At 43.3% G+C, this 144,179-nt stretch overlaps 4 protein-coding genes across 5 annotated transcripts; 1 reads left to right on the top strand and 3 right to left on the bottom strand.

The window, feature by feature from the left end:
- Nucleotides 1–4,545: 4,545 nt before the first annotated feature.
- On the bottom strand, nucleotides 4,546–22,796 carry LOC115102999 (desmocollin 2-like protein). 2 transcript variants are annotated; one of them, XM_029623522.2, is made up of 17 exons: nucleotides 22,694–22,796; nucleotides 22,271–22,364; nucleotides 14,360–14,450; nucleotides 13,961–14,160; nucleotides 13,731–13,835; nucleotides 12,863–13,018; nucleotides 12,566–12,710; nucleotides 12,212–12,366; nucleotides 11,951–12,085; nucleotides 11,610–11,795; nucleotides 11,142–11,389; nucleotides 10,680–10,822; nucleotides 9,017–9,241; nucleotides 8,479–8,700; nucleotides 8,135–8,250; nucleotides 7,684–8,031; nucleotides 4,546–7,355 (listed from the first exon to the last, which is right to left on the bottom strand). In XM_029623522.2, exons 2-17 carry the CDS (start codon nucleotides 22,274–22,276, stop codon nucleotides 7,155–7,157), a joined length of 2,682 nt encoding a protein of 893 aa, XP_029479382.1. In that variant the 5' UTR covers nucleotides 22,277–22,364; nucleotides 22,694–22,796; the 3' UTR covers nucleotides 4,546–7,154. The 2 variants fall into 2 exon arrangements, with proteins under 2 accessions (XP_029479382.1, XP_029479381.1); XM_029623521.2 differs by lacking the exons at nucleotides 22,271–22,364; nucleotides 22,694–22,796 and adding an exon at nucleotides 21,984–22,259.
- A 23,756-nt stretch (nucleotides 22,797–46,552) lies between these two features.
- Nucleotides 46,553–55,106, top strand: LOC115102998 (desmoglein-2-like protein). Its single transcript, XM_029623520.2, has 14 exons — nucleotides 46,553–46,735; nucleotides 47,651–47,776; nucleotides 48,523–48,678; nucleotides 48,779–48,920; nucleotides 49,174–49,337; nucleotides 49,481–49,615; nucleotides 49,831–50,016; nucleotides 50,436–50,749; nucleotides 50,891–51,033; nucleotides 51,216–51,437; nucleotides 51,651–51,884; nucleotides 52,242–52,369; nucleotides 52,538–52,885; nucleotides 53,021–55,106. The coding sequence occupies exons 1-14, from the start codon at nucleotides 46,688–46,690 to the stop codon at nucleotides 54,224–54,226; spliced, it is 3,552 nt and encodes a 1,183-aa protein (XP_029479380.1). The 5' UTR covers nucleotides 46,553–46,687; the 3' UTR covers nucleotides 54,227–55,106.
- A 3,618-nt stretch (nucleotides 55,107–58,724) lies between these two features.
- On the bottom strand, nucleotides 58,725–64,591 carry LOC115102997 (tubulin beta-2A chain-like). The gene is made up of 4 exons (XM_029623519.2): nucleotides 64,443–64,591; nucleotides 63,883–63,991; nucleotides 62,220–62,330; nucleotides 58,725–59,900 (listed from the first exon to the last, which is right to left on the bottom strand). Exons 1-4 carry the CDS (start codon nucleotides 64,497–64,499, stop codon nucleotides 58,807–58,809), a joined length of 1,371 nt encoding a protein of 456 aa, XP_029479379.1. The 5' UTR covers nucleotides 64,500–64,591; the 3' UTR covers nucleotides 58,725–58,806.
- A 999-nt stretch (nucleotides 64,592–65,590) lies between these two features.
- Nucleotides 65,591–132,020, bottom strand: LOC115102996 (solute carrier family 22 member 23-like). The gene is made up of 10 exons (XM_029623518.2): nucleotides 130,967–132,020; nucleotides 113,451–113,554; nucleotides 113,096–113,250; nucleotides 97,113–97,281; nucleotides 94,830–94,957; nucleotides 75,502–75,604; nucleotides 74,301–74,539; nucleotides 73,575–73,607; nucleotides 71,527–71,650; nucleotides 65,591–70,376 (listed from the first exon to the last, which is right to left on the bottom strand). The coding sequence occupies exons 1-10, from the start codon at nucleotides 131,411–131,413 to the stop codon at nucleotides 68,750–68,752; spliced, it is 3,129 nt and encodes a 1,042-aa protein (XP_029479378.2). The 5' UTR covers nucleotides 131,414–132,020; the 3' UTR covers nucleotides 65,591–68,749.
- Nucleotides 132,021–144,179: the final 12,159 nt, after the last annotated feature.

The following is a 144,179-nucleotide window of genomic DNA, read 5'->3' as shown; positions in this document are numbered from 1 at the left end:
GCTAAGCGCAAAGTACCACTGAGTCAAAGGCTATTTCTTGTTATATATACACAATACGAGTCAAAAGTTTGGACACACCTACTCATGCAAGGGTTTTTCTTTATTTTTACTATTTTCTACATTGTAGAATACTAGTGAAGACATCAAAACTATGAAATAACACATATCGAATCAAGTAGTAACCAAAAAAGTGTTAAACAAATCAAAATATATTTAATACTTTACATTCTTCAAAGTGGCCACCCTTTGCCTTGATGACAGATTTCTACCCCAGTATGCACTGGAAGGAAGAGAGGTTAGTGGAGGAGTGGCGAAGCGAGTTCTGTGCCATCTTGGCCCAGGGCACGAACGCCGCCCACTCCCCAGACCAGTCCTGACAATAGGACCGCAGAAACCTGCCCACATCCTGGTTTACTCTCTCCACCGGCCCATTACTCTCGGGTGAAACCCCGAAGTAAGGCTGATCGAGAACTCCAGACGTTCCATGAACGCCTTCCAGACCCTAGACGTGAACTGGGGACCCAGATCAGACACGATATCCTCAGGTACCCCGTAGTGCCGGAAGACGTGTGTAAACAAGGCCTCTGCAGTCTGTAGGGCCGTAAGGAGACAGGGCAGAGGGATGATACGACAGGACTTAGAGAAACGATCCACAACGACCAGGATCGTGGTGTTACCCTGTGAGGGTGGAAGATCAGTCAGAAAATCCACTGACAGGTGCGACCAAGGCCGCTGTGGAACGGGTAAGGTGCCTCAGAGCCTTACACTGGGCGCACACCAAGCAGGAGGAAACATAAACCCTCACGTCCTTAGCCAAGGTGGGCCACCAGTACCTCCCACTCAAACAGCGCACTGTCTGACCGATCCCAGGATGACCAGAGGAGGGTGACGTGTGGGCCCAATAGATCAACCGGTCCCGAACAGCAGATGGGACAAACAGACGTCCAGCGGGACACTGGACGGGAGAGGGCTCTGCACGTAACGCCTGCTCAATGTCCGTGTCCAGCTCCCACACTACCGGGGAGAATGGGAGTGGGATCCATGGGCCGCTCCTCTGTGTCATACAGCCAGGACAATGAGTCTGCCTTCACGTTCTGGGAGCCTGGTCTGTAGGAAAGGGTAAACACAAAACGGGTGAAAAACATGGCCCACCTTGCCTGGCGAGGATTCAGTCTCCTCGCTGCCCGGATGTACTCCAGATTGCGGGGGGCAGTCCAGTTGAGAAAAGGGTGTCTAGCCCCCTCAAGCCAATGTCTCCACGCCTTCAAGGCCTTGACGACAGCCAACAGCTCTCGGCCCCCCAATCATAGTTTCGCTCCGTCGGGTTGAGCTTCTTCGAGAAGAAGGCACAGGGGCAGAGCACAGCTCCTATCCCAGCCTCGGACACGTCCACCTCCACTATGAACGCCAAAGAGAGATCCGGATGGGTCAGCACGGGAGCCGAGGTAAACAGAGCCCTCAGGTGACTAAAGGCCTGTTCGCCTAAGCTGACCACTGCAAGCGTACCGGGTCCCCTTCAGCAGTGAGGTAATGGGAGACGCTACCTGACCAAAACCCCGGATAAACCTCCAGTAGTAGTTGGCAAACCCTAAGAACTGCTGCACCTCCTTTACCGTGGTGGGAGTCGGCCAATTACGCACGGCTCAAATGCGGTCACTCTCCATCTCCACCCCTGAGGTGGAAATGCGATACCCTAGGAAGAAGACTGACTGTTGGAAGAACAGGCACTTCTCAGCCTTGACGTACAGGTCATGCTCCAACAGGCGACCAAGCACACTGCGCACCAGGGACACATGCTCGGCACGTATAGCGGAGTATATCAAAATGTCATCAATACACACCTCCTTGTCACCCCCCTGCGTCACCATGCCCAAAGGAGCGGTGACCTCCCTAATCAACCCTGACCCTAATGGTCGACTATCTAAGGCGTGAACGGGGAAGGGCACAGCCACGGGAACAATGGGGATCCCTAAACTATAGGCTAACGCTCTATCAATAAAATTCCCAGCCGCGCCTGACTCGACGAGCGCCTTATGCTGGGAATGCGGGGAAAACTCAGGGAAAGTGACATACATAAACATATGTGCAACAGAGGGATCTGGGTGAGAATGGTGCCGGCTCACCTGGGGTGACTCCAGAGCGCCCTGCCTGCTGCCTCGATCCCCATAGGAACCCGGCACCGACCAGCAGTGTGACCTCTGTGGCCACAGATGGTGCACGAGCTGGAACCCCCTCCGGTCTCCCTGCGCACCGCCCCTCCCAGCTCCATGGGTATCGGAGAGGGGGTGCAGGAGGATGGAACCACCAGACCCTGATCAGAACGTCCGCGGGTAGCCAGCAGGTTGTCCAGCCGGATGGACAGGTCCACCAGCTGGTCGAACGTGAGGGTGGTGTCTCTGCAGGCCAACTCCCGACGGACGTCCTCACGCAGACTTCAGCGGTAATGGTCGATCAGGGCCCTGTCGTTCCATCCCTCGCCGGCAGCCAGGGTCCTAAACTCCAGGGCGAACTCCTATGCACTCCTCGTCTCCTGCCTCAGATGGAAGATGCGCTCACCCGCCGCTCTACCCTCGGGCGGGTGGTTGAAGACTGCCCGGAAACGTCAGGTGTACTCCTCAAACTGGTCCAATGTCGCATCTACCTCTCTCCACACGGCGTTGGCCCACTCCAGTGCTTTCCTGGTGAGGCACAAGACGAGGGCGGACACCCTCTCACGGCCCGATGGAGCCGGGTGGACGGTGGCCAGTTATAGGTCCAGTTGAACAAGGAACCCCTGGCAGTTCGCGGCCTTTCCGTCGTATTCCTGGGGCAGGGAGAGACGAATCCCACTGGGACCAGGAGGAAGAGGAGCGCTCAGAGGAGACCCCGGTGCTGGTGGAGGCGCTGGAAGAACTCCGTCTCTCCAAGTGATCCATAGTCTGGACAACGCGGTCCATGGCGGTGCCAAGATGGTGGAGCATTGCTGCGTGCTCCCGGATGCGCTACTCCACCCCTATACCCGGGGTACCTGCTCCTACTGACTCCATAGTTGGGTCGGTGATTCTGTAAGGGGTGCGTACTGGCGGCAGAGAAGTCAGACGCAGGAGAGCAAAAACGGTGTTTCCAACGGCTCAGTTTAATTACAAAAACCCACCGGAAAACAGATCAATAAATGGGTACATAACCTGACGCACACCAGGACAGACGTGCACAAGCACATACAATAAATAATCACCGACAAGGATATGAGGGGGAACAGAAGGTTGAATACACAACATGTAATTGATTCAATTGGAACCAGGTGTGATGGAAGACAAAACCAAAGGATGGCTAGAAGGTCGGTGACTTCGACCGCCGAACGAACAAGGAGAGGGACCAACTTCGTGACAGTCGTGACAGTTTCCTTACTTTCCGGCAACTGAGTCAGGAAGGAAGCCTGTGTCTTTGTAGTAAATGGGTGTATTGATAAACCATGCAAAGTGTAATTAATAACTTTACCATGCTCAAAAGGAATATTCACTGTCTGTTTTTGTCTTCATTTTTACCCATGTAACGCTAGGTGCCCTTCTTTGCGAGACATTGGAAAATCTCTCTGGTCTTTGTGGTTAAAACTGTATAAGGTCCCTCTTCTGAGGGACCTTACAGATAATTGTATGTGTGGGGTACAGAGATGAGTTAGTCATTCAAAAATCTAGTTAAACACTATTATTGCAGAGTGAGTCCATACAATTTATTATGTTAAGCACATTTTTACACCAGAACGTATTTAGGCTTGCCATAACAAAGGGGTTGAATAATTCTTGACTCGAGACATTTTAGCTTTTCATTTTTAACTAATTAGTAAACATTTTGAAAACATAATTCCACTTTGAAATTATGAGGTATTTGTATGTAGGTTAGTGACCAAAAAAATCTAAATGTAATCCATTCTAAATCAAGCTGTAACACAACAAAGTCAAGGGGTGTGAATACTTTCTGAAGGCACTGTACAGATTACTACTTGGAAATAATATGTTTTTGCATGGACATTGCCATTGAGGACCACCATTTTAAAGTAGCCAACTGGGTGGGACTTCCTATAGATTAAGGAAGGATCACATCCAGGTCATCAAATGAATTATACTAGTGAGCAAACATTTCATAACTGCAGGTGTTCAAACACACTCCAGATGGAAGTATGCAACCATTCAGTTTGTTTACCAAGTCATAGTAGTAGAAGAAAATTCATTACTTCAAAATGTAGATGGCCTCAATGGCGCTGCCCATTCCCTCACAGACGCCACAATAGGACAGATACAGTGTGTCGTCTAAGTCTATGGTTCAAGGGTGAATAAAGTGTCCTTAGTTACAGTACCTTGTGATGTTACAGTTATTGTGCAAGGCTATATGTACTGTACTGAACCACACCCTCTTATGCCTAGATAAGCCTGGTGAATGGTTGAGTAACAATATTTCAAAGCTAATCCACTCTCTCTCTCTCTCTCTCTCACATCCTCACTCTCTCTCTCTACTTAAAATGAAGTATTTACAGTAAAACAGCATGACCAAAGTGAATAACACAACAAGTGTATTTTATATTATTTACTTAAAAAAACATATTAGCAAAATTTGACACTTACGAAATAGACAATACGATTAATTTACAAAATGAGTCAGTTTGGTAATTGAATTCCAAATTAATAATATGAACATATGGCAATGCTGATGAATCCATAGAATTAGGAATTAGAATACTAGAATGGAAATGAACCTTCTAAAAATTGGCCAAAGGTCAGCCATGTTGGTCAGGGAGTATGCCAGCGCTCTGATAAGATAGTGTAAAACAATGAATGTGGAGAATTTAATCTGCACTGTATGTGTGTTAGCTAGCTAGCCAAACAGTTTTAGATGAATGATTCTAAATTAACTACCAATATGCCAACATTCCATTCAAACAATGTGGTCAATTCACAGCCATACACTGGTTCAAATCAGTTGATGATAGGACATAGACAAGTTGTAAATGCAACAAGTACTGAAATTGTATCATATATTAGCACTCACTGCTTTCCAATAAAACTACATCTGAGACATTTAGGGGCTATTTACACATAGCATTTGTATAAAACCCATATACATTGTATTTATAATTATATGACAATATTTGAGGTCGACTATAATTACATTACACAATTTCTGATACATCACATGCCTCACATTTATATTTCTGCATAAGTAAAATCAGGAAATGGATCACCTATGCCTCTACTGCCATTCATTCCAATTAGACTAGTTATGGATATCTCCCTGACCATGACAACTGCCATTTTCGCCCCATTATGGAACTAATTTTGAGGGTTTATGACATAGCACCTCTCGTAATGTCATAGGGGGCGGCAGGTAGCCTAGTGGTTAGAATTTTGGGCCAGCAATCGAGCTGACAAGGTAAAAATAGGTCATTCTGCCCCTGAGAAAGTTAACCCACTGTTCCCTGTGGATGTTGATAAAGGAAGCCTCCCACACCTCTCTGACACATTTCAGTTGAATTCATTCAGTTGTACAACTGACTAGGTATCTCTCTTTCTATGGATCAATCAATAGAACAACATGTCGCTATGAATACTCACAGGCTGTCTGTCTGGTTCAACCCCCCTGTTCACACACTCAGCCTCATGCTGAGTGTGTGAACTGACTCACTGTCAGACACTGTCTCATCAACCCCATGGGCCGTATCAGCACCTGTCTCTTCAGAACCTTCTATTCTAAAAATAATCACCCAGAACCTTCTATTCTAAACAGAAGCAGGCAGAACATTATATTCTAAAAAGAAGCACCCAGAACCTTCTATTCTAAACAGAAGCACCTATAACCTTCTGTTCTAGTCTAAACAAGACTCTCTGCAGTCAATCAATCATAGGAATCGAATCGATTAAAGGGACGATCGTAGTGTGACCAATTAAACATAGAAACCCCAATGCAGTCTAATCAACACTCATATAGAATAGTGTGTAATGTTTGTACCCCATCCACCTAAATTCATAAGTTATTTTAAAAATCGAATAATCTCGTCAAATATTCATGTATTCTTCAAGGTACCTGTTTTTAGAGTCACATGAACAAACATTTGATTCTACGATACTAAACTTCATGGGGCTTTACCATAATATACACAAATAAAATAACATGACCAATGCCCCCCCCAAAAAAATATTTAGCGCTAAAAATCCCATAATGTACATTATTTAATGTACATTTCTAGTTCAGGATTTAAATTAACACTCAGTGGTGCAAAATAACTCCAGTGTTGGTGTTAATAACCAGATTTGAATGTGATTAAAACACTTAAAAACACAGCCATCATTATCATATTTCCCAGCATGCTCTATTACAGTTTTTATTTTTATTATTGTTTGTTTCAATATCTGTGTGTTTGCATGTACTGTACATTGACTGATCAATGAATATTATGCTACACAAAGATAAATAACATCATTTTTTCTAAACTAATTCAATCTGTTAGTTAGATTTATTGCAATGGTTGTTTCAGTTTAGATGGTTTAGGTAGTCTCATCTATCAAATTTTCCAAACTGACAGTCATTCTGAATGCAGGCTACGGGTGATCAAAAATGTAAACTCTTGGATATCCACACTCTGACTAGATTCCAATAGGAATGACATCACCTTGCAAGCCAGCATAATGTGAATGCACACCTGATGTGGCCTGTAAACTATGAGTTTCGGGCCACTGTTAATAATTTTATTTGGTGAAAGCCACAGGACTGAAAATGAATGAATGCAATGACCATGTCTTTGTCACTAGGTAAGGTAAGGCACACTGGGAAATATGCAAATATGGCTTTACACCATACCCCAAATACGAGTTACCTTAACACTACAGGTATTCATTAAAATTTTAATATCACTGAAAAAGGTGTGGACCCGTATAGACCGTATAGAAAAAGTGTTACATTTAACAATCGCAGAGTTGATTCAACACTGGGGAATTTGCTGTACAAGTAAATACATAGTACTTTCCAGTGCAAAATGTCAAACTAACAAACAGTTAGAGCAATTCAGTGTGTTTACTCTGAATGATAGCATAGCAACCCTCTTAACAGATTCCTAAAATTCATGGTATTGGCAGAAAAAGAGTACACTTGCAGTAACAAAACATATTGCATTATATTATCTTTGTTCATTTCTTGTTGTTACAGACCTCAGCTAATGTCTTGAACTTTGGCCCCAATGTGTTTAGGAAGTCCAGGTCTTCCTGGTTGCCTTGGTCACTGCAGCAGCCCACCGAGCCGGCTGGAGACCCCACCCCCTCGAAGCCGTACGCGTGGATGATGTCATCGGCATATCGCCCCTCCTCCCTCGTCCCTAGGTAAGCCAACTTCTGCAAAGACCAGGTAGACAATATAAGAGATGAGGTGAAGAAAGGAGAATGCATTTTGTTATTAGTCCATAGAGAGCAGCCAAGGACTAGTCCGATGGTAGGGAAAATATTACAGTAGGTGATATTACATCTTTGCATAGGATATTACTGACAGGTATTACACTGAGAACAGACCAACATTTCACCAACCAGACAAGATATATGAAAGCTAACACAGGATTTAGCAAGTAAGAAAGCATTTCAGATGGGAATAGTCTAGGCTTTTACCAATAGGAAGAACGATTGACATTGTTTGAGCTGTTTCTCAAGTTCTCTACAACCACTTTACCTGTTGTAAAAACAGCCCGTTCGTTTGCCAGGTGTGCCAGGCTGCAGAGTTGTTGAATTTCATGAAACGTGTGTTGTCAAAAGTCATGTTTCCACCGCCATATTGACCTCCACCATATTGTCCACTGCCATATTGTCCAACGTATTGGCTGCTTTCGTATTGGCCTGAGAAGCCGGTCTCCATATCGGTCACTATGACACCGCCGGACTCCTGTAGCAGATTCTGTTGAGCGCCCAGGCCTCCTCCAATCATACCAGAGTTCTTAGCTCCCACCCACCCCACATCAATCATGGATCCCTTCACTGATGAGTCAATCCCAGATGCAGGAACGATGATGAGATTTGAATCCTGAGGAGACATATAAACAAATTAGGATATAACAGTGAAATTAGCTAAGATTCCATGAACATGAGAAATGTGTTTTGTAATGCTGTCATTATGACAGACTTACCACTGCATCCCCTGGGGCCTCAATGTTAGACTTCAGGAGGATACCGCCACTGTCTCCCATATCTTCCAGCTCCATTTTCTCATTCTTTGTAACACAGATGAATGCAAAGAAGATACCTGCAATAAAGAACGAAAAAGAAAAGTAGCTCAATCAAAATGTATGGTCCGAAAGTGGTCACAGGTTCGTCTGACGAACAAGAAGCACAAGCCATTTGCTAAGGAACAAAGTTATACTAGCTGTCATCAGCTGCTTAAAACTTCACCTAATGTCTAACGCCTCTGACACCAACCTGTCAGGCCTACATAAATAAGATGAATGAACATAATAAAACATTAGAGACTCACAGAGAAGAAGTAGCAGGCACAGCGCCAGCAGCATGGCCAGGATGGCCCACACCCCCAGCGACGTGGAGTTCTGGTAGGCCAAACACGCTCCGTTTCTGCAGCGGCAGATCCGGACCGTTACCGTCTGGGTCTTTCCAAATCCCTGTAGGTCCTTGACCATCAGGGGGACAGTATACAGACCATTAGGGAGCTCCTTGGTGTGCTCCAACATCCCTGCAGTGTCTGAGGAGGAAATACACTGTTGTAAAGAACAGCACTAGTTTTCCTGGTGAGATTACATTGTAAGGACAAAAACTCCTGGCTCTAAACAATACTCATTGTCAGTTAGGTGCTGTGTAAGGTGGCTCTGGTGAGGTTGCTTTCTAGAGTATTTTGGCTCTAACGTTGTATTGAAGAATGTATGAGACTGACTACTCACTATAAAATGCGCATTTTCTGTTTAGATTTAAATAATTGCTTCACTTTTTAAATCACATATGCAAGATATCAATTTATATAGAGATGGAACGGAGTCCGGAGGTAGGAATCATTTTCATACCGTTAAGTCGCTTCACAGCCCATCTCCCATCATGCTCCTCTCCCAGTTCGAAGCTGAAGGGGGCGGCGAATGGAGCTCGGTCTTTGTCCTCTGCTACCACCAGCACAGAGCCCATCTCTCCCCCATTCTTCTCACACACCACCAGGTCTTTAGAGGGGATGACTGGGACGTGGTCGTTCACATCCTCCACTTGAATAATCACTGTCCCTGTACCTGTCTTGAGACCTGAAAATAGAGTAAGAAACACGATAACATGTCAATGAACAATTTTTGCTGTTTTTTGTGTGGTTTTATTGTGAGAGCTTGACTGAGTAAGATTTCCAATGTATTCAATAATCACACTCAGCAATAAACTTTAAAGTTCAGTGAAATACAGATGCTATACAGTACAGGTATCTCCCTAGTAGTCCCTCCCTGTTATAAATGCAAAACAGAGATAAGGGCCAGTAGCTAGGGTAGATGTGGTTCTGTCCTTGAGCGGTTCTTGTCTGTTAATGTGCTGTATTATGTCATGTATTGTGTGGACCCCAGGAAGAGTAGCTGCCGCTTTCGCAATAGCTATTGGGGATCCTAATAAAATACCAAGTCACACCAGGTATTATAGAGTGACTACTATACTCCTCATCTTGTCACTTAAACAACACAGACTTATTGTTCCAATTCATCCCAAAGGTGTTCGATGGGGTTTAGGTCAGGGCTCTGTGCAGACCAGTCAAGTTCTTCCACGCCGATCTCGACAAACCATTTCTGTATGGACCGCTGTGTGCACGGGGGGGCATTGCCATGCTGAAAAAGCAAAGGGCCTTCCCCAAACTATTTCACAAAATCATCTAGAATGTCATTGTATGCTGTAGCCTTAAGATTTCCCTTCACTGGAACTAAGGGGCCTAGCCTGAACCATGGAAAACAGCCCCAGACCATTATTCCTCCTACACCGAACTTTAATAGTTGGCTATATGCATTGGGGCAGGTAGCATTCTCCTGGCATCCGCCAAACCCAGATTCATCAGTCGGACTGCCAGATGGGGCAGCGTGATTCATCAATCCAGAAAAACTGGTTTCCACTGCTCCAGAGTCCAATGGCGGCGAGCTTTACACCACTCCAGCCAACTCTTGGCATTGTGCCTGGTGATCTTAGGCTTGTGTGCAGCTGCTCAGCCATGGAGACCCATTTCCTGAAGCTCCCAACAAACAGTTATTGTACTGACGTTGCTTCCAAAGGCAGTTTGGAACACAGTAGTGAGTGTTGCAACCGAGGACAGATGATTGTTAAGTGCTAGGCTCTTTAGCACTCGGTGGTCCCGCTTGTGTGGCCTACCACTTCGCGGCCGAGCCATTGTTGCTCCTAGATATTTCCACTTCAAAATAACAGCACTTACAGTTGACCGAAGAAGCTCTAGCAGGGCAGAAATTTGATGAACTGACTTGTTGGAAAGGTGGCATCCTATGACAATACCACGTTGAAAGTCACTGAGCTCTTTAGTAAGGCCACTACACTGCCAATGTTTGTCTATGGAGATTGCATGGCTGTGTGCTCAATGTTATACACCTGTCAGCAACAGCTGTGACTGAAATAGCCAAATCCACCATTTTGAAGGGGTTTCCACATACTTTTGTATATATTGTGTATTTAACTAAGACACTGTAAACAATATCTACTTACTGGCATCAACAGCTTTCATAGTGACGTTGTACACGCCATTCGTTACAAAGTGGGACTCCCTGTCGATATTATTGGCGATCTTCAGCTGCCCGGTGCTTTCATCTACCTTGATCCATGAAGCAGGGTCTGAGACCTTGTAATACCTGAGAGGGAACAGAGAGAGAAGGAACTTTTACAGCATTCTCTTGTATAACGGTACAATTCTGCTGGAGTGAGAAAAAACATGTCATTCCTCTATCTTCTTTTGAAACACAATCTGACCTTACTTGTTATAACATCATATTATTGTTATTATTATGATTATTATCAACATGGTCACACAATAGGCCAATACTACCCTGGTTCCAGATCTGTTTGTGCAGTCTTGCCATCTCCTGTAATTATGGCAAGACTGCACAAACAGATCTGGGACCTGGCTAGGTCAATTATTGGTGAGATCAATAAGGTAAACTAGGGTCTTACTTGATGCCGGCGCTGCTCTTGGTCTCTGGGTCTATGGCTATGTAGGTCCCAATCAGGGTGTCGTTAGGAGTGTTCTCCTTGACTGTGAAGAGTACGGTGGGGGCGGTGAACTCTGGTCCCTCGTCCTCATCCACTACAGAGACGTCTACAGGGATGGACATCCACTGGGCCTTGGTCCCACTCAGCTCAGCCTGGTTACGGGCCAACACCTCCAGCTTTAGGTTCTTGGTCTTCTCGTAGTCTAGAGGCTGGAGACACAGCAAGGACATAGTGTTATTTTACTGTATTATCATCCGTCAATGACAATGCGCAAAGAAGTCTTTTGGCTCAATATTTTGACTGTCTTTATGTTATGGGATAGTTCACCAAATGTATAGATTAGCCTCATTTTATAAATAACTAGCAAGACATCTATGGAAAGTCATGATCAGATAAAAAATGAGAGGTTCATTGTGAGTACCAGCTCACCTTTATTAGGTAAATTAGTCCTTCATTCGTTTTGGGGTCTCTTTCGATCCTGAAGTTCCCGTTTTCGTTCCCCTTTTGGATGACAAACTCAGTGTTCCAGTTTGGTGTCTTCACCAAGTCCTTATCTTCAATGGGGATTCTGAGGATGAGTCCCTCTCCTTGGTTCTCTTTAACTTTTACATCGTACTGCAAAAGGAAGTAACATATAGTTATTTGGCCAAAGCAAACAGAGTATTCATAAAACAAACTGGGACATCCATGCCATCCATTTTTGTTACATTGCGGAATAAACTGCAATACACAAACTCCACTACTGTAAAAAGTTGTCAAAGAAAACGTACAGATGTCTTTGTGAATGTGGGAGGGTTGTCGTTGATATCACCCAACACAATGGTGGCTGTGGCTGTGTTGAATAGACCATTCAGAGCTCCATTCATGTCTCTGATTTCAACTGTCACCAAATAATTATCATTCACCTGAAAAACAAATACAAACATAGATTTAGATCAATAATTTAAGCAATGATAGCCGTGATCAACAACGTGGAACCCTGGAAAACTGTAAGCGAGATATTTTTTTAAAGGTACAGCGATGGGACTGACCTCTCTGTCGAGGGTGTCTGTTTTGGTGCTGATGACTCCCGTCTCTGGGTTAATGTAGAACAGGTTAGTCCCAGAGAGGAGGGAGTACCTGATCTTAGTGTGGTCTGTACCACGCTCGTCTATGTCTGTGGCATTCACCATCCCCACCATCGTCCCTGCAATAGAACGTATCACAACACACCGGCTATTAGTTCACATCCACAAGTTCCCGTTACAAAGGTCAATGTCTGGATGTGTGCACAAATTGCTCAGACAACTGACTAACTTGTGAAACGTATGTCACTTTTTCCATGTACTGCATTGCAGAGGCTACGGGCACTCTGGTATTTCTTATTTCAGCTGTGTGTTTCTCACCTGCTTTGCTTTGCTCCAGCACAGTAAACTGCAGTAGGCCAGTGAAAGTTGGTGCATTGTCGTTCACATCGTCTACATTCACTGTGATGGGTAATGGTAGATCTGTCTCCTGGTTGGTGTATCTGTCAAACACTCTGGCTTGAAACTGGAGGAAGATGGACTCAGTTTAGAAATGGCTTACACTGTTTGTGTTGTCTGTGCTACGGTATCAAGAGTACAATTGTCATGTTAACATCACAGATAAAGAATCAATCAATTATTCAAGCAAGCAATCAATAATTGTTGTTTACTACTCACTACAAACTGAGGAGTTCTCTCGCGGTCGACAACTTTGTTGACCCTCAACATCCCAGTCTCCATCACCACACTGAACACACCCACAGGCTCCTCTGTCACTCCAGGCCCACTGATGGTGTAGTACACACTGCGAGTGGCCGACGAATCAGATGCAATCTGGACCAGGAAACAATCAAGTATTATTTGCGGTCAAGCTTCAACAAGCAGTGGGATAATAACATCACCCTGGTTCAAGGCCGTGCACAGACCTTTCATGGGGCAGGTGCTCAAAATGACATTTTTAACATATTTGAGCATAAGCCTATTTATTTGTGCAGCAACACTCTCACTCATTATGACAAATTGTGAACTTGACAATGACTTACGGGCAGTGGGTTACGAACAACAATGACAAAAAAATGAATACAAAATTATACCACCACCCAAAAGGGCACTTTAGTGACTAGAAGGACAAAGGGCATGTGCTCTGCTCAGGTAGAGCCCTATATGTATTCCCCTAGGCAGGTTACAACAGATCCAATTACAGTGCACACCCAGCCCAGTAGTTAGAAAGGAAGGGGAAGGGTTAAAAAGGAGAAAAAACAACTAAGTAAACGCTCCAACTGATCCCTCTGTTTGTGTCTGGGTGTGTGAACCCCCAGGTGAGGGCGTGGACCATACAGGTACAGAATGTGCATTAGCTCCAAGTGAGAACGAATGAGAAATAGAGTGGAACATGGGGGTGGGAGAAAGGCAAGGACATGTAGAGGATAAATTGGAGTTTGTTACATGACACAAAATATGTACATGGCTTAGGTTTAATATCAATATTCAAACACAAAATGTGCTGAAATGTGATGCAAGCTGTGACTTATTTTAAGGACATTACCAGATCAACGTCCTTTGGAAATGGCGGAACGTCGTTTTCTATGATGTTGAAGGGCAGAGGACTCCAACGTCTTTTGGAGCGCTTTAGTAGGCCATCTTTCAATACCTGAAAAAGCAGGAAAAAGACCACAAAGTCACAAGTCAACAATGTGATATAGATAATTTCACAAAAACAATACTTCTTTGAAAAATGAGACTTCGTACTATAAGCCCATGCAGAATCCACCTTACCTTTCTAGAGTTCTGGACAAGGTAAACATTAATTTCTCTCTTCTGACCATTGGGGTCCTGAAACTGCACTGAGAATGTTCTGCCATTGGCTGGTACCATGGTGATGGCGACTGTTACTATAGTGCCATCAGGTCGTACTGTGAAGTCGGGGTCACTAGTTGTAAAGTGCAATGTGATGGTGTCACATTGGTCCACATCAACTGAACGACGAGAGAGAAAGAAACGTTGTCAACTATACAAGGACTAAAAAACAAACATGGATAATCCACAACACAATAACTTGATTATGATTAACAACGTCAACTGGTTATAAACAGTTCATGACTATATTGATTGTTTCATTCAGTATTAAGTACATTCAAAGTTAGACAGGACAGAAACATTTGTGAATGGCAGAACCTTTTGCAATAACATGTCCAACTTGTACTGTCTGAGGTACTGTTGCTTGTATGGAGGCAGGGATGAAGCAGGAGTCCACACATGAGAGGGTCTGGAATTGCATGAGAGAGATATATTGTTCATACATTCTAACAGGTGGCATATCATACAAAAGCTGTGTTACAAATATGGTACTGCATTCATGGATATTCTGTCTTGTCAGTTCTTTGTACTAGATGAACCAAAAGAATATACATTTAAATGTGTACATGGACGTTTTCAAGGAGTGCATAGGCTGCACAGGTACAGTGCCTTCAAAAAGTATTGACACCCTTTAACTTGTTCAACATTTGGTTGTGTTACAGCATGGATTTAATATTGATTCAATTGAGATGTTGTGTCACTGGCCTACACACAATACTCCATAATGTCAAAGTGGAACTATGTTTTTCAAAATGTTTACAAATGATTTAATTAAATTAAAAGCTAAGATATCTTGAGTCAATAACTATTCAACTTCATTGTTATGGCAAGCCTAAATTAGTTCAGGAGTAAAAATGTGCTTATCAAGTCACATAATAAGTTGCATGGACTCACTCTGTGTGCAATAATAGTGTTTAACATTATTTTCGAATGACTACCTCATCTCTGTACCCCACACATACAATTATCTGTAAGGTCTCTCAGTCGAGCAGTGAATTTCAAACACAGATTCAACCACAGAGACCTGGGTGGTTTTCCAATGCCTCGCAAAGAAGGGCACCTATTGGTAGATGGGTATAAAAAAAAGCAGATATTAAATATCCCGTAGAGCATGGTAAAGTTATTAATTACACTTTGGATGGTGTATCAATACACCGAGTCACTACAAAGATACCGGCGTCCTGCCGAACTTAGTTGACGGAGAGGAAGGAAACCGCTCAGGGATTTCACCATGAGGCCAATTGTGTCTTTAAAACAGTTACAGAGTTTAATGGATGTAATAGGAGAAAACTGAGGACCGACCAACAACATCGTACTGTAGTTGCTCAACAATACTAACCTAAACGACACAGTCAAAAGATGCATCCTGTTTGCAATAAGGCAATAAAGTAAAACTGCAAAAAAATGTGGCAAAGAAATGAACTTTGCCTTGAATACAAAGCATTATGTTTGGAGCAAATCCAACACAACATCACTGAGTACCACTTAATATTTTTCACACATGGTGGTGGCTTTATCATGTTATGAGTATGCTTGTCATTGGCAAGGACTAGGGAGTTTTTTTGATACAAATTAACTGAATAGAGCTAAGCACAGGCAAAATCTTAGAGGATAACCTGGTTCAGTCTGCTTTCCAACAGACACTAGAAGACAAATTCACCTTCAGCAGGACAATAACCTAACATCACGGCCAAATATACACTGGAATTGCTTATCAAGACGACAGTGAATGTTCCTAAGTGGCATAGCTACAGATTTGAGTGAAATCGGCTTGAAGATCTATGGCAATACTTGAGAATGTCTGTCTAGTGTAAGGGACATTTTTGTTAAACCTTGCTGATGCTTGTGTACTAGAAGATCTTTCCAGAAGCTTAGTTGCTTAGGCATTAAGGTTGAGATTGCTAAAGAAATGAGATCATATAAGATAGAAGATATGTACGTTCATTAGTATAGGCCTGTTTTAACTTGTCTTGTGAGTGTGTAGCATAGAAACCTAACTAGGAAATTAGGTCCCTATGATGTTCTGGGCACACAGTCAGGAGCTGACTGGGGCAACCTATGGTTTCCTGTTAGTCAGAAGGGAATGATCTGGTTCCTTTTCAGTATATTAAAACAGAGCAAAGTGTTGTATCCTGCACACCAGTCATAGAGCCTGTTGCTGGGCGACAGGTTCATGCTGGTGAATGTGTGTGTGTGTGTGTGTGTAAGTGAAACCATACATCATCCGGGCAGACAGTAAAAGGCTCTTGCTGGCTACTTTATGAGGAACTATGTCTGGAGTGATTTCCTGTTGCTTTGACACCTATTGTCCTCACTAGAAGATTAGAATAACCAGCAGCTGCTCCAGAACGAGATGACCAAATTCACAGTTAGTCTGTAACTTTAACTTCAGTTTCGCCCTGTTCTCCACACACGTACACATAACAAGATCATGCGTTTTGTACACTCTTGCGTAAGACGGTGGGCCTATATAAGGTTTCTGTACTCCTTGTTTCATTTGAGCTCTCGGCCTTCCACCTCAGAGTTTATTTTATTTGACCTTTATTTAACCAGGTAGGCAAGTTGAGAACAAGTTCTCATTTACAATTGCGACCTGGCCAAGATAAAGCAAAGCAGTTCGACAGATACAACGACACAGAGTTACACATGGAGTAAAACAAACATACAGTCAATAATACAGTATAAACAAGTCTATATACAATGTGAGCAAATGAGGTGAGAAGGGAGGTAAAGGCAAAAAAGGCCATGGTGGCAAAGTAAATACAATATAGCAAGTAAAACACTGGAATGGTAGTTTTGCAATGGAAGAATGTGCAAAGTAGAAATAAAAAATAATGGGGTGCAAAGGAGCAAAATTAATTAATTAATTAAATGCAGTTGTGAAAGAGGTAGTTGTTTGGGCTAAATTATAGGTGGGCTATGTACAGGTGCAGTAATCTGTGAGCTGCTCTGACAGTTGGTGCTTAAAGCTAGTGAGGGAGATAAGCGTTTCCAGTTTCAGAGATTTTTGTAGTTCGTTCCAGTCATTGGCAGCAGAGAACTGGAAGAAGAGGCGGCCAAAGAAAGAATTGGTTTTGGGGGTGACTAGAGATATATACCTGCTGGAGCGTGTGCTACAGGTGGGAGATGCTATGGAGACCAGCGAGCTAAGGGGGGACTTTACCTAGCAGGGTCTTGTAGATGACATGGAGCCAGTGGGTTTGGCGACGAGTATGAAGCGAGGGCCAGCCAACGAGAGCATACAGGTCGCAATGGTGGGTAGTATATGGGGCTTTGGTGACAAAACGGATTGCACTGTGATAGACTGCATCCAATTTGTTGAGTAGGGTATTGGAGGCTATTTTGTAAATGACATCGCCAAAGTCGAGGATTGGTAGGATGGTCAGTTTTACAAGGGTATGTTTGGCAGCATGAGTGAAGGATGCTTTGTTGCGAAATAGGAAGCCAATTCTAGATTTAACTTTGGATTGGAGATGTTTGATATGGGTCTGGAAGGAGAGTTTACAGTCTAACCAGACACCTAAGTATTTGTAGTTGTCCACGTATTCTAAGTCAGAGCCGTCCAGAGTAGTGATGTTGGACAGGCGGGTAGGTGCAGGTAGCGATCGGTTGAAGAGCATGCATTTAGTTTTACTTGTATTTAAGAGCAATTGGAGGCCACGGAAGGAGAGTTGTATGGCATTGAAGCTTGCCTGGAGGGTTGTTAACACAGTGTCCAAAGAAGGGCCGGAAGTATACAGAATGGTGTCGTCTGCGTAGAGGTGGATCAGAGACTCACCAGCAGCAAGAGCGACCTCATTGATGTATACAGAGAAGAGAGTCGGTCCAAGAATTGAACCCTGTGGCACCCCCATAGAGACTGCAAGAGGTCCGGACAGCAGACCCTCCAATTTGACACACTGAACTCTATCAGAGAAGTAGTTGGTGAACCAGGCGAGGCAATCATTTGAGAAACCAAGGCTGTCGAGTCTGCCGATGAGGATGTGGTGATTGACAGAGTCGAAAGCCTTGGCCAGATCAATGAATATGGCTGCACAGTAATGTTTCTTATCGATGGCGGTTAAGATATCGTTTAGGACCTTGAGCGTGGCTGAGGTGCACCCATGACCAGCTCTAAAACCAGATTGCATAGCAGAGAAGGTATGGTGAGATTCGAAATGGTCGGTAATCTGTTTGTTGACTTGGCTTTCGAAGTCCTTAGAAAGGCATGGTAGGATAGATATAGGTCTGTAGCAGTTTGGGTCAAGAGTGTCCCCCCCCCTTTGAAGAGGGGGGATGACCGCAGCTGCTTTCCAATCTTTGGGAATCTCAGATGACACGAAAGAGAGGTTGAACAGGCTAGTAATAGGGGTGGCAACAATTTCGGCAGATAATTTTAGAAAGAAAGGGTCCAGATTGTCTAGCCCGGCTGATTTGTAGGGGTCCAGATTTTGCAGCTCTTTCAGAACATCAGCTGAATGGATTTGGGAGAAGGAGAAATGGGGAAGGCTTGGGCGAGTTGCTGTTGGGGGTGCAGTGCGGTTGACCGGGGTAGGAGTAGCCAGGTGGAAAGCATGGCCAGCCGTAGAAAAATGCTTATTGAAATTCTCAATTATGGTGGATTTATCAGTGGTGACAGTGTTTCCTATCTTCAGTGCAGTGGGCAGCTGGGAGGAGGTGTTCTTATTCTCCATGGACTTTACAGTGTCCCAGAACCTTTTTGAGTTAGTGTTGCAGGAAGCAAATTTCTGCTTGAAAAAGCTAGCCTTGGCTTTTCTAACTGCCTGTGTATAATGGTTTCTAGCTTCCCTGAACAGCTGCATATCATGGGGGCTGTTCGATGCTAATGCAGAACGCCATAGGATGTTTTTGTGTTGGTTAAGGGCAGTCAGGTCTGGGGAGAACCAAGGGCTATATCTGTTCCTGGTTCTACATTTCTTGAATGGGGCATGTTTATTTAAGATGGTTAGGAAGGCATTTTTTTTTAAATATCCAGGCATCCTCTACTGACGGGATGAGATCAATATCCTTCCAGGATACCCCGGCCAGGTCGATTAGAAAGGCCTGCTCTCTGAAGTGTTTCAGGGAGCGTTTTACAGTGATGAGTGGAGGTCGTTTGACCGCTGACCCATTACGGATGCAGGCAATGAGGCAGTGATCGCTGAGATCTTGGTTGAAGACAGCAGAGGTGTATTTAGAGGGGAAGTTGGTTAGGATGATATCTATGAGGGTGCCCGTGTTTAAGGCTTTGGGGAGGTACCTGGTAGGTTCATTGATAATTTGTGTGAGATTGAGGGCATCAAGTTTAGATTGTAGGATGGCTAGGGTGTTAAGCATGTTCCAGTTTAGGTCGCCTAGCAGCACGAGCTCTGAAGATAGATGGGGGGCAATCATTTCACATATGGTGTCCAGAGCACAGCTGGGGGCAGAGGGTGGTCTATAGCAGGCGGCAACGGTGAGAGACTTGTTTTTAGAGAGGTGGATTTTTAAAAGTAGAAGTTCAAATTGTTTGGGTACAGACCTGGATAGTAGGACAGAACTCTGCAGGCTATCTTTGCAGTAGATTGCAACACCGCCCCCTTTTGTCAGTTCTATCTTGTCTGAAAATGTGTAGGGTTGACCAGCTACATTATTGCAAATCTTATCAAATAAAGGTTGATTGTATTGAAGAAATGACAAGTATCTCCTTATTGATTAGAGTTTCGACGACACTAGCAATGAGCAACATGACAGTGCTTGAATTTTTTTTTTTAAGAATAATGGGCAGAAATCGTACAATCCAGGTGTGCAAAGCTCTTAGAGACTTACCCAGAAAGACTCACAGCTGTAATCACTACCAAAGGTGATTCTAATATGTATTGACTCAGGAATGTGAATACTACATTTCTAACAACATGTTTTCACATTGACATTATGGGGTATTGTGTGTAAATGGGTGAGAAAAATAAATATATGTAATCCATTTTGAATTTAGGCTGTAACACAACAAAATGTGGAATAAGTCATGGGGTATGAATACCTCCTGAAGGAACTGTCGATGTATCAACAAGCTGCACCTTGCCAGTGATCTTCTTAGCTGAATGTTAGAAGTAGGGATGCTGAGAGTTCTGCAGCACCCCCTGAAAAATCTTTTTTTTTTTTAACTATAAGCGGAAATAGGCCTATATACACAAACGCATGTGGATCAATTCCATATTAATGCCCATTATTTTGGAATGAGATGTTCAACGAGTGTATATATACAGTACCAGTCAAAAGTTTGGACACACTGATTCATTCAAGGGTTTTTCTTTATTTTTACTATTTTCTACATTGTGGAATAATAGTGAAGACATCAAAACTATGAAATAACACATATGGAATCATGTAGTAACCCCAAAAAAGTTTTGAACAAATCAAAATATATTTTAAATGTGATATTCTTCAAAGTGGCCACCCTTTGCCTTGATGACAGCTTTGCACACACGTGGCATTCTCTCAACCAGCTTCACCTGGAATGCTTTTCCAACAGTCTTGAAGGAGTTCCCACATATGCTGAGCACTTGTTGGCTGATTTTCCTTCACTCTGCTGTCCAACTCATCCCAAACCATCTCAATTGGGATGAGGTTGTGTGATTGTGGAGGCCAGGTCAACTGATGCAGCACTCCATCACTCTCCTTCTTGGTCAAATAGCCCGTACACAGCTTAAAGGTGTGTTGGGTCATTGTCCTGTTGAAAAACAAATGATAGTCCCACTAAGCTAAAACCAGATGAGATGGCGTATCGCTGCAGAATGCTGTGGTAGCCATGATGGTTAAGTGTGATTTGAATTCTAAATAAATCACTGACAGAGTCACCAGCAAAGCACCCCACACCATCAAACCTCCTCCTCCATGCTTCACGGTGGGAACCACACATGCAAAGTTCATCCGTTCACCTACTCTGCGTCTCACAAAGACAGTGGTTGGGACCAAAAATCTCAAATTTGGACTCATCAGAACAAAGGACAGATTTCCAACGGTCTAATGTCCATTGCTCATGTTTCTTGGCCCAAGCAAGTCTCTTCTTCTCATTGGTGTCCTTCAGTAGAGGTTTCTTTGCAGCAATTCGACCATGAAGGCCTGATTAACACAGTCTCCTCTGAACAGTTGATGTTAAGATGTGTCTGTAACTTGAACTCTGTAAAGCATTTATTTGGGCTGCAATTTCTGAGGCTGGTAACTCTAATGAACGTATCCTCTGCAGCAGAGGTAACTCGGGGTCTTCCTTTCCTGTGGCGGTCCTCATGAGAGCCAGTTTCATCATAGTGCTTGATGGTTTTTGTGACTGCACTTGAAGAAACTTTCAAAGTTATTGAAATGTTCCGTATTGACTGACCTTCATGTCTTAAAAGTAATGATGGACTGTCATTTCTCTTTGATTAATTTAGCTGGTCTTTCCATAATATGGACTTGTTCTTTTACCAAATAGGGCTTTCTTCTGTATAAAACCCCTACTTTGTCACAACACATTTGATTGGCTAAAATGCATTAAAAGCATTAAGGAAAGAAATGCCACAAATTAACAAGGCACACCTGTTAATTGAAACACATTCCAGGTGACTACCTCATGGAGCTGGTTGAGAGAATGCCAAAAGTGTGTAAAGCTGTCATCAAGGCAAAGGGTGGCCACTTTCAAGAATCTCAAATCTAATATATTTAGATTTGTTTAACACTGTTTTGGTTACTACATGTTTCCATATCCATAATTCATAGTGTTGATGTCTTCACTATTATTCTACAATGTAGAAAATAGTAAAAAAATAAACCTTGAATGAGTAGGTGTGTCCAAACTTTTGACTGGTACTGTATATATATATTTTTTCCTCACAAAAGTAGAAAGTTTGCAAATTCAATTACATTAATAGAAACTTGAGCAGGTGATATATCAAAATCAAATGTGAAAAATACAGAAACACTAATTTAATAGAATTGACTTACTTACCAAAAAGATGCATAAATGTACAGGTAAATTCGGTGCCATTTTTGTTGTCGCAATTCGAAACACTGTATCCGACTGGACACGATTACACACGCAATAACAATAACTAAAAGTTGTTCTGTCAAGTGGCGGGATTGAGATGGTGGATTTTCTTTACGTCAATCAATTACAGTACCCTCATTTTGTCCTTATGGCGACTGGCATTGCCGGTAGCGGAATGACGATTTCGTTTGTTCTAATATGACCGTAGAAATGAGTGCATGCTACCACACCCGCGATTACTCACTAACCTGCATGTCGATGACGCATTCATAGTCTAGGGATGAGATACTCCCCCTCTAGCATTCGTCAGTAGGAATTAGATGGTAGTCATGCCCAGCCTTCCTGTGGGGAAAACAACCTGTTGGCTCACAGCAAAAACTTCACCCTTTTCAAACGCAATTTTATTGTCCGTTTGTTTCAGTCAATTACACAACTACATCTAAGAAAAGGGCAACATGTCTAAAGGGCAACATTGCCTGCTCCCTAGCTTTCTCACTACTTAGAAAAACCCTCATGCCCCTTTTCATGACGGTGCTAGCAGCCAGGTGAGTGAGTTCGTGCTAGCTGCCGACCGGAACATTAAACTAGCCAAGACCAACAACACAAACAAACAGCTACAAGTAGTGAGTGGAGTTATAAACTGACTATACTAAACAAGTTAAATGTCTTACCTGTGGTGAAATGTTTTCTACACACATAGCTACATGTAGCCTACTTGGACACCGGGTCAAATAAAATAGTATTTGTCACATGCGCCGAATACAACAAGTGTAGACCGTACCGTGAAATGCTTAAATGCTCAAGCCCAACAATGCCGTTCAAGACTATCCCACTCCCCTTACTGAAACAGATTGCAGTCAGCGTGCACAGACGAATTTGAAACCAATAGTCTGTATTTAAAAGTTTAAAAAACAAATACATTGTTACATTTGTTAAAGATTTTCATTGTAGTTTACATATGTACCTTCATTTTCAATACATTGAAACCATGATGCACGTGGTATATGAACATATCTTAGCGGTAACAATTTTGACCAATGGGAAAATATACTGGCACTAATTTATTATATACTGTATATTTGACCATAGCAGATTATACTTTTTTTTCAGTAGATTGAAGTTGAGTTGGGTTCAAATTCAATTAAATCCCAATTTATTTGTCACATGCTTCGTAGACAACAGGTGTAGACCAACACTGAAGTACTTACCCACGGGTCCTTTTCCTACAATGAGGATTTAAGGATAGGATAAATAAATTGACATAGTGACACAGTGAATAACAAATGAAAATAAAGAATAAGAATAACATGGCTAAATATAGGGAGTAGAAAATGACCGCTATGTACAGGAAGTACAAGTACCGAGTCGATGTGCAGGGGTATGAGACTACGTCTTGACAAAATGTATAAATACATATTTATAAAAAGTTTGCTATTCGAATGGTTGTTACAGTGACCACGGTCATTTGGCTGGCCAATTACCGTCATACCACAAATCCATGACTGTCACAGCCCTAGTCCCCATGGGGCAAGATGCCTCATGAAGATTAGCGTGTTAAAATCCATTTTATTTAAAAAATGTTAAGTAATTGACTCTTAACTAAATTCTACGTATCTTATTTGTATTTATTAAATCAAATATCGAAAGAAAATGTTATTGCACCTCTCACTAAAAATATTGTCACTATGATGAAGTTTTTAATTTTCGAGCTTCATGTCCAAATCAAATTGTATCTGCAAATTGATTGTGAAACTAAATGAAGTTGCTTATACATGATTTGGAAATGATTGGACATGATTTGGAAAATGGTAATATACAGTAGGTACCGTTGACTTGCACTGGATTGCCCTTGAGGGCATCTTTCCCCGCTGGAGGGGGAGGGGGCCCAAACATCACTTAAAATATTACAACTTTATTAAAAACTAATTTCAATTTTTCTTTCTTAACAGGTGAATTACTTATCTTTAGTCTGCGCTACTGGTATATATAAAACGTTTATAGATCTAACTTCATATGTAACTTTTTCTAGATTACTATTTTTTTTAATGATTTGATTTCCAAATCATTTTGTTGGTTTAACATAGATGAGATTATACAGATTACATTTTTAGTTAAGCAAGAGTAGTGGCAGCCAGGGAAGGTGTTGGGAAATAAAATGGATGACAAAAAGTGTTTTTTTGTGAGAATTACAGGCAGAGGCGCCTTTCACCGGGGTTCGCTTTACCCCAAGTTACCCTACTGTAGTCCACCCCCCTGGACTGTAAAAAATAAAATATACAAGTGTGATTGATGCTCTATTCACATGTGATCATAAGCTGCTCAAAACATGCTAAGTAAATTGTGTTAAATTGTAACATGAGAAAGCACTGTGAAGAAATGTTACCGACAGGGGGAAACGTATTGGCAAAGGGTCATTGTCTGAAATGGAATGCCCCTTAGCACTTGTTCCCACCTATCAACTGTCCCACCATGCAATGGATTTACAGTGCCTTGCAAAAGTATTCAATCACCTTGGATTTCTTAACATTTTATTGTGTTACAAAGTGGGATTGAAATGGAATTCATTGTCAGCAATCTACACAAAAAAGTACAACAGTTTTTAATATAAATGTAATAACAAAAAATATAGTTGTTGCATAATTATTCAGCTCTCTGGGTCAGTACATGTTAGGAACACCATTGGCATCAATTACAGCTGTGAGTGTTCTTCGGTAAGTCCCTAAGAGCTTTGCACATCTGGATTGTGCAATATGTGTAGCTGTTTTAAAATCACCAATGGCCTCATGATAACATCCCTATATTTTATGTCTTTACTCTTTTATATAATTATATCCTCCTAGTATTAATATCTAGTTTTTATGTATCCTTAGATATTGAACGTGGTGTTAGGTTTAAGCTCTTTGTGTATAGAAGTGTAATTATACTGAACCAAAATATGAATGCCACATGGGCCTGGGAGGTTATAGGCCCACCCATTGGCGAGTGTGGCCCAGCCAATCAGAATGAGTTTTTCCAAACAAAAGGGCTTCATTATAGACAGAAATAACCCTCAGCACCCCTCATGCTTTTAATCAGCTTCTTGATATGCCACACCTGTCAGGTGGATGAATTATTCCTTTACACTTGTGTGTATAAGGTAGTTGTTGTGAAATTGTTAGGTTAGATTACTCGTTGGTTATTACTGCATTGTCGGAACTAGAAGCACAAGCATTTCGCTACACTCGCATTAACATCTGCTAACCATGCGTATGTGACAAATAAAATCAGATTTTATTTTATTTATATTGGCATAACAGGGATGTCAACAAATTTATGAACAAAATTGGATAGAAATAAGCTTTTTGTGCGTATCAAAAATGTTGGTGATCTTTTATTTCAGCTCATGAAACATGGGACCAACACTTTACATGTTGCGTTTATATTTTTGTTCATTATTAGTATTTAGTGGACTGCAGTGAACTGTAGGAATGTGTACTCCCAATAACTCAAGGCTTCCTGTGACTGATAAGAAATCCTGTGATATGCACAGAGGAGCATGGAGAAATCCTGGATGATGGAAAAGTACTGAAGTACACATTTGTAGTAGGGACGGTTTGAGTGCTAAGGGTAGGCATCGAATGTATGCATTCAACTGGTACATCTTCCCAGAGTAAACATTTGAAATGTCACTCAGTGTTTGGCCTCTTGTATGAGAAATATGTTTATTGTATATTGAGATAGTGGTTTTCTAATCACTAGAGCTTTTGTAACTCTTTTGTAATTCCTTGGAAATAGGGTCAGATACATTTAATCACATCCACATCCAAGCCCCTACCATTTTGATTTGTTCTGAAGAGAAGAGGAGAGATTAAAATATGTTGTATGGTTAATGTAATCCTTAACGCAGCTATCATTTAAAGTGTCTTTCCATTCAACAAACCTATGATCAGCATTTTCTACAGCTGCTGTGACGGTTCCATGGAAATGAAGATGACATACATGACATGTTCCTATTTCTTTCTCTCATAATACAGGCATGCCAACGTTTGAATAGAGCTTGGAGTGAGATTTCCTAATGTGAATGCCATTGGCTCCACTAGTTTTAAAGCTAATTTCCAGCTATTCAACATATTTTATAGGCCCATGAACAGGGTGGAAAAAAAATACAAATACATGATTATTTTAAAGTTGAATACACACAAACCATTTGACCACATGGTTTGAAGGTACTTTGAAATAATTTTGCCATGAAAATTGGAGTATGCTAACTGGGGGACATTGAATTACATTGGTTTTTGGTTAGAAATGGCTCATATTAACAGTTGGTAGAAGTGGCTAACCATAGGATGGATTTCAGTTTCTCCTTGTCCATAAGAAACAAATGTAAATATGTCATTCATTTTGATGAACTATCACTTTAAAATAGGACCATAGAAAATCCTGCCTAGAGGTGCATGTATAGCTCTCCAAGAGCGTTGGCCACCGCTGATCTGTTTCCCAAGTCCTGTGGGTTTGTTACATTAGATTTATACAAATTACCTGACAGGTGGTTGAGGCTGATTTGCAAAACCTTGACATCATCTTTCGCTTTATAGGCAAGATCTGTTGCGTTTCTGCCTGCCAGTTCTGCCTAGCAGCTTGTGCACAATACTAAAATGACAAAACAGGATATTTGAGGCAAGGGGCATTTCAATATGGCCTATTCTCATTTTATGTATCTTATTATTCAACAATGTCCATAAATGCTAATAAAAATGCATAAGCCTCATTGCATTTCTGTATATATTTTTCTTAAGACATGAGTTGGCATATGATATTTCAAATAGCCTAATTACACCAACAAAATTGGTAAAAGGTTAAATGATAAAATTATGGGAATAACAGTAGTGTTCCTGCTGAGATAAGCACACTAATTAGTCTATATTTTAGCCCATTGTATGGGATGAGAATGACTTTCATCAGCTATTGTGAAAGACCAAATAAATTAACACCCAACCCAAATTATCTGTCAATGTTGTGTCTCCCCACAAGATTCATTTGCACATTTGAGTTTACACTCTGACAAAATAATGTTCATAATACAGTAAGACAAATGTCACCCTAACAAAATTCCTGCTGAATTCTGCTGCTACAGCCTAATGAACCTAGTGCTAAATTGCCAATGACAAACTGTAGAAATAGAATGAATAGAAAGGGCATCTCATTTCAAGTCAATGGTGGCATAATGTGTGGACTGACAGCCATTTTGAGTGTACCCATTCCTAGGTTGAAAATGACAGTATATTTTCAACCTAGCCCCATGCAGGAAGTAAATAGCCTATGGATCTGGGATCATGCAAGTGGTCGATTAAATCACGAGTACTGTCAAAAAGCATTCTGCGACAGAAACAGGCAGGGCCATAGCTACATATGATACAGAGGTCCGGAATAGTAGAATACACAAGGTGCAATTTCTAAACTTGGTTGTGCATTAGCAGTTTTCCTCTTTATTATATGTCACTCACTGACAGTCACTCAATTAGCCCATGTCACTTAAAATGTTTAGTTTGGTAAATTAGCTGGATAGTCTAGTTAGTCTAAATGTGTAGTAATCATGGCTGAAGGTGCCCAGGGGCCCTCATTGATTTTGTTAGTCACTCTCACACATACAGTGGGGCAAAACAGTATTTAGTCAGCCACCAATTGTGCAAGTTCTCCCACTTAAAAAGATGAGGCCTGTCATTTTCATCATAGGTACACTTCAACTATGACAGACAAAATGAGAAGAAAAAAAATCCAGAAATCACATTGTAGGATTTTTAATGAATTTATTTGCAAATTATGGTGGAAAAATAAGTACTTGGTCAATAACAAAAAGGTACTCCCCAGTAGGAGCAGCCCTCCATAGGAATGAATAACGTTTTGCAGTATTTCAATTAAACATAATTAAGTGACACAGGAGAAGAGTGCCTCTTTGGGATGTAGTTAATCCAGTTGGTGCTCTTTGATCATGGGATGAAATACTATAAAATAAAAAGTTAGTGCTGGATAATGAACAATGCCGAAATAGCCTTTGTGCAAGAACAAACTTCCAGAAGTAATCAAGGCTCATGTAGTTAATTGTTCCTTATTTCTTCACTTCACGTTAGTGCCTTGATAACCTCTAGAAGTTCATTTTTGCACAAAGGCTTTTTTGGAATTGTTCATTATCCAGCATCAATTTGTGTTTATCCTAAATGTATGTTATTGTAGTAGGTACAGTAACATTAGTACTCTGAATATTTTTTTTGTTTAGCTCACATAACAATTTTAAAATATGCATTACGGTGTCTGTAATAAAATAAACAAATGTCAAAAACAAATGTAGACATTAATAAATGCATTTCTATAGCTTCCAAATCTTTTGTAAAATTGAGGAGGAGTACCAACATGGCTGTGCAGTGGCTTCAATACTGCTCCCCCAGTCAGTCATCCAGTGTTTATACACATCATTGGTTTATACACACCCCATATTTATTTTTTAAACTGGGTGGTTCGAGGCCTGAATGCTGATTGGCTGTGTAACGCTCTTCTGAAGAAGAGGACCAAAGCACTGCATGGTACTTGTTCATGATAATTTATTCAAGCTGAACACTGACACAAAATAAAGTGGAACAAAACTAAACAGTTCTGTCTGGTGCAGACAAAACTAAATCAAATTTATTTATATAGCCCTTCGTACATCAGCTGATATCTCAAAGTGCTGTACAGAAACCCAGCCTAAAACCCCAAAACAGCAAGCAATGCAGGTGTAGAAGCACGGTGGCTAGGAAAAACTCCTTAGAAAGGCCAAAACCTAGGAAGAAACCTAGAGAGGAACCAGGCTATGTGGGGTGGCCAGTCCTCTTCTGGCTGTGCCGGGTGGAGATTATAACAGAACATGGCCAAGATGTTCAAATGTTCATAAATGACCAGCATGGTCGAATAATAATAAGGCAGAACAGTTGAAACTGGAGCAGCAGCATGGCCAGGTGGACTGGGGACAGCAAGGAGTCATCATGTCAGGTAGTCCTGGGGCATGGTCCTGGAGCAGCAGCATGGCCAGGTGGACTGGGGACAGAGAGTCAAAGAAAGAGAGAAAGAAAGAGAGAAGGAGAGATTTAGAGAACGCACACTTAGATTCACACAGGACACCGAATAGGACAGAAGTACTCCAGATATAACAAACTGACCCTAGCCCCCCGACACAAACTACTGCAGCAAAAATACTGGAGGCTGAGACAGGAGGGGTCAGGAGACACTGTGGCCCCATCCGAGGACACCCCCGGACAGGGCCAAACAGGAAGGATATAACCCCACCCACTTTGCCAAAGCACAGCCCCAACACCACTAGAGGGATATCTTCAACCACCAACTTACCATCCTGAGACAAGGCTGAGTATAGCCCACAAAGATCTCCGCCACGGCACAACCCAAGGGGGGGGGGGCAACCCAGACAGGATGACCACAACAGTGAATCAACCCACTCAGGTGACGCACCCCTTCCAGGGACGGCATGAGAGAGCCCCTGTAAGCCAGTGACTCAGCCCTGTAATAGGGTTAGAGGCAGAGAATCCCAGTGGAAAGAGGGGAACCGGCCAGAGCCTTTCCGTTCACCTTCCCACTCCTGGGCCAGACTACACTCAATCATATGACCCACTGAAGAGATGAGTCTTCAGTAAAGACTTAAAGGTTGAGACCGAGTTTGCGTCTCTGACATGGGTAGGCAGACCGTTCCATAAAAATGGAGCTCTATAGGAGAAAGCCCTGCCTCCAGCTGTTTGCTTAGAAATTCTAGGGACAATTGGGAGGCCTGAGTCTTGTGACCGTAGCGTACGTGTAGGTATGTACGGCAGGACCAAATCAGAGAGATAGGTAGGAGCAAGCCCATGTAATGCTTTGTAGGTTAGCAGTAAAACCTTGAAATCAGCCCTTGCTTTGACAGGAAGCCAGTGTAGAGAGGCTAGCACTGGAGTAATATGATCAAATATTTTGGTTCTAGTCAGGATTCTAGCAGCTGTATTTAGCACTAACTGAAGTTTATTTAGTGCTTTATCCGGGTAGCCGGAAAGTAGAGCATTGCAGTAGTCTAACCTAGAAGTGACAAAAGCATGGATGAATTTTTCTGCATCATTTTTGGACAGAAAGTTTCTGATTTTTGCAATGTTACGTAGATGGAAAAAAGCTGTCCTTGAAATGGTCTTGATATGTTCTTCAAAAGAGAGATCAGGGTCCAGAGTAACGCAGAGGTCCTTCACAGTTTTATTTGAGACGACTGTACAACCATTAAGATTAATTGTCAGATTCAACAGAAGATATCTTTGTTTCTTGGGACCTAGAACAAGCATCTCTGTTTTGTCCGAGTTTAAATAGTAGAAAGTTTGCAGCCATCCACTTCCTTATGTCTGAAACACATGCTTCTAGCGAGGGCAATTTTGGGGCTTCACCATGTTTCATTGAAATGTACAGCTGTGTGTCACCCGCATAGCAGTGAAAGTTAACATTATGTTTTCGAATAACATCCCCAAGAGGTAAAATATATAGTGAAAACAATAGTGGTCCTAAAACGGAACCTTGAGGAACACTGAAATTTACAGTTGATTTGTCAGAGGACAAACCATTCACAGAGACAAACTGATATCTTTCCGACAGATAAGATCTAAACCAGTCCAGAACTTGCCCGTGTAGACCAATTTGGGTTTCCAATCTCTCCAAAGGAATGTGGTGATCGATGGTATCAAAAGCAGCACTAAGGTCTAGGAGCACGAGGACAGATGCAGAGCCTCGGTCCGATCCCATTAAAATGTCATTTACCACCTTCACAAGTGCCGTCTCAGTGCTATGATGGGGTCTAAAACCAGACTGAAGCATTTCGTATACATTGTTTGTCTTCAGGAAGGCAGTGAGTTGCTGCGCAACAGCCTTCTCTAAAATTGTTGAGAGGAATGGAAGATTCGATATAGGCCGATAGTTTTTTATATTTTCTGGGTCAAGGTTTGGCTTTTTCAAGAGAGGCTTTATTACTGCCACTTTTAGTGAGTTTGGTACACATCCGGTGGATAGAGAGACGTTTATTATGTTCAACATAGGAGGGCCAAGCACAGGAAGCAGCTCTTTCAGTAGTTTAGTTGGAATAGGGTCCAGTATGCAGCTTGAAGGTTTAGAGGCCATGATTATTTTCATCATTGTGTCAAGAGATATAGTACTAAAACACTTGAGCGTCTCTCTTGATCCTAGGTCCTGGCAGAGTTGTGCAGACTCTGAGGTTTGGAGGAATACGCAGATTTAAAGAAGAGTCCGTAATTTGCTTTCTAATAATCATAATCTTTTCCTCAAAGAAGTTCATGAATTTATCACTGCTAAAGTGAAAGTCATCCTCTCTTGGGGAATGCTGCTTTTTAGTTAGCTTTGCAACAGTATCAAAAAGGAATTTTGGATTGTTCTTATTTTCCTCAATTAAGTTAGAAAAATAGGATGATCGAGCAGCAGTAAGGGCTCTTCGGTACTGCACGGTACTGTCTTTCCAAGCTAGTCGGAAGACTCCAATTTGTAAGTCGCTCTGGATAAGAGCGTCTGCTAAATGACTTAAATGGAAGACTTCCAGTTTGGTGTGGCGCCATTTCCGTTCCAATTTTCTGGAAGCTTGCTTCAGAGCTCGGGTATTTTCTGTGTACCAGGGAGCTAGTTTCTTATGAGAAATGTTTTTAGTTTTTAGGGGTGCAACTGCATCTAGGGTATTGCGCAAGGTTAAATTGAGTTCCTCAGTTAGGTGGTTAACTGATTTTTGTCCTCTGGCGTCCTTGGGTAGACAGAGGGAATCTGGAAGGACATCAAGGAATCTTTGTGTTGTCTGTGAATTTATAGCACAACTTTTGATGCACAACATAATCCTGGACTATCGGCCCTTGGTTGGGGTCTGAGCAGATTATTTGTTGCAATTGCAAACGTAATAAAATGGTGGTCCGATAGTCCAGGATTATGAGGAAAAACATTAAGATCCACAACATTTATTCCATGGGACAAAACTAGGTCCAGCGTATGACTGTGACAGTGAGTGGGTCCAGAGACATGTTGGACAAAACCCACTGAGTCGATGATGGCTCCGAAAGCCTTTTGGAGTGGGTCTGTGGACTTTTCCATGTGAATATTAAAGTCACCAAAGATTAGAATATTATCTGCTATGACTACAAGGTCCGATAGGAATTCAGGGAACTCAGTGAGAAACACTGTATATGGCCCAGGAGGCCTGTAAACAGTAGCTATAAAAAGTGATTGAGTAGGCTGCATAGATTTCATGACTAGAAGCTCAAAAGACGAAAACATATTTTTTTTTTGTAAATTGAAATTTGCTATCGTAAATGTTAGCAACACCTCCGCCTTTGCGGGATGCACAGAGGATATGGTCACTAGTCTAGCCAGGAGGTGAGGCCTCATTTAAAACAGTAAATTCATCAGGCTTAAGCCATGTTTCAGTCAGGCCAATCACATCAAGATTATGATCAGTGATTAGTTCATTGACTATAATTGCCTTTGAAGTAAGGGATCTAACATTAAGTAGCCCTATTTTGAGATGTTAGGTATCATGATCTCTTTCAGTAATGACAGGAATGGAGGTGGTCTTTATCCTAGTGAGGTTGCTAAGGCGAACACCGCCATGTTTAGTTTTGCCCAACCTAGGTCGAGGCACAGACACGGTCTCAATGGTGATAGCTGAGCTGACTACACTGACTGTGCTAGTGGCAGACTCCACTATGCTGGCAGGCTGGCTAACAGCCTGCTGCCTTGCCTGCACCCTATTTTATTGTGGAGCTAGAGAGTTAGAGCCCTGTCTATGTTGGTAGATAAGATGAGAGCACCCCTCCAGCTAGGAGGTGGGAAAAAGGCTACCTAATTATGATTCTCAATCAGAGACAACGATAGTCAGCTGCCTCTGATTGAGAACCACACCCTGCCAAACAAAGAAATAGAAAACATAGAAATAAAGAAACTAGACTGCCCACCCTAATCACACCCTGGCCTAACGAAAATAGAGAATAAAAGCCTCTATGGCCAGGGCGTGACAGTACCCCCCCCAAACATGCGGACTCCGGCCGCAAAACCTGACACTAAAGGGGAGGGTCCGGGTGGGCTTCCTCTCTGGTGCAGGGACCCTCGCCGCCGACCCCAGACTGGGGACCCTCATAGCAGGCCCCTCGTTGCGGGCCCCGGACTGGAGGCCGTCTCTGGAGGCTCCGGGCTGGAGGCAGTCTCTGGAGTGGAGAGACACACAGGAGGCCTGGCTCTGGGAGCAGGCACAGGACTTACCAGGCTAGGGAGACATACAGGAGGATTCTTCCTTGGCCGAGGCACCGGATACACTGGACCGCGTAGGCGCACTGGCGGTCTCGAGCGCAGAGCTGGCACAACCCGTTCTGGCTGGATGCCCACTTCCACCCGGCAAATGCGGGACGCTGGCACAGAGCATGCCGGCCTGTGAATGCTCAACCGAGACAGTGTACATCACCCCATAACACAGGGCCTGACCAGTCACATGCTCGCCACGGTAAGCACGGGGAGTTGGCTCAGGTCTGATTCCTGACTCTGCCTGACTCTGCCACACTCGCCGTGTGCCTCCCCCCCCCAAAAAAAATGTGTTGGGGGCTGCCTCTCGGGCTTCCTTGTTAGCCGTGTTCCCTCATAACGCTGCCACTCTGCCTTCGCTGCCTCCAGTTCCTCCCTTGGACGGCGATACTCCCCAGCCTGCCTCCAGGGTCCCTTACCATCCAGGATCTCTTCCCATGTCCAGGAGTCCTCTCTGCCACGCTGCTTGGTCCTTTGGTGATGGGTAGTTCTGTAACGCTCGTCTGAAGATGAGGACCAAGGGCACAGCGTGGTACGTGTTCATGATCATTTATTCAAACTGAACACTGCCACAAAATAACAAAGTGGAACAAACCGAAACAGTTCTGTCTGGTGCAGACACAAAACAGAAAACAACTACCCACAAACCCAGGTGGGAAAAAGGCTACCTAAGTATGATTCTCAATCAGAGACAACGATAGACAGCTGCCTCTGATTGAGAACCACACCTGGCCAAACAACAAAGAAATCCAAAACATAGAAATAAAGAAACTAGAATACCCACCCTAGTCACACCCTAGCCTAACCAAAATAGAGATAAAAGCCTCTTTATGGCCAGGGCGTGACAGGCTGACAGTCGTGGTATATCAGACCGGATACCACGGGTATGACAAAACATTATTATTTTACTGCTCTAATTACGTTGGTAACCAGTTTATAATCACAATCAGAGAGAGAGAGAGAGAGAGAGAGAGACAGAGGCAGAGGCAGAGAGAGAGACATTATGTTAATCCTAGCACCTCGGGGGTTTATTGTGTATGGCCAATATACCAAGGCCAAGGGCTGTGTCCAGGCACTCCGCAATGCATCGTGCTTAAGAACAGCCCTTAGCCGTGGTATATTGGCCATATACCACACCCCCTCATGCCCCATTGCCTTATTGATTCTTGACATAGCTCACTCTAATATATCTACTGCTGTACACATCATTCTCTCTGCTTCCGCACGGCAAGTGGTACTGGTGCATCAAGTCTGACACCAACAGGCTAAATAGCTAAGAGAATGAATAAATGGACTACCTGAGGTGACCCTTGTATTTTATAAAACAATTTGCACTGTCTCTATGCACATTCACAGGACTCTACACTCTCACACACACTGACACTCCAACACACACATAAAATGCACACACATGTATACTGACTCCACACACACACACTCTCACATACAATCATAACTGCTGCTGGTCTGTTTATGATATACTGTATCCTGATGCCTACAGTGCCTTGCGAAAGTATTTGGCCCCCTTGAACTTTGCGACCTTTTGCCACATTTCAGGTTTCAAACATAAAGATATAAAACTGTATTTTTTGTGAAGAATCAACAACAAGTGGGACACAATCATGAAGTGGAAGGACATTTATTGGATATTTCAAACTTTTTTAACAAATCAAAAACTGAAAAATTGGGCGTGCAAAATTATTCAGCCCCTTTACTTTCAGTGCAGCAAACTCTCTCCAGAAGTTCAGTGAGGATCTCTGAATGATCCAATGTTGACCTAAATGACTAATGATGATAAATACAATCCACCTGTGTGTAATCAAGTCTCCGTATAAATGCACCTGCACCAAAAAAATACAGTTTTATATCTTTATGTTTGAAGCCTGAAATGTGGCAAAAGGTCGCAAAGTTCAAGGGGGCCGAATACTTTCGCACGGCACTGTATTCACCTACTGTAGCTAACCCCTATACATATCTACCTATCCCTGTTCATTGTAAATATGTTATTGGATATATAGCTTCTTACTTTCCCATGTTCTTCTTATTTCTAGTTCTTATGTGTTTTTTTGTTCTACCTCCATGTTATTTTTAGTGCTACATTGATATTGATTACTGCATTGGATTTGGAACTTGCAAGAAAGGCATATGATTGTGCTTGTGCCAGGACATAAAGAAATGTGGTGTAAATTCTTCTGGTGTATATATGTATAGATTGCATTTTGATTACCGTTACAGTGCTATTTGGGTGGTTAATTGAACTCGTCCCAACAATCTTAATTTCTTGTTTTTTTTATTGTGCTTTTTTAACCTTTAATTATTTGTGTACTTGTGCTGGGAATATGCTTTGTCATTATTAAAATGAGTATGAGATTTCAGTGACCCAAGTGCACCATACACTCCAACGGACACACCCAAGGCCTGTTAACCCATTTAAAGCCTTCCATTGTCTGTACTTGAAAGTACATGACCTCCCTCTGCCCCTCTTGCTGCATGTGGTAAATGTGTCTTGGATGGGAGCTGAAGTGGAGGAGGCTGGGATTTGTGTTTAGACCGTTGAGCTCATGCTATCACAATAAACTGCCGATAAGACTGGAGCATTCAGTCAGCTCAGTACATGTAGATCTCTGCTGAGAGAGAGAGAGAGAGACAGAGAAATAAGAGAGAGGGAGAGAGACAGAGAGAGAGACAGAGAGAGAGAGACATTATGTTAATCCTAATTGCTGCTATTATTACATTTTGGAAAAATCCTTCACGCGTGGGTCTGGGTCATGGTTGTGGACATTTTGACAGGCCTTGAGAAGGAATGTAACACCATAATGCAAAGCAGATACACACGCTCACAGGCACACACACAAAAACACACTGCAAATGCCCCTACAACGATGTCCCTCTCCTCTCTCTCTCTCTCCTCTTTCTCCTATGTCAGTCTCCAAGTGAACAACTTTTATACTGTTTATTTTATTTAACCTTTATTTAACTAGGCATGTCAGTTAAGAACACATTTTATTTACAATGACGGCCTACCAAAAGGCCTCCTGCGGGAATAGGGGCTGGGATTAAAAATAAATAATGAAGGACAAAACACATCACGACAAGAGAGACACCACAACACTACATCAAGAGAGACCAAAGACAGCACAGCATGGCAGCAACACATGACAACAACACGTTAGCAACACAAAATGGCAGCCGCACAAAACATGGTACAAACATCGTTGGTCACAGACAACAGCACAAACAGTACTGTAGGGTCTGGACCAACAAAGTTGTGGTGCAAAGCATAAAGGATTATTCACCGTGTGCAGACGTTGATAATAATATAGACAGGAAACAAACCACCTCATCCTGAGTTTCTGTCGTCGTGCCTGTGTTGAGGCATAATCTTTCTTCCACGTGAGTCATCCATTAACTGATAAATACTCATTTAGAGCTTAGTGTGAATAGGTGTGTCTACTACAGGCTAGTAGACAACTGCAGGTGTGAACACAACCCCAGGATACCCTCTGCACAGGTCTGTTAGTGTTAGAATCATTTCACTGGGAAGTTCATTTGAGGTAGTAATGTCTGTTATTGTCAACCAAGGCCCAGCCAAAACTCCAAACAAAAGTACCTTACCTGTGATAGCAATTTCATGTAAGAGTGTTGTTTTAAGTAGAAATCCATCCTTGACCATATATTGCATTAAAACCTGTGCATTAAAAACATAGTGTGAGAAAGTTAAGGTAAAGTTATCCTCATGCTGGACAGTTCTGGAGACTTTCTGGAAGAGTTTGATGAGATGCTCTGATGTTACCGTTTCTAACCCTCGCCTTCACATGTGCGCTGTCAGTTTTACACACATGATCCAACAGAAGAAAATATCCCGTAATTTAAATCAGTTAAATGTATGGGCATATACAAATGACAGATTGGGTTTCATATTCTCTCTGATTTACGAGTCCTAGTTTTATTTCCCCTAACCAGGATAACCAGGCAAGGATTGATGATTGTTCTTTCAACAAACCACATCATTTCAACCCCCTTTACCTGTAAATCTTATCAAACTATTGAGACCTAGAAGGAAAAAAAAGAGAGGCTTGTGCAACTCTCCCCTCAACTGTCAGTTAATGCTCTTAGGTCAACGTACACACAAAACAATACCTTAGTCAGTACTGTTCCAGTACAAGGGAAAGTCTATAAAGGAGGTTGCTCAATGGAACTTTCTTCAGTAGAAAGGTCAGTGACAGATGAGGGTGTGGCTCTGCGTATACCTCAGGCACCCCCCCCCCCCCCCTTACCCAAACATTAGCCTCACCAACACACCCTCTTCCCTTCCCTTGAAGCCAGTGAGTGAGAGGGAGAGGCACCAACGTTGTGTGTGAAGAGGAATCATTGTCTGGGTGAGAGAAGTTGCATTATAGGCTTTAAGAAATCTAGACACTATCTTTACTACAAAGAGATAACAAACTACTGCACCGTCAATGGCCCTTCTCATTTTAGATTTCAGATGACAAAAAGTCAGAAGGAACATTGTAATTTTTCAGTCAAAGGACTGGTCTGAGGCCTACCTACAAGTCATCTCAGTCTTTATTGGTGTACAATCAATCATACTTTACTTTTGACCAAGACCCAGGTTATGAATGCACAATATCACTAGATAGTTGTCACATAAACACATATTCATATCCTTAGACACATCACCAAATATAACACACATTTCTGGAGTGCCTTATCTGATTGGCTGACTGCAGTCGTTATGTGTCTCATTTATGGGGTTTCCATAGCGGTGTTATCTGCTCTTCTCTCTTCAGAGAGGAATGCCGCTGAAACCTGTTCCCTGCCAAACACGGTGTGGTGAGGCGTCCAGGGTTCTACTCAGGTTAGAGAGAGAGCCATATCACTGGACACACCCTGTGTCCTGCCCTCAGGTAGTATCACACACATATACACACACACACACACACTGAAGATCTTATCCTGCTTCCTATTCTATTTATTTTTTATTTTTTAAAATTGAACTTTTATTTAACTAGGCAAGTCAGTTAAGAACAAATTCTTATTTACAATGACGGCCTACCCCGGCCAAACCCGGACGACGCTGGGCCAATTGTGCACCACCCTATGGGACTTCCAATCCCGTCCGGTTATGATACAGCCTGGATTGCAAAAGGTCAAAAATTTGATGTCGTCCTATTCTTTAACTTAGATTTTAGTCGTATTCTTTTCAAAGTTAAAGAATATGACTAAATGGAATTCAATCAAACTTTAAATAAACTTTTATTTGATTTATTCCTATTCTTTAACTTAGATTTTTGGTTGAGATGGAGACATGAATCCAACATATCAATTATTCACTGTAAGATTACATTTGAAAGCAACTAAGGCTTGAAAACGTACAGTACGCCTATATATATATTATATTTTTGGTTGAACCCTCGGTTAAATTGAAACAATAGCTGTTGATGACTTTGGAAATGCTATATACTAAATAGCATCATTGATTATATATTAATTATAAAGTATGGTTAGATTTCATTTGCTCTGTTAAACCTACCCTTTGGAATGACTTTGGTAGCAACAGTGAATCTATTTAGTTATTAATCATTTTCACGATAGCACATTGGTAGTAGTCAGTAACAAATATCAAAGCTAAGCATGACTGGGCTTGGTTAAAACCCTTGATGGGAGACCAATTGCTAGCTGTAGATAGATCAACTCTCCAGTAGGAAGTACTACAGAGCATTTTCTTCTGATAGTTGAAGATCTGACGTTGTTTCAAAGTTACAAATTCAAAAAATGTTATACAAGATTTGTCTATCTTGAAAATTGGTGACCATGATGACATCATCCTGTGGTTTAAATTTCAACCTAAAAACAACAGTTTACTTTGATGACTTTTTGGAAATCCAATGTATTTTCCACATATATTCCGCAACACAATACACTGAAAAATGACAGTACCTTAAAACAACATTGATTCAAGAAGTTTGTGCCCAGTAGTATGTGTCTGTCTTCTGTGTATTTTAACACAAGCTGTGTTATACCGATATCTATCTTAAACAGACAGATTTTGATGGGGATCTTTGTAATATGCTAACTAGATTCGGCCCAAACTGTCAGGACAGTGTGGTTGTGTCATCTGCCAGGCCTACCACTGCCGGGCCTACCACTGTTGGGTCGTCTGCAAACTTACTGATGGTGTTGGAGTTGTGGGCAGCTACGCAGTCATGGGTGAACAGGGAGTACAGGATGAGACTAAGCACACACCCCTGAGGGGCCCCCGTGTTGAGGGTCAGCGTGGCTGATATGTTGTTGTCTACCCTCACCACCTGGCCCATCAGGAAGTCTAGGATTCAGATGAAGAGGGAGGTGTCCCAGTGTCCTTAGTTTAGTGATGAGCTTGGAAAGCACAACTGTGTTGAACGCTGAGCTGTAGTCAATGAACAGCATTCTCGCGTAGGTGTTCCTTTTGTCCAGGTGGGAAAGGGCAGTGTGGAGTGTAATAGGGATTGCATTATCTGTGGATCTGTTGGGGCGGTATGTGAATTGTAGTGGGTCCAGGGTGAATGGGATGATGGTGTTCATGTGAGCCATGACCAGCCTTTCAAAGCATTTCAAGGCTACAGATGTGAGTGCTATGGGGCTTAGTCATTTAGACAGGTTACCTTAACGTTCTTGGGTGCAGGGACTATGTTGGTCTGCTTGAAACATGTACAGGTATTACAGATTGAGTCAGGGAGAGTTCGAAAATGTCAGTGAAGATACTTTCCAGCCAGTCAGTTCATGCTATGAGTACACGTCCTGGTAGTCCATCTGACCATGCGGACCTGTGAACGTTAACCTGTATAAAGGTCTTGCTCACATCAGCTCACATCACCTCGAAGTGCGCATAGAAGGTATTTAGCGATTCTGATCGGCTGGACAGCTAGCGGCTGGGTTTCCCTTTGTAATCCTTGATAGTTTGCAAGCCCTGCCACATCTGACAAGCGTCAGAGCCGGTGTAGTAGGATTCCATCTTGGTCCTATATTGACACTTTCCCTGTTTAATGGTTCGTCAGAGGGACTGGCAAGGGTCCAGATTAGTGTCCCGCTTATTGAAAGCGACAGCTTTAGCCTTTAGCTCAGTGTGGATGCTCCCTGTAATCCATGGTTTCTGGTTGGGATATGTACGTACGGTCACTGTGGTGACAACGTCGTCGATGTACTTATTAGTGGTAAACTCCTCAATGCCGTTGGATAAATCCCGGAACATCTTCCAGTCTATGCTAGAAAAACAGTCCTGTAACTTAGCATCCACTTCATCGGACCACTTCCGTATTGAGTGTGTCACTGGTACTTCCTGTTCGAGTTTTTACTTGTAAACAGGGATCAGGAAGATATATTTATGGTTAGATTTGCCAAATGGAGGGCAAGGAAGAGCTTTGTATGTGTCTCTGTGTGTGGAGTTATTTTTTGCACATGTGACATGCTGGTAGAAATGAGGTAAACCAGATTTGTTGTTAATAAAGACATCCCTACCTATTAGCTTACCCGACGCAGCCATTCTGTCCTGCTGATGTATAGAAAAACAGCTAGATTTATATTGTCCATGTCCTTATTCAGCCACGACTCAGAGAAACATAGGATATTACAGTTTCAGATCACATTGATAGTATAGCTCGAACGGAGCTCATACAGTTTATTTTCCAGTGATTGCACCTCTGCCAATAGAACGGAGGGTAGAGGCGACTTATCCACTCTCTCCGACTTAGTCTCGTCAGGTATCCCGCACGCCGGCCTCTATAGCACTGTCTCCTACTTTAGTGTTGGGGATTTGGACCTGGTACGTGATAATCAATATGTCTTTAGACTCCTGCTAATTGACGTAATGGAGGTTAGTGATAGCTGTTCTGATGTCCAAAAGCACTTTTTGGTCATAGAAAATTTAGTTTTGATTTTGATTTTAAGCTTCAAAACATCTTGCCCAGCTAACAACTACATGTTTGTTTTTTACTTTATAAATTCTAATTATATTTTCAAGGCTCCACATGTTGTCATGGAAAACAACCAATGAGCAACTCCACCATAAATCCAGCACATATTGAACATTGAGATTGCCTAAAGGGAAAGTTTTCCCAAAAGGGAACGCCTACTCTGTGAAGTGCATGTGCAATAACTCAATTTGCCCTTGCACTCCTTCTAAACAATGCAATTAAAAAAAAAACTTTGGCAAGGAGTAAAGTCTACAAAATACAGTCCATTCTGTTTGTTTCAGATTATAGTTTTGGAAACAGAAAAATCTATGGAGATCAAATGTTTCATTGATGTGCAAAAGGTCGGCCAAAATCCATCTCGCTCCATTTTCTCCCAGACTCCCACTGCCGGCCACTGGGCTTCCTCTCATCACCATTTGGAAACGACGACTGAATGCTTCACATTTACCCATCCGGAAAAATATCTGGCTCCTTGTTCTGTCTGTGCTGGTCCACAGACTAGCACAGAACTATCAGGGGCAGGGACAGGGCCGGCCTGCCCATTAGACATGATTAGGTGGCTGCCCATGGCAGCAGATTGACAAGGGTGACATTTTCCAAGCTGAAACTGACCAAGACGCACCTCCAACAACCTCACAGAATTATTCCCAAAAACAATTACAGTTTCTCTCAACCAGTGGCATATGTGCGGTGAACCAGAAGAACCCATCGGATGTCGCTGCCACCGATAGTTGGCAAAATGCCCATAAAATGTCCATCGAGTAAAAATGAAAATGAAAATTTTCATGGAAATTAACATTTGTAATGAATCAGATACTTAAAGTATTCAGGTGCACATCCCACTGCACGTCACCCCCTCCCCCGCGCTTCCCGCTGTGTCCGAAATGAAGACGTCAACTTCAAAAATTGACAGCTGTCAATCATCAGGATGGAACCCTTTTCAGGTAGTGAAGTTGCTCATTGTTTAAGCTAATTAGATCTAATTAATATGAGAATTGTTGATAGTGGTTCTGATTTGCCAGAATTGATATATGATTATTTTACGAGGGCCCTGCTGCTGCTGAAGATGATGATGATGATGAGAGAGGAAGTCAAAGTGACAGCAGTGAAACGTTGTTTGACCAATTCAGATGAGGAAAACAATCAGACGGATGATGATGATGATGAACAATGTTAACATACTGTGAGGTAAGTGATTGTTCCAACATATGACTGGACAGCATTCCTTGGCAGTTTCTTCAGGAAAGTGATGGGGGTAAAAAATAACCAACATTTTATTTCACACAGGGGTCAGGGTCTGTGGAGAACAAAGAGTTTGCAGACAGTGAAGTCACACAGCAAAGTCTGCTTAAAGATGAAGAGTCTATGCTAGAGAAAAAAAAAGTGATTGTTCCAAAAGGACTGGATACAAAATGACCATGGTATCGCTATGATGAGATAAGGCCTTTCACCGCTGAAGAGTGTAGGGACATCACCACCCCTTCCCCATCAGTCCCTAAGCCTGGGAGGAGGGCTTACTGGGAACTGAAAAACTCATCAGTTTCGCACAGCACACACCAACACGCAAGCGCGCACACACACACACACACACACACACGCACACACACACACACACACACACACACACACACACACACACACACACACACACACACACACAATAACAACTTAATCAATAACTAGCCTACTGTAATGTATATCTAGCCTACAGTAATGTTTAGAAGTTACAGTACATAATTTTATATAAGAATATAAATATAATTATTATAATTTGTATATATAGTACTATAACTGGGTGGTTCAAGCCCTGAATGCTGATTGTCTGAAAGAAATGTTTTGTCATACCTGTGGTTTACTGTTTGATATACCACAGGTATGACAAAACATTTATTTTTACTGTTCTAATTATGCTGGTAACCAGTTTATAATAGCAATAAGGCACCTCAGGGTTGCGTAACTTGCGTTGTGCCAAAGAACAGCCCTTAGCCATGGTATATTGGCCATATACCACACCTCTTCGTGCCTTATTGCTTAATTATATAATCATCATAGTGTAATGATTGTATAATTACATATGGCCTTTAATATAATTATTATAGTTAATTGTTTGTGATCTTTTACACTGTATCCAACCTGTTAATCAACTTTTAAATGTAAACGAATGTAAAAAATAAATAAATAATATTGTTCTGAAATGTGTTCTTTCAAGTGGTACCAATAATTCAACACTATTGTTGTCAAAATAATCTGTTCTATGTGATATTTTATTGCAAATAATATGAATAAGTGTTGTTTCAAAATATATAAATACATTAACAATCTTTTTGAAAACAACCCAGTTGACTGACTGTCTTTGAATCTTTTAATTCATGTTTTTCTCTTTTTAATTTGGGGATGTAGACAATGTTAAAAGGTTCTGTTAAAGATAGCGGTGTTAATAAAACAGATTTGTATTCAAGAGAGTTTGTAGTTTTCAGAAATACTGGATATAAACTCAGCCCAAAAAGTTACGTCCTCTCACTGTCTACGGTGTTTATTTTCAGCAAACTTAACATGTGTAAATATTTGTATGAACATAACAAGATTCAAAATTGAGACATAAACCGAACAAGTTCCACAGACATGTGACTAACAGAAATGGAATAATGTGTCCCTGAACAAAGGGGGGGGGATCAAAAGTAACAGTCAGTATCTGGTGTGGCCACCAGCTGCATTAAGTACTGCAGTGCATCTCCTCCTCATTGACTGCACCAGATTTGCCAGTTCTTGCTGTGAGATGTTACTCAACTCTTCTACCAAGGCACCTGCAAGTTCTCTGATATTTCTGGGGGGAATGGCCCTAGCCCTCACCCTCCGATCCAACAGGTCCCAGACGTGCTCAATGGGATTGAGATCCAGGCTCTTCGCTGGCCATGGCAGAACACTGACAATCATGTCTTGCAGGAAATCACGCACATAACGAGCAGTATGGCTGGTGGCATTGTCATGTTAGGATGAGCCTGCAGGAAGGGTACCACATTAGGGAGGAGGATGTCTTCCCTGTAATGCACAGCGTTATGATTGCCTGCAATGACAACAAGCTCAGTCCGATGATGCTGTGACACATCGTCCCAGACCATGACAGACCCTCCACCTCCAAATCGATCCTACTCCAGAGTACAGGCCTCGGTGTAACGCTCATTCCTTCGACGATAAACGCGAATCCGAACATCACCCCTGGTGAGACAAAACAGTGATTTGTCAGTGAAGAGCACTTTTTGCCAGCTCTGTCTGGTCCAGCGACGGTGGGTTTGTGCCCATAAGCGACGTTGTTGCCGGTGATGTCTGGTGAGGACCTGCCTTTACAACAGGCCTACAAGCCCTCAGTTCAGCCTCTCTCAGCCTATTGTGGACAGTCTGAGCACTGATGGAGGGATTGTGCGTTCCTGGTGTAACTCGGGCAGTTGTTGTTGCCATCCTATACCTGTCCCGCAGGTGTGATGTTCGGATGTGCCGATCCTATGCAGGTGTTGTTACACGTGGTCTGCCACTGCGAGGACGATCAGCTGTCCATCCTGTCTCCCTGTAGCAATTTAGACATCTATGTTTGGTCCGGTCTGGACCGACCTTGATTTGGTAAAAGAATAGACATCTATAAAGGACATCTTTTAAACTTTCATTCAGAACCAAAAATGAACCTGATTTCAACATCCTTAAAAGACATCTTTCCAATGTCACAAAATAAGTATTTTCACCTTTCATTCAGAACATAAAATAAACAAAATTCAACGTCTGGAAAATACGTATTTTAGACCTCTTGTCGACATAATTTTGCTTACTGGGAATTTTCTAGATTTTTTGGTCTAGCCTAGGGCGGCCAGGATGCACATTAAGGAAAAACATTGAATAATAAGTTCTGTAGAAGTCCTGCCCTTCTATCTTGTCATCCTGCCTCCCTCTCCCTTCCCTTAGATTCTCACTTGGTTGTGATTGCAACATCCCTAGCATCCGTGTGTCACGTTCGTCATAACGAGGAGACCAAACAACCGTGACGCTATAAGACACGAGTGCTGACAGGCAACTACACATAGACAATATCCCACAAAACCAAAATGGAAAATGGCAACCTAAATAGGATCCCCAATCAGAGACAACGATAAACAGCTGCCTCTGATTGGGAACCAATTCAGGCCACCATCGACCTGCATTTACCTAGACAAATCGAAACCCCATAGATATACAAAAAACCCTAGAGAAGCAAAAACACACATACCACCCTCGTCACACCCTGACCTAACCAAAATAATAAAGAAAACAAAGATAACTAAGGTCAGGGCGTGACACCGTGTCTCACTGTGCAATCCACCCCCAATCCACACTGTGCAATCCACCCCTTAAAAAAAAGATTGCAGTTTTGAAATTGCAGTAAAAGTGCAGTAACTGCAGTTGACTGTATTATTTTGGACGCAGTAATTACAGAACAACTGGAGTGTTTGATAGTTGAATTGTAGTTATACTGCCCTCTAACTACAGTTATACTACAGTGTACTGCAGTTATACTGCACTCTGAATGCATTTTTTTCATAAAGGGACCTGATGGACTTTTACTGTGTGAAGACAGACTGCACCCATAATAAAACCATGGTTTTATCAGTCCAGAGGAAAGATGAAATCACCCGCCCTACTCCCCAAAGACCATTAAGTAGTTCCTTGTAATTTGACAACATATGCAAAAGTGGAATTGTTTTCTTTTATCAGTACACTTTCTTAATCTGTCCCTGTCTGTCTGTCTGTCTGTCTCTCTCTCTCTCACAGACACTCACACAGACAGGCACACTGCAATAATATTTAACTAGGTTAATCAATTTATTACCAGGCTAAAGGCTGTTGAAAATGTAAACATCAGGAGTGTCTTTCAAGTTCTGAGTGTAGTCCTTCCTAGCAGAAACAGAGATTTGGGAATCTCACATCCCTGAATGAGGTTTTACACCTGAATGAGAAAGCACTGGACACAAGATGGTGTCCTAACATTTTATAGAATATTAATGATTGTGGATGCATTAGCTGCAGTTTTGGACTACTAAAGAAATCAAAACAATGTTGGCCAATATATTGTGATGTGTGTTGTACATGATTTGTAATAAGTTTATATTTCATTTTCAACACAATAATAATAGCTTTCCCTGTCGGGACTGTGCACAAATATTCCCTCCCTAGTTTCGCCTCGATTGGCGTTTCTTGTAATCAGCATATGTGCTGTGGTGAAACTCGTCGAGGCGCCGCCTATTGCAGTTGGTATAATCTCAGAAAAGTTGTGCCTACACCTTCGAAGAGGCCAAAGTCCAATGTAGAATAGAAAATACTAACCGCGGATTTAAAGCATTGTACTTCAAGAGGGGAACGTTTTACTGAATTGCAATGGCCCGTGTAGAAACTGTTGTTATATTGTTGCCGTTCATACTAACGGTGAGTAAAGAATAATACGTTTCATATCGTAACAGGTGTTGATAATGATATACCCTAACATTTATAACAATTCTCTCTTTTTGGGGTGTGGCACTGCTCAAGTAGATTTAAGCGTCAATCTCGACAATACAGTTTATATCTCGAATTAATTTACCGTTTTTTTTTTTTTAGCATTGTAGCCACCCCTTAAACCGACAAGAAGAGAGTGCTTACTCTATATCCCGTCATTTAATTGCAATTTCTCTGTCATCGTTTGCGTGCAAGTGACAACGACTACCGACAACATGAGAAGAAAAAGTGTTTAGCTGCGTAGTGGTTCTCCAGGGAGTCATAGCCTACAGAATGTCAGACCACATCTGGTCAATGTCAGTTTTAGCTCAGATTTTAAAAACAAAAAATGATACCGACACCCACTATCGACAGTGATATCACTATTACAACGTTCTCCTTTAAACGTTGTGAAATTAATTAGTGAGATATTTTCATTGGTCCTCAGCATACGTAATATGTTTTCTTCTTTCATAAACTGAATTAGATCCAGCTTCCTTTTGTAGGCCTTGTGATGGTGAACGAAAACTAATTGGCCTAATTGCCTAAAGCTATAATTGTAAGTAATGCATGTCATATGGTTTTCATTATGAACAGGCCAAAACATGCTATTGTAATTTGGCCTGTCAAGAAACCACACACATTAATCTGTACAAAGTGGAACAGACACCGAGGAAACAATCATGACATGGATCTGTGCACAGCACACTTAGTTACATTAAGCTATAACTACTGTGCTAGAAAATATACGTTTTTGTACAACTTGTACAGTGTTGCGTAATTTAGAAGAGATACATTGGTATTGCAGTGTTATTACCGTAATGTTAAATGAAGAGTCAACGTTATTTGTTGTGTTTTTCTCTGTAGTTTATATGTGTGGTGGCAGTAGAAAGCGGCGGGCTGAACCTGAGAAGACAGAAGAGAGAATGGATCATTCCTCCTAAAACGTTGAAGGAGAATGTAGATTACAGGAACTGGGCGTACATCGCAAAGGTATGAGCTCGTCTCTTAGTCAAACTCGTGGAGTGGTTCAGATGTTTCCGACTACCATAAGACCATGCCTTTGTCTGGAGCATGACATACAGTCAGGTCTAATGATCGGCACCCTTGATAAAGACGAGCAAAAAGATACTGTAAAATGAATAATACAAATACTGAGCTACATTGTATGCTAAAAATATATATATTGTTTATTATTTTTATTCTAATACAGTTGCTCAGAGAATGAGGTTTCGTTTAACAAGTAATAAAAATAAAGATGTATGTGTTGTGAACAAGCTGCTCAGAGATACAAGCCCAATGTGTGGGCAGTACAGTCATTCTAGCTGAGGAATGGTTCAGGCTAAAAACAAAATATGAAGTCTCTCAACAAATATTGTTGTATGCCTGCTTTTCTAGAACTCAGACATACAATTCATTGATCTATAGTTTCATACCTATACCTTGACATGAAAGCTATATTGAAAAAAACTAAAAACATTTTGGCAATAAAATAACATTATAGCATTGTAGTGTACCAACCTAGGTATTCCCCCGATGCTTATAACACATTGTATCTGCATTTAGGGTCATTCTTGGTGACCATAATCCATCTGTATAAATATAGACGTGTGAAGTGTTCGAGAGGGGCCTCATGTTACTGCATTTTTCTTTGGACAAATGAGGCTGCTATATGAATACTATTACAATAACAATGGTGTTTTACTATCTTGGCTGATTGGAATGTGTGTCTGTGCCAGATTCGTTCTGATGAGCAGTACAATTCAAGAGTGACGTACTCACTGACCGGGATCGGTGCAGACCAAAACCCCGCGAACTTATTCACCGTCAACCCAGATGAAGGCCTTGTCAAAATCAACGGCATTCTGGACAGAGAGGAGATCGCTTCCTACCATGTAAGCTACCCACTAAAATCTAATCCAAGGTGTGGAATGCTTGTGCTCAAAATGTAAGAAATGAATACAAAATATGTTGTTCTATCATGGTCTCTTTTAGTTACTTGGAGTAGCGAGGTACAACAATGGAAGCCGTGCAGAGAAGGACATTGAACTCAATATTTTAGTTGCGGACCAGAATGACTGCCCACCAGTGTTCGTTTTTGGCCAATCTGGATCCGTCAATGAGTCCAGTGCTGCAGGCATGTACAGTAGTTTCCAACTATTGTATATGTTTCTATCAGAGTTGGTAGTCAGAGTAGTGGTAATGGTTGAAGTTGTAGCAGCTGTTGTACTAGTATTGCTGGTACCAGTGTAATCAGTAGAATAGTGACAGTAGTGATACAATAGTAGTAGTAGTAGTAATAGTAGTAGTAAAATGAATAGTAATAATACCACAGTAAGATCTTGATCTGCTGTGCTGCACAAGTAAACCTTCCCCTTGGTCAATTCCAGAGACCGTTGTCATGAAAGTGACTGCCACAGATGCGGATGAAGTGAACACTCTACACTCTCAGATTTACTACAGCATAGTGGAGAAGAGTGCTTCAGATAAGATGTTCGCCATCAACTACCAGACTGGAGAGATACTGGTTCGCAGGACTACACTGGACAGAGAGGTGAGAGAGATGCCTTGGTATACTATTATACAGTACACAGTGCATCTATGTGAGCATCTATGTGACACTTTCAGTGGCCATTTTGTCAATATTTGAGTAACTGTAAGTGACTGTAAGCTCCATTGTATTTCCTGGTTGTCTAGACTCAAGACACCTACACCCTGACTGTAAAAGGTTCAGACATGAACGGAGCATTCGGAGGAAACACGGGAACAGCAGAAGTTGTGATTAAAATCCTGGACATCAATGACAACATCCCCACCCTGGAGAAAGAATCTGTAAGGACAAAACCTCCACTACATTTCTATTTTCTATTCAGCATAATAGGGAATTATATTTATTATATTGTAGCAACCTTAACCTAACACCTAACGTCAATAGGTTCAGATCCCTTGGCTAAGGTGTTGGGTTGACAGTTGCTGGACTCCCCGAATTCACTGCAATATGTTCCTGGGCTGTATGACCTTTATGATGTGTGTATGTGTGTTTGCAGTACGAGGGCAGTGTGGAGGAGAACACGGTCGGTGTGGAAGTACTGAGGATCAAAGCCATTGATCTGGATCTGATGTACACTGAGAACTGGCTGTCTGTGTTCACCATCATCACAGGCAATGAGGCCGGCTACTTCAACATCACCACAGACGCTAAGACCAATGAAGGCATTATATGGATAACCAAGGTAAGAGATTGACTCTGAGGCTAGAATTGAACCGAAGGACAGTTAACATTCTCTTTTAGATTGAATTCCAGCCTCAGTGTCCCCACTGGGCAAAAACTAGTTGAATCAAAATTGTTTCCACTTCATTTCAACAACAAAAAATGCAATGTCATGACGTTGAATCAACATGGAAAACTGATTGGATTTCCATTAAAAAAATATATATATAACTTTTAACCTCAATCCAATGGCATGGAGACATTTGTTGTTGATTTCACATTAGTTGACAGCTCAACCAAATGTACTATATATCAAAACTAGATGTTGAAATGACGTCTGTGCCCAGCGGGTTGTAACTACTAGTGTTCTCACCTTCTTCCAACATTGTTTGTATCACTTGACTGATTCTACTGTTTGTTCCCTTTTGTTTGAATCTAAAGGCACTGGACTATGAGGAGCTGAAAGTGCTCAACCTTGCCATACGTGTTTCCAACAAAGCAGAGTACTACTTTGGCTCCTCCTCTACGAGTGGATCCATAGGAGGAGGAGGGGTTATGGGAGAAGCTATCACGGGCGGTGGTAAGACTTACCCCATCAAGATCAACGTGATCAACCAGAAAGAGGGCCCCAAATTCAAGCCAACGGTTAAAGTGGTGACCATCTCTGAGGACTCCAGCTTGGTCAACATTAACAAGGTTATCACTACCTACACAGCCATCGACAGCGACACATTACAGATCGCTACCAATGTCAGGTGAGGTCCCAGATGTTTTCATATTGTTTTATTGGGGTTGAATATTATGTGGTGTGATGTTGTGTTAATCTCCATCATACAGTACTAAAGAATCCTTAAGTTCATCCCGATCGTGTGCCGTTGTCATGATCATCTTCTCAGGTATGCCAAAATATATGACGAAGACCACTGGCTGATCATAGATGAAAAGACAGCGGAGATCAAGCTGAACAAACTCCCTGATCGGGAGTCCAAATACCTGGTCAATGGAACATACTACGCCAAGATAATAGCCATCACAACGGGCAAGTACCCATAGTAATAATCAATTGGTCCTAATGCCATTCTGTAAGATATGGAATTAAGTCAAGAAATCTACCCAGAACAGTTGTAGTTGGAGATGCACTCTAGGACCTTTGCTCCACAAGAAGCTAAAAGAGAACAAGTCAGGTCTGTATCTAATTCTGTATTTTCTTTTGGTGTCCAGATCTGCCATCCAAAACGGCCACAGGGACAATAGCCATCCAGGTGGAAGACTTTAACGACCACTGTCCCACGCTGACAGCTACGACTACGACCATGTGTCTGGGGGATACCGCTGTGTACGTCACGGCTGTGGATGGGGATGCCTTCCCCAACGGAGCTCCCTTCAAGTTCAGAGTGATTCAGGACGACAGCAAACAGAAGTGGATGGTGGAGCACCTCAATGGTAACAGCCTAGTCGAGGACATTTAGGTTTGGCATGTAGGAAGCAGATAGACAAGCTTCTCACGAAGGGACTGTTTTGGAGTTATTTTGTTGAGCCTGTTTTTAAAAGTGCAGTCTTAAACTGAACTTAAATTATATCTTGTTGTATGTTGTATGATAGATTTAATTTAATTTGTATAATTAATTTGTATTTTCTCTTTCATGTCTCTTTTAGCCACCACTGCCATTTTACGAGACCATGCCCACATGTGGCCAGGTCACTACAAGGTTGCTGTGGAGATCAGTGACCAGCAGGGGAAGGCCTGTGCTGACATCCAGGTTCTGAACGTGGTTGTGTGTACCTGTGATCAGGTCAATAAGGTCTGCATCGAGCGGCGGACGGGCACTGACATCACGTTAGGAGCGCCTGCCATCCTGCTGCTCCTCCTGGGCCTCCTGCTGTTGCTGCGTGAGTAGGCCCTCTGTTATCTTCATACTCATTGGCTTCCTCAGACTGCTTACCTGATAAGAATCTAGGATGGAGAGACTGCTTCATCATGCTCGTAAAACTACACCTGTTTCAGCATGCTTTGAGTGATTAGTAAGATGGCCAAGACAAGTCATTGATGAGTCATGTCCACAACAGGCCTTTATGCCAACCCACAGGGCACGCACTGGTTGAATCAACATTGTTTACCATGGAACCAACGTAGAATAGACGTTGAATCTGTGCCCAGTGGGAAGACATCCAGGCCTCTCACCTAGCAACATGTCTTGTGCTTTTGTCTTGTGTCCATGAGTTGAAATGTGGAATGTGGGTTCACAGTGGTTCCTCTCCTGCTGCTGTTCTGTCTATGTGGAGGAGCAGCGGCCATTGGAGACTTTAAGCCCATCCCGTTTGACACTAAAGAACACCTGATTGCATATCACACTGAAGGACAAGGAGAAGACAAGGTATTTTATACATAATGGCACTGCCAATGGATGACATGAAAATATTCTAGAGTTAGTGAATAAGAATGATCTTTGGAAATACATGTTATGTTCCATTATGGCTCAAGTTGAAATGTGTATTGCTCTGAAATTCCCTCCTCTGATTGACCCACGCATTCCCCCTCACAGGAAGTTCCTCTCCTGAACGTTCCTGTGGAGGTGGAGCATGGCCCCATCAAAACTGTGAATGTAGGGAAGTACGGGGGAAATGCGGGATTCATAGGAAGAGGAGGGGAGATAGGAGGAGCAGCAGGAGGCGTGTCAGGGGACGGCTTCACCTCATCCTCAATGTTCACAGGAGCCCACCAACAGTACCATGGCTTCCACCAGCCCAGTGGCAGATTAGAGGTGGACTATGGCATGGGCGGAGGAATCATGACAGAACATCATGAACACTCAATGTTCTCCAGATTACCTGCTGGTGCTTACGACGGGATGGCACTCTCTGAGGAAGTCCTAGAGGAGTACTACTCTGCAGTGAGTATCTTACATCATCCAACTTCTTGGACTACTCCTTTGACATAGGAGTTGAGGGGCAGTGTTATTGTAGCCATTTTGATTCAATTCAGTCATTGTCTTAATAAATCTTTCCCTATCAAATGACCTTTGCAGAAAGCCAATCACACTGCGCAGATCGACCAACAGAGAGATGCCCTGCTGATTTACGACTATGAAGGTCAGGGGTCACCGGTAGGGTCTGTGGGCTGCTGCAGTCTACTGGGGGCTGATGATGACTTGGACTTCCTCAACGACCTGGGGCACAAGTTCAAGACCCTGGCCCAGATCTGCCAGGGGTCGATAGCTATGGAGGCGGAGACTGTCAATGTGTCTGTGTCACCCACTCATCCTAGACCTACCACATCCATTCACACAGAGGTCAGCAGAAATACTGCTCTCAATGTCAATACCCTGAACACCTCCGTCACCACCTCCACCACCTCCGTCCCCCTACAGGAGAGCCTGATTACTCGGGAACAGGGATCAGTCACCATCCCCAGGTCTCATATCCAGGAGAACGTGGTGATCCCCAGGCAGACCGTCCTCATCCAGCAGCCCACCATGTACTATGCCGCTGCCCCCACCATGTACATGGTGGAGCCTCAGCCCCAGTTGTTGCTGGTGGAGCAGAGAGGAGGAGGTGGTTATGTCCATGCCCAGCAGGCGGTAGGCCATGTGGGGGTAGGGACCGGTCAGGGGATGGTGCAGACAGGAGGGCTCCATGGTTCTCAGGGTATGCTGCTAGTAGAGAAGCAGATGGGGGTGGGTGGTGGTGGGGGAGGCCATGGTCATGTCGTTATGGGCGGAGGCCAGTTCTTACAGGGAGCCGGCCAGACTATTACTGGGGGAGGTCACGTTATTACAGAGACGAGCCAAACCATTACGCAGGGAGGCCAGATTCTACAGGGGGCAGGGCAGACCATGATTGGAGGAGGCCATCTCTCGCCAGGAGGAAGCTTCTCACAGGGTTCTAGGAAAGTGCTGGTTGTTGAGAGCGGGTCCGGGCCAGCCTCGGCAGTAGGGGGCAGTGCAGGCTTATGGGCACCCCAGGTCACCCTGCAGAGAGGCCAGGAGTCATCCTCCACCTTTTCCTCAGGTGGTCATAGTGTAGAGGTGATAGGTCAGAGGGGTGCTTCCACCTTGACCTCCAGCTCCCTGTGTGGCTCGATGGGGTCAAATCAGGCCTCTGCTGCTGCTGTCACTGTCACCACCACACCCATGCCCACGGCTGCACCACGTAGCAGGAGCCACACCGCTGTTGTGCAAGAGAAGAAATCCTCTGTCACTGAGAAATACACTGAGACCAGTACTATAGCGTAGAAAAACAACCTCACATTTGCTTGAAAACATACAGTACAGCCAAGTCACTGTGGGTTTAAAAGATATGTTTTCTTTTTAGTCAATGAAACAACAGTCAAGGGAGAGACAGAGGGATTGGTGCTCTCTGCTGGTCTGAAATGATTCATGAATACGTCTACCGACTGTTAACACTACTGTTTTATAATGATTTTAGTTTTTAGTGGAGCGATGGGCTTTATTGCGATTACCAGCGGGTATTTCATCCTTGATATGATGAATTGATAAATCTGTGGCTGTGGTGGATGATGTATTAATTGTTCAGGTAACAAAATCTTTCTGTATCTTTGATTTAGTTTTTCTTTCTGGGATGGTCAATTCTTGATCTAATTCATAGATGAGTAGGCCAATGTTTCCAATGTTACAGTTGTACAAACGGTACATACAAAAATATTGTGACATAGAAGTGTGGGACCCCTCAAACAGATCCTATTTTTCTATTGTAAATAGTTTACATTTTAAGCCAAATAGTGCCTTGTTTTTGCCGTTTGGCCTCATATGCATTAACTTATCCCATGATAAAAAAAAGTGTGTTATTGATGCCAAGTTAATATCATTTACAGAAAATGGATTTTAAATTGTTGCATATATTTTTTTCCGTTCATGCAATGTAAAAATAGAGATTACGTAAGATATTTTCCATGAGGTTGGCTTATTATGCACTGATATGCATTAAAGTATCACACGGATGTTGCTTTTAATGCTAGTGATATTTTTTTGCCAGTTATTTCACATATAATGCTTTGTGGCAATATAAGGGATTTTCCTGCTGTGTGTCTCATTCTGTAACAAAAAGTTTGATCAAATGTTTTGAGAGTAACAATAAAACTTGAGTGATAACATACACGCTCTGTTAGTCATGTGTTAAGGTTTAATATCGACCCATATGTTATAGTTGTGTGACTGAAAAGAGATCCTTTCTACCCTGGTACTGTAAGTGATTCTTCTGGGGAGAGAGAGTGGAAAATCCCGTTTTATAGTGTCACGCCTGTATCACACCTCGACATGTTTACATACCTTATGTAATCTCAGACGTTGTCACTGCTCATCCACAAAAACAAAAGGGGACTCTACAAGTCTTTACCAGTCTTCAGTGAAATATTGACTCACCTCCCACCCGCCCCCTCCAAGAATGCAATGGGAGTATCTTTTGATCTTTCAGAGTTGTTTCCCGCGGAAGTCTGACAGGAACAATATTATCACAGGTGAATTACCAGGAGAATGTTAGGTCTATAGTTCTATTTATTCAATAAGGATGTTTGAAACCAGTTCTGACTTGCTACTGTTCATGGACCCGAAGTGCATAATATAGTGCTGGACTCACAATACAGAACAATATAATGAGAAGGGGGGGAAAGAGCAATCTCAACTGTTTCTGTAAGCAATGGGCAACAAAGGAGTAATGCAAGTAGCGTTGCCAGGTTACTTTAGGGCAGGGACAGAATGGGACCCTGGAGGAAAATGGGGGAGGCTCATTGTTTTTCAATTTCAGTCAGGTGGAGGGTTTAGTGTTGTTTCAGTCTAATCTAGGGGAGGGTCATGTAATTTGAAATTGATGACATTTCTATTTTCCTCAGTGTTTTAGATTGAATTGGTTATTATGCTATATATGTCAGTGAAGTAAAACCAGGAAGAGAGGGGCGGGGGTATGAGAGGTTATGGGTATCATGCCATAGAAAAAAGCATACGCCTGACCTTGTTAGCTTACGATTTGGAATAAAATAAAATAGATCTGATTATATAATGTGATCTATAACAGCACTTTGGTCCATGATGCTTAATTCTAGCAACAAACTGTTAAATATCTGGAAAAGACATGACTCTGAATGCATATGTGGACATCTTCGTTAAGATTCTATGACAATCATTGGCTGAGCCACAACCTTCTACAGCCGAGGAGACAAAAAACGTGCTTTGCTTGTAAAGTCATCTTATTCTGTCGCTATCAATTGATTGAGCTATTCCCTTTCTGTAAAATATAAGATGTTTTAACACACAGTGTTTGAGGAAACACTTGTGACCATCTCCCGTTGGGTTATGCCACAGAATAAGAGTAGCTAGCAGTTCCACCTATTAAAAAAAACTGTGTCGGTAGGCCTACTCTATCTGGGGTGGAAAGGAAGGCCTAACTTTTGATAGTACCATGCATAATGATTTGAAAGCGGTTTATTTGCAAACAAGACATACTGATTTGGCATTGGAGAAAGATGATAAGATGAATGCATAGGCCTATCTGTCCATTCTTAGCCTGTAATTTCGGTAATTTGTGTGGTATAAAAAAATATTCTGCTAAGGTCTCTAGCCATGTAAAATGACGTAGAAATGCATTCATTTTTTACAGACCCTTCAAATACAATGATAGATTCATGCAATGCTTTTATTGTAAAGCAGATATTTCCACCACTACTCTTGTGCGTGGCGCATGGTGGTCTGAGAACCCACAACCTTCTGGCCCGCAGCCCTGTGAGCTATCAAAACTCCTGCAAATACTTACAGGGCGAATAACAATGTCTAAAAGTGCATAGGCCTATCTAAGTTTCTGGTTTGTCCTAGAAGTGAGGGTAAACGGTAGGCATGTTCTCTGCTATTCACTGTATGTTTTAATTATTATTTCAGTTATAGGGGAGGGTTTGGTTGTAATATATTTTGCTGAAGGGAGGGCCATCCATTTTCATTTCAGAGGGGTCCGACTTTCTCCAGGTGACTCTTATTATTAATAACATACACTTCCGTAACAAAAAGAACAATGGCAATAGTTTTTCACAGAATAGCTTCAGATGAAGGAGACAACGCACAGGCGCAGGAGACAATACAGGTGAAACTCAAGCATTTCGCTGAACCCACGATAACATCTTCAAATCTGCGTACACGACCGTGAACTTTGATTTGACTTTGAGTGGTTTTTAATCACTGTATCTCAAAAGGCACTGAGAACGTAACGAAATATCTCCATGGAAATGTTGTGAAAAATATACAAGAGCAAGTCCGTTTATCTCTGGGAATATTCTCTTCCTTGGAGTGTTATTACCGTACTTGTTTGGCTTCAAAGCCTGAGTCCAGAGCATATAATCAATTGCAGTAACACTCCACTAGGTGTCATCATTGGCATATCAAACATTAGCCATGATTCCATCCCTAACTTCAAGTCTAATTCTAACCATAACTTCACCTTGGCCTAACCTGTCGTTTTGGGTGAACCGATTGGTTTCTAATGAATATGTTTCTGACAGGTCCTCCTTGGTAGCCACACATTCATTCAATGTATGATGTATTTGACAAGAGCATCTTCCGCCCAGTTGTCTGAATGTGAAAACATAAGACCTAATTTTAACACGTTTGGCAACTTGAACACTGGCAGCATTCCTCCTGGTCAGACTTTTTAGACATTTTCTGTCAAAATAGAACTTCAGTTGCAGAATACTTCAGTCTTCAAGCATTTATGGACCTCAGCGCAATGAAAAATGTAACCGTTATTTACTGTACCTCTAACGTAAGTCAAAACTCTTGGCAGTGAGTCTTTCTAGCCTTGCTATTCATATTCTACCAAGGACCTTGTAAATGATATCAAGCAAATTAAACAGGTTGAATAAAGGTGTGATATTGTGCTGAACCAATGTGAAGATCTGATTAGGCTTATTTGTTCAAACCTTGGTACTTTGATTTTCTTAATTATTAGCCAAAATATTGAGGCATTGAAAGAGCGCCCTAATGATGTCGTCATTGTTTGTGCGAGTCTGTAAGTTGTTGGTCGTATACGCTTGTATATGGAGAGTGCTCTACTTCTCCACACATTTAACTCTATACTCTAACAGCTGCCAAGTCTGGCCAGTCCTTAATCGGATTTACTAGCTCTCAGATCAAAACATGATAAAGAGGAATAAACAGATAATCCTTTTCTCTCTCTGAGTCTTTGAGGAAGTGTTTCCTGTCCCAGACAGACACACAGTCATGATGACCCAGGACACTCACAAGACTATAAAAGTAGTAAGCTTCTTGGGGTATGGTAATAACATTCACCTTGCATTTTAAAACCAGAAAACATCTCTTTCATCCAGTATCATCATTACAGCATGGAGAACTGAGTTACTCAATTTTGGTTACACCTACTTCAAGTCTGGAGTGTTCATTGTATCTCACCTGCTGAATACGATTAGCACTCCCATGAAAAAGAGCCTACAGATATTCATAGGACAGCACCATTTTATTTCACGACAAAGAATGTATTCTGAGGTAAATGTTACAAAACTCGGTTTTTGACAATACTGTATTGTTGTTTTATTGACGTTGATACAGCATGAATTGGAAAACCAATGACGTCATTTAAAATACTCACATAATTGTTATGTTTCTAATATCACTTATGGTCTTCAAGACAATCGAAACAATGAAAATGCACTAGTAGTAGTTTTTAGGCTAAACAGCTATAATATATCTTGACGCGACGATAACTCATCTGCGCCTCTATCCTTCCATAACTATTGATAATTTAAAATGACTGGTGGATATAACATACAGACTGCTGTGCTGCTTCTACCCGGCATCCCTCAGTGGCGGACATCATGGTGCTGCTGGACATCCTGCTCCTCATCCTCCAGCTCGTCTTCTTCATACTCGCCAATCTCGTCAGCGGTGGCGTCCTGGTACTGCTGGTACTCAGACACCAGGTCGTTCATGTTGCTCTCAGCTTCTGTAAACTCCATCTCGTCCATACCCTCTCCGGTGTACCAGTGAAGGAAGGCCTTACGGCGGAACATGGCGGTGAACTGCTCAGAGATCCTCCTGAACAGCTCCTGGATGGCCGTGCTGTTGCCGATGAAGGTGGCAGACATCTTGAGGCCGCGGGGCGGGATGTCGCAGACGGCCGTCTTCACGTTGTTGGGGATCCATTCTACGAAGTAGCTGCTGTTCTTGTTCTGCACACTCAGCATCTGCTCGTCCACCTCCTTCATGGACATGCGCCCGCGGAAGATGGCGGCCACGGTGAGGTAGCGGCCGTGGCGAGGGTCGCAGGCGGCCATCATGTTCTTTGCGTCAAACATCTGCTGTGTGAGCTCGGGCACGGAGAGGGCACGGTACTGCTGGCTCCCCCTGCTGGTTAGAGGGGCGAAGCCGGGCATGAAGAAATGCAGGCGGGGGAAGGGCACCATGTTAACAGCCAGCTTGCGGAGGTCAGCGTTAAGCTGACCAGGGAAGCGCAGGCAGGTGGTAACCCCGCTCATGGTGGCCGACACCAGGTGGTTGAGATCTCCGTAGGTGGGCGTGGTGAGTTTGAGGGTACGGAAGCAGATGTCGTAGAGAGCCTCGTTGTCGATGCTGAAGGTCTCATCTGTGTTCTCCACCAGCTGGTGGACTGACAGGGTGGCATTGTAGGGCTCCACCACAGTGTCTGACACCTTGGGTGAGGGCATGACGCTGAAGGTGTTCATGATGCGGTCGGGGTACTCCTCGCGGATCTTGCTGATGAGCAGGGTGCCCATGCCAGAGCCGGTGCCCCCTCCCAGGGAGTGGGTAAGCTGGAAGCCCTGGAGGCAGTCACAGTTCTCAGACTCCTTCCTGACTACGTCCAGGACAGAGTCGACCAACTCGGCTCCCTCTGTGTAGTGGCCTTTAGCCCAGTTGTTACCAGCTCCACTCTGACCTGAAAGACCCATGGTGAACCTGTGTTAGAGACATCGCACCTTTGTGTGCTAATACACATCTACAGTTGAAGTCAGAAGTTTACTTACACCTTAGCCAACATTTTTTTTAAACTCAGTTTTTCCACAATTCCTGACATTTAATCCTTTAAAAAATTCCCCGTCTTAGGTCAGTTAGTTTATTTTTAGAATGTGAAATGTCAGAATAATAGTAGAGAGAATGATTTATTTCAGCTTTCATTTCTTTCATCACATTCCAAGTTGGTCAAAAGTTTACATACACTCAATTAGTATTCTGTAGCATTGCCTTTAAATTGCTTAACTTTGGTCAAACGTTTCGGGTAGCCTTCCAAAAGCTTCCCACAATAAGTTGGGTAAATTTTAGCCCATTCCTCCTGACAGAACTGGTGTAACTGAGGCAGGTTCTTAGGCCTCCTTGCTCACACACTTTTTCAGTTCTGCCCACAAATTTTCTATAGGATTGAGGTCAGAGCTTTGTGATGGCCACTCCAATACCTTGACTTTGTTGTCCTTAAGCCCTTTTGCCACAACTTTGGAAGTATGCTTGGGGTATATTGTCCATTTGGAAGAACCATTTGCAACCAAGCATTAACTTCCTGACTGATGTATTGAGATGTTGCTTCAATATATCCACATGGCATCATGAGAAAGGAAAACCATCTATTTTGTGAAGCGCACCAGTCCCTCCTGCAGCAAAGCACACACACACACACACACACAACATGATGCTGCCACCCCCGTGCTTCACGGTTGGGATGGTATTCTTCGGCTTGCAAGCATCCCCCCCTTTTCCTCCAAACATAACAATGGTCATTATGGCCAAACAGTTCTATTTTGGTTTCATCAGACCAGAGGACATTTCTCCAAAAAGTACAATATTTGTCCCCATGCGCAGTTGCAAACCGTAGTCTGGCTTTTTTATGGCGGTTTTGTAGCAGTGGCTTCTTCCTTGCTGAGCGGCCTTTCAGGTTATGTCGATATAGGACTCATTTTTACTGTGGATAAAGATACTTTTGTACCCGTTTCCTCCAGCATCTTCACAAGGTCCTTTGCTGTTGTTCTGGGATTGATTTGCACTTCTCGCACCAAAGTACGTTCATCTCTAGGAGACAGAACGCGTCTCCTTCCTGAGCAGTATGACGGCTGCGTGGTCCCATGGTGTTTATACTTGCGTACTATTGTTTGTACAGATGAACGTGGTACCTTCAGGCATTTGGAAATGGCTCCCAAGGATGAACCAGACTTCTTTTTCTGAGGTCTTGGTTGATTTCTTTGGATTTTCCCATGATGTCAAGCAAAGAGGCACTGAGTTTGAAGGTAGGTCTTGAAATACATCCACAGGTACACCTCCAACTGAATCAAATGATGTCAATTAGCCTATCAGAAGCTTCTAAAGCTATGACATCCTTTTCTGGAATTTTCCAAGCTGTGTAAAGGCACGGTCAACTTGATGTATGTAAACTTCTGACCCACTGGAATTGTGATACAGTGAATTATAAGTGAAATAATCTGTCTGTAAACAAAAATTACTTATGTCATGCACAAAGTAGATGTCCTAACAGACTTGCCAAAACTATAGTTTGTTAACAATTTGTGGAGTGGTTGAAAAACAAGTTTTAATGACTCCAACCTAAGTGTATGTAATCTTCCGACTTCAACTGTAGCAATCAGTTAGCATGAAAAGTCAGTTAACCAGTTAACAAGCAAATGCACCGGGCATATTATTTGTCAGTTTCCATTGAGAGAGACAATTCCAGTTTGTTAAGAGTGGCCAATAACAGCTTAATTGAGCATGATCAAGAGTACCATTACCATGATCTAAAATATTATAGTGTAGAAGTCTGCATATACAATAGGATGTGGAATGTAGCCTTACTAATCCTTTATGCAGTAGAATTGGCAAGGTGTCGTGGGTGGATTTGATTTAACGCTATATCCCCATCTTGATGGGCACTGCAACAGTAGCAGTCTATGCCCTGTTTTCTGCTGCGCCATGCTAGCTGTCTGTGCCTGACACAACCGCTCGACCGACCATTGCATTCCCTTCCTGGTACATTGCTGAGCTGTTGCAGAAAAGTTGCACACTGAACACACCGTCTATCTATGTCAAAGTTAAACTAAGCTTGGCTTCAGAGGAAATGACAGTGGATGCTGACACAGACATGCTGTGGGTTGAGGATGGAAGTGCTGACAGGACATGATGATGACCCATTGGGCAAGACAGCACAGACAGATCTGGGACCAGGCTGGGCAAGATAGCATAAAACAATCTGGAACCCGGTTGGATAACCACTACTCACCAAAGACAAAGTTGTCTGGTCTGAAGAGCTGGCCGAAGGGCCCTGAGCGGACAGAGTCCATGGTGCCTGGCTCCAGATCCACCAGGATGGCCCGGGGGACAAACTTGTTACCTGTGGGGGAGGAGTGGCAGGGACATCAGGTTTAGGGAGGGAAGGAGGATGGGCTCTCCCGCTCGCTTTCTCTCACTCACTCACTCAGCCTCCCTTGCAGACTGCAGCACAGAAAAACTGCTAGCTCCAGTCCAAGGAGGCTGAGCTAAGCTGAATTCATTCAGACCAAGATGGCATCTCCCAGTAGACATGACACATTTTCTCTCTTATCTTCATATCATCTTATCATGCTGCTATGCGCATTTCTCTATGAGTAGATATTCAATCAGAGCCACGTTAACAAGAGGTCAATAGTGCTTAGCATTGCACGCACAGGAAATAGGATCGGTGCTAACTACAGGACATGTAGGCTACTATAGGCCCCAGAATCTGCAGTCTGGCTGGTTTGCCATAGGAGACTGACTGTTCCGTATGAGAGAGAGACAGAGACAAAGGTTGGGATTCTGCATGGCCATGACCTTCAAATGCCTGGGCAATAAAATAAAAAAATCAGACCAACGCAGACAGAAGGCAAGCGTTAGGGTTGGGTTGGTTTTACAGAGACTGCACTCACTGCAGATATATACAAGCCACCCCTCCGCGACGGGCTCTTAAGAGACGGAGAGAGAGCCAGAGAGAGAAAGAGAGGGAGAGAGAGATGATGCTGCAGAGAAAGAGGTGATACAGGGAGAGAAAGAGAGAGACCGGGAGGGAGAGAGATTGACAGGTCCCTGCTGCTGTCCTCATTTCCCCTGCCCTGCCACAGGGCCCACTGCACCCAGACAGATAATATGGACACAATGTCACATTATCAATTTAAAATTTGGCCTACAGTGCATGAGTTTGCAAGTCAAAAAAGGTCAGCAATTTTCATCACCAGGGAATATAGTTTTCATTCTGAGTTTATTTAGGGCAAGGCCAAAGCACACAGTGTACAAAACATTAGGAACACCTCCTAATATTGAGGTGCACCCCCTTTGCCTTAAGAACGGACACAATTTGTTAGGGCATGGACTTTACAAGGTGTCAAAAACGTTCCACAGGGATTGCTGGCCCATGTTGACTCTAATGCTTCCCATAGTTGTGTCAAGTTGGCTGGATGTCCTTTGGGTGGTGGACCATTCTTGTTACACACATAGGAAACTGTTGAGCGTGAAAACCCAGCAGCGCTGCCGTTTTTGACACACTCAAATGAGTGCGCCTGGCACCTACTACCATATCAAAAAGCACTTCAATATTCAAAGGCACTTAAATATGTTGTCTTGCTCATTCACCCTTTGAAAAGGCACACACACACACACACACACACACAATCAATGTCTCAACTGTCTCAAGACTTAAAAATCCTTCTTTAACCCTGTCTCCTCCTGTTCATCTACACCGATTGACGTGGATTTAACAAGTGACTTAAATAAGGGATCACAGCTTTCACCTTGTCAGTCATGGAAAGAGCTGGTGCTTGTAATGTTTTGTACACTCAGTTTATGGTTGATTATTTTCTTAGACCTGTTGTTTAGATGCATGCAGAGATTACTTAAAGACCAATCTAGATAGTAAATTGAGATGTATTTACCTGATGCTTCATTGTAGTACACGTTAATCCTCTCCAGCTGCAGGTCACTGTCACCTTGGTAACTGCCGGTGGGGTCGATGCCATGTTCGTCACTTATCACCTCCCAGAACTAAAAATGGGACAGAGAATAGGTCATGCAAACGTGATGCTTCATAGTTTGACCTAAGAGATCTGGCTATAACCTGATCAAGACATGGAAAAGTACTGGACGGCCGTTGTGCGTAGTCTATCGCTATGGCGCAGCTCCTTTTGGCGACAGCATGACGCGCCAGCCCCGCAGGTGCGCGACACCACTGCAGACCCTTTGGCTCCTAGCCCAAGTCCAAAAGCAACACACCCATAATCAACCTAATGGCATTTTATAGTTGTGAATAAATGAAACACTCATTTCCACGAGACATTCGTCCAAAAACATGACCCCAAAATACTAGATGGCTGATTTTGTTCTCTTGGAAAATGTAGTGCGATTCATGTTGGGACAAAATTGTAAACATGTAACAAAAACAAGGATTGCTCTATAATAACCTCTGCGTCTAGACAAATATACACATAACACCTACCTTCGCACCAATCTGGTTTCCACATTGCCCGGCCTGGATATGAACAATCTCCCTCATGATGATGCCTTTTGGGTGCACGCAGATAGCAGCCTTTTGTCTCAACTAACAACAGTGCCCTCAACCTGGTTGCGACCACTGTGTTTCTCGCCTCTCAGCAGTTGTTACATTCTTATGGCGATCGGTAAACCAAGGGAGACTCATCATGTTGATGCTGATTGGGTGACGTCACACCTGTGCTGCATCCCAAATGTGTGCACCAGCCTATCAGCGGGCACCGGTTTGATGCAGTGGACGGGATGAGGATCCTGCTGCATCACTCTCCATGACATCACCCTGTCCCGGGCCAAAATGCGGGTTGTTGCCAAGCACTTTTAATCTAATACGTGGCGCATAGGCCTAGCTGTTAGTTTACAAGTTAAGGAAATACAGCCTAGTTGTCGATAAATACGCCCCCTTTCAATATAACCAAGGCATTGTCCATGTACCTTGCAGTCCTGAATCTGCTTCAGGTGTAGCCTATATTTTGTCCAATAGAGGTCAGTTTGGAGCTTTGCAACTATACCGTCCACAACGTTCCCATCAAAGACAGGTTACTTATTTGTTCTTATTAATCACTTGTTTATCAGAGACAGGAAAAGCCTTCACCTGGGAGCACGTTCGCCATGTATTGCTTTATTGTATGACATCATACAACAGGAAGTGGTTAAAATCAGAGTATTCCAAGCTGAAAAATCTATTGGCAGCATGAGTGAGTTATTTTGGTTAGCTAGTATATGGCCTTAAAATATAAAGATCAAATCAAATTTGATTGCTGACATAAAAAATGTGTATCAGATGTTGTGGGTGTAGTGAAGTGCTAATCAATATAACTAAATTACTGAATCATATTTAGGGGAAGACTTTCCAGGCACAGCAGTACACCAACATGAATCCACAATTCATTAAGAATGTGAATATTGACAGCTGATCCATTACATAGAGAATTGACACCCTTTATGCCCTTGTCATTATCTTGGGTTAGAGAGGACATCATCAAGTGAAAAAAAAAAAAAACATAAAACAAGAACCTTGCACAAAAACACCTCAAGATTCAAGAGGTGGCTTGGAAATTGTCTGCAGACCAATTAACTCAACCACGACCCAGAATGCATCATTGATCAATAAATAGTGAAGTTTATTACGACACGTATGGCTTATATACAAATGCATTATACAAGTTAAAACAAAAAAGGGAAAATTAAACTGGTAAAATCCATGTTTTTACATTCATTCATTCATTCAAATCATGTAAAAACAGAAACTGTTATATCAGGATTATTTCTCATTTCCGCAACATAGTTTGGCTGAAGTGGGGACAATTTAGGATGAGGGGAGCCATTTGATCAGTTGAGAACCATTTCCAGACCACTGTATCACAGCACAACCTATCAATGCACAGCAAATCAAAGTTAGTTTACATATCAGTCTGCATTTTCTTTACCACTGTATACTCAATGTATTATATTGTCCATCTACTTGTACCGTTTTAGTGTAGCCACTTTCCAAGCCATCATCCCACTCTACCCATAGAAATAGAATGTGTCATTATACATCTGACCAAGCATACACCATCGCTGGTGCGGACGATGCTGTCACATATGAAATCAGAGACTGTAATGAAAGGTTGTAATGTGTTGTATTGTGACATTTTAAGACAAGAGCGGTTGCAGTTCAAGAAATGTGGGGTGAGAAGTATTGCTACAGCTGCAGACAATATACTCTTAACATTTGTACGATTGACCTCTGTTCCAGTGTCAATAGACTTTCGTGCGTTAGTAACACCGTCCTCACTTCACAGCTAACCAAATGTACTAATCTGACTCGACGGGAGTACAGGAGACATTATGGTTTGAGCCGTGAAGTCTATTAGATGTTAAAAGAAGCTAAGAGGCTCATACAGGGGTGTAATGAAGTTTTACTTGATTCACATATCCTTTCTCTACCGTGCTTGAATTTTCCGAACAAGGTGTATGTAGTATTAGGAATGAAGACCACAGCAACAAGTATATCTTCTTTAACAGTGTGCTTATTTACCAGGAAATAACCAGAGAATATACGGAAAGTAGGTCGTTACACTTTTAGTATTTACATAGTCATTTTTATATCCACAGAACTACATGACAGTGTGTGTTGTGATGACCACTTTATGATTAGTGTACAGTTGAGTGATCAGTGGCTGCTATTGCATGATATTTTGGTCACCTCCAAAGCCATTGTATTTTCCATTTTAAATAGATATTAAACACACTGTAAAAGACAGGACTCCATGGTATTTGAAAAGGACAATATGTGAAAGATTTTTGAAAAGAAAGAAGCTTTACATCACAACAAGTGATGTTGTATTTGTAAAACAGTGGCCTAACACAATCTGATGCAATTGCCTAACCAGTGAACTGACAGCCACCATTTTGTTTGCCCGGTATGTACTATTGTCAATAGTCAGTCATTCACAGACGTTGGTAAAACATGACGTTGACACTAGACATTTGGGTTTTTCAAAGAAAAAGAAAGCTCTTCATATATTTTTGTTTTAATTAAAATAATCAGAGACATTTGTTATAGCTTTTCCAATAATGATGACATTTCGCTATCATGTCTGTATTGATTACAATGAAAGTAATTCAAGTAAATGGTAAAGTTTTGAAGTAAAAAAAAAAAGAAAAAGAGGAGAAAAAAAGAGGGATAAGCCTACATTTCAAAACGAAACAGAATTTGAGTCAATATCACAAATATAAATGTTGCATACTTTGGTGAAGTTGAAATATTTCTGGTATATTATTTGGGAAATATACTTCAAATATTTTTACGTCACCAAATATGCTAATTACATGTAGAAAACACACACAAGATGGTGGCAATGACAGATGTATTTGTAATGAAGACAAAATCCTTTTGTCATTCATGTGTCCATTTCAGAGATAGCTCTTGTGATTTTTTAGGTAACATTTGAACATCACCTCTTTGTTTCATGGAAAAGTTCACATTTTTGTTTACATGCTCAGTCCCCGTAGCGAAGATTAAAGTGCCACTTACATTCACACAAATAATGTTAACAGTACCGCCTATCTTTATACACTAAGGACACCCCCCCCCGTGAAATAATGGCAATATTTTTGTTTGTTTTTGTGATCAAGCGCAACATCAGTAGCACACAAACTACGCAATTTGACCTAGAGTATCACATTAACAAGATCCAATTGCCTACAGTACAATTCATTAATGTTTTTTTAAGAGTGGAAACAAATGTCCCATGAAACATTTGATATAGTCTGTAAATTCTCAAATGTTTCACTTACAGGACCGCAACGTCAACAAGCACAACATAGTCCTAAAGGACCAACAGACCTCTCACTTCTACCACGTCACCGGTACAGCTCTCCTTCTCTCCACATAAACAGTCCATAGTCCTAATAAATGTATGAACATGTCTCCTCAGTTCGCGACATTCTCTTTCTCTAGTACCTTTTCATACACCCATGCTTGTATAACACTAAGGACTGAAGTCTTCAGATGTTTCGCTTGTCATTTTTTAACTCATTGCATCATACATTAAAACACCTCCAATACTTGGGGCAAAACTTTTATTGCCCTTCTTTTGTTTTTTTCATATTTGGCAAATTGCTCTTTTCCCTACACAGATTCCATTCAGTTTCTGACAACAAAAACAATTGGGTGACTCTAAACTCAGTTTAGATATCTGGCACTGTTGACATTCAAAATTCTGCATTGTATTCTTAAAGTATTTTTTTTCTACATAAGGCAAATGTACATCAAACACATTGGGCGTACATCTAAGTCTGCAATTGAGGCAAATGTACAGTCAAATGGTTTTTAGTGGTATGTATAGCATCTCCAACTAAGCATTGGGATAAAGTGTCAGAGGAAGTCAAAGGGAGTTTTGGCTGGCAGTATCTCAGTCTAAAATGACACATACAGATTCCTCCAACAACAACTATGTAAAACGCTGATGATGTCAGTTATTTACAGTTCCGCACTGTGGCAGAGTAACCACTCATTACTGTCACCGCAGCACGGTCCCCCTGTCCTGTTTTCTGGCTGTTCCCAGTAAAAGGTGTCAGAGATACACTCATCCCCATATCAAGCTGTTCCCTCTCCTGTCTGTCACTGGCATTCTCCCTACAGAGCAGCCAAAATGTCTGAGGCCTGATCAGCCAGTTAGTGACTCCATACATGTAACCTGGATGTCCAGGACTTCTTCCTCCACGAGGGAGTGGCACACCTCCTTGTTCCAGAGGTAGAGCCTTGGATCATGACGACGCCACCCCGTTGATGACGCGGTTTTCTGAGATAGTACAGTCCATTATAGGGAGGATTCCCGAGTCTACGGGGGAGGAGATGGTACAGTCCATTATTGTGGAAGCGGTGGCCGCCTCTGTGGTCTCAGAGTCTGTTACGTTGGGGTGCTGAGAGTCTATGACAAGCGGAATGGTAGAGTCCAATGAAAGGGGTTGAACAATATCCGTGATGGGGTGAGTGGTAGAGTCCACAGTGGGGCTGTGAACAGTGTCCATGACAGGGGGAATGGAAGAGTCCACTGTTGTGGGGATATGACCTGAGTCATTGGGTGGTGGTGGGCGGATGGGGGGATGAACAAGGGAATGAGCTACGACAGGGTAAGTGTGAGAAACAATAACATTATTAACACATGGGGATGAAGAGTCCAACTCTGGAGTATGGACAGAGTCTATGAGAAGGGGAATGGTACAGTCTGATGTAGGGGGAGGAGGAGCGGGGAGTTTGTCATCTAGAGAGTATATGATCGGGTCTGTGGTTATGTGGTCAGCAGAATCAATAGGAGTCGTACAGTCCGCCATGGGGGGAGGGAGAAAAATGTCACTGATGACAGGACCAGGGGAGGGTGTTGGAGAGGGGGGTAGAAGGTCAAGTACAGGGGGAGTGGCAGAGTCCAATGTAGGGGTGGTTTCTATGACAGGGGGAGTGGTAGAGTCCAATGTAGGGGTGGTTTCTATGACAGGGGGAATGGTAGAGTCCAATGTAGAGGTGGTTTCTATGACAGGGGGAATGGTAGAGTCCAATGTAGAGGTGGTTTCTATGACAGGGGGAGAGTCCAATGTGGAGGTAGGGGGAGTTTCAATTACTTCTGGAGCATCCAATGAAGTGAGGGTGGATTCTATAACAGGTGGAGTGGAAGGATCCACTACGGAACTAGGAGTGGAAGGGTACAATGCGGAGGTAGGGGTTGAATCAAGTACTGGCAGAATGGTTGATTCCAATAAAGAGATGGGAAGAGTTTCAGTGACAGGGGAAATGGTGTTGACCAAGATGGATGTATGGGTATCTTCTGTGAGGGGGTCAGTGGTAATGTCTTTAGTAGGGGAGGGAGTTGTCTCATCATCAACATTGAAAGTGGATGAAGGGGCAACAGAATTAATGAGGGGTATATCAATGGAGTCTTCAGTGGATTTGCCATCAGACTCATGCTGGTGTGACATTAACGTCCTAGCGGAGGGCGCCGAAATATCAATAACCGATGGTGCTGCGCGGTCAACAGCGGAGGACGCCGTGAAGTCCATTGTGGAGACGGCGGTGGCGGCCGCCTCGTGCAGCGGCGTGTCATGGACCCGGGTGTAGTCCCTGTTGCTCTCCACCTGGGCCAGGAGGAGGCGCTGTTCGCCAGGCCTCCTGGGGGGCAGCAGGGGCTGGCGGGTGTAACACTCCCCGTCGGCCAGGGTCTCGGGCAGGGGCTGGTAGCGCGTCTCGGGGAGGAGGAGAATGCAGATGATGCAGATGAGGGTGCAACAGGCGAAGATGATGTGGTGAAGGAAGTAGCCCTTCTGGTTGTGGAGTTCCATGATGGGGGCGGTCAGCATGCCGAAGCCAGCGCTGGCGAGCACCAGGCCCAGACCCCCACCCCTACGGAGAGAGACAAGACCATCAGTTAGGAAGTCACTATCTCTGAAGAACATGACTACACCCGATCCCAAACCAACCTCCAAGCCCCACAGTCTTTAAACCATATCCATCCTGTAGAAAAGGTGTGCCCTGAAACCTCTGCCATTTCCAGTGCAATGTTCTGCTTTGTTACATTCCAAGTCCATTCCATTTCAATGCTTTCTTTTATATTCACATTCAATAGCACATTCCAGCCCCTACTATTCTCATTTCCTTATGCAGACACACGTGGTCTGTGTTATTGACATGTCCTTGCCATTTTACACCCACAGCAGCAGAGACTGCTGCAATACCATGTAACAGTATCCTGCCAAGGCAGTACCCTCATTTCTCTCCTGTCTGCTCTGTGACTGGCCACCAGGTGGCGATCCACAGTCACTCTTCAGGCAGCACAGTGCACCATACCTTACATAACACAACACAGCATCATGATGATGATGATCCAAAGCTGTGTCAGTTTGTCAAGTGAGGGAAAGGCTAATTCAAAACCAGGCTGATCTGTGAAAGAGACCTCGGTCTCGGCATGACTCACTGTCAAAATAAAAGGTTAAATAAATGAATAATAATATTTTAAAAATATGGATATTGAACAACACCTTTATTATGGTTGTGCATATAACAAGAGATCCATGATCACACACTCATTTTAAGTGCTTATAGCAGGGTAGTAATATTCTGGTGATATCCTGGCAGGTCAGAGACACTGAATCATGATCCTCTCTATTGAGATCAAAGACTGCGACTACATTCCATTATGATAGTGCGCATCATAAAACAGGGTATTTTCCCTTCACACTACATGACGACAGCAACCTTCAAACTCCACACCTCTTTATCTTTCTCCAAATCCAGATGTGTATACGGTATGTTTTTCATAGCTTGACAGAATGAATGTTCTGTAAAATGTTAGAAAATTAACCAGACACTTGACCCGACCCATCTCTGAATAAAAAGGGGAAGAAAATGGAACCCCGTTTTTGATTTCCATGAAGCTTTCTCCTCATCCCTGGCCTGCACATATCCTGACTGACAGCCCCCTCTGAAACCTATCCCTCAGCCCCTCTCTGTGGTACGCTCCAGTGGTCCGTTCCCAGCGCGTGGGTGGGCTTACCTGATGACGGTGGGCGTGATCTCAGCGCAGAAGAAGATGCTCAAGTTGCTGACAGCGTGGGAGGAGAACATGCCGATGATGGAGAAGGCGATGGAGAAGTTCTTATTCAGCGTATCTGAGCGCTCTGTACAGACAGACGGCAACATACGAGTCAGCCATTAAACACGACTCCGTATTAAGTTGAGATTTGTGTATCCGAGTACTCTGCATAGCAAGAAAGCAAACATAACAATTATCCAGCCAGCATACAGAGATAATACATTCTAATGTACTGTAGAAAAGGGGAGATTAACTCAAAAAGAAAAATACTATATCTAACCCTGAATGAATTATTCTCATATTAGAAGGCTCAGTGCACTGATGAACAGTATCTAATACATTCTCAAAGAGCAGGTTGTTATTAAAGTAGTAAGATGATCCTATTAAAATGTACTTAGACTGTTACATAATTCCCATGAGTCTGTGTTGTTGAGCATCCTGTATGTTGTCCATCACCCTGACCATGTTATCCATTTAACTAAACTAGCCATGAAGGATTACCCTGACGTTGATCTGTCTGATCCTCAGCTAAACAGCAGCAAAACAATCCTAGAACTAACACAAGGTGCTGCTGAACGAGACATGTTCAAAATTGACAGACGATCATCTGAAAGTGGTCTCAGTATCAGTTTGTTGCTGAACGAGACATGTTTGAAGTTGCCAGAAGAACATCTGAAACTGGTCTCGGATGAGTTTGTTGCTGAATGAGACATGTTTAAGTTGCCCTAAGCGGATAATCTGAGGCAGAACTCAGATCAGTTTGCTGCTCCTCTCTAATCCTCTGGCTGTCGGACAACAGGCCAAGCTAATTCTGCTGCCAGGTGGAGGACTAGGGATGGAGAGAACGGAAAGAAGAGAGGAGCTAGATAAACACACAGGGGAAGAAGAGGGCTAGAGGCTACTTAGGTTAGCTAGGGTCAATGAGACAGAGCCAAACAGAGAGGATCATCAGAACAGAGCAAGGATCGGGAAGTGAAACACAGACAGGAAGACTTCTAATAGTTGCAAGAAGTTACATGAAGAACAGGCAAGATTTAAAAAATAAATAAAAAGTTATGATGAACGATGGCGATAAAACCATATAACGTACTATAATACCATGCAGTAGTGTGGTTATTACACAGTCAACGTCAGGTTTATTCGTTATAATGGACTGTAGTACTACCAAGTTGCACGACTAGCCTACTGCTGGTTCCATGTGTTAGCTGTAATGTTTCACTGTGAAGGACAAGCAGGCTGGATCTGAATGTGTGTTTATGCAGTAAACAGAATGCAGATAGCTTGTCCTTGAGAGATGTATTCATTCCTCGATGCCTACGGGCGTTCTGAGCCCCATGGTGCCTGTGTTTGAACTGTCACTCAGTCGGCAAACAGAAACGACACGCCATGGTTTGCGCTAACGGGATCTGACTGAACTCTGCAATGAGTTTGAGTTTGTTGTTCTTAGGGAGTGGGTGGGAGAGTGGGAGAAGATAGGCCAAGTCACAGTCACAGTATTTAGGTCGCAGTGATGGTGAAATACCAACCTTTGCTTTAAACCCCCTCCATTGCACAACAAAACACACTGCAAAGCACCCTTGTCTTTCTGCTACTATGTTGGAACACTGACATTTTCTTAGTGTCCTCCAATCTTACACAAATGTCAGAGTTCCTCCAGTCTTTGTCTAATCACATCAAAGAAATCACGTTAAGACATCTGCAGCTAGCCAGCGATCATAATGTGTTTCTAACAGCTTGAACCACATTTAAGACAGTAGATTGGTTATCCATTTATTGTGGAATTCTCTCATCTGCCTAGGACCTTGTTGTTTAAAAAAAAAAAAAAAAAAAAAAATCGAGCAGTTGCAGTATTTCCAGTAAGCGGATTATAAAATGGAGTAAACAGTTAAGATCCAGAATTATGGGCTATTGATTAGTTAAGAGTCTAGGGTAGAGCAACTGCAACCAGGGAAATATGGGCTGAGTTCCCACAAGAATGAAGAGGAGAGAAATCGATGGTTGTACTGTACCTATATTCAGATGTACACTGTATTTCCCCAGTACTATAGGAGCCACAGGGAGAGAGAGGAAAACAGAAACAGGTTAATATGTAGTCAAATGATCACACACACACACTTCGTCACAAAACACACACTGGTTACACCATAGCAATAACAAGACAATATGTTTGCTGTTTGAACGATCTCAAAGTGTATTTTGTAGGTCTAGGTTAACTATATGTTCCCTTAACATTTGTGACTTTTAAAAAAAAGGACTAGGAACTGTCAAATTTCGGACAACATCCGTCCTTGTTACACAGCAAAGAGGCCACCTCCCACAGACCTACATTCAAACATCATCATCAAAACAACTATACAGTAGCTAAAGACTATTTCACCTCCACCCCCAGGAGGTCAGGGCCCCCTGAGCACATGACCTGCGTGCTCGGCCGTCAGTAATTTGGTGACGATTAGGCCTACCAGCTGGCTAGACTACCTTACCTAGCAATGTTAGCTGACACTGGCTAATTGATTGCCTGACATAAGAGGAAAACTGATGCACTACCAAAGTTTCGAAATGTGGGTTCTACTTTTCTAACTCTCAACAGAAAAAAAAATATGTTTTTGGTCAGGGGCCCCCTAGTGGCCACGGGGCCCTACACGCACTGCATAGTTGGCGTATAGGAAGAGGCAGCTGTGTGTGTGTGTGTGTGTGTGTGCACTATACCATTGCGTATTATACTGTAGGCTACTCACAGTTGAGCAGGCCTAGCTGCAGCAGTGATGCTAGTGCAGTGATTATCATGAACATGAGCAGGCCACCCCTCCTCCCCATCAGGGACACTGCCGGGCACAGTGCAATGCATGATGCCACTGCGATGCCCGCCATGGTGTAGTAGTCAGCGTAGAAGTTGTGGAACATGGTGGACTCGTGGGTCTCGTGGTGGTCCATCATACTGCGGGCAAAGCAATGGTGGATCCCATAGCCCGTCAGTCTGGATATAGCGAGAGAGAGAGAGAGAGAAAAGGGTATCAAGAAAGAGAAAATGAAAACAGGGATAATGGGTGTGTGGTAGTGCAAGAGAGGGAGAAAGAAGTAAGGAGATGAGTGTACAGAGGACAGAGAGAAAGAAAGAGGGATATTGGGAGAGGACAAAGAAAGACCATATGAGTTCAGACAGAGAGTTCAGAAGATGAAGGGGAAAAAAAAGGAAAAAAAAGAGGAAAGTGTATTTCTATGAAACAAACCCTCTTGCTCGTCTCCAGTTCTCTCATAAGAACACAGCTCATGAAAAATGTATGGTCAGACTACAGCCAGGGACACTGTGCACTGAAATAGCCTGGGCTGTGTCTAAGTCTGCTGTCTACAAATGACTGCGTTACGCGAGTGAGGAGAGGTGAAGCTTGTTCTGAAGGCCAATGGACAGAAAAACCGGCGGACAGACAAATGGACAGAGGCAGGACTGCAAACAGCACAGAGACAGGAAGACAGAGGGATGGACAGACTGATGGATAGACAGACAGACAGGCCTGCTAAAAGCAGACGGCCACTGCATCGGGCTGACAGGTCAATAGGCACACCGGTTTATAGGTAGTTTCAGGAGCCAATGCTAACGAGTGTTACCACAATGACTGGAAGTCTACAGGAACAGCCAGCATGCTAGCTGTTATGCTAGCTGTTCCCATAGACTTCCAGTCATTGCGCTATAGCAATTGAGCAAATGGAAGTGAGAAACTTCCTTCAAACTGAACGCAGAGACAAACATGTTATCCACAAGTTCATCTGACTCTGGGGAAGTAGACAAAGGGCCTCATTGCCAAAATCCTGAAGTATCGCTTAAACACCCAGAGTCGTCTGACTGGCAGCTGCATCATGGACACACGCACACAATACTACATAAACTCACACAGGAACACACACACACACACACACACACACACAAACAAAGATTCTTACGAGTTCACGCAGAGGACCACAATGTTTTTCCACAGGTTCCTTGTCCCCACCATCTTCACAATACATGTCTTTTTGGGCTTCTTCTGAAGAGCTTTCTGCAACTCTGAAACAACGTAGAGAAATCAGGTAAATATGACCACAATGCACTCATCTACAGGCTGTACACAGCCAACGAAAGGGCTTCATCTGAGGATAAGAGTGAGGATAAGAGACTAAGGACTAAGAGACAAAGGACACCTTCAGCTGCAAACTGTGATTCATACAAAGACATTTCATCACTTATCTCTGTTAGAAAACAGGAATGACAGGGGGAAAGAGTGAGTGGAGAGGGGGAGGAACAAGTGAGTGAATGAATGAACAATTGAAAGAGGAATGTTTTCAGAAGACAATGCCCCATGACAGCGCAGATCATAGCATGGGGCATGGATGTTTGAAAGTACGAGGTGTTGCTATGAAAACAAACCGCCGCTTTGTGACGGGCAACATTAAACGTTTTTACTCAAAGTTGCCCTCTATACAATCATGGAGCTCTGAAGTCATCCTCTGGCCTAGCGGCATAGCCATAATCCCTTGCATAAAATTGGCCCACAAACGGCAGGCCCTTTTCAGGGGTTAGTTATGTTACATCCAGTAGGCTACATAATGTGTGTGTTATCTAATCTTTATTTGGACAGGGAAGATAATGACACCTAGGTCTCCTTTCGAAATGCGCCCTGTATAATAGAATAAAAAAAACATACCATACCGGTCAAAAGTTTGGACACACCTACTCATTCAAGGTTTTTCTTTAACTATTTTCTACATCATAGAAAGAAATAACACATATGGAATCATGTAGTAACCAACAACAAAAAAATGGTTCAATCAAAATATATTTTATATTTAAGATTCTTCCAAAGTAGCCACCCTTCACCTTGGTGACAGCTTTGCACACTCTTGACTTTCTCTTAACCAGCTTCATGAGGTAGTCACCTGGAATGCATTTCAATTAACAGATGTTCCTTGTTAAAAGTACATTCGTGGAATTCTTTCCTTCCAAATGCATTTGAGCCAATCAGTAGTGTTGTGACAAGGTACGGTTGGTATACAGAAGACAGCCCTATTTGGTAAAAGACCAAGTCCATATTTTGGCAAGAACAGCTCAAATAAAAGTGAATAGAAACAACAGTCTATCAATAGACTTTCGACTCTGTCAATCACCATATTCTTATCGGCAGACTCAATAGCCTCGGTTTTTCGGATGACTGCCTTGCCTGGTTCACCAATTACTTTGCAGACAGAGATCAGTGTGTCAAATCGGAGGGCATGCTGTCCGGTCCTCTGGCAGTCTCTATGGGGGTGCCACAGGGTTCAATTCTCGGGCCGACTCTTTTCTCTGTATATATCAATGATGTTGCTCTTGCTGCGGGCGATTCCCTGATCCACCTCTACGCAGACGACACCATTCTATATACTTTCGGCCCGTCATTGGACACTGTGCTATCTAACCTCCAAACGAGCTTCAATGCCATACAGCACTCCTTCCGTGGCCTCCAACTGCTCTTAAACGAGAGTAAAACCAAATGCATGCTTTTCAACCGATCGCTGCCTGCACCCGCATGCCCGACTAGCATTACCACCCTGGATGGTTCCGACCTTGAATATGTGGACATCTATAAGTACCTAGGTGTCTGGCTAGACTGCAAACTCTCCTTCCAGACTCACATCAAACATCTCCAATCGAAAATCAAATCAAGAGTCGGCTTTCTATTCCGCAACAAAGCCTCCTTCACTCACGCCGCCAAGCTTACCCTAGTAAAACTGACTATCCTACCGATCCTCGACTTCGGCGATGTCATCTACAAAATGGCTTCCAACACTCTACTCAGCAAACTGGATGCAGTCTATCACAGTGCCATCCGTTTTGTCACCAAAGCACCTTATACCACCCACCACTGCAACTTGTATGCTCTAGTCGGCTGGCCCTCGCTACATATTCGTCGCCAGACCCACTGGCTCCAGGTCATCTACAAGTCCATGCTAGGTAAAGCTCCGCCTTATCTCAGTTCACTGGTCACGATGGCAACACCCATCCGTAGCACACGCTCCAGCAGGTGTATCTCACTGATCATCCCTAAAGCAAACACCTCATTTGGCCGCCTTTCGTTCCAGTACTCTGCTGCCTGTGACTGGAACGAACTGCAAAAATCGCTGAAGTTGGAGACTTATCTCCCTCACCAACTTCAAACATCAGCTATCCGAGCAGCTAACCGATCGCTGCAGCTGTACATAGTCTATTGGTAAATAGCCCACCCATTTTCACCTACCTCATTCCCATACGGTTTTTATACTGTTTTTTATTTATTTACTTTTCTGCTCTTTTGCACACCAATATCTCTACCTGTACATGACCATCTGATCATTTATCACTCCAGTGTTAATCTGCAAAATTGTATTATTCGCCTACCTCCTCATGCCTTTTGCACACATTGTATATAGACTGCCCATTTTTTTCTACTGTGTTATTGACTTGTTAATTGTTTACTCCATGTGTAACTCTGTGTTGTCTGTTCACACTGCTATGCTTTATCTTGGCCAGGTCGCAGTTGCAAATGAGAACTTGTTCTCAACTAGCCTACCTGGTTAAATAAAGGTGAAATAAAAAAAAATAAAAATAAAAATACCTTAAGACATGGAGGTCAGTCAACCTGTAAAAATGTTTAAGAACTTTGAACGTTTCTTCGAGTGCAGTTGCAAAAACCCTCAAGCGCTATGATGAAACTGGCTCTCATGAGGACCACCACAGGAATGGAAGACCCAGAGTTACCTCTGCTGCAGAGGATACGTTCATTAAAGTTACCAGCCTCAGAAATTGCAGCCCAAATAAATGCTTCAGAGTTCAAGTAACAGACACATCTCAACATCAACTGTTCAGAGGAGACTGTGTGAATCGGGCCTTAATGGTCAAATTGCTGCAAAGAAACTACTAAAGGATACCAATAAGAAGAAGAGACATGCTTGGGCCAAGAAACACAAGCAATGGACATTAGACTGTTGGAAATCTGTCCTTTGGTCTGATGAGTCCAAATTTGAGATTTTTGGTTCTAACCACCACCATGTATTTGTGAGACTCACAGTAGGTGAACGGATGATCTCCGCATGTGGTTCCCACCGTGAAGCATGGAGGAGGTGGTGAGATGGTGGCTACCACAACATTCTGCAGTGATACACCATTCCATCTGGTTTGGGCTTAGTGGGACTATCATTTGTTTTTCAACAGGACAATGATCTGACACACCTCCAGGCTGTATAAGGGCTATTTGACCAAGAAGGAGAGTGATGAGTGCTGCATCAGATCACCTGGCCTCCACAATCACCCGACCTCAAACCAATTGAGATAGTTTGGGATAAGTTGGACTGCAGACTCAAGGAAAAGCAGCCAACAAGTGCTCAGCATATGTGGGAACTCCTTCAAGTCTGTTGGAAAAGCATTCCAGATGAAACTGGTTGAGAGAATGCCAAGTGTGTGCTTTCACCAAGGCAAAGGCTGGCTACTTTGAAGAATCAAATATATTTTCATTATTACATGATTCCATATGTGTTATTTCATAGTTTTGATGTCTTCACTATTATTCTACCATGTAGACAATCGTAAAAATAAAAGAATGAGTAGGTGTCCAAACTTTTGACTGGTCCTGTAAATATATATATATATATTTTTTTTTATAAAAAAATTAATATATATAGTACATATAAATAAGTAAACAAATACATAATCAGTGCAGGCTCCTCAGAGGAGGAAGGAGAGGACCATCCTCCTCATTGATATGTAATATCAATGAAAATAATGAAACAAAGTTAGCCTTTTTAGATAAAACTATACTAATGTCACCAAATAATTGATTAAAACACACTGTTTTATCAATGAAGGTCTATGGTAACTTCAACAGCACTCACTGGGGTAGCACCATGGTGTAGCCAGAGGACAGCTAGCTTACATTCTCATCTGGCTACATTGACTTAAATATAAAACCAAGGAGGCTCGTAGGCCTCACCCCCTGGCATAGACCTACATGGTAATTATGACCAGTTCCGTAGGACAAACTCCAACCAATCAAAGCTTTTGCAGTATGAAGTGATATGTTGTCCATCCAATCATAGGATTAGGATCAGAGAATTAATCTAGTCCGTTTAATTGGGGTTGTGCTGCAGAGCATTATGGGGGGGGGGGTTCTATGTGTTGAGAAGCTTAGGGAGCTGGGGATGTTATGTTTGTTCCTTGTATAAATAGGTTTAACTTATTTTAATGAACATATACCACCCCCCGCATAGCTTGCTGGGTGACGTTATTAACACATCTTCCTTCCTTTAAAAAGAAAACTACACGTCACATCACATTTGTTTACTCAACCTGCATAACACGCAATTTTCAAGAACACACATTTCTTTCCCCCAATATATATATATATATTTTTTTTTTACATTGCTCTCATCACTTAAAAATCAATGAACATATTCTGCTGTATTTTTTTCCCAACTAAATAGTCTGTCCAACAATACTCTATTGTGGCTCTATTTATTTTCACATAAACAAAACATTCAGTCCAGGTGCCCCTTTTTACATTTTTTAAAAGCAATTCTCATAAAGCCTTTCAGGGGCTCTGACAGTCCTTTTTGGTCGTTCTGTTGAAGTGCTTCCTGAAACAGTTGGACAGCGTTCATTGTCAGTCAGGGTGTTCTGACTGAATTGTCCATTTCTAAAGGCATTTGACGCTTCAGCAGTATCCTCCTGGTGATCCTCAGTCCCTTGAGTGTATGACTGAAGCCTTAGACCCACTCCGTTTCGTCTCAGTTGTGATCCATGCTCCATTTGGATCTCATAGGATCGCGGTGCAACTTCTCTCTGCACACACCCTTGCTACATCCAGGTTCCTGTAGTGATGTCTCGGAGTCGTACATGATCTCCAGGTTTCAGTTCAGGTAATCGTCTTGCACTTTTGTTGTGTCGCTGTTTTTGTTTGTCTTTCTGTTTTTCCTTCACAAGTTTGACTTTGTGAGCACCTCCGGGTGTTAGCAAGTCCTCATGGATGGGTAGGTTGGTTCTGATGCGACGTCCCATCAACATTTGTGCAGGGTAAAGTGCGCTGCGGTAGATTAGAGTTTTTAGGAAATCCCCCTTTCCATCGTGTGCCTTTTTTCATCAGTCCTTTGACAATTTTGACTGAACTCTGCTAAGCCATTGGACCTTGGGTAGTTGAGGTGTTTTGTCGGAATCCCTAGTCGTTAGCGAACGATTGGAATTCGAAACTTGAGAACTGCGGGCCATTGTCCGAGTACAGTTCAGACAACGCCATGTCTTGAAAAGACTGATTTCAGGTAGGTGATTACAGCTTTGCTGGAGGTAGTTGTCAGTGTCGCTACTTCAGGGTAGTTTGAGTAGTACTCGGTAACAACAATGTGACTTTTGCCATTGCAGTCAAATAGGTCAACTTTGTAGTAGAGTCTGTTGGGTACTGGATGACGCATTAGCGGCTCTGCTTGCTGCTTTGGCCTATAGGTCAAACACAGTTTACATGAAGCAGTGGTCTGGCTGATTTCCTGGTTCACTCTTGGCCAGTACATTGCTTCTCGTGCTTGTCGTTTGCATTTTTCCTCACCCAAGTGGCCCTCGTGTATTTTCTGTAGCATTTCTTTGCGTAGTGTCATGGGAATGACAATCTTGTTGCCTTTGAACACTATGTCAACCACAACGGTGAGCTCTGCTCTGGACATCCAGTAATCCTGTACTCTCCTTGAACAGTTTTTCTGTACGGGCCAACCTGTCAGTGTTGTTTCTTTCAACTCTATCATCGTTTGGTCAGCTGCAGTCTCGCTTTTAATCTGCTCCATTCTCTCGGAAGACACAAGAAGTGATGCTACGATCATGTCGACGTAGGCTTGAATCTCAGTGTCGAAGCGCTCTTTCTTGTCAACTGCTCGAGAAAGAGTGTCGGCTGCGAACATACCCGGGGTATGGATCATCTTCACATCATACTTTTTCAGTCTGATCAACATTCTCTGGATTCTCATTGTACAATCATTCAGTGGCTTAGACATGATTGACACAAATGGTTTGTGGTCAGTTTCTACTTCGAAGACCTGTCTGTAGGCATTGGTGAAACCTTTCGCACACGTATGTGCTCGCCAGTAATTCTTTCTCTATTTGTGCATACCTTGTCTCTGCGCTTGTCAAGGCTCTGGACGCATAAGCGACGGGTTGCCATGTGTCGTCATGCTGTTGCAGAAGAACTGCTCCCAGGCCAAACTGTGACGTGTCTGCAGAAATCCTTGTGCTTTTCTCTGGATCATAGAACCTGAGCAATGGCTCTTCTGTGATGGTCTTCTTTAGGTTTTTGAAGCAGTTTTCCTGTTCATGGGACCCTTCCCATTCGTTTTTCTGTTCCAGGAGACATCTGAGTGGAGCAGACTGTGCTGACAGTTGAGGTAAGAATTTTGCAAGGTAGGTGATCATGCCAATGAAGTGTCTCATGTCGTCCTTGTTCTTTGGGCACTCCATGTTGTTGATGGATAATGTTTTCCTTTGTCTGGTTTGACTCCATCCTGTGAAAGTACGTCTCCCACGAAGGCAAGTAAGTGTTTTCACACCAAACTCACATTTGTCTATGTTTAGTTTTAGGTTGGCTTTCCGTGTCAGGTCCAGCACTTGTCTCACTCGTGTCGTGTTCTTTTGTGGGCCCGCCGATGATGATGATGATGATGATGATGATGATGATGATGTTCAACTCCTGGAATGTGCTCAAAGATCATGTGGATTGTCTTATGGGATTCTCTCAGCGGCAGAGGTTTCCCCACATGGTAGATGAAGAAATCTGTACCTGCCCTCAGGTGTGTTGAATGTGCATAGCCTTGAGCTTGCATCATCTAGCTTCATTTGTCAGAATCCTGATGAGGCATCAAGCTTACTGAACTACTTTGCTCCAGCAAACTGTGACATTATCGCTTCTCTGGTTGGCTACTTGAAACGCTCTCTCTTGATTTCTTTGTTGAGATCTCTCGAGTCTAGACATATCCTGAGATCGCCATTATTTTTCACCACAATAACCAGTGAGCTTACCCAGTCTGTAGGTTCATCCATTTTTGTGATGATGTCCATCTTTTCTATGCAGAGTTCCCTCCTTGAGCTTTTTCCTCAGTGCAAATGGAACTTCTCTGCATGTATGCACAACTCGAGTAATTTTGTCATCAGTACCTTTGTTTTATCCTGGTAAACATCCAAGACCTTCAAAACACATCCTCAGCCAGTAGTGATTCTTGGTCATTTTCAGTTTGTGATGTCACTACACACACGTTAACAAATCGAGCTTTTCACATGCATTGATTCCTAGAATAAGCTGTACACTCTTTTCCATGATCAGCAACTGTGCTTTGAGCGGTTTTCCTTCGTGCTGTAAAGTTACTCTGCAGCTTCCTTTGACTGGTACGGTCTCCCCAGTAACCTTGATTTTCATCGGTGTACTTTGCTCTTCACTTTGTGTTCATCCAGCGACAACGGGTTGACCTGTACTGCAGTATCAAGATTGAATGGTATTATAGTTTCATTCACAGTCAACGGCACAATCCACTCAGCATTTTACTGCATGGCATACTTCCACAGAATCAACAAAGAATTCTTCAATCTCCTCGACTGTATGAACCTTTTTCCCTTTGTAGCCTCAACTTTTCAGCATTTTGAGAAACTATTTTTCCCAGTTGTTACATGATTTGCCATTTGCGCGGCAATTTCTTGGCTTGTGGATGAATCACAAGTAGTGTTTTGATTGCTCTATTTTGCTTGTTTTTGTTTTGTAAGGCGTTGTGTGTGGTGCTCCTCTCTTTTTATTCCCTAAAAATATATTCCCTAAAAATCCAAGATGGCGTAGCAGTCGGACGTGTGTTTTGTCTTGTCCCGTCCTGTATAGTGTAAATATAGTTTTTCCTCTGTATATATTTCGTACATATTTTAATCTCACTTTCCAACTACAGGCTGAATATACTCTCCTGCAACCCGCATCACCCAATGTGGTACGGATCTGCTTTTTCTATACTTTAGAATCGGAACCCTCATCAGAAGCTAGCCGCTAACTATCTACTAGCTAGCCACTGCTAGCGGTCTTCAACGCTAACTAGGACACCAGCGCGACATCTACCCAAAGCATATCAGACTGCTTTTTCTCTACCACATCTCCGGATTCCTACCGCAAGCTCTGAACCTTTATACCGGATCATCGTAAATAGCTAGCTGCAATCCGAGTGGCTACTCCTGGCTAACATCTCTGTCCCAGAGCAAGCACCAGTTAGCCTGGAGCTAGCCTCGAGCTAAGCCCATCTCCCGACTAGCCGAAGAGGTCCAAAAATACCTAATTTGCCAATTGGCCTGGACCCTCTACTGACCCTCTACTGCCGACACGGAGCCCCGCCGATCCATCACGACTGGTCCGCCGACATAATCGTCCGAGGGGGTTTCAACAGGCTTTTCCGCTGCGACATCGCCAAAGATCCATCTGCTGGCCAAGGCCCGCAAGCTTTCTGAATCGCTGTAACTCCAGCTCACCGCATGAAGAGGAATAAACAGACTCACCCCATCGCGACGTCCCCCAAAGGTTAACTCTCTAGCCCTCGCTATCTCCCTGCTTGCTAATTCGGCCTGCTAACGGCTAGCTTGTCAAGCTCCGGTCCGCTAACTGCTACCTTGTCTAGCTCGGGCCTACGAACTGTTAGCTTGTTAGCACAGGCCTGCTAACCGTCTGAATCACCGCGTCCCAATCACTCTCTGACCCCATTTACTTTCTATCTCTTTTTGATTTTTAATTTGTTTATACCTTCCGGAAACCTGCCTCACCCAATGTGATACGGAATCGCTATTACTTTTACTCTTATTTTTATGACACACTCAAGAACCTCCAGACGCTAACCAGCTAACTAGCTACAAGCTAGTTAGTCATTGTTAGTTTTTTTTTAAACCTGGATAACACTCGCCAGCCCAGCCCCCCTGCCCATCCACCGCTGCCCCCTGGACACTGATCTCTTGGCTACATAGCTGACGCACGCTGGACTGTCCATTAATCACGGTACTCCTTTCTGCTTGTTTGTCTTACCTGTCGGCCCCGTTACCTAGTCAACGCCATTTTACCTGCTGTTTGTTGTGCTAGCGGATTAGCCTCGCCTACTGTTTTTAGCTAGCTTTCCAAATTCAACATCTGTGATTACTGTATGCCTCGCTGTATGTCTCTCTCAGATGTCAATATGCCTTGTATACTGTTGTTCAGGTTAGTTATAATTGTTTTAGTTCACAATGGAGCCCCTAGACCCACTCTGCATACCCCTGTTACCTCCTTTGTCCCACCTCCCACACATGCGGTGACCTCACCCATTACAACCAGCATGTCCAGAGATACAACCTGTCTCATCATCACACAGTGCCTGGGCTTACCTCCGCTGTACCCGCACCCCACCATACCCCTGTCTGTGCATTATGCCCTGAATATATTCTACCATGCCCAGAAACCTGCTCCTCTTATCCTCTGCCCCCAACGCTCTAGGCGACCAGTTTTGATAGCCTTTAGCCGCACCCTCATACTACTCCTTCTCTGTTCCGCGGGTGATGTGGAGGTAAACCCAGGCCCTGCATGTCCCCAGGTACCCTCATTTGTTGACTTCTGTGATCGAAAAAGCCTTGGTTTTATGCATGTCAACATCAGAAGCCTCCTCCCTAAGTTTGTTTTACTCACTGCTTTAGCACACTCTGCTAACCCTGATGTCCTTGCCGTGTCTGAATCCTGGCTCAGGAAGGCCACCAAAAATTCAGAGATTTCCATACCCAACTATAACATCTTCCGTCAAGATAGAACTACCAAAGGGGGCGGAGTTGCAGTCTACTGCAGAGATAGCCTGCAAAGTAGTCATACTTTCCAGGTCCATACCCAAACAGTTCGAACTACTAATTTTGAAAATTACCCTCTCCAGAAATAAGTCTCCCTCAGCTCCTAGCTGTGCCCTGGACACCATTTGTGAATTGATCGCCCCCATCTAGCTTCAGAGTTTGTTCTGTTAGGTGACCTAAACTGGGATATGCTTAACACCCCGGCAGTCCTACAATGTAAGCTAGATGCCCTCAATCTCACTCAAATCATCAAGGAACCCACCAGGTACAACCCTAACTCTGTAAACAAGGGCACCCTCATAGACGTCATCCTGACCAACTGGCCCTCCAAATACACCTCCGCTGTCTTCAACCAGGATCTCAGCGATCACTGCCTCATTGCCTGTATCCGCCACGGAGCCGCAGTCAAACGACCACCCCTCATCACTGTCAAACGCTCCCTAAAACACTTCTGTGAGCAGGCCTTTCTAATCGACCTGGCCCGGGTATCCTGGAAGGACATTGACCTCATCCCGTCAGTTGAGGATGCCTGGTCATTCTTTAAAAGTAACTTCCTCACCATTTTAGATAAGCATGCTCCGTTCAAAAAATGCAGAACCAAGAACAGATACAGCCCTTGGTTCACTCCAGACCTGACTGCCCTCGACCAGCACAAAAACATCCTGTGGCGGACTGCAATAGCATCGAATAGCCCCGTGATATGCAACTGTTCAGGAAGTCAGGAACCAATACACGCAGTCAGTCAGGAAAGCTAAGGCCAGCTTCTTCAGGCAGAAGTTTGCATCCTGTAGCTCCAACTCCAAAAAGTTCTGGGACACTGTGAAGTCCATGGAGAACAAGAGCACCTCCTCCCAGCTGCCCACTGCACTGAGGCTAGGTAACACGGTCTCCACCGATAAATCCACGATTATCGAAAGCTTCAATAAGCACTTCTCAACGGCTGGCCATGCCTTCCGCCTGGCTACTCCAACCTCGGCCAACAGCTCCGCCCCCCGCAGCTCCTCGCCCAAGCCTCTCCAGGTTCTCCTTTACCCAAATCCAGATAGCAGATGTTCTGAAAGAGCTGCAAAACCTAGACCCGTACAAATCAGCTGGGCTTGACAATCTGGACCCTCTATTTCTGAAACTATCTGCCGCCATTGTCGCAACCCCTATTACCAGCCTGTTCAACCTCTCTTTCATATCGTCTGAGATCCCCAAGGATTGAAAGCTGCCGCAGTCATCCCCCTCTTCAAAGGGGAGACACCCTGGACCCAAACTGCTATAGACCTATATCCATCCTGCCCTGCCTATCTAAGGTCTTCGAAAGCAAAGTCAACAAACAGGTCACTGACCATCTCGAATCCCACCGTACCTTCTCCGCTGTGCAATCTGGTTTCCGAGCCGGTCACGGGTGCACCTCAGCCACGCTCAAGGTACTAAACGAGATCATAACCGCCATCGATAAAAGACAGTACTGTGCAGCCGTCTTCATCGACCTCGCCAAGGCTTTCGACTCTGTCAATCACCATATTCTGATCGGCAGACTCAATAGCCTCGGTTTCTCGGATGACTGCCTTGCCTGGTTCACCAATTACTTTGCAGACAGAGTTCAGTGTGTCAAATCGGAGGGCATGCTGTCCGGTCCTCTGGCAGTCTCTATGGGGGTGCCACAGGGTTCAATTCTCGGGCCGACTCTTTTCTCTGTATATATCAATGATGTTGCTCTTGCTGCGGGCGATTCCCTGATCCACCTCTACGCAGACGACACCATTCTATATACTTTCGGCCCGTCATTGGACACTGTGCTATCTAACCTCCAAACGAGCTTCAATGCCATACAGCACTCCTTCCGTGGCCTCCAACTGCTCTTAAACGAGAGTAAAACCAAATGCATGCTTTTCAACCGATCGCTGCCTGCACCCGCATGCCCGACTAGCATCACCACCCTGGATGGTTCCGACCTTGAATATGTGGACATCTATAAGTACCTAGGTGTCTGGCTAGACTGCAAACTCTCCTTCCAGACTCACATCAAACATCTCCAATCGAAAATCAAATCAAGAGTCGGCTTTCTATTCCGCAACAAAGCCTCCTTCACTCACGCCGCCAAGCTTACCCTAGTAAAACTGACTATCCTACCGATCCTCGATTTCGGCGATGTCATCTACAAAATGGCTTCCAACACTCTACTCAGCAAACTGGATGCAGTCTATCATAGTGCCATCCGTTTTGTCACCAAAGCACCTTATACCACCCACCACTGCGACTTGTATGCTCTAGTCGGCTGGCCCTCGCTACATATTCGTCGCCAGACCCACTGGCTCCAGGTCATCTACAAGTCCATGCTAGGTAAAGCTCCGCCTTATCTCAGTTCACTGGTCACGATGGCAACACCCATCCGTAGCACACGCTCCAGCAGGTGTATCTCACTGATCATCCCTAAAGCCAACACCTCATTTGGCCGCCTTTGGTTCCAGTACTCTGCTGCCTGTGACTGGAACGAACTGCAAAAATCGCTGAAGTTGGAGACTTTATCTCCTCACCAACTTCAAACATCAGCTATCCGAGCAGCTAACCGATCGCTGCAGCTGTACATAGTCTATTGGTAAATAGCCCACCCATTTTCACCTACCTCATTCCCATACTGTTTTTTTTAAATTTATTTATTTACTTTTCTGCTCTTTTGCACACCAATATCTCTACCTGTACATGACCATCTGATCATTTATCACCCCAGTGTTAATCTGCAAAATTGTATTATTCGCCTACCTCCTCATGACTTTTGCACACATTGTATATAGACTGCCCATTTTTTTTCTACTGTGTTATTGACTTGTTAATTGTTTACTCCATGTGTAACTCTGTGTTGTCTGTTCACACTGCTATGCTTTATCTTGGCCAGGTCGCAGTTGCAAATGAGAACTTGTTCTCAACTAGCCTACCTGGTTAAATAAAGGTGAAATAAAAATAAATAAAAAAATTCCCTACACTGACGTCTCATCCTTTCACAGCTCTTTAGCTTGTGCTCTGGTGGTTTCAGCTGCTCGACACATATTCACTGCTTTATCCAAAGTTAAATCTTGCTCACAGCACTCTCTCATAGAGTCCATTATCAAGTATGCCACAGACTATCCTGTCTTTCACTAGTGAGTCTTTCAGATGTTCAAATTCACACGTTTTGCTCAGTGTGTTCAGCTCAGCCAAATACTGGTCAAAACTGACTCCCTGTTTCTGATCATCAGAGAAAAACTTCCCTCTCAAACGTGATGTTCTGGCTTGGTACAAAGTACTCCTTAAATTTAGCCATTAGCACAGTCAATGTAAAATTTGCCTCGTCTTGCTGAAAGCCATTGTAAAATGTCCAATGCATCCTCTCCAATAACATGCAGAAAAATGGAAGCTTACAATTTGTCATCATCTCCCCCTGCTCCACTGGCTGCTAGGTAGATATTGAATCTCTGCTTGAAACGTTTCCAATTGTCAGCTAAATTGGCTGTTAACTGCATAGGAGTAGGAGGACTAAGGCTATCCATGACGGAGAACAGGAACATTGTCAATTTCTCTTATTTCAGTATGTTGCTCATCAACTTGCTCGTCAACAGATTCCAATGCAGCCTTGCTCTCGCTGCTGTCACTCTCGCTGCTGCGGCTCGTTGCCCTCGCTCTTACAAGCTAGCATCTTCGACTACTCACGTCACTTGACTTGTGGTAGAATGTTCCATTTTTCGTCGCAGAAATTTGCAGAGTAACTCCTTTTCTCGGTCTCGTCATAGCGACTACCAATCTGACACCATGTTATATTTGTTCCTTGTATAATGACAAACCGGGGTGTCATTAACTACTTTTAATGAACATAGACTTTAGCTACAAAACTCCTCGTTTAGCCACGCAAGGCATTCTTCAACCACCTGCAGGTTAAATCAACCATAGCTGGTTAAGAAGGAGCCTTTCATAAAACCGCCTGATCATGTGGACCAAGGTCTGCGTATTCAAGCTGTGCAACGCCACGAGAAAGGAATAAGAAACATGGATATTCTTAAATGCTTCTCGACACCACTGCATTTTTGGCATGTAAGAATGGCCTTTTAGAGGACACGGCGAGCCGGAAAGTTCTGCTAACAACGGCAACTACAAGGAGCTTGCAGCGGTAATTGCACGGTACGATGCTTTACTTGCGGCGCCGACAGAGATGGCCGCCTCGCTTCGCGTTCCTAGGAAACTATGCAGTTTTTTGTTTTTTTACGTGTTATTTCTTACATTAGTACCCCAGGTCATCTTAGGTTTCATTACATACAGTCGAGAAGAACTACTGAATATAAGATCAGCGTCAACTCACCATCAGTACGACCAAGAATATGTTTTCCGCGACGCGGATCCTGTGTTCTGCCTTACAAACAGGACAACGGAATGGATCGCATGCAGCGACCCAAGAAAACGACTCCGAAAAAGAGGGAAACATAGCGGTCTTCTGGTCAGACTCCGGACAAGGGCACATCGCGCACCACTCCCCAGCATTCTTCTTGCCAATGTCCAGTCTCTTGACAACAAGGTTGATGAAATCCGAGCAAGGGTAGCATTCCAGAGGGACATCAGAGACTGCAACGTTCTCTGCTTCACGGAAACATGGCTTACTGGGAAGACGCTATCCGATGCGGTGCAGCCAACGGGTTTCTCCACGCATCGCGCCGACAGAAACAAACATCTTTCTGGTAAGAAGAGTGGCGGGGGCGTATGCCTCATGACTAACGAGACATGGTGTGATGAAGGAAACAGGAACTCAAATCCTTCTGTTCACCTGATTTAGAATTCCTCACAATCAAATGTAGACCGCATTATCTTCCAAGAGAATTCTCTTCGATTATAATCACAGCCGTATATATCCCCCCCCAAGCAGACACATCGATGGCTCTGAACGAACTTTATTTAACTCTTTGCAAACTGGAAACCATTTATCCGGAGGCTGCATTCATTGTAGCTGGGGATTTTAACAAAGCTAATCTGAAAACAAGACTCCCTAAATTTTATCAGCATATCGATTGCGCAACCAGGGGTGGTAAAACCATCATTGTTACTCTAACTTCCGCGACGCATATAAGGCCCTGCCCCGCCCCCCTTTCGGAAAAGCTGACCACGACTCCATTTTGTTGATCCCTGCCTACAGGCAGAAACTTAAACAAGAGGCTCCCACGCTGAGGTCTGTCCCACCCTCTCCACACTCCAAGACTGTTTCCATCACGTGGACTGGGACATGTTTCGTATTGCGTCAGATAAAAATATTGACGAATACGCTGATTCGGTGTGCGAGTTCATTAGAACGTGCGTTGAAGATGTCGTTCCCATAGCAACGATAAAAACATTCCCTAACCAGAAACCGTGGATTGATGGCAGCATTCGCGTGAAACTGAAAGCGCGAACCACTGCTTTTAATCAGGGCAAGGTGTCTGGCAACATGACCGAATACAAACAGTGCAGCTATTCCCTCCGCAAGGCTATTAAACAAGCTAAGCGTCAGTACAGAGACAAAGTAGAATCTCAATTCAACGGCTCAGACACAAGAGGCATGTGGCAGGGTCTACAGTCAATCACGGACTACAAGAAGAAACCCAGCCCAGTCACGGACCAGGATGTCTTGCTCCCAGGCAGACTAAATAACTTTTTTGCCCGCTTTGAGGACAATACAGTGCCACTGACACGGCCTGCAACGAAAACATGCGGTCTCTCCTTCACTGCAGCCGAGGTGAGTAAGACATTTAAACGTGTTAACCCTCGCAAGGCTGCAGGCCCAGACGGCATCCCCAGCCGCGCCCTCAGAGCATGCGCAGACCAGCTGGCCGGTGTGTTTACGGACATATTCAATCAATCCCTATACCAGTCTGCTGTTCCCACATGCTTCAAGAGGGCCACCATTGTTCCTGTTCCCAAGAAAGCTAAGGTAACTGAGCTAAACGACTACCGCCCCGTAGCACTCACTTCCGTCATCATGAAGTGCTTTGAGAGACTAGTCAAGGACCATATCACCTCCACCCTACCTGACACCCTAGACCCACTCCAATTTGCTTACCGCCCAAATAGGTCCACAGACGATGCAATCTCAACCACACTGCACACTGCCCTAACCCACCTGGACAAGAGGAATACCTATGTGAGAATGCTGTTCATCGACTACAGCTCGGCATTCAACACCATAGTACCCTCCAAGCTCGTCATCAAGCTCGAGACCCTGGGTCTCGACCCCGCCCCTGTGCAACTGGGTACTGGACTTCCTGACGGGCCGCCCCAGGTGGTGAGGGTAGGCAACAACATCTCCTCCCCGCTGATCCTCAACACGGGGGCCCCACAAGGGTGCGTTCTGAGCCCTCTCCTGTACTCCCTGTTCACCCACGACTGCGTGGCCACGCACGCCTCCAACTCAATCATCAAGTTTGCGGACGACACAACAGTGGTAGGCTTGATTACCAACAACGACAAGACGGCCTACAGGGAGGAGGTGAGGGCCCTCGGAGTGTGTTGTCAGGAAAATAACCTCACACTCAACGTCAACAAAACTAAGGAGATGATTGTGGACTTCAGGAAACAGCAGAGGGAACACCCCCCTATCCACATCGATGGAACAGTAGTGGAGAGGGTAGTAAGTTTTAAGTTCCTCGGCGTACACATCACAGACAAACTGAATTGGTCCACCCATACAGACAGCATCGTGAAGAAGGCGCAGCAGCGCCTCTTCAACCTCAGGAGGCTGAAGAAATGCGGCTTGTCACCAAAAGCACTCACAAACTTCTACAGATGCACAATCGAGAGCATCCTGTCGGGCTGTATCACCGCCTGGTACGGCAACTGCTCCGCCCACAACCGTAAGGCTCTCCAGAGGGTAGTGAGGTCTGCACAACGCATCACCGGGGGCAAACTACCTGCCCTCCAGGACACCTAAACCACCCGATGTCACAGGAAGGCCATAAAGATCATCAAGGACAACAACCACCCGAGCCACTGCCTGTTCACCCTGCTATCATCCAGAAGGCGAGGTCAGTACAGGTGCATCAAAGCTGGGACCGAGAGACTGAAAAACAGCTTCTATCTCAAGGCCATCAGACTGTTAAACAGCCACCACTAACATTGAGTGGCTGCTGCCAACACACTGTCATTGACACTGACCCAACTCCAGCCACTTTAATAATGGGAATTGATGGGAAATGATGTAAATATATCACTAGCCACTTTAAACAATGCTACCTTATATAATGTTACTTACCCTACATTATTCATCTCATATCATACGTATATACTGTACTCTACATCATCGACTGCATCCTTATGTAATACATGTATCACTAGCCACTTTAACTATGCCACTTTGTTTACTTTGTCTACATACTCATCTCATATGTATATACTGTACTCGATACCATCTACTGTATGCTGCTCTGTACCATCACTCATTCATATATCCTTATGTACATATTCTTTATCCCCTTACACTGTGTATAAGACAGTAGTTTTGGAATTGTTAGTTAGATTACTTGTTGGTTATCACTGCATTGTCGGAACTAGAAGCACAAGCATTTCGCTACACTCGCATTAACATCTGCTAACCATGTGTATGTGACAAATACAATTTGATTTGATGAAAATATGGAACTTTCGACTGTCTTTTCTGGGATGTCGAAATCAATAAAGACTTGATAGCTTCCGTCGCATCATCCATTAAAAGTGAGATTAAAGAGAGAGGCTGAGGCAGCACATTTCCCCCCCCCGCACGTGCTTAAGTAGGCTTTCCACTTTCTTTCTGTATTTATTTAGCATAGGTGAGAACGCAATCACTCCGGACAGACACGAGAAAAAAACTCATTTCATAAATGTTGCAGCAGCCTAGGCTACCTAAAAAGAGATCTGACATGCTGTATTTGATGAAAGAGAGACTATATTTCAGTCTGATCAACTGTAGGCTACAAATAATAGCAGCTGCATACAGACTATGTGCCCTGTCCATCTGGTCAGGGTAAACAAAATTGGTAACGTTATGTATTTATAGTCCATTTGTGTGTCAGGAGAAAATGTGAATGGGAACAAATTTGGTTTATATTCAAACCCGGGCTGGCTAGGCTGGCTATATGTTTTCAATCCCAAATTATTAATTGGAATGAATTTATCAACATAGTCGTGATGACAGATGTGAGTAAATGTTTTATTAGTTGCATGATAAAAAACATGCATAAAACAAGCTCAGCCCTGTGAGTTATATTGTCTATCAGTTGTCTCTTTTTTTATCCGTTGTTTTACCAGGTAAGTTGACTGAGAACATGTTCTCATTTGCAGCAATGACCTGGGGAATATAGTTACAGGGGAGAGGGGGATGAATGAGCCAATTGTAAACTGGGGATTATTACGTGACCGTGATGGTTTGAGGGCCAGATTGGGAATTTAGCCAGGACACTGGGGTTAACACCCCTACTCTTACAATAAGTGCCATGGGATCTTTAATGACCTCAGAAAGTCAGGACACCCATTTAACGTCCCATCCGAAAGACAGCACCCTACACAGGGCAGTGTCCCCAATCACTGCCCTGGGGCATTGGGATATTTATTTTTAGACCAGCGGAAAGAGTGCCTCCTACTGGCCCTCCAACACTTCCAGCAGCATCTGGTCTCCCATCCAGGAACTGACCAGGACCAACCCTGCTTAGCTTCAGAAGCAAGCCAGCAGTGGTATGTAGCTATGTATTCACTATTATTCTACAATGTAGAAAATAGTAAAAATAAAGAAAACCTTGAATGGGTAGGTGTGTCCAAACTTTTGACTATTAATGAGCGCACACACACAAATCACCCAGAAAAACAGTTACATTCAAAGGGGCATCTATACCATAACCTGTCAATACCATAGTTCTCTCTAGTCCACTGCAGGAATATTGCATTGCCTACAGTATGGCACTGCCTATGGTCTAGTCACTTTCCAAAGTGATTGACCTGGCCCCATCTGTTGTCTGTGAGCAATGCCTCTCCACCCTCGAAAGGCCCTAATAAAGTTAATTAAGGGTCCGGAGGGTCCCATCCGGAAGGCCATGGTGTAGGTTTACTACCCTGCCAATTTCCCTCGGCCCCAGGAGAGAGGACTGTTACTATGGGAACCAGGCATAGAGGAAGGAAGGGGATTTCCCCAGTCAGATCCATTCAGCCTGACCAAGCACTTCTGTCTCAGAGACAAGCCAGCGAATCCTGCTAGGGAAATAGTAGATGTAAAGTCCTTTCCCTTCAGAAGAAGACAAACTCATCCACTTTCAAATAACCAAAAGCACAGCAAATACACAGAGAAAGATATTCAAGCCCGAAGACTGATGTCTTGAGCTGAGTAGTTACACAGCATTAATATCACCAGTTTTAAAACTGAGATGTGTACCTGTGACTAGAGCAGTTAAAGGGATGACCTCTTCCTCTCCTCTGTGTACTATACCTGTGAGGATGTGATCAGTGTCCAACTCGGTGTTAACCTGGTTCTTCTTGGCAATGTGTCCCATGATCCACTTGGAGCGGCCATACTGTTGAGTGGCCAGCAGCCACCGCAGAGACTCGGGGAAGATCCTACATGGAAACAAGAGAACAATCTGCTCAAGAAAATATGAACCGTTGAATCAATTAAATTAGTCCCTTTTTTCCCCATTGGGATTTAATGAGAGGCTGAAAGGAACCTCAATATATTATCCTCCTTCCTCAGGCTCTGCGGGAATCCCCGGGTACTGGAAAGTGTGTGTGTGTGTGTTTGTGAGTGAGAGAGTGTGTGTGCATTCATGCTTTCTTTCTAGCTGATTGAAACTCATTAATAACTGCAATACTGTACTCTCGCTCGTAACCACTATGCTACCTGCCGCTCATCAGGTATACAGTGTGAATACAAGGTAAATGGTGGTTAATGAAGGAGTATTTATTGCCCACGCCTTAGAGACACCAGCTGTAGTAACATGAACAGTAGAGGTCATTTGAATGGATGTTAAGCTATTAATTATCATACGCTATTATGGCTGTTACTACAGTGGGGAAGCAACGCTGGAAAATTCCCTTGGGTCCAAGAAGCTTCCCTCTGATTCTACATAGATAAGACAGAATGTCCAATTACATGTTCTCCCATGCCTCGCTATTCCCACTTCTATTTCATACATACACTACCGGTCAAAAGTTTTAGAACACCTACTCATTCAAGGGTTTTTCTTTATTTTAACTATTTTCCACATTGTAAAACAAAATTATGAAACAACACGTATGGAATCAAGTAGTAACCAACAAAAAGTGTTAAAGAAATCAAAATATATTTTATATTTGAGATTCTTCAAATAGCTACCCTTTGCCTTGATGACAGCTTTGCACACACTTGGCATTCTCTCAACCAGCTTCATGAGGTAGTCACCTGGAATGCGTTTCAATTAACAGGTGTACCTTGTTAAAAAGTTCATTGGTGGAATTTCTTTCCTTCTTAATGAGTTTGAGCCAATCAGTTGTGTAGTGACAAGGTAGGAGGGTATACAAGTCCATATTATGGAAAGAACAGCTCAAATAAGCAAAGAGAAACGACAGTCCATTACTTTAAGACATGATCAGTCAATACGGAACATTGAGAACTTTGAAACATTTCTTCAAGTGCAGTCGCAAAAACCATCAAGCACTATGATGAAACTTTCTCTCATGAGGACCGCCACAGGAAAGGAAGAACCAGAGTTACCTCCGCTATAAAGGATAAGTTCATTAGGAGTTACCAGCCTCAAATTGCAGCCCAAATAAATGCTTTGAGACACATCTAAACATCAACTGTTCAGAGGAGTGTGTGAATCAGGCCTTCATGATCGAATTGCTGCAAAGAAATCACTACTAAAGGACACCAATAATAAAAAGAGACTTGCTTGGGCCAAGAAAATTGAGAAATGGACAGACCGGTGGAAATGTCTAATTCAAGGCACACTTATCCAGCATGGCTACCACAGCATTCTGCAGCGATACACCATCCCAACTGGTTTGGGCTTAGTGGGACTATCATTTGTTTTTCAACAGGACAATGACCCAACACACCTCCAGGCTGTATAAGGGCTATTTGACCAAGAAGGAGAGTGATGAGTGCTGCATCACATGACCTGGCCTCCACAATCCCCCCGACCTCAACCCAATTGAGATTGTTTGGGATGAGTTGGACTGCAGAGGGAAGGAAAAGCAGCCAACAAATGCTCAGCATATGTGGGAACTCCTTCAAGACTGTTGGAAAAGCATTCCAGGTGAAGCTGGTTGAGAGAATGACAAGAGTGAGCAAAGCTGTCATGAAGGCAAAGGGTGGCTATTTTGACACTTTTTTGGGTACTACATTATTTCATATGTGTTACTTAATAGTTATTTCATAGTTCTACAATGTAGAAAATAGTACAAATAAAGAAAAACCCTTGAATGAGTAGGTGTCCTAAAACTTTTGACCGGTAAGGTACATAATATAAGCATTGGATAAATAGAACCCACATTAGCCTACAATATAACCCAAATCATGAACTGTAGTGTATGATGATTGGGAGTGGTAGGCTATAGCAAGTAACCAAGTAAATTAAATCAGTAGTATCAATCTCAATGGGATCACCCGTATAATAAACAGCTAAATATATCAATACTAAGATGCTAAATTAAAGCAGGTGGTGGGGGTATAGCCTGTCCCAAAACTGTTTTGTGCTTTGCCTGAGATGGGGAGTAAAGTAGGTGTTGTCCTCACCAGATATAAGAGACCATGAGGATCAGCGGGCAGATGATGACGGCCTGCAGGACCTGCCAGTCTCGACAGAGGTATGCCATCCCTGGCATAAGGAGCTGCCCGACCAGCACCACGAAGCTGGCAACCATGGTCATGGAGAAACGCCAGGCTGGTAGGCACAGCTCAATCCCTGGAAAATAGGAAGAGAAGACTTGAGTAATATTACAATACAGACATAGGCACAGTCACAGTTCCAGACAGAGCTCCACCGCGGGGGGGGGGAGAGAAAGGACGAAGAGAGAAAGAGGAGAGAGGTTAGCCTACATGTCAAAACAAGGGTCAACAATGTCACCCCCACATTTTCACAACCTGACAGAGAGTGGACAGAGGGGAGAGTGGTGGCACTAGTTCCACCACACAGCTCCATTCCTGGGAAGGAGAGGAGGTATCCTGATACTGATTACCTTGTCTGGAACTGATGCAATACAGAGGTAAGATCAGGGACATTGTATGACTGACGCCACGGCATAAATCGGCAATTATCATGCAGAGAATATATGACGTCAAATATTTGCTTATTTTGTCTTAAGAGCACTGAAGAGTCACTGCCCTGAACCGAGCCCATTGCGGTGAACTAACGATGGCCAACTTGTACTTATTTCTCCCCAGCTACGATAAGAAATATCCTGGTTCATTCATACAGTCATTAGCATGCATGCCACCACCTCGCTAGCCGCTAGCCGGCAGAAACACACAACTCGGCCCCTTAGCTGGCTAGCTCGACGCTGCAGCAGCACACATTATAAAAAGAGGGCAAGGTGTCTGGTATTGTAACAGTTGCTTTGCCTCTTTCTTCCCCCGTCTCTCACTCAGCCTTTTGTCCTCCATTCATTTCTTCCTTTACATCTCCTCCTGTCTTTTTTGACTTGTGTTTTATTTTCTGGCTGCCGCATTCTGCAGCCGGAGCACGCGGCCCAGCTCCAGATGGGTCTTTCAAGGTGACAGGCCCGGGATAATAAAGAGACTGCAGGCTGTAGCTCCGCTCCACTACCAAAGAAAAGCCTGGAATTTCAATTAGGATCTGCCCCCCTCCTAGCTCGTATGAATAATGCTCTGTGTTCGTGGAACAGTAACACAGCTGGAACCACCAAGCTAAGAGGGGGAAGAGGGGAAAGAGGAAGGGGGGGGTTGGGTTTGGTGTAACTTCAACCTGACACTAACAGTAGCACAGCTGGAACGACCAAGCTATGACTGGAGGAGTGAAGAGAGGGGGGAGAGGGAATGTTGGGTTTTTGAATAACCTCGTCATGTAGCTCAGTGGGAGTTTTGGGAGTAAAGTCATGGGTCAATGGGAATAGCATTGGTTTGGTGTTATGGTTGTGAGGATCACACATACGGACGCACTAACAGAACATTCTGTACAGAATGACTACGTATGATAACATGTAAGACACTCATGCAGACACACACAAACTCCCGAAGGGGCAGAATGGGGGTTGAGGGGTGAAGGTGGGGGCCACCTGAGCACCTTCCTGCAGCTGCCTCTAATCTTCCCCACCCCTCCTAAATCAGCAGTCCCACAATTCCCTGCTCCAGATCCGAACCCGCCAACCATCAGCTCGGGCCCTTCCCTGCCTGCTGACACAAACAAGTGCTCAGCTGACGTCAAGCTAAACACTCACAGAAAGCCAGGGTGACAGGAGTGACCAAATGCACTAATAAAGGGCTTTGGTGACAACAAGGTGGTCATTGAACGTCAGGGTGATATCATCGAAGGTTGACTAGGGGTAGCCTTATCAGCAAAAGGGATAATCTTCTTATTCTGCTGCCTTTACCAATACAAGCAGTTGAGTAACACAGTGTGGGATCCTAATCGAGCATGCAACTTCAAGAACTGAACGTCCAGTGAGCCAAAGAAGGCCCATTGTTCTGAGAACACTACAATATCTGACCACTGTCTTTTCCCCAGCAATCACATGATCTCCTCATGCCCTCCCCCCTTGCCTCACTGACCCCGGCTACTGGGTTTGTGTGTCTAACACATTTGTGTTCCCAGGGCCCGCTCCTTCTAAATACAGTACACACGGACATTCAGTTGAAGTCGGAAGTTCACTTTCACCTTAGCCAAATATATTTAAACTCAGTTTCACAATTCCTGACATTTAATCCTAGTAAAAAAATCCCTGTCTTATGTCAGTTAGGATCACGACTTTATTTAAGAATGTGAAATGTCAGAATAATAGTATAGAGAATGATTTATTTCAGCTTTTATTTCTTTCATCACATTCCCAGTGGGTCAGAAGTTTACATAGTCAATTAGTATTTGGTAGCATTGTCTTTAAAATTGTTTCACTTGGGTCAAACATTTTTGGTAGCCTTCCACAAGCTCCCCACAATAAGTTGGGTGAATTTTGGCCCATTCCTCCTGACAGAGCTGGTGTAACTGAGTCAGGTTTGTAGGCCTCCTTGCTCGAATGTTTTGTCAGTTCTGCCCACAAAAGAAATTCTACAGGATGGGGTCAGGGCTTTGTGATGGCCACTCCAATATCTTGACTTTGTTGTCCTTAAGCCATTTTGCCACAACTTTGGAAGTATGCTTGGGGTCATTGTCCATTTGGAAGACCCATTTGCGACCAAGCTTAAACTTCCTGACTGATGTCTTGAGATGTTGCTTCAATATATCCACATATTTTCTCCTCCTCATGATGCCATCTATTTGGTGAAGTGCACCAGTCCCTCCTGCAGCAAAGTACCACCACAACATGATGCGGCCACCCCCGTGCTTCACGGTTGGGATGGTGTTCTTCGGCTTGCAAGCCTCCCCCTTTTTCCTCCAAACATAACGATGGTCATTATGGCCAAACAGTTCCATTTTGGTTTCATCAGACCAGAGGACATTTCTCCAAACAGTACAATCTTTGTCCCTATGTGCAGTTGCAAACCGTAGTCTGGCTTTTTTAATGGCGGTATTGGAGCAGTGGCTTCTTCCTTACTGAGCGGCCTTTCAGATTGAGTCATTATAGGACTCGTTTTACTGTGGATATAGATACTTTTGTACCCGTTTCCTCCAGCATCTTCACAAGGTCCTTTGCTGCTGTTCTCGGATTGATTTGCACTTTTCGCAACAAAGTACGTTCATTTCTAGGAGACAGAATACGTCTCCTTCCTGAGCAGTATGACGGCTGCGTGGTCCCATGGTGTTTATACTTGCGTACTATTGTTTGTACAGATGAATGTGGTACCTTCAGGCATTTGGAAATTGCTCGCAAGGATGAACCAGACTTGTGGAGGTCTACAATGTTTTTTTCTGAGGTGATTGGCTGATATCTTTTGATTTTCCCATGATGTCAAGCAAAGAGCAACTGAATTTGAAGGTAGGCCTTGGAATCCATCCACAGATACACCTCCAATTGACTCAAATGATGTCAATTAGCCTAATCAGAAGCTTTTAAAGCCATGACATAATTTTCTGGAATTTTCCAAGCTGTTTAAAACTTCTTACGGCTAGGGGTTCCGCCTCGACAACATTCCTCTGAAAAGGCAGGGCGCGAAATTCAAAAATATTTTTGGGAAATATGTAACTTTCATATGCAATACACCAAATTAAAGCTTAACTTCTTGTTAATCTACCCATCGTGTCCGATTTCAAAAAGGCTTCACAGGGAAAGCACACCATATGATTATGTTAGGTCAGAGCCTAATCACAAACACACAGCCATTTTCCAGTCACAAAAGGCAGAAAGAGATCAAATTAATCACTAACCTTTAATGATCATCAGATGGCACTCATAGGACATCATGTTATACAATACATGTATGTTTCGTTCGATAAAGTTCATATTTATATCCAACAATCTCAGTTTACATTGGCGCTTTATGGTCAGTAATGTTGTGCCTCAAACATCCGGCGAATTTTCAGAGAGCCACATCAATTTACAGAAATACTCATAATAAACTTTGATAAAAAGATACAAGTATTAAGCACAGAATTATAGATATAAGTCTCCTTAATGCAACTGCTGTGTCAGATTTCAAAAAAGATTTTAGGAAAAAGCAAACCATGCAATAAATCAGACACAAAAACAAGCCATGCAGATACCCGCCATGTTGTGGAGTCAGTAAAAGTCAGAAATAGCTTTATAAATATTCACTTACCTTTGATGATCTTCATCAGAATGCACTCCCAGGAATCCCAGTTCCACAATAAATATTTGTTTTGTTTGCTAAAGTCCATCATTTATGTCAAAATAACAAATTTTGTTAGCGCGTTTGGTAAACAAATCCAAACTCACAAGACGTGGGCAAGTCCAGGCAAAACTTCAGATGAAAAGTTCAAAAAGTTATATTACAGGTCGTAGAAACATGTCAAACCAGAATCAATTTTTAGGATGTTTTTATCATAAATCTTAAATAATGTTCCAACCGGAGAATTTTAGAACCTTCGTCTTTAGAACCAACTTTTGTCTTTAGAATTGCAATGGAACGCAGCTACCTCTCGTGTGCGTGCATGATCAGAGCATGGCACTGCCAGACACCTGGTTGAATCAACTCTCATTCTCCCCCAATTCACAGTAGAAGCCTCAAACAAGGTTCTAAAGACTGTTGACATTTAGTGGAAGCCTTAGGAAGTGTAATATGACCCCATAGACACTGTATATTCAATAGGCAATGAGTTGAAAAACTACAAACCTCAGATTTCCCACTTCCTGGTTGGATTTGTCTCAGGTTTTTGCCTGCCATATGAGTTCTGTTATACTTACAGACATCATTCAAACAGTTGTAGAAACTTCAGAGTGTTTTCCATCCAATACTACTAATATGCATATATTAGATTCTGGACCTGAGTAGCAGGAAGTTTACTCTGGGCATGCTTTTCATCCGAACGTGACAATGCTGCCCCCTATCCCAAGCAGGTTAAAGGCACAGTCAACTTAGTGTATGCAAACTTCTGACTCTGAATTGTGATAGTGAATTAAGTGAAATCAATCTGTCTGTAAACAACTGGGAAAATGAATTGTGTCATGCATAAAGTAACTGACTTGCCAAAACTAGTTTGTTAACAAGAAATATGTGGAGTGGTAGAAAATTGTGTTTTAATGACTAACCTAAGTATGTAAACTTCCGACTTCAACTGTATACTTAACAATGTAAATGCAACAATTTCAAAGGTTTTACTGAGTTACTGTTCATAAGGAAATCAGATTTAAATAAATTCACTAGGCCCGAATCTACAGATTTCACATGACTGGGAATACGGATATACTTTAAAAAAAAGTAGGGGCGTGGATCAGAAAACCAGTCTCATGCAGCATGACACATCTCCTTTGCATAGGAGATAGAGTTGATCAGGCTGTTGATTGTGGCCTGTGGAATATTGTCCCAATCCTGTTCTTTTAATTTATTTTACAAGCCAGTTAAGAACAAACTCTTATTTTCAATGGCGGCCTAGGCGGTTAGGTCAGACTGGGTTAACTGCCTTGTTCAGGGGCAGAACGACAGATTTGTACCTTGTCAGCTCGGGGATTCGATCTTGCAACCTTTCGGTTACTAGTCCAACGCTCTAACCACTAGGCTACGCTGCCCACTCTTCAATGGCTGTGCGAAGTTGCTGAATATTGGTGGGAACTGGAACACGCCGTCGTACACGTCGATCCAGAGCATCACAAACACACTTAATGGGTGACATGTTTGGTGAGAAGGCAGGCCATGGGAGAACTGGAATATTTTCGGGCTTCCAGAAATTGTGTAGAGATTTATGCGACATGGGGCTGTGCATTATCACTCTGTCCACATCAGCAAACCGCACAATGCCATACATGTGATTTATGGTTGCGAGACCGGTTGGACAAACAGGCAAATTCTCTAAAACGACATTGGAGAAGGCTTAAGCTAGAGAATTGAAAATGTAATTCTCTAGCAACAGCTCTGGTGGACATTCCTGCAGTCAGCATGCCAATTGCACACTCCCTCCAGACATCTGTGGCATTGTGTTGTGTGACAAAACTGCACATTTTAGAGTGGCCTTTTATTGTCCCCAGCACAAGGTGCACCTGAGTAAATGACTGCCGCTTAATCAGCTGCTTGATATATTACACCTGTCAGGTGGATGGCTTACCTTAGCAAAGGAGAAATGCTCAGTAACAGGGATGTAAACAACTTTGTGCACAACATTTGAGAGAAATAAGCTTTTTGTGCGTATGGAACATTGGACGGTACTGGGCAAATGTTACGTATCCAAAGGGTGCCCGTCCATCCTTTGGATACATCATGAAAGTTTGAGTCATGTCTCTGTACATTGAATAAAATTGAGTCAGCAATATGGGCCTACTACAGTATCAAGCTATGGGATAGAAAGTCCCCATCCATCCATTTCACTTCTGATAGGGAGGGATATAGCCCCAGGGGAGAGGAAGGGGTCTAGGGGTGAGAGATAAGAATAAAGGGACGAAAGTTTGCAGAGGAGCCGGTGGGAATGTACACCCAGCACAAAAGTGAACTTTACCCTGCTCAGAGGAAGCACCGAGTCTCCACCATAACTCATCTAGAGCAGAGAGAGGGGAGGAAGGGAGGGGGGGAGACGTGAAGAGAAGGACGGAGGGGGTTCCGTGGTAGCCCTCCCAGTGAATCTCTCAGCCAGTCACAGATTTCCTCCTCTCTTCTGGCTGAGAAAAAAACACAATTTATCCTGCCTAGACATCCTTATCCGTCTCTGAGAAATAGGGCTGATCTCAGCGCTCATTAATGTCTAGTGGGCCAGAGCTATACATCACTAACTGGTCCATGTTCCATTAAGCCTTTATTCAGCCTTTATTCCTTTGTGCCTCCATCATTCAGCACAAACAGATCCTAGTTTAGTCAGATGGTTAAACCTGTGTCCTCCGTGGCCCCTTCATTCTGCTTCAACTGATCCTAGTGCAACCCTAACTCATCCTAGTATAGTCAACTAGCTAAGTCGGGGTCCTCCATCCTTGCCTCCATCGTTCAGCTTTAACTCATCCGGTTACATCGTTGGGGGAATGGGGAATAGTCTGGATAATCCGTCTGTAAATGCTCTACAGATGGTCACACCAACATACTATCTGTTGATAAGCAACTGCTTGCTAAGAGCCAGACAATCAATTAATGAAAAATATAAAATGACATGGAAGCTACAGTATAAGGATCCCAGACTCGTACATTCTGCACCATGGGAGCGTCCTACATTCACATATGGTCACCGACATGAACTCAGTCTCAGCATGACCACAGACACGTTCACTCACTCAAACCCACCCCCCTCCATGTCTGTCTGCACATCAGTCTCTTCTCTCCCTCTGTACTGGGAGATTAAAGCTTGTGGATACAGACGGACGGGCACACACACACTAATTACCGACAGTCAATCTGTCTGAGCAGCAGAATCCAGCCATACATACTGCAGCAGGAAGGGGAACAGAGCCCAAATCCTGCCTGAATAAACCAGCTTTACTATCCCATCACCAGAGGGGAAACAGACCAGGATAGAGCATGCCAAGCAGGGGATATACACTGTCATCCAGCTACTTTTTAGAGTAGATAAGTGTTTTCCTGTGCATCTTCTCAGTGCAATGCTAAATGTACAGCAATGTGGATGTACAGCAGATTCTTAACTGTACATTAGAGCTAGGAGTAGGACTGTGTATGTAATTAAGTTGAAGTGAGTGCAGGCTCTAGTGTCTAAGTTGTAACTACACAGAATAATCGATACAGTCCAATAAGTGTTGAGAAGCATAAAGACTACAATACGTCAGACTGGAATGAATGGACTGATCAGATAGTCAATAGTACATTTCATTTAAATGTCACTACTTCACAGTGATCAAGACACAACCCTGCTCCTTTAGCACAAACAGAGCAAGACCGTGATGAAGTCACCTCCTGATAAAAAGGTCACAAGACTAGATTTCCCGGTGAGAAGATCACATGACCTTCATCTGGAGGTTTGGAATTCTGAATAGATGAACAAATATGGTCACGTAGAGGACGCAGTGATTCAAAGTAACTGACTTAACTCATTCCATCTTTATAAACAGGAGTATAGACGAGTTAAAGTCAATCATATAAATCACAATTATTTTGAAGTTATTTCTTAATGAGTGTAAAAGTTGACTAAACTTAACCCTTTGTGAAATACAACCCAAGTGTTCAATAATAAGGAGGTGTTAGGCATTTGGCAACAACATGTAGTCAAATCTGGATAATTCTACACACACAAACTTGTGATTCCTACTAGTACACAGGGCTGGGGCACTCCTAGTTAGCTATTTGGTGACATCATCAGCTCTACCAGCTCATCTCTCAGCAAGATGCCAGAGTCCTGAGACAACACGAGTATGTCGTGAGCGAGGCAGACGGGGGCAAGCCTGGGGAACACACTGCAGCCAGAGAGTGATATCATCAAGTATCGTCTGCTTAGACACTGTTCAACATCCCAGGATCACATGTGCTCTGGAATGATACAGTATGAAGCAACAAGCTGAGGCCTATGTTCAGGCTTGATATGATTTCTATGTGCTGTAGATATACAAAATACTGTGATCTCCCTAACACACGGTATACTATTGTGATTAGCCAAATGAATAAGAGTATGGTCGTCAACATTTACAATTCATTATGTTAAAATAATACATTGGCAATATAGGAAACTAAATTTATCCAATGACCTAGCTAAAATGATAAAAATGAAGACTAGTTAAATAGTTGAATTCAAAATCGCATCACAGGCTGGGAGAGAAGAAAAGTGACCTACATAGCTGGGGCAAGACATGCGCTAACAATAACACAGAGAAAGAAACAAATCTAGCTAGCCAAGTCTACCCACTGCGCCTGAGCACAATAACCCTAGCAAAAATGCTAATATACCATATTTCTACTGACGGTACAGCGCAAAAATGCTAACATACTGTAGGCCTTGTCAGTGATGGAACTCCATATCCACCCTAAAAATAGGGTGGATATGGATGTGCTAGTCTTAATATGGCCCACTGCTTTGGAGTGCACACATCCTGGGCGTTGCAGGTAAATGCACACATTAGCACAGCAAACATTCACACTTGTGCCAGCATAAACAAATCAAAGAGCTTGATAACATCAAATCCTCACCAAAAGTGTAATAATGAGTCATCACATCGATAGTGAGCTATATTCCGATCCCTTGCTCCATTTGCCCCACCCTCAGTCTCTCTCTAGCGCGCTGCCTTTCTGTTTCTCCCATTGCTCTCCCTCTCCCTTGTCTGGATGGTGATAGGGGTTGTGTCAGGAGCCTCACATCAGCCCTGTCCGAATCTGACAGGCCAGTGCAGCGAACAAAGGCATTTACACAAACCTCTCCCCTACCGGGGCTTACCGCCCGCCGTAGAGCTCACTGAATGGCTGGCTGGCAAGCACTGGGGATATCATTAAGGGAGGGGGAAACAGAGAGGAGGTTGGTTATATTCTCTTACTAACCATACCCTCAGTGTTTCCCCATGCAGGTACAGTAAGGCCCCTAAGCAGCAGCCAGTGCCCAAACATACCATGTCCAATACTTTCAGGCGGGGAATGACAGATGGAAGCTAGATGGAAGGGAGCACTTTTCCTACGTAATTAAAGGGGAATTACTGTCACACACTCCAGAGCCTTTTGAGTCACCAGGGGAAATCCCAAGTCACACAGAGAGTATGTCAATCAGCTCCATATAGTGCAGCACTGCGTCGTGTCTGCGTCGTGTCTCTAGGTAAGATGAAACCACACAAATTTTTTTTTTAAAGACAGTAGCTTCCATGGTGGTTTCCATGGGGAAATACCGTTGTTGACAGTGAACCCTGCAAAGTTTTACCTGGATTACAGTCCCTCTGTCTAGATTGACGTTTGTGTACGATTAACAAAGCAAAAATCAGACCAACAAGATTATGACTACGCACTCACAGCCACACTTTAGGAGAAGGAAGAAGAAAGGATTCCATTGACGTGGGAAATCTTGGGAGTGCAAGGCAAGGTGACACAACCACGATGAAATACCTTTGGTGTATGGTCACTCCCTTGGTCCAATCATGTACCGTTGACCTAGCACATTTCATTGACGGTAACGCTAGCGCATTAGAGTCTATTCACTTACATTTCTGCCATATACACCGATGCGCCAACACTGCCCCGAAGCTCTGTCCAAACGTTAATAGGCTATGCCTCGCTTGCGATACAGTTTTGTAAGCGTTTTGGAACTTGACAATTCTTTCTTGCTGATGTTATGGTTAAGATTAAAAGGATAAATTACCACACATCTTTATAGGGTTAGGGTTCCCACGCGGCCATATTTCCATGTTAGAACGATTGTTTACGGAAGACAGAGGTGACCACCTGTTCTAATTAGCCATCTAGCATCTCCGAATACCCGTGTGAAACAAAAGAAGGATCCCAGAAAAAAAAGATGTAATGCTGTCGGCTGCAACTGTGTTAAACAGGTTAAAACCAGTGTACACTGTGTGTGGAAAACATTAAGGACACCTGCTCTTTCCATGACATGGACTGACAAGGTGGTGAACCCAGATGAAAGCTATGATCCTTTATTGAGGTCACTTGTTAAGTACTTGAAATTAAATTATGGGCAGAAAGAAAATTCAACTCCATCTTTCATCAAATCAGATGGCCTTATTCATCACAAATCCATTTGATGTTGCCAATTATTTTGTATGATTATTTCATTTGCAAAGTGGACAAACTTAGGCGGGAAATGTCAACAAATGAACAGTGAGCAATTGTATTCATGCATACAAAAAATCTAATAATGAAAGAAAAGCAGTGAAATTTTTAATTTTGTAAAGTTAGTGTGGGAGAGGTGGAAAAATCATCAATCAAAAATGACAAACTTCCTGGCATTGACAACTTAGATGGAAAGCAACTGAGGATGGTTGCTGTCTCGATAGCCACTCCTATCTGTCATATGTTTTTTATCTGAGCCTAGAGGAAAGTCGTTGTCCTCAGGCTTGGAGACAAGCCAAAGTAATTCCGCTACCCAATAGCGGTAAAGCGGCCTTTATTGGTTCTAACAGCAGACCTATAAGCTTGCTGCCAGCTCTTAGCAAACTGTTGGAAAAAAATTGTGTTTGACCAAATACAATGCTATTTATCTGTAAACAAATTAACAACAGGCTTTCAGCATGCTTATGGAGAAGGGCACTCAACGTGTACTGCACTGACACAAATGACTGATCGGTTGAAATAAATTGATAAATAAGACTGTGGGAGCTGTACTGTTAGATGTCTGTGCAGCCTTTGATATTATTGACCATAACCGGTGGTTGAAAAGAACTTGTGTTATGGCTTTTCAACCTCAGCTCTGAATCCACGATATGGCAATCTAATAGAACTCAAAGGGTTCTCTTTAATGGAAGCTTCTCTCATGTCAAACATGTAACGTGTGGTGTACCGCTCTCTAGGCCAATGACCTGCCACTGGCATTGAACAAAGCATGTGTGTCTATGTATGCTGGTGATTCAACCATATACACATCAGTAACCACAAGCACAGCTAATGAAGTCCCTGAAACTCTTAACAAAGAGTTAACAGTCTGTTCTGGAATGTTTGGCCAGTAATAAACCGGTCCTGGACATCTCTAAAACTAAGAGCATTGCATTTGGTACAAATCATTCCTTAAGTTCTAGACCTCAGCTGAATATGGTAATTAATGGTGTGGCTGTAGAACAAGTTGAGGAGACTAAATTACTTGGCGTTACTTTAGATTGTAAACTGTCATGATCAAAACATATAGATTCAATGGTTGTAAAGATAGGGAAAGGTCTGACCGTAATAAAGAGATGCTCTGCTTTTTTGACACCACACTCCAAAAAGCAAGTTCTGCAGGTTCTAGTTTTGTCTAATCTTGATTATTGTCCAGCCTTGTGCTCCAGTGCTGCAAGGAAAGACAACTTAGATGGCTGCAGCTGGCCCAGAACAGAGCGACACATTTTGCTCTTAATTGTAATCAGAGGGCTGATATAAATATTATGCATGCCAGTCTCTATTGGCTAAGAGTTTATGAAAGACTGACTGCATCACTTCATTTTATAAGAAACATTGTGTTGAAAATCCCAAATTGTTTGCATAGTCAATTTACGCACAGTTCTGACACACACTTATCCCATGAGACATGCCACCAGGGGTCTTTTCACAATCCCCAAATCCTGAACAAATTCAAGAAAGTGTACAGTAGTATATTGCTCAAATAAACAGCAACCCTGGCTTCAAAAAACAGATAAAGCAACACCTTGCGGCACAACGCCTCTCCCATATTTGACCTAGATAGTTAGTGTGTATGCATTGATATGTAGGTGTGCATTCACATTTTTTTTTATATAGTTCTGTCTTTGAGCTGTTCTTGTCTATTGATGTTCTGTATTATGTTTCATGTTTTGTGTTGAACCCCAGGAAGAGTAGTTGCTGCTTTTGCAAAAGCAGCTAATGGGGATCCTAATAAAATACCTCCCAAAAATACACAGAAAAAAATATGAAGGGGAGGATACAGTTTAAAGAAGGATTTTTAAGCCTGGAGAAAATTGAGACGTGGATTGTGTATGTGTGCCATTCAGAGGATGAATGGGCAAGACAAGATAAGTGCCTTTGAATGGGGTCTGGTAGCAGGTTCCAGGCGCAACGGATTGGGTCAAGAACTGCAATGCTGCTGCGTTTTTCATGCTCAACAGTTTCCTGTGTGTATCAAGAATGGTCCACCACCCAAAGGACAGCCAGCCAATGTGACAACTGTGGGAAGCATTGGAGTCAACATGAGCCAGCATGCCTGTGGAAAAGTTTACACCTTGAAGAGTCCATGCCCAGACAAATTGAGGCTTTTCTGGTGTGGGGACGACTACATATTAGAAAGGTGTCCTTAATGTTTTGTACACTCAGTGAATTTTGCAAATTTGAAATGATATTGATGTGATATGAAAGTAGAGGGATTTATGTTTCTACAACCGTATGGCAATTGAGAATCCATTCACGTTTAGATTGAGAATGACAGTTTTGGTTGCCAGCCAGTTACCTCTGAACAGAACATATGAAGTCCTTGGACATTTTAAAGGAGTAGCCTCGCCTACACTCCTTAACAGTACATCTTGAACTATCCATGAGCCAAATACTACATGGTTCTTCCCAGGTTTTCCCCCACCACACGTCTCAGCTGTGTTGATATGAGAGTCTAGATACCTGGCATACACAATTCTTCAATTTGCCCTGAAAAATGTAGATGTTTTGTGAATATAACTTTTTTGGAAAGTCTAAATATGCCTATCCTGTACATAACAGTATTATGAATTTAGTGATATAGGGTTTGGATAACAACAGTGCCAATATCTGAAGAGAACCCGCATAAGTAGAGTTGTGGCAATACAGAGGGGAGACGCAGAATGTGGCGTATTCTGCCTCCACATTAACAACAACAATATAGGCAACGGTATAGCTCAACTTAAATGACTTGACTAGCTGGTAAAAAATAAAGAAAACTCCACCCATTCCATAGAGTAATTATTCCAAACTGTATTGGTTGTCATTTGCACAACTTGAATGGCGAGTTCAGACATAATCTAGACAAATCTGTTAAGCAAATATAGCACAGCCAAACCATGGGTATGCTACAAATCAATTATACCAATCACTCTAAATGTGTGATGACCGTGTGATAGTTTTAACAAGTAGACAGCCAATGTAGTCCCGACATAATGAATCCTCTCAGCACATAACCTTTGTGGAAAATCCCCATATCCTTGCTCTGCCTCTCTGCTGTGTGTTCCTCAACAACACTGTTGGAGAATGAAAGGCAGTCGGTTTGAACTCCAGGTTCGTACATAGTCTTTTACCACCGTTGCCGGAGTGATTCAGTGGCACTCCTTAGAGCGTACGTACACTCTACAGTATTTACTCAGCAATCACTGGGATGGCAGTTGATAATGAGTGGAAAAACAGGATAGAGAAAGACAGGGCGGAGAGGTGGAGACTGGAGAGAGAGAGCGAGAGAAAAAGAGGGTGGAGGGGGACAAAAGAGTTGGCGAGACAGACAAGAGGGTGGGCCTTAATTTAATTGTGTCCATACATACACAGTATCTAGTCAGCATACAGTGAGATGACTTTGCGAAAGCTATGTAAACAAGCAACCATTGAATGCAATTATCAAACACAAAACAACCTGACAGAAGGTCCCAGCCGTCTATTTTGGGAACATTGAGAGGCTTTTCAAGGTAGACGGTGTGGAGTAAATTAGAATGACAAGGGGCCCCCTGGCTCTGCCCCCCTTCCGTTCCGCCCCCTGCACATCAACCACAAGACTAGTTATCAGGACGTTATCATCTCCTCCTCCACCCCACCCCACCCTCTCCTCGCTAGCTGGGTAAATGCATTTCAGCGGGAATGAGCGCCAGGACCGACTGGAACAGCTTTCTAGGGCAGATTATCACTCATCAAACCTTTACTGTGGAGAGAAAAGGTCACAAGGATTCATCTCTCTGACTGTTATGGAGTGTACAGTACACACAGTCCCAGTGAAGCACTGCAGTGGGCAAGGCCAGAGAGTACAGCGGAGCGGACAGGTTATCACCTTGCCACCTCCTCTGTTTCCATCTCAGTATCTGTCACTCAGTCTATTGGTTAACAGTAATGAGAGTACAAACCAAGGAAGTGAGCTTGATTTAGAAAAACTGCACTCATTTCAAAGCTGTTCTGCACTTGTTGGGAGTGCTTCGGAGGGACTTCCAAAAAGTGGAAAGTCAGCAATTCTCTGTCAGTTGATACCTCCTCAGAAGGAGGTCACGCCCTTTAAAATAGAAGCTGTATGCTATCCGAGGATACATTTACACTGAAAGGCACTTTGATCAAGGGTATTTGGCTCCACAGGAACACAGGCAAAGTCAAGCTGGGATGACCTTAAATTAAAAAAAAAAAAACATTTAGATAACTTTCCACTCAGTCTACCAGTAATGTGATGTCGTCTTTCCTAGAACTATAACCCAGACCAAAACAAACCTAGTGTAACTGACCCCATCAAAAGGGTGAGCCTGACACAGCTCTGACAGTGTTCCGTGTAATAGACCAGACAGGCTGCAGGTACCTTATTGCTGCTTTGCCTCCCTCTGTGTTTAGTACATATTCAACAGCCTCTGACCCTCTGCTGACCCTCCACAAACATGACCCACATTGGAAAGGCTAGGGCTGCGTCTGAAGTGGTACTCTGTTCCCTATATAGTGTGCTACTACTGACACAGAGCCCTGGTTCAAAGTAGGGTACTATATAGAGAATAGGGTGCCATTTTAGACACAACTTAGGTTTCCACACAGGTACATATACTTGCAGTCATCGCTATCAACGCAGAGGCCTGGTGGAAATGGGGATGAGTGACAACACAGATCGATAGCTAGGAAACCTATGAAAGCTGCTGCAACAGCATCTACATAACCCACATAGGATAGGCAGCGTCTCGCTCTGTGGGGCGAAAGGTTTCCACAGCTCCTTCTGAAACGCTTGCAGTCCTCTCCAGTGATACAGGGGCCTAACAGTCCTAACAGTTTACAGGCAACTAGAACGAACAGCAGCTGTTGGAAAGAACACACCCCTCACACCATATTTACACCTCGTCACTAGGGTTTTCTCTAATCTGGGTCCCAAATGGCACTCTATTCCCTACTGTACATAGTACACCACTTTTAACAAGAGCCCTAGAGAATAGGGTGCCATTTGGGATGTAGCCCCTAGTCAGGTAATATGGCCCTACTCATAGTCATAACACCATCTGTTGATATATAGAATCCCAACGCCAACTCAAGACATGGGGGTCTGTTTAATATAACACACTCCACAAAGACCAGGCTATGGAAACCAACAACTGCCCACACTGCAGCACATCCATTACCACAACACTAATTGAAATTCTCACAAAACAGATAAATCAATTGACTGTACAGCATAGCAAAGGCATGGAGAAAAGCACGGTGTACTAGGCCTGCAGGACTTACTGAAGACTTACTGAGGATGTAGAGGGAGAGGATGATGCCTGCCAGGCAGAAGCCCTCGAAGAAGCGCAAGGTGCTGAACATGGGAACGTTTACCGAGAAGGCCACGGTCAGACCGAACACCAGCATGAACAGGACCGAGATGATCAGGACCGGGTGGCGACCAAACCTGAGGATGGAGGGAGGGGAGAGAGACAAGGGGGGGAGATGTCCCATATTTAAAACAATACAAGCTGAAGACTTCGAGTCAGCCCCTTAAGGTATTTTATAGTTTCGGTGCATCAGCAAGAAACACACTGAACACTCCTGAACTGAATGTCTATTCAAATATATTAACTTTATTATGTAGTAGTTAGAAATAAAACTCACCAGTCTGCCAGGACCCCAAAGACCAGGTATCCGAATATGGAGCCCACAAGCAGAGAGAACTTAGCGATGTGGACCTTCCATGCCGAGTCACACACCAGACTCCACTGTAAAGGAAGATTAAAGAACATGTGAAGGTTAGGCTACTATTGGCCATCCAATGTAAACAACAGATGGGTCCGGATAAAGCAGAAACGACACATCTGAAACACACACACAGAGAGGGCAGCCATAATACGGCGTAGGGAGAAAGAACACGTTAACATCAACCATTTCATATTCAGACTGGAATTAATTATCTCAGCCAAGGTGGAAAAAAAGCACCACCTGATGGTTGGTGAACTCAGAAAAGTGCTGGTTTAAACTACAGACAAATCACCTCGGGTCCCCGGTCACAGGGAAAATGACCCAGCAGGAGACTCAAGTCACTCATTTATTGCCACAAACACAGCATTGAATTGTTAGTACTATTGTTGATAATGGTGGAAGCTATTTATTTTATTTTTTTCTTTGATGCACTAGCACTCCACCCATGTTAGGAGAAGTGTCCAGAGTTTGCAGTACAGTATGCAATCTTCTGCTAAAGTGTACTCCACTTGAATGAAGGTATCCACATCTCTCTTGGAAGAACTAAGACCTGTTAGGGTGGAACTATGTTTTTGTAATTATCCCTGCCTAACCCGCCCATTGGCCTGGGATCAGGTGGGCTGGTTCAACAGTTGGGAGAAATGTCCTAGCATGTTCTTAGAGCAGCCCATACTCCCTCCAGCAGGCCTTACAACACAAAATAAACAATCCCTGACTATTTATTTAACTAGGCAAGTCAGTTAAGAACAAATTCTTATTTACAATGACTGTCTACCAGAAGGCAAAAGGGACAAAAGAAGATTGTGGACTACAGGAAATAGAGGGCCGAACACACAGACAGGACTGTAGTGGAGTGGGTTTGAGAGCTTCAAGTTCCTTGGTGTCCACATCACCAACAAACGTCAAAATGGTCCAAACACACCAAGACAGTCGTGAAGAGGGCATGACAATGCTAACGACTTTTCAGAGTGCGTACGTCCCAGAACATCACTGGGGCCAAGTTTCCTACCATCCAGGACCTCTATACTAGATGGTGTAAGAGGAAGCCCCCCCCCAAAAAAAATTGTCAAAGACTCCAGTCACCCAAGTCATAAGCTTTGCTCAAATATTCATACTTACAGCACTATCTGTGACGTGATTGAGTATATAGTATGTTTATTGGTCATAGTATGGATATAGTTAGTATGACAAGTTTAAGAAGAAATAAGAGGCACACACACAAAGGACACTAATTCTGTAGTTTAGAACCATAATTCAATTCTTCATGAAATGGACATGGTTCACATTGTTTCCAGATTAAGAAAATGGCGGAAAATATGCAGTCGAAGTACAATGAGAGCGGATACAAATTCATTGCTTTAACTAATTATGACAAATGTTATGAAAATGTTGAGCAATGTAATAAACGAATGACTTTTCAAATAAGTTACCTTATATGTTATATTGGCTGACAATTTGTTAGCTACACTGTCCTTACGAACCACAGCGTCTCAGTATAGCAGTATGTACTGGTATGTTGTAGCTAGCTACCTAAATGTTAGTTGGCTACTTAAACATCATACTTGCCAGTATATTAACTATAGGCTCACTACCTACCCAACGTTTATTGATTTGATTATTCCCATCATTCTTAGCTTAGCTAAATGGTATAGTTGTTCTGCTTTCTCATTTGACAATCGGGTGCTTTCATAAATTCGCTCTGACTATTTACTCTGAATTCGGGGGCACTCGCGTTTGAGTGTCCACAGTGCAGAATAAATCATTTACAAGCGCTCAACACCCTTTGAATATGGCCAGTGTCAGTAAACGTCAGCAAAAAAAGCGTAATTAAACAGTTACAGTCACCAACGCTCTGGATAACATGAAAACTGCCTAACCAACTCTGCCACCAGAGACACTGAGTTCTGAGCCCAGGCTCAGTCACAGCTGTTGGTTAAGGGATTATAAGTAAGCATTTCACAGTTAGATCTACACCAGTTGTATTCGGCTCATGTGACAAATACAATTTGATTGTCTCTAGAAGCGCTGCGCCGCCCTGTGTGATCAGGGTGATTGCAGGCTGGTGTCCATTGCCTGGATAGCTGCCCTGTGAGCACAGCAGGGGGTGCTGCATTTGCTGTGGGGAATCTCGGCTGGTGGATGCAGCAGATCCGTGGGTCCCTGGACCAACAAGTTCAGCTTTGTCTTAACAGCTACATGACTGCCTGCAAAACATGATCGAACAAGCTGGACTGGGGTGATGAGGTGCGAGTAATCAGCACTGATAAGAAGCAGAGGTGTCACTTGGTTCAGCTCCTGAAGTGGCAGTCGCCTGAGGTGGTGGTGTTGCCTGATCCATCTGAACAACCGCTGGCTATGAAGAGGTGTCGGGATATTTGGACCTATACTTCTACGTGTGCACTTAATGGAGTACAACGAGGTGCTATCCACCACAGATAGTCTCCTGAAGTTACACAGAGCCTCACGGTGAGCTTGGCTGCACCGTCGACAGTGGCTCTTGTCCTTCAGCCACTCGAGGCTCTGCTCGACAGTCATTGAGTTGAATCTCTAACACCTGATGAGGTGGTTGTCCTTGCTTTTGCACAGGGGCAATACACGTTGGCCTCTGCTGTGGGCTGTGTAAGTGGTAGTTCCTGTGCCTTTGAAGCCCCATAGTATAGCAGCACCGGGGTGTTTCTGCTCAAAGGCTGCAGGCTTGTCCCATTGTTTAATGGCACTGGCTGCTCTGGCACTCTGCTTCCATCTTCAGCCATTGTGCTGGGTACAAGTGCTTGCAGGCAGGAATGCATGCATGCATGTGACTGACGTTGGCCCTGTATTCAGAGCTTCCCCAGAAGACAACTTTGGAGCCACAGGACTCGATTACCCCTGGGCCAAAGTGAACAGGGCATGCTCACTAAGGTCTTGATGAGAAAATAAAACTGACAGTAGCCTTGTGTCCCCTGGCCGGATGTCTTGCAACTTCATGGTGACAGATCTCCAGGGCAAGGTAATGTAGCTGGCCCCATTGCTGCTCAAGGTCTGCCATGGCAGCGGTGTATGGCACTGGGTCATGGAGTGAGATGGCCATGAGACGGGGATCAGGCAGCTTGAGGTGGTCGAGAAAGTGGTGAAACTTGACCAATGCGTCCTCATCGGGGAGCAACAGGTTTGAGGGCCATCTTGAAGAGAGCAAACTCCTGTCATCTTTGTTGAAATCAGGGAGCGACAGTGTCTCTAGGTGCAAGAAGGCGCCGATCCGTGGCAGGTACTGTGGCAACCTTGGCCGAGGCTGGTCAGGTGGGTAACACTGGATGCGGAGGTGGGTACGTGTAGGCGGTAGTACCTAGATACAGCTACTGGCTCGGGGCTTGTCCTGGTCATCTCTGCTGGTGCAGCTGCTGGCTCAGGGGCTGTACTAGCTGCTGAGGTGGGTACGTGGAAGCCACAGCGGCTGCATCCGTGTGGTAAGAGTAAGCTTCTCCATCTCCAGCGTCTCCAGGAGACCTTGGACGCCTGAGGCCTGTGACTAAGGATTGGGCCGGTCGAAAGCTTCAATGAGCACGTCAAAAGATCTCTCCGGGTAGGTGAGCCTCCTGAGCAGGCCGCTGTCATTCCCGCCATCCTCTTCTCGCCGGTGTGTGCTTGCATAACATTTACATTTACATTTAAGTCATTTAGCAGACGCTCTTATCCAGAGCATAACTCTGGTCAGGACCGCCCTGATCCAAGACCAAGAGTTGGCTGGGGAGCTGAGAGGACGGTGACTAGCCCCTACTGGTCATTTCTCCAGGTTAATTGTCTCTAATCCGGCTCGAATCAGGATGCCGGTGAGCAGACACGCGAAGGCAGACCCGTGAGTCCCTAGACCAACCAGCCCAACTTTGTAGTCTTAACAGCTACAGGACTGCCTGCAATACATGATCGAACAAGCTGGACTGGGGTATTGAGGTGCGAGTAATCAGCACTGATGAGAAGCATCAGATGAGAAGCAGAGCTCCTGGAGTGGCAGTCACCTGAAGTGGTGGTGTTGCCTTTGAGCCTCAGCAAGGCAGTCAGGGTTAATCGGCTCTAATCCGTCTCGAATGACCATGGAAAAAAAAAAGAAGTGTGCCACCTGTTGGTCGGTGAACTCAGAAAGGTGCAGGTTTAAACTAGAGACAATCGCCCCGGGTCCCCGATCACAGGGACAATGATGCAGCAGGAGACACTCAAGTCACTCATTTATTGCCACAAACACACACACAGACAGCATTGAATTGTTAGTACTAGTGTTGATAATGGTGGAAGTAGAGGAAGTAAAAGTATAATTGTAATTTTTTCGCATTGACACACTAGCACCCCACCATGTTAGGAGAAGTGTCCAGAGTTTGCAGTCAAGTATGCACTCTTCAGTTATGGTGTAAGAGCAGTGGGCAGCCCATTCCCCCCCCTCTAGCAGGCATTGCACCTCAAAAGAATAAACAAGCCCCGACTATTACTAGAAGGAGGATTTTCTGCACAGAGTGTGTTACTCAATACATACAATAACTAAAATGAAGCACATACATTATTTGTCAGACAGTATGGGGACCAAACGCATTAGCTACCTTGCTATAGGGCTTTGAAACGGGCAACAAAACCCCTGTTCCCAATCCAGTTTCCCCTAACCAAACTCCCACTTTGCCAACACTGCCTTTACCAGAGAGACTCAGCAAAACACAGAAACATTGTTTTACAGCCTCCATTAAAAATGGTTCAGCCATGTAAATGTACTATAGCCTATAATGCAGCGTTTCCTCTTCCAGCGCCTAGATCTCCCTCTGTGCGTAGGCTATAATTACATATACACTCTGTCTGTGTACTCTCCCTCCGGCTGTGTACTGTAGTCCACTACCCCAGCAACAGTGGGATTCCCAGAATGCAAAGCATACTCTGCCACTCTAGATGATTTGCATTTGATTTATTTATAGATATAGTAGTTGCATACATATATGAACAGAACAAATCAACTTTGAACAAATCTCACACAACATTAATTAAGTAGATAGATTTATTAGACAATGTACAACTAATCGTATACGGGGTCACAGTTCCTGTACAAGTGCTGTATGTGCACAGTACATAAAGTAGATGAATAAACTCACTTTTGAGAAAACTGATGATAATTTCACCCCAAATCTGTGACTTATCCACTCCACTATCACCCAACAATTTGAGTCCAATGCAGCTGTGACTGAACTGAGAAGCAGTCTATTGGGGATGGTTACTAGGTTCCTGGTACTCTGGTCTGGAGCCCCCTCTGTGCATACAAATATGAGGAAGGAATATAACAATGGATATGAAGTGGGGACTGGGTTTGCACTTCTCCTTTGAAACTCAATGTCTTTAGGCGATCAGGGTTTATAACCTCTTATAACCTGTTGTGTTCAGAGTGGAAACTTCTGGAGGATTACTCATTGCCACCATGTAGTGATCATGAGACACATGTATGCCATGTCATTCATACCTTCAGTATCGATGTCACTATGGATCAAGACCAAGACGGGAGGCAAACAAGTTACTCAATGTTGCGCAATACCACATTAAAAAAAAAAGCCAAGGAAGTCTGCTCTGTCTTGGTCTGTGTCAAACTAGCGTGTTGAAAGTGTGGCGTGTGTGTTTGCGCTTCAGCGCTGGGACTGTGAAGAAGACCATGGGATATGGAGAACTCATGACTGTGCAGAATAGGGGACCAACCAGACCACGCGGTCGAGGTGACTGACTAAGCATGACCGATTCATGCGGTTCAAAGCAGTTGACGACTGCAAGGTTGAAAGTAACCTTAACCATTAAATCAGCAAAGAAAGAGATGACCGGGCAAGAAGCTTGACCACATCTTAGTTAGAGGAACAGTATGTCTTAAAGCGAATCTTAAAATGTTAACCATGATAAAAAGCCTAACCATGCTTCCTTTCGTGCACTCATTCACTCACACACTATTGTAAGGGTCATTGCAGAGAGCTGAATTGAAGGCTCTGTGTTAGAAGGCAATGCCTTACTAATCCATTAGTTTGACAGGCAAGTGGAAGGACAAAAGTCCTATTTGTGCTCTGGGTCTGTGTGTGGCAGCAGGCCCTGAACACTGGCCCCGAGTGACAGCCCCAGTTCTGGGACGAGACAGAGGGGGACAGGAGCCTCCCTGTATAAACCCCGCTGCTGTGTCTGTCGTTTAACCCCAGCGGTCACCCTGCATCAGTGATTCTGATTCGTTTAACCCCAGCGGTCACCCTGCATCAGTGATTCTGATTCGTTTAACCCCAATGGTCACTCTGCATCAGTGATTCGGACTGGCCCTGACAAGGACGCTATGCACCAACTACAGCTACATGTACAGTACATGTCTAACTAAAGAGCGGAAGGGAGTAGAAAGAGGTAGGTGGGGGAGGTAATCAAATGCTTGAAAGTGAATGAGGATTGGAAAGAGAAAGAATGAGAATGAGAATAAGGAACTATATTAAGGGAAAAAGAGCGAGAAATTATATGCCTGACAGGGACTGAAGAGAGGGAGAGTGGAGTAGAGAGACTGATGCATAGTTACCACCTAGCAACAGACTCACCTTGGTTATCAGTTCTTTCCTAATTAACAGTATATGTTTAGAAGGATTCTTTCATCTCTGGGATCAGGGAATATAGGAGAGTAGGTGGAGGTGTGAGTGACAGAGACGTCAAAGACCTTCCATTACCGATACATCTGTCATAGAAAGAGTATCCAAAAATATAAACCCACAACTGTACCATCAGTGAGATCATTTTGATAATTAATATGCAACTCATTGAGAAATCCCCTAGGTTAGAAATGCCATATTCTAGAGCTATTATGTGAAGATTTTGAGATAATATCCCAGATAAATATCATACCAGAATCAATTCTCAAGTTACAAAGGTTAAACAAATGACAGAAATGTTCAACGGGACTGTCTGGGACATACAATTTACATGCTGAGCAGACAATGGTGACATCCATTCAAAAACCAACTCAGGTCAAGTCTCTACTGTTAACATTCATGGAAATAAACGGGGCACATTTTCTCTCGGGGGCACAAATAAATTAACAGTCTGAAGAAAAGTACCATTATTCCTCTACTGAAATGAATGGTTTTAGCCTTGGAGAACAGTGACAGCAAAGGGACAACAGTCTTCTACCACACCACAATCTCCTTATGAAGGCCTGCTGTGTGTGTGTGTGTGTTTCCATGACAGAGCACACAGTGAAAAATGGTACCAGTGTCCGTCAGACCACTTTCTGAGAGAGAGAGAGAGACTTGATCAGATCAAACTAAAACAAAAAGACTTGTCTTCGAGTTCTGCAGGAAGCATGACGACACTCGAGACATTCTTACCATATCCTGAAAGTGTATACACAAGACATAGTCAAACACATCAAGGTTCACAAGACATTCTTCAGTTTGGGTGTGTGTACACTAAGGTAATAGCATACTGGGTATGAGTCACCATGTACTATGTAGAGAGAGACTAGACAACATTATTGGGCGGATAGTGGATGAAACGAGAGGCTTTTGTCCTTGTAGTGTGTCGGCATGCAGTGAACGATTACTGTACTGCCTGACTCTCATAGCTCCTTCTCTCTGTCTCTTACACAAAGTGCTCCAGTCTAATCAGCTATATTACCAGAACTGAAGAACCATATAAATCAATGTTTTTTTTAAATATACATCTTACTGTTTGTCATCCTGCAGAGAGAGGGCTTGAGAGAAAGGAGCTACTTCCCTCTGATGACATGACATCAATTAATCCTAAAACCACTGTGACCAGGGCCAAAGGCTGAGACGGGTCACATATTTAGTTGCATGTTTACTGCCTCTCTGCTCAAAAACACACCTCTTATCAGAATCTAACTCCTGCCAGCACATACAAACATACAACGCCTGTACAAAGCTTTATCTTTCAGTGCCACAGGCAGGCCTCTTTTCCTCCCACCTGACGTGTGTGTTTGCGTCTATCCAAAACAGATGTGTCGGTCTCCTGCTGTTCCACCCTGATCCTGGGTCTGTGGATAAGACAGGGCAGGCCAGTATATGGAAGATAGAGATTCTTAAAGGCTAAGGGTTCTTGTATTCACTCACATGGCATTGTGGGGGCCATTATCCAGTCCTGCTACTCTGTCACTACAGTGGAATTGGGTGCAAACCTTATCTCGCCGTACTTGTATGAAAGTAAGTGAGGTGTCATAACATACAGTTCATCTTTTTCTACAGGTAAAGAATAAAGACTTTTGTAAAAAACGAAAAAGATATCTGCTTGGACATATACACATAACGTGTATGAGAGAATAGGGGTGCAAGCTTGGGGAGCTGTATATTCTAACATTTCTTATTTAAATTTGAGGAATTACTGCATGCTGTTATACTACAGAAATATAAAAACGAAACAACTATTTCAAAGATTTTACTGAGTTACAGTTCATATAAGGAAATCAGTCAACTTAAATAAATTCATTAGGCCATAATCAATGGATTTCACATCTTGGAATACAGCTATGCCTCTGTTGGTCACAAATACCTTTTTTTAAATGTATTTTTTAAAGGTAGGGGCGTGGATCAGAAACCCAGTCAGTATCTGGTGTGATCACCAATTGCCTCAGATATTGGCGGGAAATGGAACAGGCTGACATACAGAGCATCACAAACATGCTCAATGGGCCTCAGGATCTCATCACAGTATCTCTGTGCATTCAAATTGCCACTGATCAAACAAAATTACGTTTGTCTGTGGCTAATGCCTATCCATACCATAACCCCACAGTCAACATGGGGCACTCTGTTTACATCAGCAAATCACTCGCCCACACGCCGCCAAACACGTGGTCTGCGGATGTGAGGCCGGTTGGACGTACTGCCAAATTCTCTAAAACGATGTTGGAGGTGGCTTATGCTAGAGAAATTACTATACAACAGTCCCACCTAGATACTTCTACAGCTACATTTTAAGAAGTGCTGTTCCCCCTTCTCTGCCTTCTCCAACCACTAACTCTGCAATTAATATGGACAACCACAACATTCCTTGACCACACTGGGGTTTTTAGTCAGTATAGTCTAGATCAGTGGCCACCAACATTTTCTAAGTCAAGATCACTTTCACAGTCAAAAAGCAAGCCGAGGTCTAACCCTCAGATTTGATTTTTTACATGACTTAAAAAACATGAACTTAATACAACAGTTCTGTAGAAATGTGGTTTGGGCAGTAGGCTTAATTCACGATCACAGTATATTGGCTATATGCCTGGCCTGCCAATAGTGTTATTCTCAGACCATATTATATTTAAATGCTCATGCTTTGATAACAAAATAAATCAGTTAGTGTAGCATTTGCAAGGAACTGCAGAGGATGAATTGAAATACCTAGCTTTTATTTTTATTTTACTGGACTGATGTTAACTGCTTCTGATGGTCATGGTGCTTTCAAGACAACTAGGAACTCTCCCCCACCCCCCAAAAAATGTGAAGTCAAATCATGAGGTCAGTGATCTTCATGTTAGAAAGACGGAGCTCTAGAAAGAGTTTGACTTGGAAGTTGGATCCAGTTTTTTTCCCCCAAGCGTTCCCAGTTGTCTTGAACCCTATTCGGTCGGATTTAATATTACAGGATGTGGGTAATGTGTGTTTTACTATTGCACATCAGTGATTTTAATGAACGATCCGCATGGGATAAGGCTTCTCCCCCCCAAATAAAAAAATATCACTGAGGGAGTTTGATAATATATTTGGTCTGTTCCCAGATGTACTTGTCACACACTACTTCCGCCTACCACAACAACACACGTGGAAACCGCAGCAGCAATTTAAAATATGGCACCCAAGTCGAAGAAAACCAGGCACTGGGCAAGAGAGGAGACATTATGCCTCAAATCTGTGTTGGGGGAGCTGCGCTTCCAGCGCCATTTCGAGGAAATGATTCACAACCATAAAAAGTTTGGGAATAAATATTTAAGCAGGTGTGTGAGGAATGTCCAGCCGTCAAGTAAACATTTGGCGACGCAGCGAAGTACTGTGAACAAATAAACTATCGACAGAGCATTAAGCACAACAACAACAATTTGCTCAAACCCCCAGTACTGCCCGTACTTTAAAGAAATTGATGCAGCTCTGAGTAAGAGCATATTTTTATTGCATATCTGTTAGGTAAGCTAGCTAGCTAGCTACTGAATGCATGGCTAGCTATCATTAGCTAGCTAGCTGGTTCGATATTAAAATACACTTGACGAGGTGATAATAAATAATAATAAAAACAGAGGGCTATCGATACACTTGGCTACTTATTTATTGCAGCTTTTATGTTTTGTAAGAGTGTTGAATGAAAACAGTGTATACAGTGCTGAATAAAAACTTAAAACATGAACTCATAAAAACAGCAGCTCTTTGCTGTATACTTTGACAGTCTCTCTCTGGTCATGATTTTAAAATGTATTAAATCTTACGTAGGCTAGTAGCCCATCACAAACTTTGCTGTGGCCACGGACGTGGAAGCTCTGTAGGAACCTGTGATTTGAGCTATCCAATTGACCAGTGCAGTAGACGCACAGATCTCCCGGGCCCTCCCGGTAGGCGGAGCGCATGTCTGGTGATCAACTTGGAATGTCTTGAAGATCGACCAGTCTATCGTGATTGACGGGTGGGCGACCACTGGTCTAGATAGAATGTGATGATAGGAGTAGAGCCATAAAACTGGCTGTGTGATGCTGCTGCCATCTAAATGTAAGGTAGAATATATGAGCGGTATGAGATTAAGCAGGGAGAGTGGGAGACCCTCTGTCTCGCTGTAATGACCCAGGCTCGTTTTATTTTATTCAGCTCAGTCCAATTAACCGAGTCCCCGAGGAGCCCAAGGTCTCAATTAGGATGGGCCTCCACATCCACACCAGCCAGTCTGGATCCCCCATCAGCCCCTATCCGCTCCTCCTCTGAGCCTAGCGTTATCAAATCCTTCTCTGAACAAAGCAATGGGGGGGAGAGTTGCACTGAGGAGCACAGTTACTATGCCATGACTATTCAAGGAGACGTTACCGTGGAAATCCATTCTGTTGCTCTACTATTAATATTTAAAAGACGATATAGCCAAACTCTCATTACATTATTACTATGATGTACTATAACTATTCAAGGAGATATCCTCTTACTGTATTGCTATGCCGAGGCCTACTCCAAGAGACTTTGCCAAAGTAATTCCTTTGATTTCTTTTAGAAAGAGTTAAGTCTGAGATGAGACGTTTTCGGTGTGTTCCGGTACATTGTGACAGGAAAACGACATGGTGTCGGCACTCTGATCCACCCCTGAAGGATACGGAGACACAGAATTTTCAGACGGAATCATGTGCCGTTATTCCTACGTAATCTAAAACACACCAAGGACTGCGGTGTCATCACTTTATGTCATCGTGTGTGTCACTTCCTGGTTATCGCATGTCAGACCAGGAGTCTAGGGAAAGGGAGTGGGCTTATAATGGAGGTCCTTTAAGTGGGATTGGATTGGTCAATTAGCCTGAGAATCAATTCCTTCTGGGGACGACCTTGTTGGTTTGTGGAATGCTTGCTTAGGAAAAGGGACACCTAGTTTTTGTCACCAACTGCTCGGCCGTGTCAAGAACTGCCTTGCCCTGGTGCCAGTGTCAACAGGAACACCAACACAAATATCAGTAGCTATACTACTTAGTCCAAGAGAGGAGGTGGAATGATGCAACATTGTTAGATATTGTTTTGTTTTTTTAAATGTCAAAAGTCCAATGCAGACATTTGTATCTCTATCAAATTATTTATGGGCAACAATTAAGTACCTTACTGTGATTGTTTTCAAAACATGTTTGCAAAGAGCAATTTCCCAAACAAGAACTCTGAGTGGCGAGCGGAAAACTGAAAACTAGCTGTTATTTATTGGCAGGTGGTTTCTTAAATGGTCTATTAACTCATTTACCTTCTGATGACATCGACATGCAGGCCAAAACTCCATCCCACCAAACCAGGCAGTCTTTTCAAACAGCTCTTACACTAAAATAATAAAAACGCAGCAATGCGCACATGTTGATAGGCTTTACGTTCGAATGTTCCATTAGTTGAAAACTCCATTATCAAAAGCGACCGGAAATGCAATTATAAATGTACAGATTTTATTATAAAAGGTGCATTTATGGTGAAAATGATCTTCCTCAAACTTGAAACTCACACTCTGCTTATATATGTCAGTTAGACTCTACACCCCTTGTAAAGCAGATTATTATGCTTCATTAAGAATTCATTTTGCCAATTTAGTTATACAAACCTTATTAAAACACATAGGCCTATGGGCTAGGCAACATGAGGTGTGCGACTCGGATTTTAAAAAATTACAATAAAAACGCATTGTTTCTTATCATTCAAGTGATAATATAGAACTCACAATTGAAAGGCTAATGTTGGCACCGATCAGACTATTCTTGATTTAATCTGGTCTTTACGACTAAATAATATATATATGTGTGCCATTTGTTTAGATGTAGAATGGAGCATTATCATGCACCTGTATCGAAATGGGCAGGGGAAAAAATACATGTCATCTATGCACTTAAATAGCGAATGCAGGACGCTTTTCCCCATGGTTCATTTTCATGCCAGCCAGGTAGGCTATACTCCTGTTGTAAATATAAGCAATGTGCTTAATATTAGGAAAGTTGAGAAATATAGTAAGCCTATAGAAAGCTGATGGGATCCTCTTTTTAATAGTGGCCATCAACTCTGTTTCCTCCCGCAATTGCATAGCCTATAGAAATGTTGCACAACATGAGTTCATGGGCTCTCATGAAGTGTTTGAATTAGAGTTTCAAATACAATTGCATTGATGTCAGAGTGATTAGAGGAACAATAGAGTGCCGAGTACAAGGCAAGTTTGGTAAGCTACTAATTACCAGCAGCAGCAACAGAGCTTGGAGAAGTCTTATTACCGTGACTAAACAGTCATGTGGAATTTGACTGCCTTTGTGACTCGTGGCCGCCGGTAATACGGTCACTGCAACAGTGACTGTATAGTACTGAGGCTTCAAAACCAGCCTCTTTATCAAGCTGGTCCTCTTACGCCTTTGTGGCAAAATGTCAGGTCTAGGTCAATATAGACCAGACTACAGTGTTTCCCAACTCCAGTCCTCAAGTACCAACAGTATATATTTTTTGTAAGCATCAACAAGCACACATGATTCAACATGTGAACTAATCATTAAGCATGTAATGAGTTGAATTAGGACTGTTTGTCCCCGGGGCAACAACAAAAATGTGTACTTATGGACTTGAGTTGAGAAACACTGGACTGGATGACGCATCTGTGGGTAAACTGGTGTATTTGAAGTACAGTGTTTGATTACGAATGTGTACCTTCAACAGAAACCTAACAAACTCTACTGCCCCTTCCTTCCCTGCCCCACAGAGATGGAGATACTAGGCTACTTAAAAAAAAAGTTTGCTTTCGACAGGTGTAAACACACACCTTTGACTCACATAAAACACTAATGACAGGGACACAGGACATAGCATTTAAAATGTAGTAATACGTGACCTTAAATTTCAGTTTTCAACCTTTTTGATAAAAATATAAAATCATTAACTCAGTCCAGAGGATGTTTAGTTTATCTATGTAGAACTTACTACACATAAGAAAGGACTCACTGGGACAAAGTGTAATGACAAAGCCCAGCAAACAATTTGTGGGTGTACAACATTGGCCTACAGTCGTAGTTTTGTTGCTGATGTGCAGCCCTCCAGAAATGGCATCTCTGCTATGGATGTACTTTTATACCGCTAGGGGTCCATGAGAAGAATGCCATATGATTTCTCAATATCTTCTCACAGAAAGACACCCTTTTGTGAAATAGTAGGCCTTGTGAGGTCTATTTTGAAAGTGCAAAATCCTGTTTTGTGTCACTTTAAAAAAAAAAAGTATATCTAAGCCTAGTATATAATAATAATAATAATAAATAAATACATTTTATTTGGTGGACACCTTCCAGGGCACTCAGTAACATATTATATTAAAAGGTAGGGCTACATCAAATCAAGTGCAGTTGGTACATAAGATCAAATCAAGTGCATCAAAGTGCAATTTTAAATGAATGGACCAGACAAAACAGGACCGATAAAAGAGGGGTTGGGTAGAGGATACAGTTTAGACTAGAGGGTAAGGGTTTAGGGGGTTGGGTTGGGAATAAGTTACAGACTGGGTTTAGGGTAAGGGTGTGGGTACACATAGGTATACAGAAAAGACACAGAAGGGGGGGGGGGCAGAATCAATCCTAAACTATAGGCCAGGGGTAGGCAACCCTTAGCTCAGTTGGTCAGGTGTGGAGACTAGTTGGAACAAATTCACGCAGTCTACGGCACTTCATGAACAGGGTTGCCTACCCCTGCTATAGGCTTAATGTTATCGAAATCCTTGAAGAGGTGTGTTCTTAGGAGGATGTTGAATGAGATGACTGTCTCTCTGCATGTTGTGTGTGTGGGGGAGTGCATTCCCAGGACCTGGGTGCCTTGCAGCTGAAAGGCTGAGCACCCATGTTGGAGAGGAGACCAGCAGAGGAGGAGCAGAGGTAGTGGGAGGCATAGACTGGGAGGTGGGTGCCAGGTTGTGGACAGCTTTGTAGGTGAGGAGTGTCTTAAAGTTAATACGGGATTGCACAGGGAGCCCAGTGTAGATTGATTAGGATTGGTGTGATGTGTTCGGTTGGCCTGATGCAGGTGAGGATTCTGGCAGCAGATTTCAGTTGAAGTCGTTTGGTGGGGATACCAGTGAGGAGTGAGGAGAGTGTTGCAATAGGCTAAACAGGAAGTTCCGGATGAGAGTTTCGGTGCTGGAGGCCTAGATCTAGGCCTGTGCGGATCGATAAACACCAGAGGAAGAGGAATTGAACTACAACAGCAACTGAACTAAGCAATATACCATATTTTCTGACATACTGTTATTGATGCAGGGCCCGGTTTGGGTTTTTACTTTAACTTCTCCACCGGTATTAGAATGTTTGGTTTGTTAAATGTGATACGCCATGTGTAATGTCATTTTTTAATAGCTTACTTCGCTACTTGAGTCATCTCTCTCAGCAGCACTTTCCACACAGACCTAGCCACGCCCCCTGTCATTCAAGGAGCGCATTTGATGTTCCTCAACCACGAGACTTGCGTTCGTTCAGTCTGCATGGTCAATGCAGCACATGCAACAATGTTGATAACAATGTTGTTTTCACTTTGCTTAATATAAATCCACTAGCATTCTATAATGACAGTATTAGTTTGTTTCTTACATCAGCAAACAGCTAGTTTGTCTTTTCTTAGCAAGTTGCCCTAAATCTTGTGATATGCTAATAGCTAGCTAGCTAATACATGTAATGAGTAAGAGCAAACGTAGCTAGCTAATACAGCCTGATAATACCAGCGATAGTGTAGCCCTAAATCAGCATGCTGTTTGTGCAAAAGTATCTTCTAAATCAAAGAGGAATATGCAAAGCAAGAAAACGTTAGCTACATGAAGCTAAGAGAAAATATGCAATGCAGCTAAAGCTTCCTGAGTCCCCTAGGAAACACTTTTCAACACTTTAGTTCCTACCCTGTCACATCTCCTCCCTGGCATTTTAATTAGTTGTCATCTAAAACTGTATTCAAAAGTGCCCACTATTATATTCTAACTATAGAATAGTCATTATATTTCCACGATTCCAACAGTTTTTTCTCTAATTCGCAATTGCAACATTTGGTTAAAAATAAGTGTGAGATTATTTGCCCATATCATGCAGCTCTACGTGGCAGTGATGTAAAGCACTTTAGTACTTGAAAGTATTTTAACTTAAGTCATTTTATTTTTACTTCACTATTTTTTACAATTAATACTTTTCTACATTCCAGAAGAAAATATTGTACTTTTTACTCCATACTTTTTCCCTGGTACCTCATTAAAAAAAAAGTACTCATTAAATTTGGAATGCTTAGCAGCACAGAAAAATGGCTAAATTTCACACCCTTGACCAGGGATGTTCTCTTGACATCTACTGCCTCTGATCTGGAGGACTCACTAAACACAAATGCTTTGTTTGTAAATTGTGTCTGAGTGGTGTAATGTGCCCCTGGCTATCCGTATGTAAAATTTAAAATTATGACATCTGGTTTGCTAAATATAAGGAATTATTTATAGTTTCACTTTTGATACTTAAGTACATTGTATAAATTACATTTACTTTTGATATAAGTATATTTTAAACAAAATAATTTTAGACTTACTCAAGTAGTATTTTACTGGGTGACTCACTTTCACGTGAGTCATTTTCTATAGCTTATCTTTACTCAAGTATGACAATTGGGTGCAGGAACTTCAGAAATGATAAAAGTGCGGACATTTGTTTTGTTGAAGTTGAATTGAACAGTATAAAACAATCAGACTGGAGAAAGACTAATTGAAATCACTTAGAATGTATTTGTTGCCACCCTAGGATCACTAACGACTCAAAGCAAATGTAGAACTTTCATTATTCAAAAACGAAAAATACCGTCATACCGTTCAATGTTTTTAAAAATACCATGAGATAATATTTGGGCCATATCTCACAGCCCTAATCTGAACTATCAACAACTAAAAATGCAATGGAAAAGGGGCAAAAATCCCATTACCTGATGACTACAGTCCTTGATACAGTAGTCGTGTATACTTTTCAGATATAAATTCAGAAAGAAAGGCAGACTAGTGTTGGCGTGTTAAGTTAAATATATGGCAGGTGGCAATAGCAAAACAGGGAAGTCATTATTCTCGGGAGGCGCGCGCGGAGGAGCACTAATGAGCATGACAGTACATGCCCTTTGCTCTAAATCAAAACTCGAGTATCACTTTGGTCTGGGTCTTTATGGCCACAGGCACATTCCGCCGTGGTCAGAGATCTCTCCACTCTAGCTCACACCTCGTCAGCTGCTCGGAAGAGTAATGTCATCCCTCGTTTAAGAATACTGTTGGCATGTTAAAATTAAGATCACAGAACTGCCAGTTATTGACCATTATTATTCTTAGCCCCACGAACAGGTTATTAATGTACTCAGTGCAGCAGCTCATTTTATGATCCATTCCTGGGCTTGTTGCGCCAGTAGGATATTGGAGGCTGCAATGCATGAACCAGCCATATGTTTTGACTCATATGAAGGTGTGACGGTTAAACCAGGTGCTGGTCTGTAATCAAAACATATGAGACCACAATACATGGAATTGTTTTATTGTACGACTATTAACCTATGTGAAAACGACAAAGCCCTCTGGTAACAGCCTTTACTCGTGGCTGTGGGTAACCCGCCACAATATGCTAATAGCCTATTATAAATCAATTGACCCAATGCACCTCGTCTGAAAAGAGGGAGGAATGTATATGACATAATGTAAACTATGGAAATGCAGTCCTAATTAATTGCTCAATGTCAGGCCACGAAACTTACCTTGGTAACCACATTCTGAATGAGTCCGGTATGCAGCTCAAACGTCCACTCTTTGCACATACAATGTTGCAGATGCCTAGCCGTATCATTGTGGGTGCCATTGGTATAAACGTACGCCGCTGTTCGCGGAACACTATTATTTGCCCCATGAAATAAAGGACTTCTACTCAAATTGGTCGTGTTTGCCATAGGCGGAACACATGTGTTGTTCGGTTGGGCAAGAAGGAATTCATCAGAGTACTGGCTGAATCCAATGAATAACGCCGGAATCCATGTCAGCACGATTAGCTGTCTCTGGTATTTCCCAAATCCCCCAAGAAAAGGCAAGACACAACTGTCAATGCGTGTGAGCAATCCCGGCGACTCGATTTCGGGGGACACAAAGCCGTTCTCCGATTGATGGTCCTCGGTATCGAGCTGTACCACGGCCATCGCGGTTTCGCTCATGGATGCGTCTGTAGTGCAGCCGAGTTGGCAATGCTGCCGGGAGACTCCACACTGCGTCAATAACCCCGCTCTGGTGGTGACTGCGGTGCGTAGGCAATCACTGAAATTGAAGCAAGACGCACTTCTTTATGACCAGGAAGCTGCTCACTCCCTGTGATCCTGTTTAGGTGGACTCCCCGCACTATTGTCACTGAAGGAAAAGCGCTTATTTGGCTGACAGCAAGCAGGTTTAAATGCAGGCTGGCAAATGTCCTACATTAGAACAGACAAGCGCGACAACATGCGGCGAGTGAAGTTTTTAATCACCAATATTTCCCATCTGCTGGATACATCTAATTTGCATAGAATTTGATCAACCTATCTGTGTGAGCTGTGCCGGAAGAAGTAGTAAACCAAGGAAGGGAATACAACCTTGTCCCTTACGCGGTTGCACGTACAGGTAACACACCTGCCCAAATACAGTCCTTTAGAGTAGCCTATAGCGTTTAGAGTTAAATAGTCACATGTACAAGGTTGCAGATGTAATTACAGAGTACAATACACTCATTGAGCTCTGACTTCTTGTAAACACAAGCCTATTCCCTCTTTCCTGTCAAGTCATCCGCTATATCGAAAGTTGATGTTTTTTTAATCATTTACACAGCGGTGGAGTACTACGGATTCTGTTTGCAGAAAAATATAGGCAGGACTTTGAGCAACCCTCCACCTTTGTCCGTCGCATACACCTACGAGGTGCATAATAATATACTAGTGGTGGGTCGTTTGCGAAGAACGTCGCTTTTTTTAACAGCTCTTTTTGTTGAACGTCCCCATTGTAATGTGTGTAGGAGACGTTTAGTAGGCCATACGCCTGCCCTTTATAGTTCTGTGACAATAGGACTGTCATAGTGGAGGGAAAGGAGAAGAGAGAATGCAATTGAGAGTTGAGAAGAAAAATGTAGGGGTGGAGACACACACACACACATACAGGGGGTATTTTATTATTACCACAGATATACAGAGAGAGTGATTAATATCACCTGTGCAATACAGTCAGTCAACCACATTATTTTATGATCTTATCACATTATTATTTAAGTAATGATTAACTGTAACTCTCAGCTACACTGTCTTGTGTGGTCAGATAAAATCATGTAAACTATGAGGAAATTACAACAATCAACACAACAAAATCAATATGAAGTACAGTACCAGTCAAAAGTTTGGACACACCTACTCAATCCAGGGTTTTTCTTTATTTTTACTTTTTGTACTTATTGTAGAATAATAGAGAAGACATCAAAACGATGAAATAACACTTGGCATTTTCTCAACCAGCTTCATGAGGTAGTCACCTTGTAATGTATTTCAACTAACAGGTGTGCCTTGTTAAAAATTAATTTGTGGATTTTCTTTACGTCTTAATGTGTTTGAGCCAATCAGTTGTGTTGTGACAAGGTAGGGATGGTATAAAGAAGATAACCCTATTTGGTAAAAGACAAGGCAAGAACAGCTCAAATAAGCACAGAAAACAGTACATTATTACTTTAAGACATGAAGGTCAGTCAATCCGGAAATCCAGGCCTTCATGGTCGAATTGCTACAAAGAAACCACTAAAGGACACCAATAAGTACAAGTTACTTGCTTGGGCCAAGAAACACAAGCAATGGACATTAGACCAGTGGAAATCTGTCCTTTGGTCTGATGAGTCCAAATTTAAGATTTTTGGTTCCAACCACTGTGTCTTTGTGAGATGCAGAGTAGATGAGTGGATTATCTCCGCATGTGTGGTTCACACAGTGAAGCATGGAGGAGGAGGTGTGATGGTGTGGGGGTGTTTTGCTGGTGACACTGTGATTTATTAAGAATTCATGGCACGCTTAACCAGCTTGGCTACAACAGCATTCTGCAGCGATACGCCATCCCATCTGGTTTGGGCTTAGTGGGACTATCATTTGTTTTTCAACAGGCCAATGACCCAACACACCTTCAGGCTGTGTAAGGACTATATAACCAAGAAGGAGAGTGATGGAGTGCTGCACCAGATGACCTGGCCTCCAAAATCATCCAACCTCCACCCAATTGAGATAGTTTGGGATGGCCTCCCGTATGGACTCCCGGGTGTCTAAGACACTGCATCGCAGTGCTAGCTGTGCCACCAGAGATTCTGGTAGCCGGCCGTGACCGGGAGGCCCATGGGGCGGCACACAATTGGCCCTGAATCGTCCGGGTTGGGGAGGGTTTGTCCGGCAGCGATATCCTTGTCTCATCGCGCACTAGCTACTCCTGTGTCGGGCCGGGCGCAGTGCATGCTGACCAGATCGCCAGATCTGATCGTTGGTGTTTCCTCCAACACATTGGTGTGGCTGGCTTCTGGCTTGGTTGGGTTGTGTTTCGGAGGATGCATGGCTCTCGACCTTCGCCTCTCCCGAGTCCGTAGTTGCAGCGATGAGACGAGACTTTAACTACTACCAATTGGATACCACGAAAAGGGGGTGGGAAAAAACAAGGTATTTGGGATGAGTTGGACTGCAGAGTGAAGGAAAACCAGCCAAGAGTGTTCAAAGCTGTCATCAAGGCAACGGGTGGCTACTTTGAAGAATATCAAATCTATTTGAATTTGTTTAACCCTTTTTTGGTTACTACATGATTCTATATGTGTTATTTCATAGTTTTGATGTATTCACTATTATTCTACAATGTAGAAAATAGTAAAAATAAAGAAAAACCTTTGAATGTGTAGGTGTGTCCAAACTTTTGACTGGTATATATTTGATTTAACGTTTCACCCCTTTCACCCCTTCCTCTTTTCTTTCTATTTAGTGGCAATTGCCACCCTCTGCTGGTTACAGTGTGTCACTACAGCATTGCCATTTTTAGTTTTCACAAAAAAGTGTGAACAGTCATTCTAAAGGACGTAGGCCTTGACATAGGCCTTGGATTGTCGGTAGAGGTTTTGTTGGTAATGGAACTGTCCCCAAAATGTGATGTTTTTCAATTATTATTTTGGTACCACTTTATTTTACAGTACAGAAATTACAAGGTATTTATTTTGAATGTAGATAGTAAATGGAAATGAGTCAAATGACACATAACTCAGTTACTTATTTCCTTGTTTGACATTTCAATAAGCACCACTAGCATAGGCTCCATTTGGTAACAGTCAGCCCCAACCAAAGATGCAACTCTCTGACTGTTTCCGAGCTCCTCTCCGCTACTGTAGAATACAGACCTACTGTAGTCATAACAGACCATGGAGCAGTTCCAGCTTGTTACCATTGTCCTAACTGACACACTTCTGACCTGCACTGCTAAACCTGAATGACAACTATTGTCAACCTTGATGTGGGAATTATACAGCTCTTAGCAAAGATCAAAGACATATATCTACAAATGTAACTGTCATGTAGCATTTGACTGTTCAAGGTACTATTCTTACGCTCAATGTGGCTTAGGGCATAGTTGTTATGAAAAGATATTGTGTAAAAAAATAAAAAAGTGTTTTATTGTCATATGCATTGTTTTACAGGGTCAGCCATAGTAGTACAGCATCCCTAGAGCAAATTGCCTTGCTCAAGGGCACATCAACAGATGTTTCACCTTTTGACTAATTAACTTGTGTATTTGAACCAGCACCCTTTCGGTTACTGGCACAACGATCTAACCGCTAGGCTACCTTTATTGTGTCTGCACCAAGTCTCGAACCAACAGGACCATGAACAGCTTCTACCCCCAAGCCATAAGACTGCTAAATAGCGAAGCAAATGGCTACCTGGACTACCTGCATTGACCCTTTATTGGACTCGTTTGCACTGACTCTATGCATACACACACTGGACATACTTACACTAACACCCCAACACACACATACACATCCCAACACACACAAACAATTATTTGCACTAACTCTTCTGCACTGACTCTATGCACACACACCCACTCACTCAGACATACTTACACTGACACCCCAACACACTTACACACCACAGAAACACTGCTGCTACTGTGTATTATCTATCCTGTTGCCTAGTAACTTTGCCCCTACCTGTATGTACATAGCTACCTCAATTACCTCGTACCCCTGCACATCGACTCGATACTGGTAGTCCCTGTATACATGTTACATTTTCTCGGTATTGTTATTCGTTATTTACTTTGTATTTATTCCTTGTGTCACTATTTCTATTTATAAAAAATACATTTATCTTTCTCTCTGCATTGTTGGTCTACATCTGTTGTTTACGAAGCATGTGACACAATGTTTGATTTGATTTACAAAAATACAATTATTCCCATCCTAGCTGAACAGAGTTAACAGTAATGTTTCAGGGAAACTTTTTATAATTGTGCAATATCACTAATATGCTCACAAACCTTTCCCACAAAACCTGGTCCTGTCAATGTAGCCTGTTACAACCCACTGGGTACAGACGTCAGTTCAAAGTCTAGTTTTGATTTACATTTGGTTGAGTTGTCAAAAAATATAAAATTCCCTTACGTAGATGACTCTTGGAAATCCAATTAGTTTTCTACGTTCATTCAACATCATCATGGAAACAATATTGATTCACACAGTTTTTGCCCACTTTGTTGAGTGTCTGCCAATAAAACCTGACCTGACCTGCCCTCACACACAACACTATCTGTGGGCACGTTCGAATGGGTCACTTTTGTGAACCGCCTTTCAAAGCGTGTTGCATGATGGTAATAAAAATTGTACGACTTGCCTGACATGTCGACTGCATGAACTGATCAAAGGTCATGCAGTTTTTGATGAAGTCGCTGCAGTTGCTTCTCACCAACTGCATCATGCGAGGCACTATTTGTCAACTAATCATTAGAGTGTTTTTTGTTTGACCCACGTGAATGTGGCCAAATACGTGACTGAAACAGGAACCAAACTTTGTGGGCGATTCTAAAGCTACAAGGGATAGCAAATGAAAAGTGGTATTTGAGACCAGTCTAACCAATACATTTTTCACACGTTATGTTTTCAGTTTGTGAGTATGTGATATGGGGGTATAGAAACATTTATTTTGACATTTAGAAAGAATACAATCTATGTTGACACTGCCAAAGGGGGCGGTGTTGCAATCTACTGCAAAGATAGCCTGCAGAGTTCTGTCCTACTATCCAGGTCTGTACCCAAACAATTTGAACTTCTACTTTTAAAAATCCACCTCTCTAAAAACAAGTCTCTCACCATTGCCGCCTGCTATAGACCACCCTCTGCCCCCAGCTGTGCTCTGGACACCATATGTGAACTGATTGCCCCCCATCTATCTTCAGAGCTCGTGCTGCTAGGCGACCTAAACTGGAACATGCTTAACACCCCAGCCATCCTACAATCTAAACTTGATGCCCTCAATCTCACACAAATTATCAATGAACCTACCAGGTACCCCCCCAAAGCCTTAAACACGGGCACCCTCATAGATATCATCCTAACCAACTTCCCCTCTAAATACACCTCTGCTGTCTTCAACCAAGATCTCAGCGATCACTGCCTCATTGCCTGCATCCGTAATGGGTCAGCGGTCAAACGACCTCCACTCATCACTGTAAAACGCTCCCTGAAACACTTCAGCGAGCAGGCCTTTCTAATCGACCTGGCCGGGGTGTCCTGGAAGGATATTGATCTCATCCCGTCAGTAGAGGATGCCTGGATATTTTTTTAAAATGCATTCCTAACAATCTTAAATAAACATGCCCCATTCAAGAAAATTAGAACCAGGAACAGATATAGCCCTTGGTTCTCCCCAGACCTGACTGCCCTTAACCAACACAAAAACATCCTATGGCGTTCTGCATTAGCATCGAACAGCCCCCGTGATATGCAGCTGTTCAGGGAAGCTAGAAACCGTTATACACAGGCAGTTAGAAAAGCCAAGGCTAGCTTTTTCAAGCAGAAATTTGCTTGCTGCAACACTAACTGTAAAAAGTTCTGGGACACTGTAAAGTCCATGGAGAATAAGAACACCTCCTCCCAGCTGCCCACTGCACTGAAGATAGGAAACACTGTCACCACTGATAAATCCACCATAATTGAGAATTTCAATAAGCATTTTTCTACGGCTGGCCATGCTTTCCACCTGGCAACTCCTACCCCGGTCAACAGCACTGCACCCCCAACAGCAACTCGCCCAAGCCTTCCCCATTTCTCCTTCTCCCAAATCCATTCAGCTGAAGTTCTGAAAGAGCTGAAAAATCTGGACCCCTACAAATCAGCCGGGCTAGACAATCTGGACCCTTTCTTTCTAAAATTATCTGCCGAAATTGTTGCCACCCCTATTACTAGCCTGTTCAACCTCTCTTTCGTGTCATCTGAGATTCCCAAAGATTGGAAAGCAGCTGCGGTCATCCCCCTCTTCAAAGGGGGGGGACACTCTTGACACAAACTGCTACAGACCTATATCTATCCTACCATGCCTTTCTAAGGTCTTCGAAAGCCAAGTCAACAAACAGATTACCGACCATTTCGAATCTCACCATACCTTCTCTGCTATGCAATCTGGTTTCAGAGCTGGTCATGGGTGCACCTCAGCCACGCTCAAGGTCCTAAACAATATCTTAACCGCCATCGATAAGAAACATTACTGTGCAGCCGTATTCATTGATCTGGCCAAGGCTTTCGACTCTGTCAACCACCACATCCTCATCGGCAGACTCGACAGCCTTGGTTTCTCAAATGATTGCCTCGCCTGGTTCACCAACTACTTCTCTGATAGAGTTCAGTGTGTCAAATCGGAGGGTCTGCTGTCCGGACCTCTGGCAGTCTCTATGGGGGTGCCACAGGGTTCAATTCTTGGACCGACTCTCTTCTCTGTATACATCAATGAGGTCGCTCTTGCTGCTGGTGAGTCTCTGATCCACCTCTACGCAGACGACACCATTCTGTATACTTCCGGCCCTTCTTTGGACACTGTGTTAACAACCCTCCAGGCAAGCTTCAATGCCATACAACTCTCCTTCCGTGGCCTCCAATTGCTCTTAAATACAAGTAAAACTAAATGCATGCTCTTCAACCGATCGCTACCTGCACCTACCCGCCTGTCCAACATCACTACTCTGGACGGCTCTGACTTAGAATACGTGGACAACTACAAATACTTAGGTGTCTGGTTAGACTGTAAACTCTCCTTCCAGACCCATATCAAACATCTCCAATCCAAAGTTAAATCTAGAATTGGCTTCCTATTTCGCAACAAAGCATCCTTCACTCATGCTGCCAAACATACCCTTGTAAAATTGACCATCCTACCAATCCTCGACTTTGGCGATGTCATTTACAAAATAGCCTCCAATACCCTACTCAACAAATTGGATGCAGTCTATCACAGTGCAATCCGTTTTGTCACCAAAGCCCCATATACTACCCACCATTGCGACCTGTACGCTCTCGTTGGCTGGCCCTCGCTTCATACTCGTCGCCAAACCCACTGGCTCCATGTCATCTACAAGACCCTGCTAGGTAAAGTCCCCCTTATCTCAGCTCGCTGGTCACCATAGCATCTCCCACCTGTAGCACACGCTCCAGCAGGTATATCTCTCTAGTCACCCCCAAAACCAATTCTTTCTTTGGCCGCCTCTCCTTCCAGTTCTCTGCTGCCAATGACTGGAACGAACTACAAAAATCTCTTAAATTGGAAACACTTATCTCCCTCACTAGCTTTAAGCACCAACTGTCAGAGCATCTTACAGATTACTGCACCTGTACATAGCCCACCTATAATTTAGCCCAAACAACTACCTCTTTCCCAACTGTATTTAATTTATTTATTTATTTTGCTCCTTTGCACCCCATTATTTTTATTTCTACTTTGCACATTCTTCCATTGCAAAACTACCATTCCAGTGTTTTACTTGCTATATTGTATTTACTTTGCCACCATGGCCTTTTTTGCCTTTACCTCCCTTCTCACCTAATTTGCTCACATTGTATATAGACTTGTTTTTTTTACTGTATTATTGACTGTATGTTTGTTTTACTCCATGTGTAACTCTGTGTCGTTGTATGTGTCGAACTGCTTTGCTTTATCTTGGCCAGGTCGCAATTGTAAATGAGAACTTGTTCTCAACTTGCTTACCTGGTTAAATAAAGGTGAAATAAATAAAATAAAATAAAATGATGATCTAAGCCTTGCTGTTGGAAATCCACAACAATGTCCGACTTTCGGCTGTCGCAGATGCACCTCCCCCGACTTCACTCCTCGACTTTCGTCCACAGTCGGTTGCTTTCGCCTTACCACTCAAACAAGCCCTGTCTCACCCTACTGTTTGTTATTGTTCAAACCTGCTTCTTTGTCACCATGGCAACAATCTCAGGTGTGGCGGGAAGCCAAACCGTATGTGCATCGGTTGACCTGCGTGTGTTTGTGTGTGTGTGCGCGCGCGTGTGCGTAGATGTGTGTAGGTGTGTGTGTCGGAAACTGTCAACACTCACTAGGCTGGTGATTAATGCTTGGCTGGAAAGCACTGGTGGTTTGCCTCAGGCTTAAACAGTGCTGTCAATTGTAACTTTGCTGTGTAGAACAGACTCTCTCTTGCTCGCACACAGACACGCGCACACACACACACATACACACACATGTTAAGGATCTTATATCCTCGTGCGGACCTAAAATACATTTCCATTCAAAATCCTATTTTCCCTAACCACTAACCCTAAACCTAGCCCTAACCCAAACCCTTACCATAACCTTAACCCAAACCCTAAACCTAAACACTAACCCTAAACCTAGCCCTAACCCAAACCCTTACCATAACCTTAACCCAAACCTTAACCCAAACCCTAAACCTAACCACTAACCCTAAACCTAGCACTAACCCAAACCCTTACCATAACCTTAACCCTAAACCTAACCACTAACCCCTTACCCTAATTGTAACCCTGATTGTAACCCTAAACCTAACCCCTCATGGGAATGTGGGAAATGTCCCCACGAGGGAGAATTTTCCTTGTTTCACTATCCTTGTGTAGACTTTGGGGATTTTAGGTCCCCACACGAATAGATAAACCACCCCCCCCACACACACACACACATTTCCCCCTTTTCTGTCTCACTGTATCTAATGATCAAAGCTTTGTGAGCACACCATCATTGCTCCATATCAATCAAATTGTTTAAAATGATCCAAAACTGTCAGTTGCTAGAGGATAAACAGTTCATACCAGACTCATAGTTTTCCCACAGAAGAAGCTGCAAGAAAATCACCTTTCAAACGAATGAGTAATTATTTAATTCTTCCCTGTCTGCCTTTAGGTCATAGAGTGTGAGGTGAGGTGTTTATGTGACATTGTTATACTGGATTTCCCATCCTAGCTGTCTGCTGAGTTATACTAGCAGTGCCACACCCTGATACTGTAGCTGTGCCAGGCAAGACTCCAAGGCAATGCAGACTGTACAGTGGCTTGCGAAAGTATTCACCCCCCTTGGCATTTGTCCTATTTTGTTGCCTTACAACCTGGAATTAAAATGGATTTTGGGGGGGGTTGTATCATTTGATTTACACAACATGTTGTGAAACAAACAAGAAATAAGACCCCAAACAAACTTGAGCGTGCATAACTATTCACCCCCCCAAAGTCAATACTTTGTAGAGGCACCTTTTGCAGCAATTACAGCTGCAAGTCTCTTGGGGTATGTCTCTATAAGCTTGGCACATCTAGCTACTGGGATTTTTGCCCATTCTTCCAGGAAAAACTGCTCCAGCTCCTTCAAGTTGAATGGGTTCTGCTGGTGTACAGCAATATTTAAGTCATACCACATATTCTCAATTGAATTGAGGTCTGGGCTTTGACTAGGCCATTCAGAGACATTTAAATCTTTCCCCTTAAACCACTCAAGTGTTGCTTTAGCAGTATGCTTAGGGTCATTGTCCTGCTGGAAAGTGAACCTCCGTCCCAGTCTCAAATCTCTGAAAGACAGGTTTCTCTCAAGAATTGTCCTGTATTTAGTGCCTCATTCCTTCAATTCTGACCAGTACCCAGTCCAGAGCGTCCGGCGACAGTACCCAGTCCAGAGCGTCCGGCGACAGTATCCAGTCCGGAACCTCCAATGACGGGCCACAGTCCGGGGCCTCCAACGACGGGCCACAGTCCGGGGCCTCCAACGACGGGCCATAGTCCGGGGCCTCCAACGACGGGCCACAGTCCGGGGCCTCCAACGACGGGCCACAGTCCGGGGTCTCCAGCGACGGTCCCCAGTCCGGGGTTTCCAGCGAAGGTCCCCAGTCCAGAACATTCGGCGATGATCCACGCAGCGAGGGTCCCCAGCCCGGGGCCTACGGCGAAGATCCACAGTCCAGAGCCTCCGACGATGATCCACGGGTCAGTGCTACAAGAGCGGACTCAGGGTAAAGAAGGGGGGCGGCGTCCAGAACCAGAGCCGCCATCAAGGTTAGATGCCCACCCAGACCCTCCCATATAGGTTCGCACCTATTGGGGGGGGGGGGGGGTACTGTCACGCCCCGCCCTTAGTTATCGTTATTTTCTTTATTATTTTGGTTAGGTCAGGGTGTGACGAGGGTGGTATGTGTGTTTTTGTCTTGTCTAGGGTTTTTTGTATATCTATGGGGATTTGGTATGTCTAGGTATATGTAGGTCTACGGTGGCCTGAATTGGTTCCCAATCAGAGACAGCTGTTTATTGTTGTCTCTGATTGGGGATCCTATTTAGGTTGCCATTTTCCATTTTGGTTTTGTGGGTTATTGTCTATGTGTAGTTGTATGTCAGCACTATTTTTTTTATAGTGTCACGTTCGTTTTGTTAGTTTGTTTAATTGTTCTTCGTTAAATAAAAAGAAGAATGTATTCCAATCACGCTGCACCTTGGTCTCCTCGTTATGATGAATGTGACAGCTCCTTGCTTAGTGGTGGACTCTGGGGCCTTTCAGAACGTATATATACACTGAGATCACATGACAGATCATGTGACACTTAGATTGCACACAGGTGGACTTTATTTAACTCATTATGTGACTTCTGAAGGTAATTGGTTGCACCATTTAGGGGCTTCATAGCAAAGGGGCTGAATACATATGCAATCACCACATTTATTTTTTATTTTTTAGACATTTTTGAAACAAGTTATTTTTTCTTTTCACTTCACTTATGTCCATTACATGAAATTCAAATAAAAATCCATTTAAATTACATGTTGTAATGCAACAAAGTAGTAAAACGCTGAGGGGGTGATACTTTTGCAAGGCACTGTATGAGATTTACATACATAGTATCACTTTGATGTGTCCAGGCGCATCACTGAATTCAAAGTCCAACTGAGAGGTGCAGATGAACACATTTATTATTACTCAGAAGGCTTTATTGCCATATGTGTCTACTCTGGTATACAGAGTTCATGTGAGAGCAATGTACACGTGTTGAATTAGTTTATCTTTCTCTCACACATGCATGTGCACACACACACACACACACACACACACACACACACACACACACACAAAGATAAATCAGATTTGTATCTTGCTAGCGCGTTGGTGATATTGGTGTGTAAGGCAGAAGAGAGATCTACTAACCAATCCAATCCCCAAGCTATAATGGTATAAGGTTATTAAATCAAATCCAATTTCATCTGTCACATGCACATGGTTAGCATATGTTATTGCAGGTGTAGAGAAATGCTTTGTGTTTCTAGCTCCAACAATGCAGTAATATCTGACAATACGCACAGCCTAAAAGTAAAATAATGGAATTAAGGAATATATACATATTAGGAAAGCAATGTCGGAGAGGCATAGACTAAAATACAGTAGAATATAATACAGTATATACAGTGCACATATGAGATTAGTAAAGCAAAAATATGTAAACATTATTAAAGTGACTAGTGTTCCATTATTAAGTGGCCAGTGATTTCAAGTCTATGTATATGGGGCTGCCTAGTGATGGCTATTTAACAGTCTGATGTCCTTGAGATAGAAGCTGTTTTTCAGTCTCTCATTCCCAGCTTTGATGCACCTGTACTGACCTTGCCTTCTGGATGATAGTTTGCTCCCGGTGATGCGATGGGAAGACCGCACCACCCTCTGGAGAGCCCGGCGGTTCGGGGTGGTGCAGTTGCCGTACCAGGTGGTGATACAATTGTGCAAGTTTGTAAAAGTAATCTGTAAAGGTTTGTGAGTGTTTTAGGTGCCAAGCCAAATTTCTTCAGTCTCCTGAGGTTGAAGATGCGCTGTTGCACCTTCTTAACCACACTGTCTGTGTGGGTGGACCATTTCAGATCGTCAGTGATGTGTACGCCAAGGAACTTGAAGCTTTCCACATGCTCCATTGTGGTCTCGTTGATGTGGGTAGATGCATGCTTCCTCTGCTGTTTCCTGAAGTCCACGATCAGCTCCTTTGTTTTGTCTACATTGAATGAGAGGTTATTTTCCTCGCACCACACTCCCAGGGCCCTCACCTCTTTTCTGTAGGCTGTCTCATCATTGTTCGTAGTCAGGCCTACTACTGTTGTGTCGTCTGCAAATTTGATGATTGAGTTGGAGGCCTGCTTGGCCACGCAGTCATGAGTGAACAGGGAGTACAGGAGGGGGCTGAGCACGCACCCTTCTGGGGCCCCTGTATTGAGGATCAGCGAATTGGAGGTGTTGTTTCCTACCTTGTTTCCTACGGGGCAGCCCGTCAGGAAGTCCAGGACCCAGTTGCACAGGGCGGGGTTCAGCCATTTGTTTGCCTGCCATATCAGTTCTGTTATACTCACAGACATTATTTTAACAATTTTAGAAACTTCAGAGTGTTTTTATCCAACGCTACCAGTAACAGGCA

This window comes from Oncorhynchus nerka, linkage group LG20, assembly GCF_034236695.1.
Source record: "Oncorhynchus nerka isolate Pitt River linkage group LG20, Oner_Uvic_2.0, whole genome shotgun sequence".
Taxonomy (NCBI): Eukaryota; Metazoa; Chordata; class Actinopteri; order Salmoniformes; family Salmonidae; genus Oncorhynchus; species Oncorhynchus nerka.
This window is presented reverse-complemented; position numbering and strand designations above follow the sequence as displayed.

What these genes read in the sequence shown, in the direction of transcription:
- LOC115102999 (XM_029623521.2), bottom strand. Translation starts at nt 22,022, where the DNA reads ATGGCACCGAATTTACCTGTACATTTATGCATCTTTTTG. An exon ending in TACATTTATGCATCTTTTTG is followed by an intron (nt 14,451 to 21,983) that starts GTAAGTAAGTCA and finishes ATGCAATTCCAG; the next exon opens with ACCCTCTCATGTGTGGACTC. An exon ending in TGGACATGTTATTGCAAAAG is followed by an intron (nt 14,161 to 14,359) that starts GTTCTGCCATTC and finishes CTCGTCGTTCAG; the next exon opens with TTGATGTGGACCAATGTGAC.
- LOC115102998 (XM_029623520.2), top strand. Translation starts at nt 46,688, where the DNA reads ATGGCCCGTGTAGAAACTGTTGTTATATTGTTGCCGTTCATACTAACG. An exon ending in CAATGAGTCCAGTGCTGCAG is followed by an intron (nt 48,921 to 49,173) that starts GCATGTACAGTA and finishes GGTCAATTCCAG; the next exon opens with AGACCGTTGTCATGAAAGTG. An exon ending in CCACCCTGGAGAAAGAATCT is followed by an intron (nt 49,616 to 49,830) that starts GTAAGGACAAAA and finishes GTGTGTTTGCAG; the next exon opens with TACGAGGGCAGTGTGGAGGA.
- LOC115102997 (XM_029623519.2), bottom strand. Translation starts at nt 64,499, where the DNA reads ATGAGGGAGATTGTTCATATCCAGGCCGGGCAATGTGGAAACCAGATT. An exon ending in GAAACCAGATTGGTGCGAAG is followed by an intron (nt 63,992 to 64,442) that starts GTAGGTGTTATG and finishes TCCCATTTTTAG; the next exon opens with TTCTGGGAGGTGATAAGTGA. An exon ending in ACCAGACAACTTTGTCTTTG is followed by an intron (nt 59,901 to 62,219) that starts GTGAGTAGTGGT and finishes TGGGTCTTTCAG; the next exon opens with GTCAGAGTGGAGCTGGTAAC.
- LOC115102996 (XM_029623518.2), bottom strand. Translation starts at nt 131,413, where the DNA reads ATGAGCGAAACCGCGATGGCCGTGGTACAGCTCGATACCGAGGACCAT. An exon ending in TTTGGGGTCCTGGCAGACTG is followed by an intron (nt 113,251 to 113,450) that starts GTGAGTTTTATT and finishes CTCCATCCTCAG; the next exon opens with GTTTGGTCGCCACCCGGTCC. An exon ending in ATCACGCCCACCGTCATCAG is followed by an intron (nt 70,377 to 71,526) that starts GTAAGCCCACCC and finishes CTCTCTCCGTAG; the next exon opens with GGGTGGGGGTCTGGGCCTGG.